Source organism: Diplotaxodon limnothrissa, linkage group LG9 (assembly GCF_057381915.1).
Source record: "Diplotaxodon limnothrissa isolate DT_005_m linkage group LG9, D_limnothrissa_male_GT1.1, whole genome shotgun sequence".
Lineage (NCBI taxonomy): Eukaryota > Metazoa > Chordata > Actinopteri > Cichliformes > Cichlidae > Diplotaxodon > Diplotaxodon limnothrissa.
In genome coordinates, this window is record NC_140604.1 from 6,264,063 (window position 1) to 6,387,455 (window position 123,393).

At 40.9% G+C, this 123,393-nt stretch overlaps 2 protein-coding genes across 2 annotated transcripts; both read right to left on the bottom strand.

Moving 5' to 3' along the window:
* Window positions 1-496: 496 nt before the first annotated feature.
* Window positions 497-34,001, bottom strand: lama1 (laminin, alpha 1). Its single transcript, XM_085361902.1, has 64 exons — window positions 33,947-34,001; window positions 31,727-31,897; window positions 31,408-31,520; window positions 30,462-30,513; window positions 30,156-30,346; window positions 29,826-30,005; window positions 29,652-29,741; window positions 29,432-29,549; window positions 29,176-29,354; window positions 28,873-28,966; window positions 28,598-28,755; window positions 28,373-28,513; window positions 28,125-28,283; window positions 27,939-28,040; window positions 27,554-27,768; window positions 27,232-27,343; window positions 26,649-26,759; window positions 26,387-26,514; window positions 26,223-26,309; window positions 25,935-26,146; window positions 24,108-24,214; window positions 23,837-24,017; window positions 23,619-23,755; window positions 23,304-23,537; window positions 22,823-22,966; window positions 22,540-22,725; window positions 22,099-22,284; window positions 21,880-22,007; window positions 20,631-20,748; window positions 17,343-17,483; window positions 17,099-17,217; window positions 16,318-16,407; window positions 16,003-16,196; window positions 15,765-15,907; window positions 15,590-15,688; window positions 15,195-15,306; window positions 14,903-15,059; window positions 14,614-14,824; window positions 13,798-13,914; window positions 13,558-13,721; window positions 13,342-13,480; window positions 13,143-13,245; window positions 12,912-13,028; window positions 12,642-12,824; window positions 9,626-9,780; window positions 9,210-9,353; window positions 8,997-9,130; window positions 8,724-8,877; window positions 8,533-8,657; window positions 8,246-8,396; window positions 8,018-8,162; window positions 7,789-7,930; window positions 7,593-7,707; window positions 5,346-5,498; window positions 5,092-5,243; window positions 4,818-5,012; window positions 3,819-4,002; window positions 3,599-3,705; window positions 3,263-3,452; window positions 2,981-3,130; window positions 2,509-2,662; window positions 1,294-1,427; window positions 823-1,036; window positions 497-736 (listed from the first exon to the last, which is right to left on the bottom strand). Exons 1-64 carry the CDS (start codon window positions 33,999-34,001, stop codon window positions 582-584), a joined length of 9,231 nt encoding a protein of 3,076 aa, XP_085218028.1. The 3' UTR covers window positions 497-581.
* A 3,916-nt stretch (window positions 34,002-37,917) lies between these two features.
* cubn (cubilin (intrinsic factor-cobalamin receptor)) lies at window positions 37,918-121,282 on the bottom strand. Its single transcript, XM_085362601.1, has 67 exons — window positions 121,170-121,282; window positions 120,824-120,953; window positions 118,135-118,230; window positions 117,882-117,920; window positions 117,678-117,779; window positions 117,055-117,158; window positions 116,173-116,299; window positions 115,767-115,935; window positions 114,344-114,475; window positions 112,496-112,591; window positions 112,110-112,234; window positions 110,071-110,263; window positions 109,542-109,660; window positions 109,100-109,334; window positions 108,058-108,239; window positions 107,590-107,752; window positions 99,188-99,378; window positions 97,688-97,844; window positions 97,191-97,366; window positions 95,800-95,965; window positions 94,907-95,132; window positions 93,163-93,293; window positions 91,479-91,668; window positions 91,210-91,370; window positions 79,051-79,232; window positions 77,829-77,985; window positions 77,070-77,260; window positions 75,150-75,309; window positions 73,747-73,928; window positions 72,977-73,145; window positions 72,500-72,681; window positions 71,314-71,467; window positions 70,983-71,099; window positions 70,754-70,867; window positions 70,106-70,234; window positions 69,832-69,964; window positions 68,278-68,483; window positions 67,681-67,862; window positions 66,304-66,496; window positions 65,057-65,254; window positions 63,782-63,928; window positions 62,904-63,094; window positions 61,388-61,556; window positions 60,171-60,345; window positions 59,659-59,837; window positions 59,022-59,231; window positions 57,201-57,341; window positions 55,921-56,105; window positions 55,490-55,661; window positions 53,891-54,094; window positions 52,939-53,088; window positions 52,681-52,802; window positions 51,900-52,125; window positions 51,320-51,507; window positions 49,355-49,511; window positions 47,361-47,510; window positions 45,735-45,920; window positions 45,159-45,288; window positions 44,574-44,791; window positions 43,011-43,210; window positions 42,591-42,753; window positions 41,527-41,735; window positions 40,626-40,770; window positions 40,257-40,438; window positions 39,705-39,870; window positions 39,188-39,423; window positions 37,918-38,025 (listed from the first exon to the last, which is right to left on the bottom strand). Exons 1-67 carry the CDS (start codon window positions 121,280-121,282, stop codon window positions 37,918-37,920), a joined length of 10,881 nt encoding a protein of 3,626 aa, XP_085218727.1.
* Between the last annotated feature and the right edge of the window lie 2,111 nt (window positions 121,283-123,393).

Sequence of the window (123,393 nt, forward strand, 5' to 3'; positions counted from 1 at the left end):
ATCAGCTCCAACATACTGATGGGACATTAATAGCTGAGATATGAAATTCGTTTGACGCCACTTTAATAGAATAAACTAGAATTACTCTCAAATTACTCTCCCATCAACCTGCCCTGGGTCGTACCCCCACCGATCACTCTGTTACCTCTGGGATAGATTGGACCCTCCACCTAAGTGAATTAGATAAGTATTTACAAAAATGGGTAGATGGAAAAGGATGGCCTCAGCAGATGTCTAAACATAAAATGCTACTTAGATTACAGACAGATGACTCCTCCTTTTTAATGATGAGCTTAAATACAAAATGTGCCTTTACTCAAAAACTCAAACTGATCACCAGGAATGTGTTTCTTCTGTGGTTTAATTACTGTTCATGTTTACAGGCAGAAGTTACTGAAGTTTCTCTGCTTAGAAAATAAAAAGTATGAATATGTTAGTTTTAAGATGAACTTTAATCATTCAAGTTTGGACTACAGAGACTCAAAATCCACAGGAATAATCAGCAGAGACATTCACACTACACAGCCCATCAATCAATGATACTGCTCTGTGACATAATCCGGCATGCTTTCTGGCCACTGCTAGGAAGCGGGGCATGAGTTAGGGGTTACTCCCAACAGGAAGTGAGCAGAACTCAGATCAAGGGTCTTGGTCAGGTGGGACTTCAAGAGCTGCAGGTTCCTTAGACAACCTCTGAAGCTGGAGCTCAATGACAGGCAGTTCTGTTTGACACCAGCTACAGCAGAGAGATGGACAGGTTAGAATTATTTTTAGGTGTGTTCATCTTTTTTTTAAATTCTGTTTATGTTCAAAGGGTCTTACCTGGATATCCTCCCAGGAAGACAGGGTTATTAGTTTCAGCAGAGGTGGATTGTGGGTAAGGGTTTGCAGTGGTGTAAGTTCGCTCATCTACAGTTAGGCTGAGGGCATGTTTGGTTTTTTGGGCCAGCAGGCGGTGCCACTGCCCATCACATAGCATCTGGCCACCAGAACGCACTGACACTCGACCTGCCCCATTATTCACGTTGAAAACCACCTGAGGAGAAAAACAGATACACCTTTATTTACGCAAATAAAACTTCATTTGCATATTTAAAACTTAGTTTGCACAATCCTTTTCTATACATCTATTACTTTAGTCAAAAACCAAGAATAACAGAAGCTCTGATGTTACTGCAGCTATTAGAAAGATACCGTGAAAACGTGGCAACTTGCTCAGTTAGATCATTAAATCCCTGGGGTGTAGGCCTATTACTGTTTACATAATGCATAGAATGGAATATCTCTGCTCACCTGTCCATTGATCATCTCCAGTCCCACAGCATCGACTTTTGCACTGCTGATTCCCAGGAGCACTCCTTCTGATTGACTTGTTTGAAACTCCAGAGAGACTGTCATGTCAGAGCCAACCTTATAGCCATCATGGACTGCAGATGGAAACAGCATGTAATCAGATCATAGCTTAATCACGGTTAGAGACAGCTATCCAACACCTGTCTAGTATGTGACGTGCAGCTAGTTCCACACGTTTTTGGACAATGCCACTTTTTTTTCAGTTTTGCCTCTGCACACAAAAATAGTGTTCATTGCCGGAGGAGGAGAATAGTGTAGAGCATGACGTTAAAGTGCAAACTGCATTATGCTGCTAACACAACCTCAGTGCTAGCATGTCATCTGTGCAAAACCCACCCCAGCAGCCACACCCTGAACTTCAACAGGTAACAAAAAGCAGTGATGAGCAGTCAGGCGGCAGCCCGTTTCTACCTGTTCAGGTTTCTGAAGTACAATCAATGTGCTGACTGCTTTAAAGTCTGTGTGTTCTGGTTTTTGTCTTTACTTTCTACTGTCGAGTTTGAGTTCATACCCAGAAAATTAGTCATGTGTGTCCTAATTAGAATAGGGATTTGTGTTGGCCTCAGGTTTATATTGGTTATTTACCAATATAAACAATGCGTTTCAGGTCATTTTACAGAAAAACACAAAAGTAATGTAACCCATAACAATGCTTTTGATATGCTTCTTAGCAATGATGAAGCTAATGAGAACCCAATTAAAACGGATAAGAAATCGAATCGATAAGTGATATTTGCAGTGGAATCGGTGTCGCTAAATTCTTATCAATTGCCATCCGTAGACAGAAGTCAACAAAAATGGATGCTAGTTCTCAAGTGGACCTCTGTGTTTTTGCAGTTGGTGGATTGCTGTAACTTGACAACAATTAGCAACGGTCTGTGCACTCCACCTATACAGTTTATGAAAATGTGCTTTCATTTGTTCATATCTCGGTACACCCATCATCCAAACATTATAACTCTTGCTCCAACTACCTAAAAACAGGCTCTCAAAATTGTGGCCCAATAAGGAAGCAGCCAAAAGTAACTTCTCATATGAACTATAGGCAAAAGCTGTACAGACTATAGGCTGTCAAAAGTCCTTCTATACTAATCAGACCGATCAGTCTGCATCTCATCTTCAGCGCAGATGATTTTGTCTACAAGTTTGACTTACTCATTTCAGCGTATCCGCTTCCATTAAAGTAACTTCCTATCTGGTCTCTGGTGAAACAGGATGTGACACCATGTTGTGACGCCGGCTTAGACACATCCAACATGACACCATTCAGACTGATGGACCGAACACAGCCTGGAAAACTGCTGGTATCCTGAGAACCAAACAGGAAGAAAGACAGGGGGAGACACATGGGAGCAGAAAGGGGGAGAGATTTCCAATAGAGTCAGAATACCTGTGAGTTTCAAAAATGTGCGCAAAGAAAATCTGTCTACATATTAATTCTTAGCGCAAAAATTTCTTCCTGTGAAATCAGGACACTCGTGCAAAAGATGTTCAATAACTCAAGAGTTTCTCTTCTAGGTACATAAAATGCTTTTTTAAAACATCAAATAAAATGATTTGATGTATTTGGGGTAATAATGTTTGTGTCTTTTGTGTTTAACGGTGAAAAAATGAAAAACAATCATACTCCGATTCTCCTGCTGGTCATAGTGTGAGGTGTTCCTCCTAGGAAAACTTTGTTGGCCACATCCAGCTGATTTCCTTTGACTGAGATGGATTCAGTTTTCAAACTGTTGACAGACACTGACATCAACCGCCGGCCCACCTCTGCAACCACCTGAGACACGGTGAACACCACAGCATTCAAACAAAGCTATTTTTGTCTTAACACCAAAACCTCAAACACAGGTTGAAATTTACAGAGTTTGACATTGATGCGTCTACAGTGCCTCGTGTCCAATTAACTCACAGTGTGCCACTCTCCATTGTTAACAGCTACAGATGAGGTGATCGAGGCCGGGCCTTTCCCCAAATCAGCTGACATCATCAGCCTGCCCCCCTTTAGGCTGAGGACAACAAAGTCCATCTGCTTGGAGTCGGAGAGAAGGAGGATCAACCCGTCCAGGGCCCAGCTTCGAACTAACAACCTCACCGACACACTGAGGAAGGGAACAGACACAGTAGTGAAGACAAGAGTGAGACACAAACACACCACAGCAGTGTCGGAGATGGAGTGTTATACAAAGATGAAGTGACCTGTCCCCTGTGTGACCCGAGAGTTGCCTCTGTTGCTATGGAAACTCACCTCTTTCTGACTGTGCTTGGGTTGATAATGAAGGTCATGTGACTGTTTCTGGACAAGCCAAACTGAACTGATGACGGCACAAAGGTTAACTCCCCATCTGATGCACACTGCATCACACACATAAATCAAAACCAATAATCAATAAAAACGGACATATTGATTAAATTAATCAATTAAAATGAATGCACTGAGAATAGGTGATAATGAATATAGTAATTACCGTTAGACCTTCAGGTGACAGGGCACCAAACTGTGTGGGCTGAGGTAGAGGTAAATGAGTAGGGTCTGGAGTTACGTTTACATCCTGGTCATCAGGAAGGAGCACATCCCCAAGCTTCTCCTCCAAGACGCATTTGTCAAACTTCACCCCCTCATATCTCAGAGCTCCTGAAAGGTCAACAAGCCTGCACAGAGCCACAAAATCAAAACTGTTGTTGTCCGAACTCCTTTGGAGAACACAGTCTATGAAGGCTCTTACATGAGATGGTCTAGTCCAAGGAGACCTTAGTCCTTGTAATGCAAAGCACCGCACCTGACTCCTAGGTAACACTGACAGCAGCAGATAACAATCAGGAACCGCCCTAAAATAATTTTACCATTAGAGCCATAAATCCCATTTATTCTTTTTTGACTTAAGGAAATTTGCTTCTGCTGCTGGTGTCTGATGTACAATACTATGCAAAAGTCTTGAGCCAATCCCCATTTCTTTATATTTGGTATGAAAAATTACTGAAACTTGCAAACAATTATGGAAATACAGTATAAAGGGTCAAAAAAGAATTTTAAAGTCAGTATTTAGTATGACCAGCTTTATTCTTTAGCACATCCTAAACTCTCTTTGGTATGATTTCCTGTAAGTTCTTTAAGTAGTGTTCAAGAAAAGCTCTCCAGGCTTTTTGAGGGACATTCTTGGCAAAACAACCTCTTCTGAAGGTCGCAAATTGTAGATCTAATAGTCAGGGGAAACTGCCTGACATTTCAACTACCCAACTGGCTTTAAAAGGTTTGGGATCTAAATCAGCCTTTGAATATCTTAAGTTTGGAAATGAACGCTTTGATTTCTTTGATTGAAAAAGCAGTGGTGTCAGAAAACAGAGACACATCTGTAAACTGCATTTTCAGGAGCCTTCAGATGGGTGCATTCAAAGAAGCTTTTGGCAGGCATTGGAAATATGCAGTCGTTGAATTGGGACACAACTTGGATGTGTAAAACACTTACGCTCTGCCAACTGCCAGGTGTTGGATGCAGCCTTTGAACAACCTAGATATTTTCTGCAATCTGATTGGTAGACGGGCGTCATCAGCTGAAGGCAGCCCACCAATAAATAGAGAGGCTGGAGACAGCCGAGAAAATACACCCGGCAACAGGGACACAAGCTTCTTATGTTCCTCATCAATCTGCACTGAGAGCGACCTGAAAGACAGTTAAGAAAGGCCAGACAGGTGAGATGTGAGAAGAAGCATAAAAGTTAGCATGTTATGCTAATACTTACTTTTTGTTGATGGTAATGATCACAGAATGTTTCATTCTGTCACTGAAGGATCCTCCATCAGGCTTTATCACAGTTACCTTACGTGTGGCTCCGCCCACCTCTCCAAGCTCCACCTCCAATGCTCCCGAGACTAGGTGAACAGATAGGAAGTACTGCACATACAGACACATAGAAAAATTCAGGTTGCAGTGTCACCCACATAGCTTTGTTAGTTCAAATAGACTTGGTATACATGTGACCTAAATCAGTCTCACCTGTTTGTGTGAGCGGTCATTACTGAAAGCAGCCAGCAGGACCCCTGATTGGTTGTTGGAGGAGAAGGAGAAGAGCAACTCTGCTTCTTGACCAAACGATGGTGGAGTGATCTGAACATAGCCTCCAGCCAATAGGGACACACTTCGCACCGCCTGGTCAATACATTAATCAGTCAAACAACTAACCTGTAAATCAATCAAGCTGTTATCCTACGAGTGTGATCAGTGTTCATTACAAATTAACAAAAGTGACCTCAAAGCACTTTAAAATCTAAGATATTTATAGTACAATATTAGAGAGAAAACCCGAAAAATTAGACAATACCCTACGAGCAGTACTTGGCAAGAGTTAAAGGGCAGCAATAACTTGCTTTTAACAGGAAGTGACCTGAGAGAACCAGGCTCAGGATAGTTGGAGCATTTTACAACAACTGGTTGAGGGATTTAGGGGAGACACAAGGGCAAAACACCAACCATGGAGGGGAGAAATACAAATTTAATGTCGCAGTAGTTGTATGGTTCAGGAGTGAAACGAGGAGAGTAGAAACAAATGCCCAGTGCATCATCAGTAGTTTGAGCCTGAATGGTTCAAGGATACCTGTTCCAGTGTTAACTAATAGTTATTTCAAAAAGGAGAATCCAAAGTCTAATCCTATGGAGGGTGTCTGTGTCCTGAATCTAAACTTGGATTTTGTTCTACAGCTTTGACAGCTGAAGGCTCTGCTTCCCTGCATACCGAGAGCCAAGTACTAAAGTACTCTATCTGGATAATATGATACTAAGACTTTAAGATATGATGAGGTCTGATCAAGACTTCATATGTGAGAAGAAAATTTAAAATTCAATTACAAGGAGCCAATGAAGAGAAGCTAAAATAAATATGAGCTTTCTCTCACTGCTTTGTCCAACCTCAAAGTAACAAAGGCAGAGGATAGTGGGAAGGAAACAGTCAGGAACAAACCTCCTGCAGAACCAGGCTCGAGGAGGGGCAGCCATCTGCCATGACCTGCTGGTGGTGATAAAAAGTTCTACATATTTGTTTTATATGTGTATTGAAGGACAAAAACAACTCCAAGGTTCTTCACAGTAGTACTGGAAGCCAATGAAACAACTGTTGGACAGTTATTTTATTTCATACTTCAGAAAAATTAACATCAGTTTTGTCTAAATTTACAAGCTGAAAATTACTTGTCATCCAAGGACTTTAGTTCAGTGGATTATTGTGCATTATTATATGTATCAGTACATGCATTTATTAAAACGTGTATATTAGTATATTATTAGCTTGGATCTCAAAAGAGACTTGAGATGAATAGAGATGGAGTCAGGCAGGGCGACAGATATAGTCAATATAGTATTATGTGCAGCCTTGAGGAAAATTAATTAAACCTTGTGATTCAATAGAATGTAGAAACAATTTTAGCAACAACAACTAATAAATAAAAAAATAATAATTTTCTTTTTCAGTCTCTTGCGTGATTGTGGATTAATTTTGCCCTATTATTCCTTCAGTTCATGGAGGTTTGTGGGTTTGTTTAAGGTTCTGCCATAGTGTTTCAATCAGGTTCTGGAGTTTCACTGGTCACTTAGTTATGCTGCTGTATTCAGCGGATTACTATATTTTTTCTGACTATATAGGGGCTTGTCTGATTCTTGGGGATTCTTTCAAAAATGTGAGATAAAGACCCTGCAATAGCACTGTGAGTCCAGTATTGTTGTGAATTGGTGCTATATACAGAAAACTGAATCTAAATCAATTCAACTGAACAGATTTCCTGGCATGCTTGGGAATCATTGTCCTGTTGTATGACCCAGTTCGGACCAAGCTTAACTGTTGTGGAAACGGCCTCATATTTGACTCAAGAATACAGAGGAGTTCATGGTAGACTTGATGACTGGAAGGTGCCCAGGTCCTCTTACTGCAAAAGCAAACTAATCACTCCTATGCTACCATGCTTGACAGTTGCTATGAGTTGTGTGTCCTGATTTTCTGTGTTGGTCTTTACCAAACATCGTACTGTGAATTATTGGCAGACATCTCCACTTTGGTCTTGTCTGTCCAAATTTGTAATTCAGTTTCAATTATTTAGTGCAGAAATCACAACTGGTGCTTTATATTCTAATATAAAGACCCTGCAATAATCCTGAGAAAACCCCAACAATCAGATGATGTCCTGTTAGTGAGCAAGAAAAACTCTTCCAACAAGTAGAAGTGGGATAACTGGGGCTTGTATAGTCTGAGCTTACCTTGAGTATGCAGCCTTTCCTGACACCATGTGCATCCCTTAGCAGGTCAAAGTTGGACCGAGCAATCTCCACATTTTTTATACACCCCACGTAAGACCGGGATGCTACTTGTCGCCTAGCAACCAGAGAGATGGCATTCACAGGTGATAACACGGTTCTGGCTATATTATAATCACCTTTGTCTTCAAAAACTCACCTGATTGGTCTGGAAGCAGGAAATCCACCAATGAAGATAGGGTCAAGATCAGAGCGGTTCAGATCAGAGGCCTTTCCAGGAGAGTCCGCTTCCAACACTTCCTTCTCCGATGACTGGTCAGCTGCCATTATGGACAAGTAACCTGGCCACACAGAAAAATGTGAAATAACATTTAGCAGTGTGGACACGGAAGCAGCAGCACGAGTATTACTAGGAGTAATAGTAGTACCTTTGCGTTTGTTCCTCTGCAGTGTGATTTTGTACCACACTCCAGTGTTGTACTTCCTGTTGGAGGTCAGCATCAGAGCACCAGAGCCGAGGTCAAAGGTCAAACGAATACGCCCCTCCACCAACTCCATGGACAGGAAGTCTCTCTGTCGATGACAGAAAGTGAGGTATGTGTATGTTTCCTTAAAAATAAGAAGCCCAGCAAAGACTGTAAATGTGTGTGTCGTACAGTGTTGTTGGAGGCCAAGTACAGCAACAATCCGACTGGAGACAGAGTTTTAAACTGCAAAACGATTAACGTGGAAGTAGACCGCAGAGACTTCTGGACCACTGAATAGCCAGATCCATCAAAGTGAAAGGAAGTTTCCTCTGCTTGGGGACTGTGAGTGACACAAAATACAAGTCAGAATTTGCATAAGGAATGTGCAGATTTAGCAAACTGTGTGTGTAACGTGTTTGTGTTGCGTCCATGTAAGTGCTGTGTACACGTAAATATGTTAAAACTTGTGTGAGTACCTGCTGAAGCAGCCGCCACACTCTCCCTCTGTATGGTCATAGTTCCAGAGTCCAATGTTCTGCTCATTCAGTGAAACTTCACCCAGGCAGCCCTGGAAGGTGGTCGATCGCAGTGCCGCAGGCCGCTGAAATCAAACACACCGAGTTAGCCCTTCTTCACCTGCACACAGACGTGCATACCTGATGTGTACCTGTGTATGAGCTCCCAGCCCTGCGATGTAAACAAAGCTGTTTTCGTCGATGTCTAAAACTTGGAAGGTTCCTGGTGATGTTGTTGTTACTGCTGGCAGCAGAGCTGACTCAGAATCCAGCTGATGGACTGACAGTGCAACATGTGATCCAAATCTGCCGGGATCATGACATTGTGGCATACACAAACACAGCTGTAAACCTATATCCACCTGCGTCTTCAATCGTGTGATTAGTTTAAATCGTTTAGTTTAGTTTTGTGGGGGTTTTGTTACCGTGTAGCATTGATCTTTGTCCATCTATTGTTGGTGATATCCAGTCCAGGAAACTCAAGCCGGGTGCTGCCCGAGCCCACATCCCACAGTAGAGAAACCTGTCCATTATGCATCTCAGCAGCCAAGAAGTCCATCTGAAACAACAGCTTCAGTTAGGATGCAGAACGAAACAGTTTCTGTTACTACTCATTAACAGCAAGTTATTGTCTTTACCGTAGTGTTGCTGCCCAGGTAAAAGAGCAGGTTATTTGGAGTGGTCGTCTTGACGATCAGATTCAGAGTGTTGAAGTTACTGGACTGAATCGATGGTCTGTAGGAACGAACACAGCCTCTGTCCGCTTGCAGTGCCACCTTAATCTGACGATGTTACACCACAACACCATCATTATCAAGAGAAATTGTGAGGTCTTTACCTTACAATGTAAAGTGCCTTGAAATAACTGTTGTTGTGGATAATCATAGTCACAGGATTATCCATCCTGGTCACAGATGTCCTAATTCTCTGGTTGAGGCTGCCTTATCTACGGTAAACTGTTTGCTGTTCATTTCTTTCCTGTTTGAGGAGTTTTGTAGACATCTATAATCATTTTGGGACAGTGATAGAAGCCATTGTGTGAGTGTTTACTTACCGATGCTGCCTGTCTGCGGGCCTGATAGATCAGCTCCCGGATGTCAGACAAGTTTCTGCTCAATGTTTCTCCTAACATTCTCATTGGTTTTATTCTGTCCATCAGATGCTGTGTACGATATTCTGCCTCCTCCATCTTATGCTGCATCTCATTGGCTGAGCACACAGGAAACAGGAAGAGTTAGGCTAAAGCTGTCTTATTTAATGAATCATTTCAATGTAAGCAGCTATCTCCTGGAAGTTTTCAGTCTTTTGAATATGTGCCTTTTACAGCTGAAGGCCCCATCCAAAGTTGTGTTTCTTAATGTTTACAGGCCTCCCAAATACTGCAAAGACTTTTTTAATGATCTCAGTGAATTGCTGTCTGTGATCTGTGTTGATTTCGACTGTGTAATTATTGTTGGGGATTTTAACATCCATGTGGACAACCCTCAGGACAAAGGGACTAAAGACCTGAGTGACACTCTGGGCAACCTTGGGCTGACGCAGCATGTAACAGAGGCCACACATAATAGAGGACACACTCTTGACCTACTGATCTCCAAAGGCCTGAGCATTTCAAAGGTTACTGTGTCTGATGTGGGCCTGTCTGATCATTACTGTGTTTTCTTTGAAAGTAAAATCTCAGCCCACACAAATACGTCAACAGCAGTGATAACAAAACGGTGTATAACTGAAAACAGTAGTGAGATCTTTAACCAGGTCTTCCCATTAACACCTGACCTGCCCAGAGGGTCAGTCAATGAGCTCGTCAATAGCTTCAATGCTAAAATGTTAAATGTAATGGACACTATTGCTCCCATTAAGGTGAAGGTTATCTCTGGAAGGAAAAAGTCTCCATGGAGAAACTCCACACTGGTGAAAATGAAAAAAGAGAGTGTAGGAAAGCTGAGCGCAGATGGAGAAAAACAAACCTCCAGGTTCATTATGACATCTATAAAGAGAAACTTCACAATTATAATTTACAACTGAGGAGTGCAAGAAGGTCCTACTTCTCTGACATCATCACTAAAAACAGCCATAATGCTCGGGTCTTATTTTCTACAGTTGACAGGCTAACAAACCCTCCTGTGTCAGTGGCAGCTGAACTTCATTCGACCATGGCCTGCAATGACTTTGCCAAATTCTTCACAGAAAAAATCCAAAAGACAAGCAATTGGTACATCAACAGCAGATCCAGGATATGTACTGTGTCCACCAAAAAACTGTTTAAACACCATGAAACAGTTTCAACCTATTAACAGCAAAGACCTGGAGGACATCTTAGGTCAACTGAACTCCTCCTCCTGCTGTTTAGATGTCCTGCCAACAAGTTTTTTCAAAAAGGTCTCAAAGACTTTAGAGTCAGACCTGTTACAGATCGTCAACTTTTCTTTATTATCAGGTGTGTTTCCAGAATCACTAAAAACTGCTGTAATCAAACCTATACTGAAAAAGGACAATCTTGACAAGACACAAATGAACAACTACAGGCCGATCTCAAATCTCCCATTTTTAAGTAAGATCATTGAAAAAGCAGTTTCTCAACAGCTCAATTACTTCTTAAAACAGAATAACTGCTACGATGCCTTCCAGTCAGGTTTTAGACAGAACCACAGCACTGAAACCGCTCTGACCAAAGTGTTCAATGACATATGTCTGAACACAGACAGTGGAAAAATGTCAGTCTTAGTTTTACTGGATCTCAGTGCAGCATTTGATACAGTTGACCACAACATATTACTCAAACGACTGGAGAACTGGACAGGTCTCTCAGGAACTGTACTAAACTGGTTCAAAACATACTTAGAAAACAGGAAATACTTTGTATCAATAGGTAACTTCACATCTGAGCAGACAAGCATCACATGTGGAGTTCCCCAAGGTTCCATTTTGGGACCCCTTCTGTTTAACATTTACATGCTCCCACTGGCACAGATTATAAAGAACAACAAAATAAACTATCACAGCTATGCAGATGACACACAAATATACATCACAATGTCACCAGGAGACCGAGGCCCTGTACAGGCTCTTGGTAAATGCATTGAGGAAATTAATGACTGGTTGTGCCACAATTTTCTAAAACAAAACAAAAACAAGCTAAACAAAAACAAAACTAAAGTAATAGTCTTTGGTGCCAAAGAAAAGCGATTACAGGTCACCAGAGAACTTCAATCTGTACACCTAAAAATCACAGACCAGGCGAGAAATTTGGGTGTAGTGATGGATGCAGACCTAAACTTAGAAAAACACATTAAGACAATAACAAAGTCAGCTTACTATCACCTCAAGAATATATCAAGGATAAAAGATCTGATGTCTCAACAGGACCTGGAAAAACTAGTCCATGCATTCATCTTTAGTAGGCTTGACTACTGTAACAGCATCTTTACAGGTCTACCTAAAAAAGCTCATTCAGAGCTCTGCTGCTCGAGTCCTCACTAAGACCAAAAAAGTGGACCACATCAGTCCAGCTCTGAGGTCTTTACACTGGCTGCCTGTCCGTCAGAGGATAGACTTTAAAGTTCTGATGCTGGTCTATAAAGCTCTGAATGGTTTAGGACCAAAATACATCAGTGACCTCCTGACCCAGTATGAACCTTCCAGATCCCTCAGGTCATCTGGATCCGGTCTTTTATCAGTTCCCAGAGTCAGAACCAGACACGGAGAAGCTGCATTCAGCTTTTATGCTCCATATATCTGGAACAAACTCCCAGAAAGCCTCAGGTCAGCTGAAACACTCAGTTTATTTAAATCCAGGTTGAAGACTCACCTGTTCTCAGCTGCATTTGAATAAAGCACCAAATCCACACTTTAAGCTTAAATTTCAAAACTTACATTTAACTACTGATTTTATCTACTGTCTTTTTAATCAATTTTAAATCATGCTTTTTATTGTTTTTGTTTTTTAATGTCTCTGTAAAGCACTTTGAATCACCTTGTTGTTGAATTGTGCTATACAAATAAACTTGCCTTGCCTAAAGATTTGGATTTTTATGAAACCAAATCATTTGCATAAAATCTTAATGACAAACCTGCAGTGTGTGTAAGAGTCATCAGCTGACTAGTCTCCCTCAATGTATTGTTAGCGTTTTCCACCAAAGAAGAAGAATCCTTCAGCTGTGCTCTGAGTTTCTGCAGCCGCTGCATCGCCTCCTGCAACTTGGAGTGCGCTGCTGCAGCCTGAATCTGGGTCTGCTGCAATGCCTCAGAAGAACCTGATAAACACGAGTATCAGTATTGTATTAGTATCACTGTTTCAATACGTCAGTGCATTAGTACATCACGCATATCAGTCCTTTTACCATTTGAAAGGCTCTGTAACGCTTTGACGGGCTGACGGAGAAGCAAGCTGGAGTTATGAACACTGTCTCTGACAAGTCCAAGTCTGATAGTTACCATGGAAACATTCAGCTGCAGGTCTAAATAAAACAAAGAGGAAAAAGTTTCATCTAAAAGTAGTAATTCAGTCCACACATGGCTGATGTGCAATGATAGTCCAAATCATTGTTTCATAAACAGAAACATTATCACACCTTCAGCCGCACTGCTGATTCTTCGGCTTTCTTCCAAAATATCAGAGGAAACTTCCAGCTTTGCTTTGCCTTCTTTTGACAGTGGCTGCTCCGATTGAACACTCTGAAATACAAATACATATAGGTGTTATACATTTGCATACCAACAGCCTCTCATTTACCTTATTGCACTGCTGTCTCAGGCCAAATACAGACTTACCGTGTTTAGGGCTAAGGAGGCAGACACTAGGGCAACTGAAGCCATCCGATGGGCAGAGTCCACTCGTTCTGTGATGTCACTGTCAAACTGAGCCAGCTGACTACCATTCTGAGACACGTTACGCACTGATGACAGAGAACTGAGAGAGAAGAGTTTTTATTTCAGTGGGAAAAAACAGCAGGAGCACACAAACAGAGGAAGAGGAACACAAAATACCTGTGCAAAGAGAGAGCATAGCTCTGCAGCAAGTGGGCATGTTTCTCTGCACGGTAAACATTCTCCAGAGCATCGTTTTTCTTCAGCCCCATTACCAAACCATTCACCTGTTTCCTCAGGAGGGGGCGCCCCTGATCCAGCTCAGCAGCCAACATCTCAACCTGCTGATCAGTGTGACATAATTATTATAGCAAGCGTCTGCTGGAAAGCTTTATTATTGACTACTATAGTTTCTCTTACTCTGGTGTGGTTTCTTAACTCCTCCGTCAAACTGACAGCATTTTCAAGCAGCAGCTGGCTGTCCTCCATTTGTGAGTCCAAAGACAGACACGCCACACTTAGGTTCTGATGGCCAGACTGACAGAAAGAGAGAAAGAATAGCAACAAGACGCCTTTGAATTTCAGAAGAATGCTAAGACAATGTCACGCGTGTTTTATAAAGCAGAGAAACAGCAAAAAAAACCGTGAGCTCTGCTCTAGTCTTACTGACCTCTCAATGCTTTTGACTACAAGGCTATTTTGAACATAACAAACACAACAAACTCCACGCAGATTGGCCCTAGCCAACAGGAGATTAGTGATGCTCAAAAACTAGTTAATGCATTTACTTCTTTTATTTTATGTCGAGGTTATATTATCAGGCTATTCTAAAGGTTTCCTGAAAGGCCTTCAGGTGATCCAAACTGTGCCGGGGAGAGACTAGACCAGGGGTGGGCAACTCCAGGCCTCGTGGGCCGGTGTCCCTGCAGGTTTTAGATGTGTCCTTGAACCAACACAGCTGATTTAAATGGCTAAATTAGCTCCTCAACATGTCCTGAAGTTCTCCAGAGGCCTGGTAACAAACTAATCATGTGATTCAGGTGTGTTGACCCAAGGTGAGATCTAAAACCCCCAGGACACCGGCCCTCGAGGCCTGGAATTGCCCACCCCTGGACTAGACTATGATCCTCAACCATGTGCAACTATGCTCTGCACTTCCAGTTTGACTTCAGGAATATTTTTTTAGAGCAATCCAGTAATTTCGCTTCAGCCTGTGGTCTGTATATGTGGACTTACCTGATATAGCTGCAGCAATGTGTGTGCAGTGTCCAGCAGAACGTTTGTTTCTATGTTGTGCTGCACTGCATCATTCAGCGTTGTGTTTGCACGTTGCAGTGTTTTAATGTCAGCAGTAAGTGAAGTAGAGAGACGGCCAAGCTTGTCGCTAGTGGCCACCCTGCTGGACAGGAAGTCGATCTGCACCGATTGAAAGAGAGACTCCGAAAGGCTGGAGAGAGAGAGAGCATGTTAACGCTGTCCTTGTGTGTTTGTGTATCAACTATATTGCTGTGTTGCTCAAACAGACCTGAGCTCCTGATTGGCTACAAGCTCTGCAGCTGTTAGGTTTACATCTTTGATGCTGTTTAATATGGACTCTACGTCCTCCAGCAGATGCGTCTGATTGGCTGAACCCAGTCCTTCCTCTGCAGTCTGATTCAGGTGTGCTGCTTCCCTCTGAAGCACTGAATCAATTACAGTTTTCACGTTTGATTAAAAACAACTTGTTTGCTGTTGGTAATGGTGTCTTCGTTGTTTCATTAATTAATGTGTCATCAAGCATTCATTATTCATCATTCTGATATTCTGTTGTTATTTACCTTGAATGTTGTTTTGAAGTCTGGTGATGCCCTCCAATAGGAGCGCGCCTCGGGAAAAGCTGTTGTTTGTGGACACGTCCACTATCTGGACATCGTTAGACAGACTGTTGACCTAGCCAATCAGGAATTGGGAAAAATTTTCCGATGGGATGGGAAAGAAGTTTTAAAAGACCAGTCAGTTATCAGATGTGGAGAGTACAAAAGTGTTCAGAGCTAGCTAGCAGCTAACTCTAGAATTACTGCAAATGTTATCCACTGTTCCAGGACCCAGTACCATTCTCACATTGTTTGCAATGTGCAATGTATTACAGTAAAAACTAAAGGGGTGAAAACACTCTGAGTGACACACAGAAGGTGGTGTAATGAACCTTTAGCAGACAGGCGGGTGTGCCTACCTGCTGCAGTAGAGAGCCGAGCTCAGAGGTCAAATAATTTAGACCTTCTTCCACTCTAGATGTGGACACTATAACAGAGTTGTTCTGTGAAGACACCACCTGGGGAGACATGTTGTCATCATTTCAGTATGTCGTACATCTCGACATGAGCAACAACTTAATCACATTTTTGTACCTGCATTTCTCTGGTCTGATTCTCCAGCAGCCACAACTGCCGGTATGATGACATTGCAATGGTACTCAGGTTGAAAAACAGGAAGTGATTGTGCAACTCATCCAGGTCATCCAACAAGATACCAGTACATTTGTCATCACATGCTGGAAATAAAAAAAGAACATGTTAGTCTCGTGTCTCATGTTAGTGTGTGTCTGTGTGTGTGTGGTGTGTGTGTGTGTCTAATGTATTTACTCACACACGCACTCGCCTTCCTGGAAGATGCTCCTCTTTTCACACTCGTTACATGACTGACCTTTGACCCCATCCTTACATTCACACTCTCCAGTCAGCACGTCACACAGCAAGTGGAGGGAGCCCCATGCACTGCAGCTACACTGTGAACACACACCGCCTGGTACTGATGGGTTACCATAGTAACCAACTGAACACCTGGAGGATGGCAGTGTGAAAACACAGCAAGCAAATTTTCACAATAAAAGTTGCATTAATTAGATGACGACTTCAGTATATAACAAAGGGTCTAAAGACAGATGTGACGTAATGATCTCACCTCTCACAGTATCTCCCTTCATAGCCAGGCTGGCAGGCGGTGCAGCGGAAATCACCTGCTGCTCCTTCCAAAATGCAGGTGGGACTAAAGCTGCACACACACATACAAAAATAACAACATGCCAAAGTTGATCAATACCAAAATTCTGTATTATATCCAGGCATTAATTAACATTAAATATAGCAAGTATGTTTGTATTTTGGACTGTTTGTCAGTTGAAACAAGTTTTTTAAAGTTACTTTGATATAAGTCTGTGAAGGTTCTCAGTCATCCAGGTCATTGTAGTCAAAGGAGCTTGCAAAGAAAAGCGTCTGGACTTCTTTAAGTTGCTTGAAGACATTTCACCTCTCATCCGAGAAGCTTCTTCAGTTCTAAGGTCAAATGGTGGAGAAACTCCCACTAGGTTTAAATCTGGGACTCTCCACCATTTGACCTTAGAACTGAAGAAGCTTCTCGGATGAGAGGTGAAATGTCTTCAAGCAACTTAAAGAAGTCCAGACGCTTTTCTTTGCAAGCTCCTTAGACTACTTTGATATAAGGTTTCCACTTTTTGCTGTTTAGGAGCTGGGCCTAAAAGACACATGCTTAACTTAGCTCATGTATCTTAATAGCCTGTTATATAATAAGCATCATAGGCCTAATTAAGTTTATTTTATATAATAGCCATGCTAACATATCTAATTCCAGCATAAATTTTAAAACTGTGACATTTTAAAACAATTTTACACAATTTAAGAATCATTAAGAAATGAGGCGCAAGATGCTCGATGAAGGTGTGCACCTGTTGTTCAGCAGGGGGCATGCACATGGTGAGCAGTCGCCGATGGATCCTTTGACACTTCCATAATAACCTGAGGCACATTTCTCACAGCTCTGTCCGCTGGTGTGATGCTTACAGTCCTGTGTGAAAAAATACAGACTCTACTAAATTCTGCAGTCTCTTGATATTCTGCGCTGACTATGGTTCTGTCTTTAGTTTGCAATCTCCTCTAAAATGCTCGTATGAATCAGTGTTAGCACGTTACCTGACACTGTCCCGTCTCAGCGTCGCACTTTTCGCTGTGGTTGTTGCAGCGACACCGAACACAGGGGCGAACAAACATCGACTTCTTGCTCTGCGGTGACAACTCAGACTGAGGTTGACGGAAATATCCTACGTCACAATCCTGCAGAAGGATACATGAGAGAGGCAGAGATGTGTCAGGAAATGTCTTTGATGATGGTAGACGTAGTTAAGTGAACTGGGCCTCACTCTGCTTAGTGTAGGAGAGAGGTGCACGTTTCCTGCCTGCCAAATTCAGCTGTGGGCATTTCGTCTCCCTTGCAGAACTGCATGCAGGGATTTCTCTCTGCCTCCAGCACATTCTGTCTGTTCATGTCCATCTCCAACCTCTTCTACTTCTACTCACTTGCCTGTCCCATTCTATGTGAGTCCTTCCTTGGACTGGAAAGATCTTTACAGTACAAACAGTCTTTATTTTATATCTGTTTTATTTTTAACTTCTGCTTTAGCTACCTCACATCCATACTTATGACATGATCTAATTTTAATTAACAGAAATGTCTACAGCCTATGCAAGGACACTGGAACTTCTGAAGAAACCCGGACCAGCAGAAATCCACACAGGAAGCTCCCAAATATGTTTGACCCCAGAACCTTCCTGCTGTTAATAGAACCGTCCAAAACCATTAACAATACAAATACAAATTCAAATATAAAAATACAAACAGTTCCAGAAAAACATGTATACTGTGTAAAATATATATTTTTTAATGTGCAATGATTTGCAAATCGCATACACCCAAACACAGAACATAGAAAGCATATCAAATGATTAAACTGGGAAAATATTTCAAAAAACTTTAAATATTCCTATGTTTACCATGTTCAGCCATGAACATCTGGGAGAATGCCAGTTCTGGACTTTTGGGAGGGCTGCTGTCCCATTCTTGTCTCATAGAAGATACTACTTCAACAGTCTTGGGCCTTCGTTGCCAGATTTTTGTTTTCAGTTGTTGAAAAGTCTGGACTGCAGGCAGGCCTGTTCAGCACCCAGACTTGTCTACTGTGAAGCATTGCTGTTATAATACAGGCAGTGTGCAGTTTCGCATTGGCTTGCTTAAATATAATCAAGGCTTTTCATGTAAACAATGTAATCTGTATATGACGTATATGTTGCTGTAAAACCTTACTACACCTTTTAGCAGTGATGTTGCCTGTCCTGTGTAAGCTACCAATTCCATAGGCACTATTAGAACAGTTTCCACTTTGTCTCACTGCATTTTGAATTTGGCCCAGAGATGATGGCAGATATTCTTTTATAATGAGTATGTATGGCCTTTTCTTTGTATGACACAGCTCAAACATGAATTTCAGGATTGCGGAGCGAGCATATACAGTGTTTTCTATGACATGCTTATTTGTAATGCATGTCATAGAAAACATGCAGGGCCCAATGAATTTTCAGTCTTATCCTCGCACATGCATGATTCTTGGAGTCCTTTGATGATATTATATACTGACGAGATTTTCAAGGCTGACGGTCATTATTTTGAAATTACTCAACAATTAGTAGAGCTGGATGTATCGAGACCACTTTTACGTGGTCTTGGTCTTGTCTTGGTCTCGAATCCCTCTGTCTTGTCTTGGTCTTGCTGTCTCAGATCGACATAGTGGTCGGGAGATTTGAAGTCAACAGTATCCATGACACACAATGTAACGTTTGATAATGTGTCATGCGCAAAAGCATCAGCTCTAAGAGCCGTGCTTAGAGAGTGCTTTGTAGTGAATCAGAAGAGTCGACTCCCATTGAGCGAGAGCCGCTCCTCACTTAATTTCCTTTTGCTGCTCAGCTCTCACACAGTGGCTCAGCTATGCTCCAATTCTCCATATTGTGTCCAATCACATGCGAGGATATAGGATAATATCATTATGTGAAAAACAGAGAGGGTGAGAGACACAACAGTCAAGTGGAGCGTGCGTCTGTCCTCTCAGTGAGTGAGTGAGACAGTAGACAGCGGTGAGGAGGGCTGTGCGAGTGCGTCGCAAAAACACATAAATATGCCTGACACCCGTAAGTGAAGCAGCATCTGGCTGCAGTTTAAAGACTTTTTTGTCTTTGTCTTGGTCTCGTCTCGACTTTGTCTTGGTCTTGACTCGGTCTGTCTTGGTCTTGGTATTGTCTGGGTCTTGGTTTAGGCGGTCTTGACTACAAGTCTAACAATTAGTAGATGTAATTTTTTGCTCAACCTCTGCCCATTTGAACTTGTAGGAAAATGCCTCTCTAAGACAATCTTTTTATACCCAGTCATGGTGCTGAGTTGCTGCCACTAAACCTAATAGTTGCAAACCTCCAGCTGTTTCGTTTCAGTGTTATTTACTTTTCCAACCTCATTTTACCTCAATCCAACTGTTTTTGGGGCATATTGCCGTTCAAAATAAGCTAAGATTTTTCATGAAATAAAGTGTTTTGTTTTAGACATTAGATATGTTTCTACTGTTAATAAAATTGATTCTGTTTTTATTTATATTTCACACAACAACCAAACTTTTTTGGAACTGGGTGTCACGGTTCTGGGTCATGTTGACCCAGCTTTCTGTTTCTCATGCTTTGGTGTTTTTCTAGATTATGATTTATGTTCTGATTGATCAGTGATACTGTTTTGATTATGATTATTATTTAGTAGGTTTTGGTCAGTGTCAAGTCTGTCTCTGTCTAGTCCGTGTCTTAGTAAAGTGTGTTTTGTTTCCTGTTTTACTTTGAAGGTTCTTGTTCCTGTCTGATGTCAGTGTTCCAGCTTTGCTCTCCCTGTCTCGTTAGGTCTTATTTCTCCCAGCTGTGTTCCCCTTCTGTCTCTAATTCCTTGATGACTCTCTCAGTGTATTTAAGCCCAGTGTGTCTTTGCGTCAGTGTCGTGTTGTTAATGTCTACTCACCCTCACTGCGTGTTCCATCTGCTAGCCTGCCTAGTTTAGTTCTGTATTCCCAGTTTAGTTAAGTTTATGTTCCCTTTTCTGCCCACAATAAAGCTGAGTGTTTTGAGTTTACATCTGCCTCAGAGTCCTGCATTTTGGGTCCTTTCTCCCTGCCTGCCTGCACACAGCCATGACACTGGGGGTAAGTTACTCTTTCCACAAACTGGATAGAAAAGGGTTTCAGTTTTTAGTTAAACTTGATTAGCTAGCTTAATTCACTTGATTAAGTCCAGGTGCAGACCTAGTTAGCCTCGGTAGCCACAACCACGGAAAGGAAGAAAGGGTGCTTTAGATAGTGCCCCACCAGGTATACAGTTGTACCACCACATGGTGATTACCTGACATGACAGTCCAGTGTACCCAGGTGGGCAGACACACGACTCAATCAGTCTGGCTACATTTCCGACTTCTGACTTCTCCACCTCCACTGCCATTTCCATGGTAATGTTAGAGATCCTTAAAAAAACAGCACAAGAAAACTGGTGATCTCACAGCTACCATGACTTGTGGCCACAGACATGTAAAAAATAAATTTCCTGTGGAAGAAGCCCCCAGTTTGGATTCTTCTTGGTCTTTCTGCTGCTTCTAAAAGAAGTCAAAGTTTATTTCTATAGCACATTTAAAAGATAAGCGTACATCAAAGTGCTTCACAATAAAACTGCAATGCGGGCGAAACAAGGAACAAATAATACAAATATAATTAAGACTACATTTAGCGATTTGAACGATTGAATTGATTCCGATGTATGGCTATCGACCGGGAGATTACTCCAGTCACTACAGCGGATCATCTGCCTCCATCTCACCTGCATCGTTCCTGTCACACCAACCCTATTCTTGGTCTCCTTCTCCACATCCATCCTCTGAGATCTTCCTCGTTTTCTTCTGCCTGGCAGCTTCAACATCCTTTGATGAATATGTCATATGTCCAAGCCATCTCAGCCTTGCCTTTCTTACTTTCTCTCATCCTGAGCTGTCTGTCAGATATAGTCCTGTCCTCTCTGACCACTTATAATGAAAATCTTTAACTCTGCCACCTCCACCTCCAGCTTTGGCTGTCGTTTTGTCAGCACCACCGTCTCCAAATCATATATCATAGCAGGTCTCACTACCCTTTCCCACTTGCTGCTGTCCCTCTGTCACAGATCACCTCTAACACTTGCACTCTTTTCTTCACCTCTTCAGCGCCTCTTTGTATGTTGCTTTGTCAGTGACTCCAGGTATTTAAACATAACCACCTTCACTATCTCTAATCCTTGCATCGTCACCTTTACCTCTGCATCCCTATCATTCACATGTAAGTATTCTGTCTCGTTTCTACTCACTTTAATTCCTTTTTCTAAGCGCATACCTCCACCTGCTCCTTGATTTAGCTACAGATCAAAATGTTATCCCACCACTGGGAAAGACACAGTATCTACTTTTAAGGTTAGGAGCTTGGGGCTTGATCAGCCCGAATTATAAACATTCCCACCTTTTACTCTCCATGTGCTTATACATGACTACTGCATTTTATTTCGCCCACAGTTTATTTTTAACCATAATCAGTTATTTTAATACAATGTGTAGTACAGTGTTTACAAATACCTGCTCTGCTGCAGTCTGGTACCATAAGACGCTTTGATGATGATGTACTCAATATTACTGAGGACGGACATGAAGTCAGCGTGACTCACCGACCTCTGTGATACGGAGTTAAAATACTTCCACTTGTGCTGTAACACACACACACACACACACACACAGTGAGCAGGTTTTCTTTCTAAACATCTGTCTTTATTTTAACATGTTGCTGTACAGCTGTACCTCCGTCAGCCTGATGTCATGCTGAGTCGTGACACCATTGCTTGGAGCAACCATGTCAGTGTATATGGCAAGCTTCCTCAGAGTCCCGCCCCTCATTAGCACCTGAGGCTCCTGATTAGAAAGTCCTGAGCCATCCTCAGCGTGAAAGGTGACAGTGTAAGAAAGCAGTCCGCCATATGATAGTAGCTGGAAAGTGAAAACAACATAAGTACACCACTAAGCACACACAGCAGTTTACGCTACTACTATAATGAAGTGAAAATTGTAAAGTCTAAACCAACACATTTAAAGGTTGCAAGACTAAATCATTCTGTGACTATTTAAACAACCAAAGCACATATTTAAACAGTGTGGGCAACAGCAGCTGTCTGTTAGCCGATTGGGCTGAAGGTACAGTGGAAGCAACGAGACAGTATCAGGCATCAATTTGGATAATAGTACCTGGTTTCCTTCAAACTGAGCGGGGAGCCTCCAGTAGAGCGGGCCTGTCAGCCCGCTGGTGTTGAGCTGACGGGTGTCGAGCAGCATTTCACTGCCCTGACGGTACACTCCAGATACAGTACCCTGCAGGTTTGACTGACTGACCAATGACAGGAATGGAAGAGTGGAGGAGTAAGCCAGGTACACCTGTGAGAAGGGACAGCATGAGGGAGAACTCTTTGGAGCCTTAACTGTGTATGTCATGATGCGTAAACTACAATGATTATGCAAAAGATGTACTCACTGGTACTCTGGTCAGTCCTCCCTGTTCCTCGCAGTCTTGGCTCAGTCCTGAACAGAAACACTGCAAACAACCATCTAGATTTTCAGCTGACAGTCCGAACCAACCAGAAACACACTCTTCACATCGCCGGCCTGAGACCCCAGGCTGAAAAAATACACACACATAGAGGACAAACTCATATTATACCCTACAGAAACATGTGAGCAACATAAAAAGAATTTGAGATTAACAGCAAAGTTTAACTTTCCCAGAGCAATCAAACATTTCAAGCTGTGCAGGAAGCAGTGCAGCACTTGATGCTACTGATGAAGGAAAATCTGCCCACATGTTCAGTTTTTGAGACTGTTTTGCATGTGTATGATTTTGGAATATGGAATTTCATGAGGGTCTTTTTATTATCTTAAGCAGGACCATCACTGATTTGATGAGATCTCTAAACCAGAACTTATATACAAACAAACAAAAACAACTCACACATTACCTTGCACACACAATTTCCAGTGTTTTGGCAGGAACACACCCCCAAGGTAGCGTTGCAAAAGGTCTCCTCTGTGCCTGCCATGTCACAGCCACAGGCTGAGCATGCTGGGTACCCATAGTAACCAGGTGCACACTGGTCGCATGACTTGCCAAAGAACCCCTCTTTGCACAGACATTGTCCATTGGTCAGGTCACAATGAGGGGAAGAGCTTCCTGCTTCACTGCAGCTGCAAGGCTAAACAGACACTACACAGTTAACCTGTCTCACAAGGTGTGTGTGTGTGTGTGTGTGTGTGTGTGTGTGTGTGTGTGTTACCTTGCAGCCTGTGGTGGGGTTATGGCCCCAGTAATTTTTTACACACTTATTGCAGGTCTCTCCCTCTGTGTGGGCGGGGCAGATGCACTCTCCATTCTCAGGGTTACAGTTCCCACCAGTGTGATCACAGGAGCATGCTGGGAGGAGAAAGTAACAATCAATTAGAGACAGAAATGTCAACAAATCAGCATGAAGACTTGTAGCTTACAGTTTATTACCTATGCAGCCTTTGTCATGGAACCCATAGTAACCCCTACTGCAGCGGTCACATTTGTGTCCAGTCACACCCTCTACACACTGGCACTGCCCCTCCTTATCACATGATTCAAACAGAGATCCTGATTTGTTGCAGCCACATGGCATACAGCCATGGCCACTTTGCAGCCCATAGAATCCTGACTGAAAAACAAGTTTTACACAAAGTATAAATGAAAATAACAAACACAAAACAAAAACAGTGTATGCCACACATGCATGTGTGTCTCTCACCTTGCAGTGGTCACAGGTGCGTCCCGTCACATTCTCTCTGCAGATACACTGGCCTGTTGTGACATTACATTGACTGGAAAGGGCCCCGTTGACATCACAGCCACATTCTGAAAGAAAGCCCCACTTGCTGTCAAAAATTACGTGAAACTTCCTACCCGTTAACAGCCCAGGTCAAGTGACACCACCTCTACAACAGTTTCTTAAAGTTGTTTGCTGTTTACTGACAAACAGTACAGCGTCTAAGAGCTTTTGTGCTTTTGATTCTTTTCTCCTCTCTGTGCTTTCTCTTCCATCTTCTTTCCCCTCACTCTCAACTATTTGCAGCAGCCCTGTGTATGGTTCTCCTTATAGGGGAGTTCTTCCTCTCTACCACAAAGGTAACGGTGCTGCAATTCCTTGAGAAATGCTAATTAAATAAAACTGAATTTTGCTACATTTTTGTATCTGGAAATTCAAGTTTGATTTAAAACAGTTGTGCAGACGAGAATGACTGTGAATCTCAACTCTTTTCAAAGTCTGGAAAATAAGGAAAAATGTACTGCTATAAATCATCAACAGAGTGCAGTTTGATTATGTCACCACTAGATAGTAGTATATGCAATCACAAGTACTGATACACACTCACACATAGTCACAGACAGTCATGTGATAGCAGAACAAAGAGTCCATAGGTCGACTCTAATCTGGATTTGTAAAAGATCAACATTTCAAACAAAGGCAGTGAGTGTTTCTCTGTGTAAGCAATTCTGAGTGCGCCTGGGTGTTAGTTTTTTCCACACTGACTTCACTTTCCAGACTGAGAGCCTATTTTTCACTATGACCCATGATGCTTATTTAAACTATTCATGTATGTTGTGGTTAACATATTTAGTGTTTTGCTGTGATGGTTGAAAGGTCTTGCTTTTTCCTTGCCTGCTAGTCTGCTAGGGTCTGAGGGACATAAATTTCATTACTGTATGGTGAGTGCGAGCGTCCATGCAGAGGTCTGTGTGACAGCCAGTTTTTCTTGACTGTGGACTAATCCATGGAGACTTTAAATTACAATGCACAACTGTGCGTTGGCCTGTATAACAGGAATGACTCAACAGACTGTGTCCATGTCCATGACAGAGTATAATCAAGGCTTAAGAGCCTTCTTTCAGCAGAATGAAACCTCAGGCAGAGCCAGGCTCAGGGACGGGGAGTGATCTACCATGACTGGTTGAGGGCTGAGAAGAAAAATAAAATGCTGCTTTTATTGCAGGGATATTGGAAAATGTGGTACTATGAAGTCTTTAAGAAACAACGTGGCCTGATTATCAGGACTGCATATGTGAGAAAATGATTTTAAATTCAATTCTGGATTTAACAAGAAGCAGGTAACTAGAAGGTGATTTGGGAGAAACATGATCTCTTTTCTAGTTTCTGTTAACACTCAATGTGATGTGGTGGATCAACTGAAGATGAACGAAAGCATAAGAGAACATTATATTTATTTACACACATCCATATCCTGGTCAATAATGATTCCAAAATTTCCCAAGTGTTACTGGAGGCCACGGTAATGCTGTCTCTAATAAGTATACCATTAGACAGCGTGATTAATTTTTTCATGAATTTAGAAGTGGAAAACTCGATCTCATCCAGACTTTTATGTGTTTAAGACATAGCTGCGTGGGTACTATTCACACAGACCATGTGAATGGTCACAGTGGAAGTCGATCACTAACCTTTCAGTGTGAGAAAAACTCACATTAACAAATTGAAATCAATCATGTATCTAAAATGGCCCATTTAGTCATTAAGTGTGTATGATTACTGATGTCAAAGCAGATATGTGTAACGCACCCCGACAGTCTTTGGTGTGCACAGCATCTCCATAGTACCCAGGCCGACACAACTCGCAGTGTCTCCCTGCTGTGTTTCCGAGGCAACGCAAGCATTCCCCGCTGACAGTATCGCAGTGTCCTGCCTCACTGATGTCCACATTACCGTTACACTCACAGCGAACGCAGGTCCCACCCACTACCTGTGGGTTCCCATAGAAACCACTAGCACACCTGAAGACACAAACCCATGTGTTATGCTGGGTTATCAGTTTATCATTGGGTTGATCGGCTTCTCAATCATACTTACTTCTCACAGTTGGTTCCAGTGTACCCATCCTGACACTGGTCACACAGTACCTGTCCAGATGCATCCAACACACAAGTGGGACTGAACCTAGGGCACAGAGGTGTTCTTACATACTACTAATAAACTTTAATTGGTTTGAATGAGGTCCAATGACAAAGACAAACCTGTTGGATGGTTTCGTTAGAGGGCATGGACACAACTGGCAGTCATCTGTTGTTCCCTCTGTGGCATCACCATAGAAACCCAGAAGACACTGATCACAATGAGGGCCCGTGGTGTTGTGGGTACAGCCCTGAGAAAAGTTAGACGGACGAATCAGTAAAAGGTCAGAGAGAGATGACCACACAGTGGACAGGGAATGAACCATGTGTCAGAACAGCAGGTGAGAAAACTGTTTCTGATTGTTCTGATTGTGACGTGACTCACCACACAAACTCCATTGATGTCACACTCAGCGGCATGATCATTGCATTCACACTGCATACAGTTTCCTCCAAACAAGATTCCACCCACTCTGTAGAAACCTGGTAGGCACGACTAAAACACAAAAATGCACAAACAATTAGGTATTGAACTGATATTACTAAGGATGCACTCCAATTTCACTTTGTCACATACACAGTACAACATGTAATGAAATGCTTGTGTCCCAGCTGCGCATAGGCTGCAGACGTAGCCGCGCCATTCCAGGGCTTGGTTTTAGCATGGGGGGTCTAGCCACGACCCTTATTGGATGCCGGTGGGAACTGTAGTCTTACCACTACACTACCCAGCTGCTGCACTTCAAACTTATTCTGGGCTTAACTGATTAGCAAACAATAAAAACATAGCCCTCACCTGTCCTTGAATTGAGAATTTCATTTAAGGGGCTGAGTCTAAAATAGTGCAAACTCCTCTGTGGTAAGATACTATTTTTATTTTTTTTTAACTCTGTCCCTTGAATGTTGAAAGTCTGCATTTCAATAGCATCCAAAATTATGAAAAATAGTTTCAGTCTTAAATAAATTACCTCACAGGAAGTGCCACTGTAACCCCACGGGCATTCACATCTCTCCACAGCAAGTGCTTGAACCTCAGAATGCGAGCTAGCGTCACCGATGTCCAGAGAGACGGAGCTGAGGCTGTGATAGACAGAGACAGTCAATATTCCATCTTCAGCAGTGTTCATACTGATGTTGGGCTCCTCCTGCAGAATTGTGCTGGGGAGATGACTCGGTATGACTCAAGCTTCAGGTTAAGTGAATCTCAGCCTTGCTATCTGAGTCTTTTTAATCTCCAACTCAGCCTTAGATAAGTGATTTGACCATATGTTATCATTTACTTTTCCTCACCGTATCGTTCCGGTGGCGGAGGTATTCAGGTAAACTCTGACAACCAGTGACGTCACATCGGCAAGAACCAATAGCAGGTCATCTCGGGTAACATGCCTGCCTGTTTGGTCATACGCAAATTGCTGCCAGACCATTGGCACGTTAACCAATTGCTCAGCCAGTGTAGAGAGGGATAGTGGGAGAAGACGTGAAAGACGAAGAGCCAAACCATTACCCTGAGAATGAGAGAGTTTCTTCAGTCTGGATGTTGAAGCCCTTCAAGAGACCACTGCTACATTTTCAATATAAAACATGCACTGTGAAAATGTAGATGGTGTCTGATAACAACACAACATACCAATCTAGAGAAATCAAAATAGTGATCTAATCACATGTTTGTTCTCACCTTGATAATGATGTCACAGTGGGCGGACAGGGTGGGGTTTTCAAAGTCAAGTGGAGCATCATAAACCACAAAGTAGTTCAGGAAACCTCCATAAGACAACAGCTACAGACAGAGAGAAGTCAGAAAGTAGATGAAGAGACTGGCATGTGTTTGGCATAATGAGCAAATATGGAAATGGTAGCTTACCTTGTTACCAAGGAAACTTTGGGGTGCCGCCCACCACAGCATTTGTTGGTGGGTGGCACCAGAGGAAATGTTGCTATGAATGGGTATCTCATTGCTGTGAAGTACAGGGGTGGTGGTGATTGTTTCAGAGGGGAAGAGCAAAGCTTCTGCAGTAACCACCTGAAAAAAACAACCCCAACATAATTAGAGGTTCTTCATGATGTAGGCATGCAATATGGTGCTGTTACCTGAACACAGGTATTTTTTACCTGCCCTATGGACAAGCCAGAGCTCTCGCAGACATCAGACACACCAAAGCAGAAGCAGCTGGTACATCCGAGAGGATTGCTCTCCTGGAGGTTAAAAAAACCTGGCTTGCACAGATCACAGTGAGCTCCCATCACATTCTCCTGAGGATGAGAGAACAGGTAAGGTTAGGGACCAGGTGAAACACCAGAAAGCAGGTCAGATATTGAAGAGCAGGTGGTGTTTACCTTGCAGATGCAGGGGCTGCATGGGTCAGTGTTGATGCTGCCTGACAGGCTACACTCACAGCGAAAACACTGAGGAAAATCTCTGTATCCAAACGCACAACGGTCACACTGTTGACCTGCAAACCCCTCCTTACACATGCACTGACCTGCAAGCAAACCTAAACGTACACACACACACACACACACACACACATCCAAGAAATATAGTTATACTGCAAAAAACTGCTGCAGAACAACAATACTACCGCTACTACTAATAATAAAAATATACTAACCTGGCTGTGTGTTGTCTCTGGCGCAGACTGAAGACTTTGAGCCTCTCAGATCACATTTACATTCAACACATGGAAAGTCAGAATATGGAGAAACCTACACACACACACACACACACACACACACACACACACACACACACACACACACACACACACACACACACATACAGATCATGCAGAGAGACATTCTGAGTCAGGATCTCCAGATATAGTTTTACTTGTGTCAATACTTTAGCAACTCTGTGGTATAAATTGCTGCATTATGTCAATAACCTTAGCCAGTTTGTAATATTGTGTCAGTACCTCAGCAGGTCTGAAGTATCCATCTTTGCAGGTCTCACAGTTGATGCCAGCTGTGTTTTGCTGACAGTTAAAACAAACTCCACCTCCCTGACGAACACCGTGAGTGTTTAAACTCAAAGAGAGTTCAGAGATGGTTTGATTGTAGTAACAGTCGTCTGCTTTATTGTGACAGTTACATTCTGAGAGACAAACAGAGACAGGTTAACAAATAGCACACAAAGAAATGGTACTCAGTGTGTTTAAGGGTGTTTCTTACTTTCACACGTGTTTCCATCGGAGATGGTCCCTGGTTGCCATGGCTGCTGATGGTAACCTGGGCAGCATTCGTTACAGCTTTCTCCACAAGTATTGTGCTCACATACACAATGAAGCTTCTGTACTCACACACACACACACACACACACACACATATATTTCACCTGGTGAAACACTTTACATATGTTCCAATATACAGATGCTCGGGCGTTTGCCGTTACCTTGCTAACAGGGTCAAGTGGGCAGCTCTGAGCATGTCCATAGCAGATACACATCCCACCCACAGAGATGTCTTTGATGGAATAATAATACTGAGAAACACGGTAACACAAAAGGTATCAGAAAGTACAAGTCAGTTTATTGGTCAAAGATCAACTTTTTGCAGCTTATCTCACCCTCCGAGTGACAATAGGGTCAATATCTCGAGGATCGCGAGCACTCAGGGTCATCAGGTCGGCATTCAGTGTTCGGATTCGCTGAAGTCTCAGTCTGATGTAACGCGCCGACGTAAAATTCAGCAGATCTGAGGTTAAATCATCGGCTCCAGGTCGGCCATTAATTAGGGAGGTATGGATCTGAGAGACAGAAAGAGGCACAAGGAAAAGAAGAAAGGTCAAAGATGGACAGACGCTAAACAGAAAGGGAGACCTGCACATGTGATGTGACAATAAAAAAGTGATTTGATTTGAGACAGATAACATGAGCATAGCAAGTGCAAGCATCACCTCTCCATGCTCTAGTGGGTTTAATCTGGAATAATAAGATGTACAGATGACCTCTGTATCACTCTTATAGGTTGGTGGTCCCACTCGTGGTGTGATGTTGTAGCGATATAAACACTCAGAGTCACTGATGGCATAAAATTGCCAGGGCTCAAAGGAAACTCCATCCAGAGACCGCTCAAGGATCCAATTACCTGAGAAACAGACAGATCAGAATAGCAAACATGGAACGATGTCTTAAATATTTACTCTGTGATTGTGTCTGAGGTACAAAGGCAGATAAACAGGCAGTACATGGGCCAGTCTCACCTGCTCGAGGAGAATTAGCAGCCTTGATAATGATGTACGCGATCTGAAAAACCTGGACAGCACAAAAGTTCAAAGTTACTCAAAGACTTTGAGTAAAGAACAGAGGATACTGGCACTGTTCATCTGGTTAATGTGTTCCTCTGTGCTTTTATTGTCCCCTCTGGTCATGAAAAGAAAAACAAAACTTTCATTTTTCACATTTTATTCATAAAGCACCATTTGACATCAACAGTTGCCTTTAGGTGCTTTATTTTACAAGGTGAATATTAGAAAGAAAGAAAAACCCCTATAAGCATGCACTTGGTGACAGTAGGAAGGAAAAACTCCCTGTTCACAGGAAGAACCAGGCTCAGGGAGGGGCAGCCACCAGCCACAACCAGTTAGGAGTAAAGGGAAAGAGAAGATGATGCCATAAAGTAAATACAAAATGCAGCTGTTAAAGCCATATAAAGCTATCCAAAGCTCCCTCCCTCCAACACCTGTACGACTCGCCCTAATTGATGGAAGAACACATTTTGCTTTCTACCAGAAAATCCTGAAGGAACATGTCAAGTGTGCATGGCTTACACTGATGATGACGAGTCAACTGTTTGAGTAAAGAAAGGTCATAAATTGGTCTATAGTTGGTGAATTAAGCGATAGCTTTTTAAGTAATGCTTTAATTACTGACACCTTAAACCCCTTTGTATGGAGCTCGTTAATAATAATATTAATCATATTTAAAACTGAGGTATTAATTAATGGGGTCTCAACGGCACACTGATTGTTTAGAAGAATACATTATTGAAGTTAACTCGGAAAGATTGATTGGACAGAAGGAGTCTAAGTAAATATCAGTAGATATTAGAGTTGCTGTACTTGAAATTTTTCCTCTAATGGTTGCATTTTTATCTGTGATCATTCTTTATGTTTTAGTCTGTGTGGGTCTTACTTGTGTTTGTGTTACCTGTTTCAAATCCAGTGTGATGGTAATCCAGTGAAACTGTTGTCCATTCTTGATACTTGGACTTTGCCACCACCGATTGGTTCCATCAATAGCATTTGTGATTGGATGACGTTCTGCACACAGAGATGACTACTGTAGTAGTGCACTGGAATTTCATAGCTAAGTGCAAATGGTACTTTACTGATGCTGCAAAATGTTTAATTTGAAGGTAAAATGTGAATTCATTTGGATAATTTGAAGTGATCTGTGTGATTCTGGTTCTGGATTAAAGCAAACTGGATCTTTGATGTAAAGAAGAATCTGGAGTCTTGTCTCGTACCTCTGGACAGAACGGAGTTGGCATCACATTTGAGACAGTGTGGGTTCTTTATCCTCCGTCCTGGAACGTGCTCCACCAGCTTGCAGTAGACTTCAGGTTCTGGGTCTCCACATGTTGCATTACTGCTGATTACTGCATTACTGGCCAGATTCAATATGGCAGGAAACAGACCTGTAGTACAGTTACATTAGAATGATATAAGGGGAGACATTAGTGATCTGATGAGTGAATGAATAGATTAGTTCAGGTCTTTTTACAGGTATGCTCTCAGATGAGTCACTGTCTAAAACCTCGGTGTTACTCTTGTGAGATCTGACTTGTTTTTGTAATAAAAAGACAATTCTGAATGTTTACTCTATAACCTTTATTTTGAAACCTCCTCACATAAGAGCAGAATATTTGCATCTTTAGGTGAGCAGTCTCAATGGATACTCAGTGATTACATCTCCAGGCCTCAAAGCCTAAATATATTAGAGCCATAAACAAGTAAAGTCTCTCAGACACTACTGAAACCCATCTACCCCCACAGCCTACCACCTCACCAATCACACAGACACACACAGTCTATTGACTCAGCTGCAGTTTCCCACTGAGATTCTCACTGTGTTGGTTAAAAATCTGAATTTAAGAACCATGGGACTCTGAAACAGTGTGCATAGGTTTTTAGTATTGAACAAAACAAACACATGAACCAACATGTGTTTGTTTTTTGAAAATCAATCTGGGTCAGAGGTCAAAGGTTGATCTGTTTCTTTTCTGAGTGACTCATTCTTCAATATCTTTTAGTATATACACACACATATATATATATATGTATATATATATGTATATATATATATACATATATATATACATATATATATATATAAGCATTTTTTAAATTGAGAATGTTCACATAGGTAGCGAGGAATACAGATGTTATATCCTCAGGGTTCAAATACGTGGAACCAAAGTCTGATTGGAGCAAATTATTTAAGGCGAGAGAGAATCGAACAACAGTGGAGGGGTTAATAAAATATGCGATCTATACGAGTCCACTGTGTGTGATGCTTTGTCACTATTATTATGCTATAATGCTGGTGCTGCTGGTACCTTGCAGTGAAATGTTGCTCTGTACTTAGTTTATATATTTTACATACAAAACATTACATCTGACTGTTTGTGTGTTGGGATGTGTTAAGTCAGCCATTTTAGGTTCAGGATGACCTGTCACCCTTCCCCCAACACACACACACACACACACACACACACACACACACACACACACACACACACACACACACACACACACACACACACACACACACACAAAGAGGTATTTAGGTTGTAGAGATTTGTCTATATGTGTTGTGTTGTGTGTGTTTGGGGGTGGTGATCTCTGGGGAGCGATGAAGGAGAGAAGAGTGTGACTGTAAACACTAATTCTTGATCTCTCTCCCTCTCCTTGTCTTTTGTCAGACACACACACACACACACACACACACACACACACACACACACACACACACACACACACACACACACACACACACACACTGTTCCACTGATTCATTCATGAGCCAGTGAGAAGAGAAGTAAAAGTGCATGCCTGAACAGATTCGGGGTGATGAATATGATGATAAAGATAACATCACAGGTACTCAAGCTTTAATCCAGATCAGATTTCCAGATATTTGACCTCTGATGGAAAAGTGGAGCTTAATCCCAAAGTTATTTGTCTCGAGTCTGCTGACTGAAACTTTTACAGAAAGAGGTCAGGGTGCATAAATGTTCCTTAAATCAGAACAAACTGACCCTGACCGAAGACAAAACAAAGATAACAGTAGCATGTTCACTACATTACACTATTCAAAATACCCACAGCGATGAAGACTCAAGGACTCAAAGATGCACATGTGATTTGTTATAACAGTAACACACACACAGCTGAAAGGGAAACATACTTTAAACTATAGCAGAATACTACAGTCAAACTACTTTGGGAAACAAGAATAAAAGTACATTCTGCTTAAATCATCGACATTAGAGCCAGCTCTAATCCCACTGATCAGGCTGCAGAGCTGCGATGGGTTCAACAGTGCTTAAACAGATGTGTAACCCTGAAAATAAAAACTTTTTCAGTGTTCCTCTCTGAGATTTTTTGAATCTGTGAAGTTACTTGAGAATAAGAATTCAAAGCAGCTGTTAGAACTCAGCAAACTTTTTAAAAAGGTGTCTCACCTCTGTGCTGAGCGGTGGCTTGCCCCATCAACAACAAAAGCAGCAGCACTTTCATCCTCACACCCTTGAGTCAAATCTGAGTGTCGCTGTTATTTCGCGAGTGTTTGCTCCATGCAGCAGAACTAGAATTAACTGGTAGAATCAATGTGGCTCATAGGAATGCTTGCTGCAGAGTGCCTGAACACCACAGTGACTCCAACTCACACTACCCCTCCCCCTAACCCCTTTCTCATTCATTCAGCCCAAAAGGGCTTGTATGGGGTGGGGGGGATGTACCATTTGATCTTTGGGGGAGGGTGGTAAGGGCCTTTTTTTTGTACACTTTTTTAAGCATTAATGTAAACAATAAAGGAGAAACTGTAAACACTCTTTGCTTCATTTATTTTGTATTTAATTTTGGCAGTTGTTTACAAGATGTTGTTGTTTACTGGGTCCTGCAGGATTTCATTTCCGTTCCATAAATTAAACAGAATCAAAGCAACAAAGCTTCTTCAAAAAATCACTGATGTGAGATGAAAATCATGCAGTTTAGTATCAATGTGCACTTAGGTCATGAGACTGTAAAAGGGCAGCTACAATAATAGCACATTGGCCAACTATATAAGTTAACACACTTAACAAAGTCATAGCCCTACCATTAAGACACAGAGAATCTGACAGACTATAAATGAGAATGTTTTAATAAATTAAAAGACAATTTTTTTTCTCAGGTGCAGCCTTGGTGGTGTTTAATAGTTTGAAGCATATTAAAGTTGATACAACAATAAAATAAAAAGTTTGATGATAAAGTTGTTTCTAAGAATTCCTATCTGTCACTGATCATCCGGGAAATGCAACGATGATGCTACTGGAAAACTTTAGGCCCTCTGGACACAGAGGTCCAAGGAATGCTGCCGCTATATTCTAGGGAACTGATTGGTCAGTAGACAGTGATTTCAAACCTGCTGATCTTTAGTCTAACCCGCTCTGGAGCAGATAAGGTTTGCAGCATAAATTATACCCTAATAAGACGTGAACCCCGGGTTAACCCTGAAGTTACCAAGATAAGACAAAAAGCTGCTTCAGCCCTCAGGTCATTTACACCTATCAGTGACTGCCACTGAATCTGTAGGTCCAAGAGCTCTGGATTAAAAGTAAAACATGAGAAGAATTATTACAGTGTAAAGAGCAGAGGAGAAGAATGAGTTTTACGTTTCCTAGTTTAAACTGAAAGGAGGAAAAGGTTAAATTGCATTAAAACAGCAGCCTGTTCCTTTAACTGCCCCCCTTCGTTGCAGAAGCTCTAAAGCATTGTCTTCATTGCTAGACAGGCAGACTGTACCATCTATCAGGGGGTACAACTATATCATTCAGGCTTTTGTTTCACCAGTTTAATTGCTTTTCACTTCTGTAATTCTGAGAATGTTACAGGTGAGCAAAACACACATATATTTCCCATTTATACCATTTGTGTTTTTACTATTTATATTTCCTCTACAATTTCTGTTTCACACACAACCATCATCTGGTTATTACTTTTTTGGTGCCTGCCGATAATACATAGGTAATATATAATAATAGTAGATATTTATCTTTCACAACAGTTCACAACCTGTCAAGCTTAGTTTTTTTTATGGTTTATTTGTATAAAATTTTGCTGGCCTTTGACTCTGCTGATGAATGTGTTAGGACCACTGAAATGGGACTGCCGACAAGAGGCCCAACCATAACCCCAAGTCTATGAAGTTTGGGAAATAACTTGAGATGCAGCAGTTCTGATTTTCACGAACTATAACCCATTATCATTAAAATGTAAATTAATTCATTAAAAACAATTTCAAAGTGAAACATTTCACTTTATCTTTAGTATATGATGTAAATATATGTAAAAAGGTTTTTCACAGTAGTATGATTTTTGAGGTGTTTTCCTGTTTATCAATCTTTGAATGAGCTTTAACAGAGCTGTGTAACATATGATTAACTCTAAAATGATGAGTCTGTGATAGCTCAGATGTCTGGATGTCTGCTCTCGTCTGAGTCATGACACTGCCCTTAGGTAGTGAGTGTTGCATCAGTCGTGGCTCAGCATGGGGCAGATTATAACGTGATTCGTGTAGACTTTGGAAAGTGCTAGAAGGCAATTAAAATTTGTGAATAAAAAGACAGAGCTAGTAGTAAAGCTATGCATTGATTTACATTAGTTTTTATATAACAGTGAAGTGGATGCCGTTAAAACTATGTATTATAGGATTAATGTTAACCTGCCTTCTTGACATATTTTAACCTTGTAACTAAAAAAGAAAAAACAAATCCAGTTCTTCCACTGCCTAACAAAACAAAATTGACCACTTTAAAGCAAACTGACAGTTTCACGGTTTTTGTGCTGCATCTTGTATGCTCGTTGCATGAACAACTTTACCCTTCTGTGCTCCTTCCTGACCTAAGAAAAAAAGGGCCTAGTAATAGTACCATTGTTCCTTTACTAAAACTAGCAACAAACTACTTCATCTTGCTAAACATACAGTTTGCTAATTATTTGATCCCATGCTGAATTTTTAAGTTTGGTCACTTACAAAAACAAAACAAAAGCCTCTAGTTTTGTGGTAGTTTCATTTTAATGGAGAGAGACGACACACATTACATAAAAGTTATAAATCAATTTGTGTGTCATTAAGTATAACTATTCGATCCCCTGCAGTCCAGCCAGAATTCTGGCTCCAACAGATTGGTTGTGTGCCCATCAGGCACTTACATTATAATCAGTCAGTCAATCAATCAGTTGCAGACACTCCTGATCTCAACTCGTTATGTGTAGAAAGCATCTATCCATAGAAACAATTTGTTCCATTCCAACCTCTTCTGGTCATGAGCGACAAGACTGGGGACCTGCACAAAGCTGTAAAAGCTACCAGACATTCAACAAGAAGCTTGGTGAGAAAATGACCACTGTTAGTACGATTATTCAGAAATAAAAGAAATGTAGAATGACCATTTGTGTCACGGCCCTGCGTTGGTGACCAAGTGTTGATTTCATCATGGTTCATCACTGTTACTTTTAGCTCCCTAAGTTTTCTAGTATTCCTTGAATTCTAGTTCTTGGGTCGTGTTCCTGTGCCCCTCATGTTTAGTGTAGGTTTAGTTCTGCCTTCATGTTTATTTTCTTGTTCCCCAGTCAGTTATGTCTCATGTCACTCCTGTCCCTGTGCTCCGTTCCTCTGTGCCTGCCATGTGTTTCCTGTTTTACTTTGATAGTCCCTGTCCTGTGTTCAGTGTTTTGAGTTTTAGTCCCAGCTGTGTTTCCCCATCCTCTTGTTATGCTGTGTATTTTAGCCCTCAGTATTTAGTAGTTTAGTTCGAATTACTAGCTCCTCGCTTTCAGGTTTTGTTTTCTGTAGGAAGAACCATTTACAGTCAAAATAAAGCTGCCTTCCATGAGTCTTGCTTTTGGGTCCTACATCCTGCCGGCCACACAGCAAACCATGACAATTTGTCTGGAGATCTGTGCAAGACCTTGCCTCACAGGGTAATGATGATCATGAGATCAGCCCAAAACTGTGCCATTATGGACTGAAATGTTGACGTGCTTGCAAGATCCCTCTTCTCAAAGGGGCACATGCACAGGCCTGTCTTAAGTTTTCCAATAAACATCTAGACAAACATCTTTATCACTGCTAAAATATGAGAACCAATAAAACAAATATAATACGCAAAGCTGTCATTATTAATGTTTAAAGCATGTTGATTTGATTGACACCTTTATTTGTCACCATGTCAAAAAATAAGTGTGGTTTGTGACATCTAACTCATCAGCAGGTGAGTGAGGTTGATGCAGCAGCATTCTGCTTTACAAGCAGCACCTGATATAAAAATGACTGAGCACACTGTTGCATTTCTTGAATTATATATTTATTATAACACGGCATTATGACATAGCTTTAGTAATGGTGTGTGTGTGAGGGAGAGAGACAGAGATGAAGAAAGAGAGCATCCTCTCAGCTGGTCCAGGTGAGTCTGAATCCTGAAGGTAGGGTGGAGTACTGGCCTTGGAAAACAACATAGACTTGGTGGGCAGTGGCTGTGAATGGAGCAATGTTGGTTTCCTGAACAAACAACACAGAAATAGGAGAAACTTACATTTTTATACTGAAACTATCAACAGTGACTCACTCTAAATAGCTAAGAAACAGGAAAAAAAAAACACATTACCAATCATAGTTACCAAAGTACAATGTCTGTGCTTTATTCTGACAAAGAATTCAAAGAAAACATTATATCTATATGGAAATGAACACAATACAACTCTAAATACTGAAGAAAAAATTCTAATTATATATTATTTTTGCATGACACCATAATCTATTGCAAAGTGAATAGGTAAATAAGTACACTAGTTACCTTATACTGCACACTCAATCTGAACTTTTTGTTATTGTAATTTTATAAACAGTACACCTGCACAATGACTGTAACTAGCAAAACCACCTAAATATGAGACATTAGCTCAGTTTTGTGATTGTTAATATTCAAACTGTCAGAGTTAAAGAGGGAACGGCTGCAATCACAGCATTTTTTTTTCAGTTGGTGAAAGATGGTCTTTCAAAACGTGTTACTTTGGTGCAACATGTTTTGGGGTTTGAAAGTCGCAGAGACACAGTGTTTTGAAAATATGTATCTTATTTGTTTGACACTGTTATCCTGGTGCTTGCTGTTTTTTGGAATTTTGATAAGTTTGTGATCTGGACGATATTAGCCATAATAAAGACTTGTCTTGTGTCAACTACAAGTCTCAGTCTGGGTCCTATCTCTCTGCATTTCATGACAGAATGATACAACCACATGATGGACCCAGTAAGTGGAGTGTTCAGTTATGAGGACTTCTTTACCCCAAGTAATCAATTTATAGCTTTTTCTGTTACAGATGTAGTAAAACTACATTACCATTGAAAAATATATGCTTAATAGTTTATTTCTACATTGTTAATACCCTGACCAGACTCACCTAACCTATTTTGTGAAGCCCTTATAATGCTCTTTAAATAATAGCATTATTATACCACACAGGTCCATAACAAAGACAACACCGGACACTAGATGTCAGAGGTTTGAATAGGACGGGTTTGACTTGTCTCTTTCTACTGAGCTTTTGATCACTCGTACCTAATCTGGAACGCTAAGTCCGTAAAATCTTTCTGACATATGCAATGCAGTAAAATGTATAAAAACCGTATTATGTCAAGATTACAATAATGCTCTTTAACATACCACACCACAGTAAGGTCCAACAAACTGTGAAGAGGTATCTGGGCCATCGTACAACTTCAAGAAGTTGTTCTGACAATCTCCAGGATCATCAATACTGATCTGGTTAAAGGTAATGGTCACAACACGGCCTCTTGGTGCCATGATGCTCCATTCACAATGGGTGTTATTGGGATAGGTTCCAGGGTAGTTTGGACTTGCGAATGAGCCTTGGTCTCCAAATAGAGTGCCACCACAACCTAGTTAAAAAAAAGACAGGATGAACAGAGTGAACAATCTGCATTCCTTCATTACAAAAACTGCTACTACTAAAAATATCTTATAGTTCCTAAATAGAGCAGGATTTAAAATTCTAAATACATGTTGACTTAAAAGCTTAAAGGAGGGATGTCAAATGTATAAAAGAGTAAAAGTAATAGTAAAAAATCCTGTTTAGTTGGTCATGCCAACAAGAAAAAAAACGACTTGATATTTTATAGGAACTGGTTAAAAATGATATTTTATTCAGTTCAGTTCAGACCTTGAGGGGAGGATGTCCATGTGGCATCAAAGCCATCACGAGAATGCGAAAAGTCACTTTTGAAGCGTAGGTAGAGTTGGTTGGATTGTGGGAAGACAGGGCTTGGCAGAGTGCTTCCACAGAACTTGCCAATCAGTGGTGAGTCTGCTGTACTGCCGTTACGGATCTGAGAGGTGAAAATCATGGAAACGAGGATAAAACATATCACACACAGAATACGGTATCCAACCGCCATTTACACTGAATCTGACACTTCTATAATATATGAAGGAATGAACAGCATGTTAGAATAGAATAGAATAGAATAGAATAGAATAGAAACTGTGCACCTCACACCCCCTTTCTTCTCCTTCTCCTCTTGCACTGAGTAGGAGATGCTCTGTATCTCATTGTACATCTGATAGTGACAATAAAGGCATTCTTTTCTATTCTATTCTGTTCTATTCTATTCTAAATGGCACATGCAAGCATACACACACACACACACACACACACACACACACACACACACACACAGCGTCTGTGTCTCTGCATTAACATTGCTTGGTTTACCTCCAAATAGTCAAACTGACAGTTGCTATGGCTTTCCACATCAAAATTGTTAAAAAAGAAAGAGATGTAGTTGTTCTGTGGTGCCTTTAGGATGATGGTGCAATCCATGTTGTTGGGATATATGTCAGGCCAGCCTGGACTCTTCAGGTAGCCATATTCCTGCTCATATGTTCGGCTACAGCCTGAAAAACACAGAAACTATAGTTAGAGCACTTATCAGAAACCAGATACAATTTACAATATTCACCACTTCAATAAGTATGGATGATGCAGACAAGCAAGCACACTTTTTAAAGTCATTTGAATTTTATTAATAATAAAAAGGCATGATTTCAATAGGGTATTTTGGGTCTATTTCTCCTTCCTTACTGGCAATTTGAAAAGTGAAGCTGAGGCCATTTCCTGTCACAAAGGTGTCGGATTTGAACTGCACATGCATTGTTCTGCCATAACTGTAAAAGTCTGGTAGATGGCCATCTGATGGACAGAGCTTATGAGACTGCCCATAGTCTCCCTGAAAAACACAAGAATCTTATTAGAATGATACTAACGCCATACGTCTACGTATTGGTACCGTAAGGCGGTTTCGTACTGAACATGACCAAAGACACTCTGATGAAACCTTTTAGTTTTGGTTAATATATAAATGTCATGACAAAAAGTTCACACATTTCCCAAAATACATCAAAAGCTTAAAAGGGAGAGTTTTATGAATGTGTTACTATTGAGTCATTTTGGGTTGTTACACTGTATCCCAATCTGTACTTGCACTGAGGTTTAGGGATGTACAAACAATTTTATAAATAGTATTTCAATTATTAATTTCCACACGATCGATGCCTCTCTGCGTTTGACTTTTGGTAGACAAAAACTATGATGATAAAATGTGGTCACAATTCCTCTTTTCTCAGACTGGCTTCCTGACTACTCAGTGCCTGGTCTGTGATTCTGTTCAGGTGGCACCAACAAGTCCTACATGATAGACATAGCAATAGCATAGCATACCAATAGAAATAGTTTTGATAATGTGTGCTGTCAGAGCCACCTTCTTATTAGTGCACCTCCTTTTCACTGCATATTCAATTTTACAAGAGTTCATCTAATGCAAGTGACATTTAATAATTTCAAATTTTAAAAAGGGAAAAACAATTGGAGTAACTTCATCTTGAAGTTCTACAAAATGATAAGAGTGATAGTTGCTTAGGAGGTCCAGTCACCACCTTAGTATTAACGACACAGCACGTGTTGGTCTAGGTCTGTCTGTACTCACCATAGGCCAGTCTTTCAACTCTAGATAGTTTGCAGAGCAGCTCTGGTCAGGCTGGAGGACGAAGGTCTGGATGGACATTTTGATGGTTTCTAGGGCTGGAGCATCCAGGATCCACCGACAGGAGGTGTAAGGAGGATATTCATTAGGGAAAAAGGGTGACGTCACGGTCTGGACAACAGAGGTGGCATTCAGTGTCCCTCCACAAATTACTGAGGAAAGACAGACACAATTAGAAACAAAAACCCTCCAAAAATAGCCAGACTTATTCTGTAACAGTAGAAGAGCCGTTCTCTAAAACATACCATATAGTCTGGGGTTTGGTTTTTTTTGTGAACAAAGAGCGACAATAGCACCGTGCAGATGGTAGTAGTCTAAAGGAAGAGGCAAGTGGATGCCTCACATCACTCACAATGTTAATTGCCTTGCTCCACACACAGTGCTAATGCAAATCCCAACAACTTCCTGGCTATTGTTACTGCCTTTCTAATTGGTGTGTTCTGTGCCACAGAAGTCTTTCCAAAGCAACAAATAATACAGAAGCCAACACATTTTCAATAAATGTACAATGTGTAGCATTTTAGAATCCATCTTGAAAAGTAAAAGTTACAAAAAACTAAAAACATATTATTTGTTGTGTTTTGCTGCCCAAGAATTAGTTTTTCACTTGAAGATGATGAAAAAATATGTATTTTTTCACATAATGATCAAAACATTTCATGACCAGCGATGTGAGTTCAACTGGGCTGAAGTCTTTTGGCCTGAAGGTCTAGCTGACATTGCTTGCCAGATATTTTATGAAAATCTAAAAACCAACACGATCGTACGCTCATGTCTTCAACCCAGCTGTGTCGGTGGCATAACAAAATGTAACAAATCACATTTTTGTAACCTCGAATCCATGTATAGCTGCATGTATGTAAGGACCTGAGAGCCGCATCCATTGAAGATTGTGATGGATAAAATAAAAAAGAGGGCAGATGGATTTTGTACGTAAAATATTGTCTCATGTCTCTTCATGTGAAAATATGACTTTGAATGCAATGCAGTATCAAAATGTTTCTTACATGGTACTTCTCTGTAGGTAGCATTGAAGCCTCGCCTCTGCACCGAGCCATCAGTGACAAAGTGAACAGTCAAAAAGTTTCCACTTGATATGAAGGAAGCAGGGACAGAAGTTCCACAAAATGTCCCAACCAAAGGGAAGTTCATGTTGTCACCATCATAAACCTGAGAGAGATACAGATACAAATATTAATACAAGCTTGGCGGAAATACCAGATAGTAGCAAGTTCATTTGGTCATAGTAACATTCATTCATTGTGGTCAGTGTATCTGGCCACAAGTGGAGTCAATTGATCCACTTGTGGCCAGATGTACTAACACACTGTGCCAGTGTAAACTGGGTTTTAGTATAAAAATATTACTGTTGAAATTTGAACTTGAAAATTTTCAATGAATTAAATATCTGCCCTCCGTATACTTACTCTGACATAGTCATAGCGGCAGGTAGTGGAAGTCTCAAGTTCAAAGGAGTCAAAGGTTAGATTGACTGCCTTGTTGACAGGCATCTCAATGGTCCATAGGCAGTTCATCCGTGGTTCATAGACACCATCTAGATTTGGATCTGGTGAACCAAACATGCCCATGGGCATGGAAAGGTATCCACCACATCCCTGTGCTGGACCTGCAAGTAATTTAAGCATGTCCACTTGTTTATTCTGGATAAAACAGCAACAATAGAACTTGTCCAATGTCTGGAAAGTTCAAACTAGTAATGTAAAAATAGATAATACTGCCTAGATAGTACTTGTAACAGTTGCTGCTGGGTACCCAGTCAGAATTCAAGACAGACTAATGTTATTGTTTTAGTCATCACCAGCAAACTGCATACAGTAATTGTACCTTAAATCAATTCCTACAAAGAATGGACACATGCCCAGAAAGCACAAAAAACACCAACAACACACAATGCAAATCAAGAAAATGCTCAAGTTTACAAGCACATAAAATCTAAACATTCACTGTCCCTTTTCACTCAGTTGCACGGAAGTCAAATATTCAGTCTTTAAGAGAAGGTTGTTTACAAAAATTGTCAGTGTATGAGAATGAAGAGACATTATCAGCCAGTTTTCATTCAAATTTACTCAGTGATCACGTACTTCAAGGGGATCTTTGGAAACTAGCCTGGACTGCTATTTAGGTGTTACCTCACATTTCAATCAGGGTGAACAGCTGAGCTGATGATCTGTGGGTTTCTGGGTATGTTGTGTGGTGGGTGAAAGTCTGGCTCTTAGTGAGCAAATCCTCTTCCCCTTTACATTGTATTTGACTGTCACCATTCTTTGACCCAAGGTGGGTTTGGTCCATGGATGGATACAACTGATGTCACATTTTGGCTCCATGATCTAAAGCCTTAGGAAAACTGAGACTAGGCTTCCCTTTTCCCTGCTTTCAGCTGTGGAAAATCCACTGCAGCCTCAGATTTGTTTTTATTTGACAGGTGTGACCTAATGTAGTGGGTTACTGTGGTCACAGTCGCCCACTACAATCAGATGCTTGGTGGATGAATCCCTAGCTTCTCCAGACTAGGGTTAATGTCTTCTGTTGGGCAAGAGACTGAACCCTCACGTGGCCCTGATGCATCCATCGTGAATATGTATGTGAATGTTAGGGAAAGCTTAGCATACAGTGTTGTATGAATCTGTGTGTGACTGAGTGAATGAGACTTGTAGCAGGAAGCACTTTGATTGCTCAACCCGAGTACAAGGGTACTATATAGTAAGTACCAGTCCTTTTACCATCTTGAAGTGCAGTCTTGTACCCAAAGTTGGGGTTCCTATCAGCTCCAGCCATTTTTCCTTTACTTCACTTTTTAAATGAGTCTTTCTATCCACACACTCAGCTGAACAATTTTTTTTCTGAATAAGCTCTAGAGACTGAATGTCCCAGGAGATCATCAGTTGTGTGGTGCAAGTGTAGTTTTATGAATAAGTGGTGTTCACTTGTTCTTAAAATAAAATAAAAAATACACAGTCATTACCACCTACCGAGCGTTTCACTGTAAGTAGCTCTCCAACCAATCCCATTCACTGTGTTATCTGTGCTGAAGACAATGAATAGCTGATTTGTGGAGGAACGGAGATTGGGTGGGAGCACTGTGCCACAGAATTTCCCCAGCAAGGGTGACAGAGTGTCTGGTCCGTCATAAACTGCCACAGAGTCAAACTGACAGGAAGAAGATGCCTCCAGATGAAAGGTGTTAAACCTGTGGAAAAGAAACATTTCTTAAAGCCCAGAGTACAAGAGCACCAGTTTGTCCGGTTATCAGATGAAACCAGTCCTATGTATCCAAGGCTTTGCTTGTTCCCATTGTTGTGTGAAGGAGGTTCCACAGAAATATGTGGGAAAAATGTTTAGAGTTGTTCTAGTTTTAAGACATTGCACTGATGTCATGTAATTTTTTAAGTAATCTTTTTAAAAAGTCAAAGCTAACTGAAAAACAACACTGCATTCAAGTTTTTCAAGATTTGGTTCTGTTTATAAAACAATAAAATGATTTGTGAACAATATCAGGTCATTTGTGAAGTACTGCAGTCAGGTTAGAGCAGCCAGTGAAGTCAGTGTAGTCTTACTTAAGATCTACTACTCTGTTTGCTTGGACCCATATGTGGTAGGTACAGTTGATGTTGTGGTGATAGTTGGTCATGGACAGCCCCGGACTGCTCACTGTACCCGCGGTGCTGTTAAAGAAACCACCACATGCTGTACATGCACACAAACACAAAGACACACAATCACAACTTTAGATGTATGCATCTACTCCTCACACCACACCCTTTATAATAAATATACCTAATGCCAAATATAATGAAAATACAAAAAAGAAACAAACCAAAATAAAATCTGTCATTTAGTTTTTTCCCTTAAAACATTATATTGACATTGATTAATATGTATTTTACAAATTATCCTCCTTAGAGTAAAGAAGATAAATGCCAAAAAAGAAAAGTAGAAGGGATTGAAAAAGTTTGACATAGTAACTTAATGGAAAAGTGGTTCATTACATAATTATAATAATTTTAATTAAAAATACTGGACTTTATTCCAATTTATAAAATGTTCTTTGCCTTTCCATTCTTTGATTTTGATTCAAACAAATGGTGATGGCTCATTAGGGTATAACAATAATTTGACTTTGAATTGCTTACGAATAGCTGTGTATTCTGCCATGAAGCCAGTGTCTGTAATCACAGAGTCAGAGTAGAAATGGAGCAACATGGGGCCAAAGGTGGAGAAGCTCCCTGGGATGGTGGTACCACACAAAGTAGCAATAGGAATGCCACTGGTAGCAAGACTGTAGATCTTCAGGCCATCGTACAGACAGGTAGAATGTGCTAGACAACAGAGAGAGGGGGGAATTATTCAACAAACTACTGAATCTTATTAGATATTTTGGATGCAAATGTGTTAACTGTAACTAGGGATGGGTATTGGTATCGGTTCTGACATAAACAGTAGTAACCAGACTGAAAAGCAGCGCACATTTCGGTGCTTTATTTCGGTGCTTTTTTCCTCCTGAGCTGTGATACACTTTGGATTCTAGCCATTTTATGTTTCCGAGGATAGTAGGCAGGTCCAGGTACGTACGTTCTTTTAGAGCAGAGCTACAGATTAAAAATGCCCAAGGCGAAGCGGTCAAAAGGCTGGCTGTACTTCACAGCAAAAGATGCTGTTGCATCCTGCAACAAGTGCTTTAAGGTGATACTGTGCAAAGGAGGTAACACCTCGAATCTGATGAAACACCTGGCGATGCATAGCGTTTTTTTAAAAGCCGAGAAATGCACCGTATTTGATAGCTTGCTGCAAGACCACATCTACTGCGGGTGTGGTGCCTGTTATCGGACCCGGCGTTATCAACATCCCCCAAGAACCCGAAGAGGAGAGTCCTGGCCCCTAGCCCTGCCAGTGTAGCAGAAATGATGACGGATGATGATGCAGCAGCAGCCGTTCTTCTCTGCGTGAGTAGCTTAATGTTGTTTGCGTGTAATTTACGTTAAGTAGGCTAACCACGGTATTAAATCAATAACAAAAACAAAACAAAAAAACCTCACAACAAAACAGCTGAACATGAGAGGTTTTTGGACAAAGTTTGTGTTCTCCATTCTTTAAGCACTGGTTCGAGCACCTTTTAAGCACCGGCACCATTTCAAAAGTACTGGTTTGGCACTGGTATCGGATAAAACCTAAACGATACCCATCCCTACTCTTGGCTGGAAGCAGTGCTTAAACAATGGAAAAAACACAAACTTTGTCCAAAAACCTCTCATGTTTAACTGTTTTCCAATTTTTCTTTGGTCATTTTAGCCTTTTTGTCCAGGGTGAAGGGAGCATCTGCCATCAAACAAGAAGACAGCCGCATGTAACTACAACGGTGTTTGCTAGTTCACCTTACATGCATTAATGTAATAACGTGGTTAGCCTACTCAACGTGAATTACACACGAACAACATGAAGCTACTCACGCAGAGAAGAATGGCTGCTGCTGCATCATCATCATCCGTCATCATTTCTGCTACACTGGCAGGGCTAGGGGCCAGGACTCTCCTCTTCGTGTTCTTGGGGGATGTTGATAACTCCGGGTCGATAACAGGCACCACACCTGTAGTAGGTAGTCGGCTTCAAAAAAAACCCGCTATGCGTCGCCAGGTGTTTCATCAGATTCGAGGTGTTACCTCCTTTGCACAGTATCACCTTAAAGCACTTGTTGCAGGCTGCTGAGTTTGCCATAATGGCACCGGATACCGGCGGTAGATATCCCTAATTGTAACACTTACCTTCAACTTGAAATGTCTGAAAGGTGAGGATGACCACAGTCTTTTCTCCAGCATCTATGGTGTAGTTGCAGTTGGCTCTGGATGGGTAGTCTGCTGGATAATTTGGTGAAACCACACGGCCGCTGTCAGCTGTAAAGTTTGCACCGCATCCTAATGAAAAGAGCACAACAGACTTTCTTTGCATGCTGATAGAATGACCATGTCACTGCAAAAAAGATCTGCCGACCAACAAGTTAAAAAAGTAACTTTTAAAAACGGAAAAAATAGCTTTTTATCCCTAATATGACATATTGGGGGGAAAAGAGTGGCCTCCAGAAGACGTTTTTAAAGGACTACAACCCTGGCTAAAGCACACCAACCAGTCTGAGAGATTGGGGTAAAAGATGACCAAGTACCCGATAGTAACTGTAAGTGTCTCTGAGCTCCTGCTTTTCTTGTGGAGAGAGAAGAACCTTCCAAAAAGACAACAATTTGCACTCCTCCAATCAGGCCTTTATGGTAGAGTGGCAAGGTGGAAACCACTTCTCAGTAAAAGGCACATGAAGGACTCTCAGACCATGAGAAGCTCCCTGGGGCAATGAAACAAAGACTCAAGTGTTTGGCCTGAATGTCAAACATCATGTCTGAAGGTAACCAAGAACGCCGCATCATCTGGCCAAAACCATCCCCGAATGGTGGTGGCAGAGTCATACCATGGGATGTTTTTCAGAAGCAAGAAACAAGAGAGAAAGATGAATGAAACAAAGTACAAAGACATCGTTGGTGAATGGTGTAGTAAGCATCACACTCAAAAAGAACTTGAAGCGGTAAATAAAGGAAAAGGAGCTTTAGCAAAGTATTTTGCAAAGGCTGTGAACATGTACATGTTATATTTTTGTTTTGTTGTTGTTGTTTTTTTGTTATTAGATGGACAATTTTGAAGTGAAAAAATTAATTTATTTTGGAATGTTTGAATAAGGCTATAACATGACACAATTGTTCCTCGTTGTCTTATGTTCAAGAAGCTGTGAATGCTGTAACACTGAGTTAAATACAAAAACTGTTTACAGTCTGCAAAACTGTAGAATCTGAGTATGAGAATCAAGTTTCTCAAATGTTCATGCAACTCCTACCACTTTCTTGTAAGACAACAATGAATGGCAGCTACTTGTCAGAGGAACAGACCTTGAAGAAATTACAGGGAGAATGAATGCAACCCAATAGAGCAAAATACTTTTACTTTGGAAAGTACTCTGAGACTGTGGCTTCAGGACAAGTCTCTGACTTCTTCTGACCAACTAAATCCCACAAAGTATGTGCATAGAGTGCAAAACATAATAACAAACATAAAACAATAGATGTGTGTAAAGCTTCTTGAGCAGTAATCCCCAAAGTCAAGAGTGGGAATGGCTGCTTAGAAAAAACAAAACAAAGCAGAAAATGCCATGTGACTTATACTCTAATCAGAATACAAGCGAAAGTGAAGTACTTCTTTGAAAATGTCTAATGCTACCCCTTCATATGCAAAGTGTTAAGGCCAATGTGTGTCCCAGCTGCACTAGGACACACATTTCAATACAAGAACAGTCAAAGTAATAAGTAATATCACAAAGTAACCACCTCCTATCACCTGTTTTAATTCACTTTTTATATAAATAAATAAGTCTAAATAAATATGTGACTGTACATTTTTCTGAATAACTTCAAACTGAATTTCTGTTATTACTGTAGCCCACCTGCAGCACCTTTGTGGTCCACCAGCTCACATTTGGGTCACTGTTCTAAAGGCTTAACTGAGAATCTGCAACGGCTTCCAAATGGGCAAACATGGAATTACTGGGTCTTCCCAGAGATAAAATGGCATTTACATAGCAATAGTAACATTTCTCTACCTTCATATTAGAAAAGATTAATTCTAAACTTATTTAGAAGAGGAAAATTCACCAAAGTGTGTGATATAATAGCCATTACAGCAAAGCTTTAACATGAAATTGTACTGGCTGTCTGGTTCTTACTGGTGTTGAAGGAGGCTGAGAAACCTTTGCCAGGGGCTCCAGTGGACTGGAATCGGCTCGTGATGATGTTATTTGGAGCAACTATGGACCCTGGAGCCACAGAGCCACAGCCTGTAGACAGCAGAGCCTCACTAATTTGACTGTGACCTGACCACACCTGCAGAAACATGCACAGTTTTAATCAGGTCCTGTTATGATACCATTCTGCAGCCAATTTTATTTGAAAACAAAAAGGTTATTGGGAAAAAAAATCACAGCTAATGTTCTAATTTCTGCAGTCAAAGGTCAGAAAGCAAATATACTTGATTAAAAAAGGAGGAGAAAGAAGCTAAAAAATGTTTTGTTTTGTTTTTTAAAACATACTACTAATTTGACTTACAAAATAATGTTGGGTCTACACATAACTGCAGATATAGCCTATTTTCATTAAATGACTGTATTCCATGCATTTTCTTGGCAACCGGTTAAACAAGAATAATGCATTCAGTGATTTATCCTTTGGCCACTAGTATACTCAGTCTTAGACAGAGATTTGATGATTTTAACCTTCTTTTTGTAATTCAACTAATTCATAGTAATGTTGTCTAATGATTTGAAATATGACACATAAGCCAAAAATAAATGAAAATGAATAGGCATCGTAGTTAGCTCTGTTAGCTCAAAGTAAGATGGATCTGAGTTTGCCTCCACCACCTGGGCAGGGCCTTTCTGTGTGGAGTTTGCATGTTACCCCCATGTCTGTGTGGGACCTCTCCAGGCAGTCTGGATTCCTCTTTCAGGCCAAAGACATTCAGTTAGTGGGGTTAGGTTAATTGGTGATTCTAAATTGCCCATCGGTGTGAATATGAGTATGAATGCTGTCATTCTTTTTGTGTTAGCCCTGCATCAGACTGACACTCTCAGGGTGTTCCCTGCCTCCCACCCTATGGTAGCTGGGATAGCCACCAGTCTCCCTGTGACCCTGATAAGTGGAAAAGGATGAAGGGATAAAAATGAAAACAAGAAATCACAAATTTCTAGTTGCGCTGCTTCTATTCGTCTTCTTTTCCCTGCAATAAACGACCGCTGCTGGTGGGGCTCAGAGAGCTTTCTCTGCATGCAACTGGTGGTGGTCAGAGGGCCCGGTGGCGCCAGTGTCCGGCAGCCTCGCCTCTGTCAGTGCGCCCCAGGGTGGCTGTGGCTACAATGTAGCTTGCCATCACCAGTGTGTGAATGTGTGTGTGAATGTGTGTGTGACTGGTTGTGTAAAGCGCTTTGGGGTCCTTAGGGACTAGAAAAGCGCTATATAAATACAGGGCATTTTACAGGCCAAATGAAAACAAGCTAAAGTATTGCATATTTCCAGATACAAAGTGTAATAGAATAAACGGAGACAAAACAGATTATGTCTTCTGGATATTAAGATTTTATTATTTATTGTATAGTTTTCGTTTATTGAGGTTTTCTTATTATTTTTGCACTGATGATAGTAGAATAAGAGACAAAACTAAAGGAACAGTTCAGTAATAATAATAATTTAAACAAAAAAACTAAAACAAAACAAACAAATAACCAAACAAAAACACAACCTGCCCCCTTCCAAACTCTTACTGTAGCGCTGCAGCCCTTCTTGACACAACCCATAAGGGACTTGTGTCTGACATGGAAGTAATAATAATAATGCATATAATAACAATATTTTTTATTAATATTATTACCTATATGAAGGACACATTACTCAGTGGCACCACAGTTTACATATTCGCCTAATACATGAAAGACACAAATCCCTTTTCGGTTGAATTCTGGAATTCAACCTAAAAGGAATAAAAATCTGCCAAAACAAAAATACGAAGAGAAATATTTTTGATATGAATATGAAGAAGAAGATTCAATAGCAATTTGATTATCCCTGCCCTAAATTAAAGCTATATTTGAAATGAAAAAAGGGGGAAAAAATCTACTGCAAGGTGCAAGTGCTTATACCTTGATATAGCTGCTCTCACAGGTCCCGCCGCTGTCTGGAATTTCAAAATCACTGCTGAAGCTCATCTCAAGGTGATTTCCGTCATGGGCAATTATTTTCCAGGTACACTCCACATTGGCTGGGAAGTTCTGGGGATAGTTTGGAGACTTGATTGTTCCTGCATCAGCATGGATCACCCCTCCACATCCTGGCAGTAAAAAAAATATGTGAGTACATGAGCACAAAGTGTATGTAAGACATTAAATAACTCAGAGGTCGTCCCATAGCTCTTCCGCGTATGAATAACCATACACTGAATACTCAGGAAAATATTTGTACACAAGGCTGAAAACCAATACTGAACAGTTATGACCTTCTGACATGTTGGATATAAAAAAATAATCTAACTCAGTGTTCAAAGTGACAGCATCATACTGTATCATATTGTATTTAATCCTACATATTCAACTATGTCTTAGTTTAGCTTCACTGAATTTAACTCAGATGTGAGATCCTGATAATACAATTGGAGTAAACATGGAATAGGCAACTGCAAAAAAGAAAATGAATAAAATGTTTAATTAGGCAGTGTAGACCCACCTGAAGAATCAGAAGACCAGGAGGCCAAAAATCCTCCTTTGGACACACTATGATCAGCCAGGAAAACTATAGCCAGTTTGTTGGATCCTGACTGGATGGTTCCTGGGGAGGTGGTACCACAGTACTGACCAATAATGGGAGAACCTGGGGATCCTCCATTGAAGATGGTGAGAGAATCCCAGCCACATGTGTTGTGGGACTCCAAGTTAAAGTAGGTGAAGGTTAGCTGCAGCATGGAAGAGAAATGGATATCAAGAAATTTGAAAAGTATAAGAGCACTTCATCTTGGACAATAAATTAACGTCTTGTACAGTCTTAACTTAAATACCTCATAGTACTGTATCACCCCGGTAGATTTGGGAGACAGACACCCTCTCTGCTTTTAAGATTACACTTAAAACTTTGCTTGTTGATAAAGCATATAGTTAGGGCTGGATCAGTTGAGACTGAATCCTCCCTTAGTTTTGCTACAAAAGACTTAGGTTGCTGGGACTTCCCATGATGCACTGAGCGCTTCTCTTTCTCTCACCCCTTCTCACTCAGCATGTGTTTGTACACCTCTCTGCATTTAATATGATTATTAATCAATCTCTGGCTCTCTTTCACTGCATGTTTTTCTCCTGTCTTACGCCCCTCCCTGAGCCTGGTTCTGCTGGAGGTTTCTTCCTGTTAAAAGGGAGTCTTTCCACTGTCGCTAAAGTGCTCGCTTATAGGGGGCATTCAATTGTACACTGTAGTCCACATAGTTGTTTTAATGTAGCAAGCCACTGTGCACACTTACTGTAATAGTGTGGCCCTCTGGAGCCTCAAGCAGCCAAGCACAGCGACTGGGGCTTGGATAGAGGTTAGGGTAACCAGGACTGGCTAACACCCCACCGTCACCTGTCTGCCAGCCTCCACATTCTAAGAGAAAAAAGAGAGAATGATGCATCAAAGGACAATCTTCATCTGCTACTTGATTGCTACATTAGCTAAATACTAGTCTCAAATTCAAAGAAATAGTGGCATAGGATAACTAAGGTATTAGTGTGAGTCGTACCGGAAAACAAGTACTTAGCCTTGAAACCCAAGTCTCCGTTCGAGTTGTCTGTCTGGAAATGGACCCAGAGTTCTGGGGTAAAGACCACAATAGGAAGTACAAGAGCTGTCTGGCCACAAAACTTGCCCAGCAGCTCTCCACTTGAGTCACCTGCAAAAGGTGAGACATTAGATTAGAAAGGACTAGACTAGATTTCATATACTTTTTCTTCCACTCTTGAACACACAACACAGATACATTGAGTTTTTAGTTTGTTTTTTTTATCTGCTACAATAATAATAATAATATCATAATGCAAAGATTTATTTTGAAATCATAACGAAACCTGGAAACTCACAGCTGCATAATTTATTCACAAAAGAAACAAAAACTTTACTTTTGAGGTGGTGCCGGCAATTTTGCCTGGCCTAATCTATTTCAAATGGCAGTAATGGTTAATTAAAAAATACATAAATAAAAATGCTCTCTTACTAAATTCTATTTGTGTTACAACCAACTAGCTGTCTGCTAAGGCTTGGATCATTTCTTATAGCAATTTGCCAAATTGACTCTTTTAATAACGGCAGCACAGTGGTGTGGTGGTTAGCACTGTTAGCACCTCGCAGGTAGAAAGTAGCGAGTTCTACTCCACCGTCTGACCGGGGCCTTTCTGTGTGGAGCTTGCATGTTCTCCCTACATTTGCGTGGGTTTTCTCCGTGTACTCTGGCTTCCTCCCACAGTTTGAAGACATGCAATTAATGGGGTTAAGTGTGAATAATTGTCTGTCTCTATGTGCTAGCCCTATGTCAGACAGGTGACCTGTCCGAGGTGTACCCTGCTTCACGCCCTATGGTAGCTTGTAATAAGCTCAAGCCTCCAAGCTTATGTAATTAAAATAAAAATGCAGCTATAGACTTCATTGCACACATAATTTATACGTCATATTGGTCTGGTATCCTACTTAGGACTTACCTAAGCGGAACTGGAGATAGTCTGCTTCACAGGTTTGATGGTCCTCCAGGTGCAAGTCTTCTATCAACACCACAATAGAGGAGTTGATGTGCTGTGGGTTCTGAATCAGCCACTCACAGTTGATGTTGTTGCTGTAGTTGGACACCAGGTAGCCAGGAGAAGTGAAGTTGCCACCATCAGGGTTATTCAGGATACCGCCACATTCTAGCAAAATACAGATTAAAATAGCAGATTAGAGTAAATGTTAGAACACAATACGGAACAGCACTTCATTAAAACACAATGAAGTGTAGGTGGTTGAGACTATATCGACTGACCTGTTACTGATTGGAAATGATACCAATTAATAATTATTAGTAATTAATACTAAGGTACAGACAGGACAGGCAATTGGACAGAGTAATTGGACTCTTCAGCAATTACAAAAACATCATCCTCCAATAAGGAATAATCTTGTATGACTTTCAGCTTTCTTTGGGTTCCAAAAGTCTTTTTTGTGGTTAAAGAGGTGTGGTTACCTGCTCGTTCCTTTTATCTTTCCCGGCCTATCCACTTGCAGCTCATTACTCACCAGCTGACATACATAACACATCCTTCCTCACTCTGATTGCAAGTCATTTGACTAGCTAAGATCTACAGTCGCTCAGGCTTCCTAATAGTAGATTATGGTTCTTGCATTTTTCAGTTGGGCCTCTTATTCTCTCTGCTCAGATCCACCGCACGTGCACATGCTCCCTGGATTTACCTGCTGGATCAAAACAGCCTGTCCTGAGATCAGATACAAACTGTGCTTTGTGTGGAAACAGAGCTAGCTAGCATTAACAAAAAGATCTGCTTCAGTTATCATCGTAACAGAGTTTTCTGTTACTAACCACCTTGCCCAACATGTGTGATGTAGATAAGAAGATGGAATCCAGTTTTCTTCAGAAATATCTTCACAGGAGAGCCATTGCAAACATGTATCCATAGTAATGATATAACAGAGTATGAAATGTTTCAAATATTTTAATCCACATAACACTGACAGGGAAGATTTTTCTGCAGACTAATTAATTCTTGTTTTGAGAAATTATGTAGAATTTGCTAAAAAAATAAATAAAATAAAATAAAATACAGTTTTTGTGTAGCAATGTCTTTTCATAGTGATTCATTGCTTCTTTTGGTAAAGGAATGTTTTAAAACAACCCTCTGCCAGGTAGCATTATCAGCTAATAGAAAGTCATTTTTGGCACCATCTTCCAATAGAAATTAAATTGGACCATTTGAAAGAAGACGTGTTAACACCTGTCATCATATTCTCTACCGACCACTTTATACTGGTCAGAGCACAAGCCACTGGGGGATCTAAAAATTGCTACACCAAGACCTCTGATTTAGACAATACAACATGAAACTGCAGCAGAATAGTTTTTGATAACAGAATGATGTTTTTGATATCTTACATCCCTGCATTAATAATACTAAATCATGTATACGTGTGGTTTCCTGCATTAACGTGTTTAAGAAACTGCCATGGATACATGGCTATTATGGTTAAAGCAATGTGAATTATATTTTTCTGTAGATAATATTTTAGTTTTGCACGCAGGAGAATCTAACCTGCAGGTTCATCAGAGGAATACGTAGCCAAGAATCCACCACTGGACACCGACGCATCAGTGCGGAACTCAACAGCCATGGTGTTGCCAGAGGACCGCACCTGAGTTCCAGCCGGTACTGTACCACAGAACCGTTGTAGGTGAGGGGCATCGACTGCCAATCCGTTCATTACCTGGAGGACATAGAGTTATGCTTGATATGCAATTTTTCTTGCATGCTCATCAAAAAGGTAATAAACTATATTTCAGTATTTTCAATTTCACAAAAAAAATTACACAGATAAACATTTGTGGAAATTTTGATTTTTTTAATTTCATTTTTCAAGGGTTCTAGATGCTATCAGAGATTCCACAGCATGAAAGGGGAATTAATTTGATTTGTGGTTCGAGTCAAGTGAAAGGGATGACGACTACTGGCAGAAAGGGACTCACATCAACATAGTCAAATACGCAGTATGTATCAGAACCTTCCAGTCTCAGGTCACTGATGGTGAGGGTAACCTTGCGGCCTGGTGACACTACCAGCTCCCAGCGACACACTCGGCTGTGGGGATATAAGTTGGGGTAATTGGGAGAGGAGATAGTTCCTGAGGGAGCATTCAGTTCACCTCCACATTCTGTGGGAAAAGAAAAAAGAGAGAGATTCAGCATAACAAATAATGTTGTAAATTAATTTCATGTATTTCTGTAAACCAAAAACTAAATTAAGCATTTAACCCGATCTGTCTGTTCATCAGATATCTCCACAACCCATCATTGCCACTGAGTTAGACTGGCTTTCAGTTTGAGGTCGCTAGAATGAAGAGTGGCTTAATTTTTTTTGTCTCCTTTTGTTGCTTGGAAACAAAATCAAAAGGCACTGTAATGAGGCAGATAATCAACCAGCCTGTTTCTCCTGTTATCCAGTTTTTCTTTTTGCATTTGTTCGAAGTCGCAATTTCCAGGTTCCCTTTATGTCACTGTTTGTAGGTCAACGTGTTTTATCTCCATCTTCATGTGAATCCCTTTGTTATTTGGTTTATTATGAAAAAATGCTGTTTTCTTAAATGACTGACACTTTACAAATAAGATAAATTAAACATTGCAGTGATTATTATCATCAGTATATTATTATATAATACACTGAACTTTATTACTTGAGAACAGAAACAGAAATGTAAGAAAAGAACTGTCAGATCTTACATATTGATGAACAGGATCTAAAGCTTGGACTTTAGCATCTCTGTGTGATAAAAACATTTGTATTGATTCTTCTTTTACAGGTCATTAAAAAAATTAGAATATAAACAGCTTATTAACTTTATGTTTTGTGTTTTCTCCATAATATTGTAACATACAGTGTAATGGTTTGTTAATATGCAGGACTATATCTGGCTTATTTATGACCTTTTGCTGACTGAAGAGCTGTCAAATACACAAATATGAAAGTATGAGAGCAAGTTCTAATAATGTTGACAACGTTTTCTATCAAATGCTTTAACATACATATGTCAATTTTTTATTGTACGATTTGGTTCTCATCCATGCAGTCATTCAAAATGAAAAGGAAAAAAACTGAACCTAATGAAACAACAGTTACCCACAAAAACAGGTCTCTATGATAATTATGACTATCGTGGTGATATTACTCAAAGATTTACTTCATGTGTAAATATGACGTACCATAATGATCATCCAGCAACTATTCCTTGTACTTTTCAAAATGTACCCACCTTCAACACTTGCTTCAAAGAACAGACGGAAGCCAGCTGCATTTCCACTGGTGTCACTGACAAACCGGACATAAGCAAAACTGTCAGACGTCTCCATGGGAGCAGGAAGGTTATTGCCACAATGTCGGCCCAGTAGGCGGCCTAAACAAACATTAGAAAGGATGCAGGAATATCTTGATCACCCCACTGTCTCAACATGAAACACAGACACATGTGTTGGGTGTAATTTACTTTCCTAAGTTCAAAACTGTTGGGACTATTGGGACAGAATGCAATTATTTGCAAATCTTATGAACAATCACAATAGAACATTTAAAACACATCAAATATTTTAACTGACAAAAATCTACCATTTAAGAAAAACATTAGCTAATTTTAAACTGAGAGCAAAACTTCTCAAACGAATTGAGATGGGGCCATGTTTACCATTATGTAGGATCCCCTCTCCCTTTAAAAGGTGGCTGTACTTTTGGAAGAGGACCGCTATAACATTTTACTGTCTTACACTGCAAAGCAGTTGTAACAGATTTAGTATGCATTATGCACGTTAGCATTGTCTTACCGAAATCTGCAAGGCCTTCACTGAAAAAAAGCATCATTTGGATGGGAGCCTATACCATTCTACTTTTTCCTATTATATACCTTTTAGCATAGATGGCACATTTCCAGATGTACAATCTGCCAATTCCATAGGTACTACTGTATCCCTTTACTATCAGAAATGTGAAGTTTGAACTGAGCACTGATAACAAGCCAGGTGGCCCTTCTTTTTGTCCAGAGGATCCGTAGTCCATGTTTCCCAAAAACCCATCAAACTTTAATTTGCATAATCCTAGAACAGTTTTACACTGTTCCTCAGTCCATTTTAAGTCAGCATTGGCCCAGAGAAAACTGTGAGCAAGCACGTTGGCGACAGTGGGAAGGAAAAACTCCCTTTTAACAGCAGAAGCAGGCTCAAAGTAAAACAAACACACATAAAAAGAACAAAACAAAACTCTGTCACAATTTAAAGCTAGGGGGGGGGGTCAAAATTTTGTTGCGTTGCGTCAGTCTAATTGCGTAGGTCCTAATTTGAAGAGGCAGACTGTATATAAGTTTAGGTGCAGCAATCGCAAAGGCCCAGTCTACTCTGTGTTTCAGTCAGAAGCAACTTATCAGCTGACCTAAGAGTTCTATTTGGAGTATTTTTAGTTAAAAGATCAGAGTGGTATGAAAGAGATAATCATTTAGAGACTTAAAAACAAGCTCTAAAGTCTTAAAATCAATTCTATAACGTATAGGAACCCAGTGTAAACGAGCCAAGATGGGGGCCTGTCAAAAGTCAGGCCTCGGCCTTCTGAACAAGCTGAAGATGAAAGAGCAGAGCCTGACTGATTCCAAAATAAAGACTATTAATCAAGCCTGTATGAAGTAAATGCAAGAATCACTTTCTCAAAGTCAGCAGATAACAAAATACTTTTAGTGTTTGCAACGGCCCTGAGCTTTTACAACAGAAGTTATTTGTTTCTCAAATGAAAAACTGCCATTGAAGTACTGTGCTAGTACTTTTCGTAAAATAATATATATTTACTGGAACAAACACCTTAGTTCAAACATTTGACATGTTTTTAGGGGTTTGTTTGGTTTTTTACACAGCATCCCAACGTTTTCATAATTTGGGTTATAAAGTCAAATCAGATAAATACATTTACTTAAGAAAAAGAACTGAGAAGGAAGTCCAGTTTTAGAAAGTTGCAGACAGAAAAGATTTCAACACAATAGACATTGTGATGGTGTAGAGAATGTATCTTGTTGGGTTTTTTTTATTACTTATGTTTTTACCTGAGGCGTTGTACTCTCTGATCTCCACATAGTCAGCAGAGCATCCATCAGTATTCTGCAAGCTGAAATTCCCATAGCTAAGAGTGAGGTAGTGTCCTGTGGGTCCCTCCAGGTACCACTCACAACTGGAGCTATCAGGATAGTTGGAGCCTGGGAAGCCTGGGCTGTAGATCACACCCCTCTGACCTATGTAGGTGCCTCCACATGTTGCTGTGAGGAATTTGAGTTACAGAATCAGAACAGAGCTTTGAAATAGGTCATTGTGGTTTTCTATCACCACTCTGCTACATAGTCAAAATCTCAAAGGTTACATCTCTTTAATCAATGTTTTAATGTGAATTTCAAATGGCATACAGTATTTTAAGACATAAACAAACAGCTAGTCCAGTAATGCTTTGATACTGGCACAATTTCCCATAACTTTCGGTCTGTATGCCACAAGAATGCCGCCTCTCAAGGCACCTTACAACCAGACCTAGATAAAGACAATTTTATTGCTAGTTGATCAAAAAATTGCCACGCCAGTCTTATGATGAGACCATCAGCTAACTGGTTTACAACTTCCAATCTAGACATTAATGAGGGAAGAACAGACACAGTCATGAGTTTCAGACTGCATGACCATGATATTCTTTACCTATGGAGTATTTTGCTTTGAATCCTTGGTGCGTGACGCTGGCGTCAGTACGAAACCTAAGCCACATGGAGGAACCTGTCGAATGTTGAGTAGATGGTCGGGTGTTGCCACAAAGACGGGAAATGATGTTATTGTTGGATGTTGAGCCATCACGCAGCTCCAAGTAGTCGTACATACAGCTGTTGAATAAATGGACAAAAACATGTTGTAAGCCCTGAAACTTGGGGCACGAATAAACGTGAAAGTGTTTTCAACTCTTCTAAAGTGAAAGAGTTTCTAGATAGAGTTTACATATTGTGTTCTTCAAACACTAATAACACCACCAACCAATTTAGTAAGATTGTAATGTTTGTTTGTTCTTTAGTTTAGTTTCTTTTGTAAAAACATAGATAGGCTAAAATGTATTTACCAATAATCTTGGGATGAAACTCAATAAAATGACAAAAATTACTATATTTATGTGGTAATAAGAAGCTATAAATACAACAAGAGAAGAGAAAGTAAAGGTGTACCTGGATGTGGGTTCAATGTAGAACTGATCCTCAAAGTCAATCTGGACAGCTTCCCCATTGGGCACAGTAATTACCCAGATACAGTCAATGTTCTGGGGGTAATTCTGTGGATAGTTCGGTGAAGTAATGTACCCTGGAGGATCATTATCATTCACCTCGATGAAACCTCCACAACCTGTGGAGAAATAGAAGGATCAAGATAAGAGACATGACAGGTTTTCCAACATCTACGTAAATTTGAAAAGATAATATTCTGTGGGGGTTTTTAAACCTACTTCAGAAAAAGTTTGGATACCAGGAAAATTTGTGCAAAACAAACAAAAATAAGTTAAAGATTTGCAATGGACACAGCTTGGACACAGTCAGCAAAAGCAAACTCTACCATGCAAAATATACAAAGATCCAGAAACACATCTTTTCTGTTTAGGTTATTCAAGATAGTCTGAGGTAAAGGGCCAAAATGTCCCGTGGTTTGACAAATCAAAATCAAAAACAGATTTAGGAAATTATGGGTATAATTATGGATATAATGCCAAACAATATATGCAAACTTTGGAGCAATATACTAAGACAATGATAAGCCTCATTCTATTTGTATTCTAACAGCAGAGCTCTATAGCACAAGGGTCCATTTGCTAAGCTGGCCTGCATACAGTACAGACAGCTTTATGACATTATGACCAGTATGTAACCAAAGAAAGAAAAGTATACGTTTTTTTTTTAATTCACCCAAAAAACAATGTTTTCAACATTTAATTTATTCTTCTTTTAATTAAATATGGACTTTTAAACCATGACATTTTGTTTTATTAATATTTTACACAGCAAACATTTTTGGAAACAGGCTGAAAATTGAAAAAGAGGGACCTATTATTTTATATCCAACTCCAAAGTTTCTCCTGGGCTTTACTACAGCAGCTTTGCATGACTTAAAGTTACAAAATAACCTTTGTCTTATGCTGGGCATTAATGCAGCTCCTCAATTAATCTTCTTTCTGAACAAGATACTTTACACCCGACCCCTTTAAGCCAACTTAGTTCCCTTTGCCTCTCGTAAGCATAAAACTGAAAACATTGTTCCTAAATTAGAGTTCTGTTGGCATCAAGTCCATGTTTCCTCCAATTTCAAAACTTGTCAACCATGACTAAACGTTTAGAAATGATCGCTTTTGTGCACTGAAACATTTCCTGTGATAGTGATGAAGTGAAGATTCTACCTTGACTGTGGGCTTCGAATACCAGCTTAAAGCCGGAGGCCTCATTACTGGCATCGGACACAAAGTGAATAAAGAGGTGGTTGTCAGTTGTCTGGAGAACAGATGGGGGGCTTGAACCACACAGTCGTCCTCCAAGTAATGGAGAAGAGCCATCTGGACCATTCCTGAGCTGTGGAGAAAGGGAAAGATAACTGTGAATAACGATAGAAATAATTTATCAAAAGATCAGTGACTTCAGGAAGTCCAACCAGGGCTCTGAAACCAGAAAAAAAACTTTCAGGAACCTTAGTACTCCCATCTACTGTTGTTGTTGTCACTGTAAGGTTTATAAAATAAACTTAAACATAACCACAGTTTTTAAAAAACACCACAATGTATCACAGTTTCTTCTGCAAACTTTTTTATTAATCAAACGCATTAATAAAAAAGTTACTGTCATATCCAGGTGGTCCACGACAGTGCACAGCAATCCAAACTGAGAATAGTTTGGAAGGATATAAATTTCCTCTTAACATGATTTATCTGTTAGTACATTAGACAAGTAGTAACATCAATACCTTGGAACATAGCCACCATCTGATGACATATGACGTTTTGCCCTATCAGGTAACTTTGATAATGTGACGTTACATATGCTTACTTGTCTGATGTTCAAAAACATGCTTCATCAAATATGAACTAAGTGGGAAAATTTTCCAACAAATAAAATTTTCCTTCAACTTTCTTGGGGTTTTATGTGACGTGTTGAGATGCTCACTTTAATAATTTACTTCAATTTACATTTGTTTCTTGCATGCTTTTGTTTCACATTTTTTCACATTGCATTGTTAGAATTGTTTGTTGGGGCGATCGTGACTCAAGAGTTGCGAGTTCGCCTTGTAATCGGAAGGTTGCCGGTTCGAGCCCCGGCTTGGACAGTCTCGGTCGTTGTGTCCTTGGGCAAGACACTTCACCCGTTGCCTACTGGTGGTGGTCAGAGGGCCCGGTGGCGCCAGTGTCCGGCAGCCTCGCCTCTGTCAGTGCGCCCCAGGGTGGCTGTGGCTACAATGTAGCTGCCATCACCTGTGTGTGAATGTGTGTGAATGGGTGGATGACTGGATGTGTAAAGCGCTTTGGGGTCCTTAGGGATTAAGTAAAGTGCTATATAAATACAGGCCATTTACCATTGTTTTCTGCAAAAAGAAAAAAGCAAACTTGTCAAATATAGCTAAGCCTGTTGCTTGTTTCACTTTACATCATCATGGTGGGACAGCACATTTGATCAAACTATTCCCTGCATACTGTCCAGACTGGACTGAGACTGGATCAAACTGGATCGAGCTGGACAACACAGTCATTGATTTCTAGCACCAGTAAATGTTCATTCTTTAACAGCTTAAAACAGCTGTTAATTGCCAGTAATCACTTCAGTCTATGTGCATCCACAGGGTCAAAAATCTATTTTCTCACTTGTAGCAATGTGGATTTTTTTTTTTCACATTTTTATTTTTGTAGCTTTTGCTATCCGTATGTTTACCTCCAGGTAATCCCCTGTACTGCATCCAGTTCCAAAGCCTTGGATCTGAAAGGGGGTTTGGAAGGTGGCAGAAATTCTAAAGCCAGGTGTCACCATCACGTGCCAGCTGCAATCCAAACCTGGCCGGTAATTCTGTGGGTAATTGGGAGTGCTCATTACACCTCTGTCAACATGCAGGAGTCCACCGCAACCTATGAAAAGAAAAAGTATCACATATAATTCGTCTTACTAGTATAATTATTGTTGTAGAGTAGTGGCAGTTGTGGAGTCTGGCAGTTAATATATTGATCATGAAAAATGACCTGAAAGGAAGTGTTTCTGCCCACAACACCACAACGTATCACCGAACATTACATGGATGTTAAATATGGATTACCAAAAACAATTCTCAAGTTAAGGGAGTTAGCAATAATTATTATATAGTATAATTATAATTTGACTTCTTGGACTGTCTTATATTCAACAAGTGTGGATTTATTTCTCATTTTCATGTCTTATATGAACTTTGGGGGTCCATCAAAAACATGTATAGAAAAGACTCGAAGGTTACAGTTACAGTAGTTTGACCTAAAAGTGTGACCAAAATCAAATGGGAGCCCATCTGTTTTAATGGGTTCACATGGACATACAGGAGAGAATGCTTCAAGCAGTTATGGTAGGTTCGCACACTGAAAGCTTGTTACAACTTACTTTATGTTGAAAGTAAATGACCTCTTTCTTCTGTCATAGCTGAGAACTGTGGACAAAAAGGACTACCACCCAATTTGCTTTTATGTCTTTTTAAGACTGAAGCGTGTAGTATTTCAGCATCTTGGTGTTTTGTTTTGATCTTATGGTTATATGTCGTGTAGTTTAGTAATTAACTGCTAATGTATCACCTTTTGAGTAGGAGGCATTAAAGCCTTGGCCACTGATGCTGCCGTCTGAGGAGAAATGGATGTACATGGAGTCTCCTGTTGAGTGAAGAGATCCTGGATGATCCCGACCACATACGTTGGCCAGCACAGGGGACTGACTGGTTGCGCCTGGGAGTAACCAAAACAAAGGACATTCTAAACTGTCCAGAAGGCCAAACAAACCAACAACAGTCAGGTGGACATATAAATGCTCTCTACAAGTCCAGGGCACTGACTTTAGGGTCTTTCATGTTATCTGGTTTAAATAAGCATCTGCAGAAAATAATTTTTACTACTTTATATAAAAGAAAGCACTGCCATGCAAATAATTTATGTTTTTTAAGTGAAATGCAGATTTCAAATCACAAGATTTGGACAGTACATACAGGCATGTATGACATCACGCAGAAAATAAAAATATTTCTGTGCCAATCATGTTTATAGTTGCACTAAATTGCACAATCAAGGTAATCCACGAGCCATCTTCACTTCAGCAATCAATGACATGTCCAGAGAAGCTCTAGCACTTCATGAAACAAGCATCTTAAGTTGGATGTTGCAACGACATCATACATTTCACAATGATCATTCCTCAAGGCAAAGACTTCTCAATTAGAAAGCTGTTGTTTTGATATATAGAATCCACACGTAAATAATGATGGGAGAATTATCAAGAGATCTATAACAATGCTGCACAGTATGTTATTAGATGCTGTCATTTGCCACAAATGAAACAAAATGAATAATATATATCATAATATAACATAACAACAGTAAAGCATCACTTGCTGAAATTTTCATAAATGCATTTTTGTGCTCTAATATTTTTTGTTTTTAAACACTTTAAGTCATTTACACATAATTTAGCCTAAAGCATAAGACACGTTGTGGAATTTAAGCTCAAAACAAAACATGTCAGTTTTGCTCTTACTAGAATATTAAGTCTGAGGCTGTGGTCTGCCTCTAAACAAGAACATGAATTTTTCAACAATTCATTTTGGGAAAGAAAGGCAGGTGCCATCACAAGTTCTGGATATGTTACTATCAGACACCAAATCTTTCTATAAGAGTCAACTTGATGGTGTTAGATTATGTCATGTTTGGGGTGGGGGAATGTCACATTGAATTTCAAAGAAAACTGTTTTTAATATCTTTAAAAGCAGGGAAAACACAAATGGTCATTTCATCAGTTGAAATTGAATGACCTTAAAAATCCATCAGCACTATTATTCCTTAATGTTGGCTTTAATTACTTACCATCTCTGACAACAACGCTATCAAAGTAGCAGGTATGGCTGTCCTCTATGTCTAAAGACAAGATAGTAAGCTCTACAGTTGAGTCTGGAGAACGTATCAACCAGGTACACTCCTGATTAGGAGGGTAGTTTTCTGGCCAGCCAGGAGAATAGAGGAAGCCAGGAGTCTCTCCTGTCATTAGCATTCCACCGCATGCACCTGGCACACATACAGAAAAACAACAAGATGAAGGTTGTATTTAACATTTCGGAAACACAGTAAGTCAGAGACCTGCGTATGATTTTGGACAGTGACTTCAGTTTTGAAAATCATATTAATATGGTCACCAGGACTGCTTTCTATCACTAAAGAAAATATATTTCCTCACCTGACTAAGAGTCTGATAGCAGCAGTCCAGGTTCTTACATGTACACAGAAATGTGAACATCTTACCCAATACTGAAGTCACTACATTTGGAAAGAAAAGCATCTGGACTTCTTTAAGTTGCTTGAAGATGTTTCACCTCTCATCTGAGAAGCTTCTTCAGTTCTAGGGTCAAATGGTGGAGAGTCCCAGATTTAAGCTCTGTGGGAGTGTCCCACAGGAAAAAAGCAAACTTGTCGAAAATAACATTAAAGCATCTGGGAAGGGATCTATAATCTAGTTTTGAGATCCCTTCCAGACGCCTTAATGCCCACTCACACCCTGGGCCATTTCACCTCAGGAAATCACATGATAGGGTGGGGTGAGGTTTCACAATGAGCTCACCTGAAACCTTGGCTGATTGTGCCCTACACCCATCTTCACACCTTGGCTGGTGTGATTAGGTAGAGGATCATTAGGGGGTCCATTGTCCCTCTTGAGGGGACACTCCCACAGGGCTTAAATCTGGCACTCTCCACCATATGACCCTAGAAGAAGCTTCTCGGATCTTCAAACAACTTAAATCCAGATGCTTTTCTTTCCAAGCTCCTTAGACTAGGATGACCTGGATGACTGAGAACCTTCACAGTCAAGTCACTACATTGCCTTTCAGTTCAATAAATAAGCGCAAATAATTAAGCACAAATAAATAAATAAATAAATAATGCCATTGGCATTCTCTCTATTTAATTTGTTTGTCTTGTGTGTTTCCCTGCAGTATTCTCAGATATTCTACATCAGCCACAGTAAAGGTTAGGTTTTTGTTTCCTCCCAGCTATAAGTCTGCATATGGGTCATGCATGGGTTTATGTAACAGGGCTGCTGAGAAACTACTGCTTCTCACCTGGTGTGATAGTGGGTGGTGGTCCAGAGTTCTGAATAGCAGTCCATTCCAAAAGGAAACCTTTTCCTCCCAACACTGCATCTGACTTGAACTGCACAGTGACAGTGCTTCCCAAACTTCTTACAGGAGGGGGCAGATTCAAACCACAGAATGTCCCAATAGGGTAGTAATGAATACTGGGACCATCAAATATCTGCAGAGACACAAGGATTGAGAATAGAAGCTGTGGTGAGGTGTGGTCGGTGGTGCCGTGGGGACTCACCTGCACGGCATCCACAATCACGCTCGCCATGTTAAAAACACGGGGAAGCGGGATTGTTTGGTATTGTGGTGTGTTGCATGTGCAGCTGGCGGCTTGTGTGCTGCAGCCGCGGTAAATAAAAACACTCTCTGGACCCTCCGTGTCTCAGAAGGCATTAGGCAAAGCCGTAAACAGACAGCCTTTTGGGCAACTATCCTAGTCCACAATAGTTTACAATAGCTTTGGTCTGTCTCTTTTGTAGATGTTGCACACTACTGAGTGTCACAGCAAATATAAAAACCATTCCATTCATTGATCTGTAGATCACACAGAATTAGATTTTGTCTTTCAAAATTGGGGTTAGGAGATTGCAACAGGACATGCAAAAGAAAATATCTATAATATCTTTGGTTGGGTTTTTTTGTACTATTTACTAAACATCTCCATCCTGACAAAATACTAACTAGTGTAAGGAGGAGAATACTTAAATTAAGCGCAAACTGATTAATCCACTCGTGTCAGTTCATTTGGAATGTCAGATGCAGATTTGATAAAAATGTATAAATTACGCAGCAACCTAATTCTAAAAGCAAAATTGTTTGCAACTCAATGCGAGTTTTGGTGTCAGGTTCTTCTGCTGCAGGAATTTTACATCCTGCACAACGGGGTTCAAAGAAGGGAAGTCAGTGGATCTATCCTGAAAACTTAGTTTGTGTGGTTTTTACTCTGATTAAAGCATTTACTTTAATAAAGTTTAAAAACATTAAATAAATAAATATTAAATTAAATAAAGTGTTATAATTTCAGAACCATGAACATGGGCACAGACCTTCGATAGAACACACATGGTTGTCCATTATCTCATCAGGTGTGCTTTAACACATGACTATTGTTAGTGGTGCCGACACAACTTCAGCTGCTGCACTATAACAATATGTGAGGTATAGATCTCACACACACACACACACACACACACACACACACACACACACACACACACACACACACACACACACAACTCTCCCACAAATTCTGAGTTGTTATTGAGCCATAAGTTAATAAAAGTATGTACAATATTATAAAGATGTGACTGATATTGTTTGTAGATTGCAGTCTCTGAGCATTCACAATCTTACTTTCAGGTGGTCATAGTAGCAGTCATAAAGATCCTCGATGTCCATGTCCAAGAAGCGGATTTGGATGTAGCTGTCTCCATCTACAGTTACAGTCCAGTGGTAGTCAGCGTTATTGGGGTATGTCCTGGGATACAGTGGGGATGCTATCTGACCAGATTCCCCAGTCACATCAACACCATACACTGTGGAGCAGTGACACAGAAAAAAGAAACATTTCCTTTTTTTATTGGTTACACAGAACATAACTCAGAGTAAACAGCTGGCTGAACTGACACTGACTTTCTTTGATTCACAACACACCTTACCTACAATGAGGTTATGACTACAACCCACATGTAAAGAAGGTTGAAACTGTATATATAACGTTCCATCTCTACACAGTCTCTTCACTAAAACTCGAGGTATAAAAAGCATAATCTCAAATATCTTATTAAAAATAATATGCTGGTTTTATTCTTTTGGTGACATATTTAGGATCACAGACCAGTAATACCCTTATCCATCCCTAGTACTGACCTCAGGAGAAAAATCTGAGAACCTGAGAAAAATGATGATATAGAAGATGGCTGGTTAATTCTCTCATACACAGACACTCACAGTGTGAGAAGGTGGCTCTGAATCCTGCTCCACTAACTGAAGCGTCTGAGACGAACTTGACCCACATGATATGAGCAATGACAGAGGTGTAGTTGGAAGGAAGCGAGTTTCCACAGAAGCGATCGACTAGAGGCCCAGTGGCGTTGCCTTCTCTGATTTCCAGGTAGTCATTTTGACAATCAGAGTCTCCTTGGAGCTGAAATGTACTAAAACAAAACACAATGCGATTGTTTGTCATATTTACTAATATAGGTTCCTGTGTGTATAGAAAAGTCATAAATTAACAGTGGTACAAGAGTGAATTATCTAACTTTAGTTCATGTAACAGACACCTAAGAAGAGGTGTAGTGCTATTTGTTTAAGTAGCAGAGTGTATCAGTTGTCATTTGTTTCTAAGGCTATTTTAGCACAGTGGGAAGTTTAAATTATTCTGCTGAATCACACATATAACATCACCATCCTTAAGGCCAGCATTGTGGAAATGGAGATGCATTCTCTGAAGGTGGTTACAGATAGCCAGATGTTGTCTAATATAAGGACATTGCTGGACAATACCTCCCACCCACTCCATAATGTGCTGGCCCATCAGAGTGAGAGACCGAGATTACCCAAATGCACCACAGAAAATCCACACAGAGAATGGCTCTTTACAATTTCCCTATCTTAAAGGATACACTGCATTTTGTTGTACACCCTTATCTGCACATCCTCTCAGAGAACATAACTGTCAGTATGATAAGAAGGGCACCTCAATTTCAGATTTCTTTTATATTTTTGTGTAATATATCAGGATATTTATACATTAGAGCTATTTATATTAATAAAGGTATTTTGTAATAGTTTGTAACAGATTGTATTACTTAATCAGCTCTCCACCTGAGTCTCAATCCTCAGGACCTCACACAGTTAAGCTTTTTCTAACAGGCAAGTGCCACAGTGTTTTCAGAGAGACACACTTGTAAAGCCTTTAGTTATTCTTATTATTTTTGTTAGGACATAAATGGTTGGGTGTGTTAATTTTTGAGACACTAATTTGTGCTCCAGGTGGTTCTTAAATAAATATGTTCTAACTACTATCTAAAACGTTATAGTCAAACCTTTCATGGTATATGATAAGGTCTTATACATTGCTTTTCTACTCTACTGGAAGATCTTATACAACATTCATCCATTCATACAAGCACCTTTTTCTATACCTAATGACTCTATTATGATTCAGCTGAAAAACTATGTTGTAACTTACAACATAACCATAAGTCTGTAAGCCAGAAGTATAAATCAGGCATAAGTGCTTCCTGTCTTACATTCACACACATTTATACTCATTAACACATCAGAGAGCAACTTGGTATTCCTCCTTACTCATGCAGACTAGAGAAGCCAGAGATTGAACCACCAACCCTCTGATTAGTAGATGACCCCCTAAAGCCACTCCCACGGATAGCCAGTCAACTAGTAATGCCTGTCTATGGAATACTGCTGATAGGAACTTATTTACAAGCTAACTCTGATAGATTCTTCCAAAGTCAAAAAATCATGCTTAAATTGACTAACATAAACGAGAGCTGGATGCGGTTTCCTGGTGAACTGCGGATGGTCCACACACATTCCACATTAGGTGGATAAGCATCTGGATAGTTAGGACTGTTAAATGCACCAGTCTCCATCACAAGATCTCCTCCACAACCTGAGTAAAGGAAATAAAAAGAAAAAACCTGGATATCTTGTCCGTAAGAGTGTGTATGCATGATAGTAACGTGATTTTTAATTGGTTTTGATCATTTCTTATTGTGTGTGGATATAAGCAGTGTGACCCAGTATGACTTACTAGAAGTGGAGCCCGAGTAGGCAGCTCTGAAACCCTTTCTGGAGTAGGACTGGTCAGAGATGAATTTGACTACCAAAGAGTTGCTGAAGGATGTCACTGGGTGAGGTATTTCAGATCCACAGTAGCGCCCTAACAAAAGACAACATTAAGTTGTAATTTTAACATAAAGTTAATTTCAAAAATGTTAATTCTTTTTCACTTGGCTATCATTGATCTGAATTGTCATAATTTTTCCAGAGAGAACACATCCATAAAACCTGTGCTTATTTTGGTTGGTAGACTATTCGCTCCCTTATTGGGTCTGCTCATTTTTCTACTGCTAATTTGCACTGCTCCTGGTAGAATGCCATTCATTGTTGAAATGAAATAAAGATTGTATTTGAGCCAGTGAAATTAAATGCAACATATTACATTACAAGAATATCCAAACCAGGTGAAAAAGGCATTGTCACAGAACGACACCAACCTTATGTGGAAACTGGGCTGATAAAAAGGCGCTGTGGTCTGATACTCAATAGGATATTGTTTTCAGGATTCAGCACATCTCTTCTCTTATGATTAGAAAGGTTAGCTTAGGCAAGCACCACCCTTCTAAACCTAACTCTTACCAAAAACAGACAAGCAAAGACACATATAGTGAATATTTACCTATAGTAGGTGAATCGTAATTGTCTCCGTCCAAGATCTCCAAGAAATCGTGAGAACAATTGGCAAAGATCATCTCTAAGTCAAAGTCAGTGAATGAAAGGGTCACGTGGTTTACTGGGCACAAAAAGACAAGTCAGTGGTTATTGGAACAGTTTGCATCTCAAGTTTTTCTATATGAAATATATAAAAGAATGACATTTTCTAGTCCTCTTTAACTAAAGCAACTCACATGGTTCCTGTGCTCTAATGATCCAACTACAGTTCTGATTAGGTGGGTATTGTGCTGGATACCTTGGTGATGCAATGGCCCCACCATTATCATCTGTTACAATCGTTGCACCACAAGCTGTTGAAAACAAAAGTACATTGTCACCTGCACTCTGGCTTTGGCAACCAGAACATGGAGATCAAGCTGTTTGCAGCTAAAAAGGAGGAAAACTGAACTGAAAACTGAAGCAGTCTTCTCTGATGTAGCAGGGACAGAGGCATGAGTGGACAATCCCACTACAGCAGACAAATTATATCAGTGTTCAAGTGCAAAGAGGTTAAAGAAGACTGACCCTCAGAGAAGCGAGCGCTGAACCCACGGTGGTTGCCACTGGAGTCTGACCTAAAGCGAACATAAATTGTGTTCTGGGTGGAAGTGAAGGGAGGAACACTGGAACCACACACACGACCAAGCAGAGGAGAAGATGAGGTTGGACCATCATGGATCTACCAATGGACAAGCATATGTTTTCAGTAAAACTGTGGTTGTGTTGGCACATAATAAATGAACAAACAAATCACTTTTCATGCATCTATTTTCATAAATTTTGAGCACAGAAAACACCTTCATATTGACTGGGGTGCACATTAGTTCTTACGTGACAGCTTAGTCAAACTACGCCATGATGCAAAATGCACATATCTCATTAAAAAAAAAGAATATTGATGGGTTTATGATTAATTGATACAAAAACTTCATTTTTAACTGTATTTGCTTGCATACTCTGAGAAGTCCTGTAGAAGTCCTGCAAAAATATACTGAGTATACAGATATATATGGGGTGAAGGTGGCTGTAGCTCAGGTGGTAGAGCGGGTCACCTACTAACTGGACGCTTGGTTTTTCAGCCCCAGTCTACATACTAAATATCCTTGGGCAAGATACTAACCCCATGCTGCTCTCTGATGCATCCATCAGAGTATGAATGTGCATAAATGTTAGATAGGAAGCACTTAGAAACAGTGTAGAAAAAACTGCTGGTGGAAGTGGAATTTAATCTTAAGAGATAGAAAGACCACCCCACAGGGGAGTGGGGATTTTTTTTATACATATCTCTTGTCTCCCTCCCTCAGAGCTAACTAAGGAGTGCAATTTGCTATTGATAAGCTGGACTTTGTATTACTTTACTTGTTGACTCGGACTTGTTTTTTTTGGTCTTACATGTATGCATGTTACATGTGATTTTATAATTTGTTATTCTATGATGGTTTGCATCAAATAAAATAAAAAATAAAAGTTACATTAAAAAAATTCAGAAAGAGCCTAATTGTCTTGAGTCACACCGAATGGAAGTGTATAGATTAATAAATCAGGCACAAGAATGAAAAGTTCACTGTGGACTTTCTTAGTTTGCTGGCTTTTCAAGCAGTGATAGTGCTTTTGCCTGTCTTTGCCTTGTCAGCCTTAGATACAGCACACAGCAACAACCAAAGACAGCTGCTTTAATATTGCACCAACCAGTTGCTATTCAGTCACTTACAGCCACATAGTCAAAGTTACAGCTGCTGTGATATTCAATGTCCAGGTCTGTAAAGTTCAGAAAGACACGGTGGTTGGGATCCACGCTGATGACCCAGGAACAATCCACATTGTTTGGATAGCTGTTGGGATACAAAGGAGAATGGATTTCCCCTGAAGGTGCTGTGACTGGGCCTCCACAGCCTGCAAGAAGAAAGAGAGTTTATTAAAACCTACAGAGTACTGTATATATACATAAACTCTTAAGGCTTTGTAATTTAAAATGGAAGAAAGATAACAGGTGGTGAATTGTCAGCAGTCAAAAACTATTTCAGTAGTAACAACTTCAATCCAGTTGAGACTACAACAGCTACATTTCTGTAAAATATTGCACCCAGCTACAAAGTCTATAATCAAACTGCAAAACCCAAAGCTCTGATGCTGCATCCAGAAGAAGCATGCAGAGCTGTAAAAGCTGTATTTAATGATGCCTACCCACCTCCCTGGACTTCAGTCCAGCTTGCATTGAATCCTCGACCACTGACATAGGCATCAGATTTGAAGCGCACAGTGAGAAGGTTGCCAGTGCTGGAGACATGCATTGGGGTGGATGTAGTGCTGCATAGCTTAGCCAGCTGTGGGGCTGACAAGTCTGGCCCTCCATAAACCTGAGGAGAAATGACATCAATTCAATAAATAATCAAATGAAAAAGAAATCAAGTCAACAACCAGGTCAATTTATTGCCTTCTGCCATGAACCCCAACCAATCACAATAGTTTCAGTCAGGGGCGTAATTTCCAGGGGGGTTAGGGGGCTTATGACCCCCCCCCCCCCCCAATAATCATCATCAATCATCAAATCTCAAATATTAATCACTCTCTGACCAAAATTCACTGAACCAGCAGCAAAAGAAGATCAAAACTACACTTCACGGTTGAACAACATCGTCATGAATTTCCTCTGACTTTGGCTGTTTTGCTTCCACTATGATAAAATCGCACTTCCTGCACAGCTCTCTCTCTCTCTCTCCCAGTGAACTGAGAGAACAGTTTCCCGTCTCAAATCTCTGTTTTCTGCATTATTCGCTTGCTTATTACGCACCAGTCTACTGTTGTGTACAGTGCTGTCGGCCACTGTTTTTGTGGGGGGTTTTGTCATTCAGTGCTTAATTCAACTGAACTGAATTAAAATTATATGAGTTTTGTCATGAATTCAGCTTTTGGTATGTTTATGAACTGACTACTACTAAGCCAACGTCTGTGTCTTACCTCCAGCACATCATAGTTGCAGTCTTGGTGGTACTCAACATCAAATTCATGGATGGTGATAGTTATACTGCTGCCAGCTGATGTGGTGATATACCATATACATTCTCTGTTATCTGGATATCTGTTAGGGTAGCCTGGGCTGCTGAAGGAGCCACTGGGACCAGAGAGATCCCCACCACAACCTGCAGGGACAAAGAAATCACTAAATCATGCATCAAATTAGTATTATTTTGTTTCAGTAATTATTTAGACTAAACAACACTTTTAATAAAGAGATTTTCACAGCACTTTTGTCAGCAGAAGAAAGGAAGGTGAAGAGAAAGCATGAGAAAAGATGCAATAAAGCACGCATTAACTCTTATCAAAACCAGAGATAAAAACCAACAGCCAGCTGACAAGTGTAGTATAAACTTAAAACTGCCTTTATAGTATACCGTCAAAGAAAAAACTACCTCCACTACCTGCAAAAGTCACACCTTCTCTCTATATGTGTGACAATCTGAAGAGACAAAGGAGATGTAGTCCTCAAATTCTTTAATTCTCACTCGCTTTTGCAACTTTGTACTTTTGTGTTACTCACAGCAACAACTCTAACTCATTGTTAGTCCATTTAAAAAACTCGATGCTTTTCCTCGACATTTTGCCGCGACGATTCAAAGAGCCGGAAAGTAAATAAGCGGCAGACAGAAATGAGGCAGGTCGAATCGTCTTGCGTTTCATGCATGCGCAGTAAGTGTTTTCGGCTGTTTCAATGTGGACGCACATCTCTGTGAAAACAACTGAAAAAGATAGTGTGGACGCGAAGCGTTTTCAGACGCCGTTTTCAAATCTATCTGGGCTAGTGTGGACGTAGCCTCAGTGTGTGGATGCACCTCGGTATATGAGATGCAGTACTTCTATTATTAGTCAGCGTTTAGTTACAATGGTCAGTTGTGCTGGAGAGTGTGCAGAGTGGTTGATTTACTGGTTGACATTCCTGCTCTCACTTGCGGCCATGATCTCTCGATAGTGAAGGAAAAAATAAAATTGTGAAAACTGATAGATGAAATGAGGATGTCAGAGATCTTCCTTATTGATAAGGTGATAAGTTTGATCGGGAAGGACTCAGTGAAGAGTGAAAACTCCTCCACATGTGGTGGTTTGGCCAACACACCAGAATGCCTTCTTGATGGCTTCAAGGTGAGGTGTGTTGACCTAGGAGGAGACCCCAGAGCAGATCCAGAACACGCTAGAGAGATTAGATCTCTGTGCTAAGTTAGTAGCACGTATTTAAAAATACAAAAATTCAATTTCATTTATTTATATAAATGTTTTAAAAACTATTTTAAATACTATAGTACACAGTATGTTTGTAATGGTTCTCTTGATCTGGTCTATAACAATCAAATATATTTCCCTCTTACCATTTTGGTACCACATCATCTGGAAGCCTGATGTCGAAACAGTTGAATCAGTTCTGAACACAATGTTGAGGGCTGAGCTTGTAGTGCTGCCGGCCGGGGGAGGAGTGTATCCACAGAATGTGCCAATCAGAGGCGCTTCTTGGTTAGGTCCATCATAGAGCTAGGGCAAGGATATACAGAGAAAGCAGAAAGTATGCACTGAAAATGGGCAGGAATGCCATGCTAATTTGGGGCTTGCTACGATTTCTTTGAACTGTTCTTTTTCCAGTGTGGAATGATTGCACAGCATACATAATTAATTATGTTTAAAAATTGTTTGGCCATTCTAGTGTATAGCGCAGTGGTCTGTGACCACAGTAAAGCATTCCCCTTCCACTTGGCATCGCCGCCTTTCTAGGCCATACCAGAGCCAAACACTTCTCAGTGGCAGAATTCTTAAGTTCTGCCTACTCTATTCACAATATCACTGCAATTCCCCAGTACTTCCTCTTTTCCAAACTCATGCTCCCAGGCCTACATCACTGGCATCGGTGATGACCCCGGATGAATGGGGAGACCAGACAGGTCTTGAAAAGAAGTCTGACATACATCCTTTGCGTTGCAATTCATTCAGTGGTTCAGACAGTTGTGAAAAATTGGGAACAATCTGGTAGTATGAGCCAGCCATGCAAGGAAACCTTTGATCTCCTTTGATGTTAATTGGAAATGACACGATGTGACCAAGGAATCTGAAATATGTTCTGAAAAGGTTGGAGTTTTTCATATTGACAGTCAGCTTGGCCTCCTGGAGCTTTTGGAATAGTGTGGGGATGCCCTCATGGTACTGTTCCCATGATGATGAATAGATGATTATGTCATCCAGATAATAGGTTATTTCCATTAGTTACTGGAAGGTTGCTGGTGCATAGACTGAAGGCTATGACCTTGATTTGATATAATCCTGCAGGAAAGGTTAAAAACAGTCTTATCTCATCTATTCTCCATCTGGCACTGCCAGTATCTATTGTCCATGTCAATAGTGGAGAAGACTCAAGGCAGCCAGGGAGTCTAGCATTTCCTAAATGGTGGTCAAAGGGTGAGCATCTGTCTACATGACCACACACTGCTTTATGTAATTAACACAGAAACAGGGCTTCCTACTTTTGAGATGAGGGTCGCAGGTGATGTCCAAGCAGGTGAGAATAATTCAATGATGTTTCCCGCTGACATTTCCTCCACTAGCTCGTTCATTATTTTGAGTTTTGCTCAGACGACTCAGTGTTCAATGGGCACTTCCCAGGTGACAACGATTTAAGGAGTTAGCAGATAAAGAGGTGTAGAGAGAATTTTCTCCTTAACATCACAGATTTCCTCAGTCATACTGTGACATGTTTTTACATGTGCGAAATAGCATCTGCCATTGAAGTCATTACAGCTCAGATTTCCTTTAGCATCTCTGACAGGTAACATTTAAAAACAGGCAAATTTCGTTTTCTGGTTGTTATCCTGCTGCTCTCCTTAAACTCATGAACCATGCAGCTTAAGTTCTTATAACTTTTTGTGGGTCTGCCAGAAGTTGCATAATGAGGACGTTTTATCATTGAAGGAGGGAAAAACAGATAATGTTAAAGTAGCAGTCATTTAAAGCAAATCATTAACTCACAAAATGTTGAAACTTATTTCAGCAGCCAATTTATAGATGTTTATTTTATTGGGATAGTTGCAAATTTTAGTAACTGTTATCTTTAGTTAATGTCACATAATAAAAAACCAAAGGGGTCAGTTGTATATACAAGTATTTAAATTTTTGTAAACAAATTGGATTGAAAAGATGCACAAAATCAAATTTTGTTTATTTACAAACATGCCTGGTGAGAGTTTCGAGTCATTCTTTCTTTTATTTATTTTCTTTTATAATGTTGAGAGATGTGGATGTGTTACCTTAATGTAATCGAATGTACAAGCAGCAGAGGTGGCCTCTAGCTGGAAGGCTGTAAAGGTGTAGTTGACGGTATTTCCACCGCTGGCTTGGATTGTCCAGCTACACTGGCTGTTGTCCGGATAGTTGTTGGGAAAGTTCAGTGACTCGATCACTCCTCTGTGTTTGCCAGAGATCAAAATACTATTGCATTCTGAAATAAAGAAATATTGAACACAATAAGAAGATCACATATGGTATTCCTACTCCGATAAATGGAAATTATTAAAAAGAATATGTGCAGGATCATCATTATCATTTGTTAGCCATCTTTACAAGAACAAGAAAGTTATGTAATAGCATATATAGCAAACTCAAGTATTTTAGTTATCACTGATGATGACTAATTTTATCTGACCTTGTGGCCTGATGTTTTTATCCAACACTTCTATTATTTAAATTAGTGCTGTCAGTGTTAATCTAAATAAAATGACCTTAAAGCCATAACCGCATTAACGCAGTAAATCTCCGTTAGCGAGTTAGCGTGGATCGCCCTGTGCGCGGGGCTACATGGCACTAACGCGTAAACAAGCTGATGCCGTGTTAATGCGGTTATGGCGTTAACATCATTTTAACGAGATTAACGCTAAAAGCACTAATTTAAATACAATTTTGGCCATCTCTGGTAATATCTCATAAATTATCAGAATTGCTCCAAATCTTCGTAATTATTTAAATTCACAAACATAGATAATGTAAAGAAACAAAATATGTTTTCTTACGAGAAGTGTAGGAGGCAAGGAAGCCTCCTGCGTTGACGCTGCTGTCTGTGCGGAGTTTGACGTAGAGCTCATTGCTGGAAGAGTTGATGGTACTCGGCAGGTCACTGCCACACAGCTTGGCCAGTTGTGGAGCACTGCTGCTGTTGCCATCATGTACCTAACAGATACAGATAACAGAAACAAAATGAAATTTAGAAGTAAAATGAACTAAAGAAAAACAATTTCAATAATTGAAATTTTTGAAAGTGTTATTTTCAACACAGGGAGTAACAACTTGTTTACATATGTGTATGAAAAAAAAGCAAACAAAATCTAACAAAATATGCACTACTTTGTCATAATTACACCAACCTAAAATACTGGCAGCCACCAGTGCTACCCCTCTGCCTCCTAGTAGATACACTCATGGTATCACTTTCCAAATCAATTTCCAGAAAACTTGACCTCTAACCTTTGACCTTGATCTCATTGAGATTCAAACTCATCCAAGATTTTAAGTTGCTACACCTATGGTATCGATTTGAAAATTCTGTTGACTTCCTTCTTGCAGTTATTTTAGATTCTGAAATGTGCTTTAAAACTTCATTACCAGGATAGCTTTCTTCAGACTTGGGAATATCACCAAAATTTGACCCTTCCTGACTTGTCATTATGCTGAAAAACTAATGTATTTATCTCTGGTAAAGTGGGTCACTACAGTGCTCCCTTTGTTGGGCTTCCCCATAAAACTACAAATAGGCTGCAGGTTATCCTGAATTCTGTTTCAAGGTTATTAATGAAAACCAATGACAGAGAGCACATCAGTCCCCTCTTAGCAGAGTTATACTGGCTTCTAGTACTCATTAGAATAAAAACACCAAGAATGAACTAAACCTTGACTCCTTTTTCTCTCCTTTTTTCTCCAATCTTTTTTCATAATCTGATAAAGCCTCTGGGCTGAGTGTTGGCTTTCTCCGAGTCCTTTAGATCCCACTGACACCTCCAAGCAAGTTGTTTTATACCCTAAACTGAAAAAAACCTACTTCAGTCTAGCTTTGTAATGATTTTGTTGTTGTTTTCAAACACCAAGCTGAGTAAGCCTGCTGCGCATCCATGTTTATCTACAGTTATGTACATCCATTAGAAAATGTTTGAATATGCCCCAAAATGAAACGTTCAATTACTTTCATACTTTAGTCTTGCATAACAATGCAACCATATGACTTAGAGGTAGAATACTCACAGCCACATAATCATAATAACAGTTAGCATTAGATTCCAGATGGAAATCAGAGAAAGAGAGCAGGAGTTTGTTGCCCTGGTTGGTCCTAATGTTCCAGTAGCACTCAGCATTTGGGTGGTAGGGTAGCGGGTAGTTAGGAGAGGAGAATGCTCCAGATGCAGTTGTCAACGTCCCTCCACAGCCTTGGAACAAAGGATAAAATAAAACATGTAGATGAGGGGAAAAAAGACAGAAAGCATATTTTTATTTATTTATTTTTTTACATTTTACTGTTACAATCAAACTTGAAATGAAAAAGTACTGTTTTCTACATGCTGTAATTGTTGTACAGTAAAGGGTAAACATTTCTTGTTATTATTAAAGGTATGAAATAAAGTCGTGTGAAACATACCAACTGGTCAGCTGGCTTACGCCTTAGATAAGAAGATGGAAGTATAGCTAGACAATTCCCTCATAAGCTTCAATCAGCAGGTGGACTGTGGAGAGGGTCCTTTCAGTGTTTCAGGTCCTCTTTACAAAAAACTATATAACCTATATATAGTTTGAGACATTGTGGATGTTGGGTATCGAAGAATCCATAGGTCCCTCATCCTATTCATGTAACCCCTTCAGCCAGGGTTACTTGTGTAGTAGCATTCCAACAATGACACACACATATATGTATGTATGTATATATATATATATATATATATATAACATTTGACCTCTGTTATTGCCAACAAAGGTTATGTTACAAAGTATTGAGTTGTATTTTTGTTATTGACCAAATACTTATTTTCCACCCTGATTTACGAATAAATTCTTTACAAATCCTACCATGTGGATTCATGGATTTTTTTTTCACATTCTGTCTCTCACAGTTGAAGTGTACCTCTGGTGCAAATTACTGACCTCTGTCATCATTTTAGGTGGGGGAACTTGCACAATCGGTGGCTGACTAAATACTTTTTTGCCCCACTGTATATATATATATATATATATATATATATATATATATATATATGGTGCAACGATGCACAAAATTCACGGTTCGGTTCGATACTTTGGTGTCACCGTTCGATATTTTTTCGATACAAAAAAAATGTTCATGCCTTTTTAGTTTGTCATTTATTAAAATTATAAATATATATTTTAACTCAAAAGTACAGTTTTTAAATTTAATGTTGCTGAAACAAAAGTAATTAAAAAAATAAATATATCTCAGGGCTCTCAAAATTTCAAAATCCCTGGTAGCCCTTCGGGCAGGGACTCTTCAGTTTTTGGTAGCCCAAAATAAATGTAAGTAGCCCGAATAAAAAGGAGAGCAATTTTTTTGATTGATGTTTTGTTTCCTTTACAATATTATACATTAAAGTGTAATATTGTAAAGGAAACAAAACATTAATCAAAAAATTGTTAAAACACAAATTACAACATTGTATAAAAATTACAATCATCAACTCAAATACTTGGTTCTAATTGAACAGAAATTTCTATGAACTTGTAAGAACTGTGTAGGACATGAATCAGTCTGTGTCAGATCCTGAATTTGAAATTTCCACTGAAGTCACGGGTAAGAGACAAGTGGAACCAAGATCGAGGCCATTTGCTTTTTGAAGTTTGCAAAGACTGCTAAATTTTGCCAGTGGTAGTTCACTCTTTGCAACATAGTACGCTGTTCTAAACTGATTTTCAGGTTTATTTTTAGTATGTTATTTGCAATTGGTGTTTGTTCTGGGAAAGATATTGCAGACTGAGCAATAATGCGTTTCTTGCATTTCTCATGGGTTCTAATGGGGGCCTTTCTTAAAATGACTGGTCCCAGTAACAAAGGCGCTTGTCGACTCAGAAATCGAGAGAAAACCAACAACACTGTTGTAACTTTATGCAGTGTTGCTCCAACTGCCCGTGTAGCGTGGGTTGTGGTCAACAATAACTTTAGACCAAGCACAGAGGACTGAGACGAGGCTATGGTGGAGGTCCAGACTTTTACTCCATAAGCTCAGAACACATACAATAACACAGTACCACCTACTGGTGGGAGGTAGTAATAGCTGCTGCTTATTACAATATACCACATCCCTCTTTTCCGAGATAAAGATACTACCTCTTAACTCCAATATTTTGTAACATAAATGCACCTTTTAAATCGTAGGAACATTAACAATATTATATTCTTGAGACATTAAGTAGAGCACACCTCAGATTGCTTGTCACTTGAGCAATGCAAATACACATCAGTGTAGTGTTTTGAAACAGATGAACACATGACAGATTAGATAAGACATGTCAAAATGAACATATGAAACATGACATATTTTCTCTCTTTTCCAACAAGACAGTTATCTAGCTTGTACAGAACAACGCAGGTACAGGATAGAGTGACTTTAAGTTTCCCAATCACTTAGTCTCTATACCTGGCAGGGCGTATTATTGCTCGGCCACTGCGTGTGTAACATGTGGGTGTGTTGTCCATACTTGCAGGACTAGAGTTTTGTGGGGTGTCATTTGCTGGTGGCTCCACTGGCTCTTGGGTGTGAACGGACAGTTCATCTGGGTCCATGGGTGTGTCCTTGAACAGACTTGGGTGTATTTTCCTCAGATGTCTCCTGTTCCTCCTGAGCACTTTACCATCTGGTGTTTGCACAGTGTAGGAGCGTGGTTCCTCTCGCCGATGAGTTACAACAGCTGGCTCCCAACCGCGCCTTGTTTGCATGTGCACAGTCTCGCCTGGGGTCAGAACAGGCAATGGTCTTGCGTGCTGATCATAGTGGCGTTTCCGCTTTGATTGCAACCTGCGCACTTTGTCGTGAATGTTCTGTGGGGTTGACTGCCTCAACACAGCACTGGTGCATGGCAGGGTGCTGCGGAGAACCCGTCCCATCAACATTTGTGCAGGTGACACACTAAGTCCTGTGACTGGAGTGTTCCTCAAAGACAACAGCACTAGATGTGGGTCTGTTCCAGTCCGTGCGGCTTTCTTAAGTGCATGTTTGACAGTCTTTATGGCTCGCTCCGCCATGCCATTCGAAGAAGGAAAGCCGGGACTGGAGAAAGTTAGCTTTATCTCCCAGGATGCTGCAAACGATCTCATCTCGTGGCTGGCGAATGGAACATGATCGCTCACTATCTCTTTGGGAATTCCGTGTCTTGCGAAGACTGATTTCATCTTCTGAATCACAGAGTGTGCCGTTTTGTCAGGTAAGTTAAGAACTTCTGGATATTTTGATAAATAATCCACTAACAAAAGATATGGATGATCGTTCAGTTCGAAGATGTCTGCTCCGATTTTCATCCATGGCAGCTCTGGAATCTGGTGTGGAATAAGCGGTTCAGCCTGGTTCTTTGGCTGCATTTGCTGGCATTGTTCACACTTTTCAAGCATGGTCTCTATGTCGCGTGACATGCCAGGCCAGTACAGCACTCTTCTTGCTTTGGCTTTTGTGCGCTGCACGCCTTGGTGGGCAAGGTGCAGCTTCTCCAGGATCACACGCCTGAAGCTTTGGGGTATTACGATCTTGTCCCCGATCATAATAATGTCATCGTGGAAACTGATATCGTGTCTCATAGGCCAGTAGCTGTGGAGTGTTTTGTCTAAACTCTTCCTTCTGGGCGGCCATCCGTTGAAGTGTCTTTCGCGCACGGCTTGTAGTACGCTGTCTGCTGCCACTGCTTTTTTCAGGTCACACAATGTTTTCTCGCTCAATGCTGCTGTGGCCTCCAGAGCATACACAACTCTTTCATCATTTGCGTTTTCACTCACGTTTCCGTCGTCACTGGTAGTTGTGGCACGTGAGAGTGCGTCGGCTATGAACATGTCTCTGCCGGGGGTGTATGTGACGGTGAGATCATATCTCTGTAGTTGCAGCAGCATTCCTTGTAGCCTCGCTGGTGCCTGATCATAAACCCTCCAGGGGTTTATGATCAGATTGCACTGTCACTGGTCTTCCATAGACATACTGGTGGAATCGTTTAGCGGCAAACACAATGGCTAGCAACTCTTTTTCTATTTGTGCATACCTTTTTTCTGTGTCTGTGAGTGCTCGTGACGCGTAACACACAGGTTGTCCGTCTTGTAATAGGCATGCGCCCAGCCCATCTTTTGAAGAATCGGCCTGCAGTGTTAGTGGTTTCTTGTGGTCATAAAATCTCAACACTGGAGCTTGTGTGAGCGTCGACTTGAGCGTCTGTAACGCTACTGTGTGATGTGGCTGCCACTGCCACACTGTGTCCTTCTTGAGTAGCTGTCTCAAAGGTGCTGTGAGCGATGCTTCATTTTGGATGTACTGTGCCAAAAACTTCGTCATTCCCAGCAGACGCTGAAGGCTTTGTTTGTCTTCTGGAGTCGGCATGTCGACAATAGCTTTGATCTTTGAAACATCTGCTTTCTGCCCTGCTGCTGTGATGATATGGCCCATGTATTTCACTGTGTCAACTTTGAACTGAATTTTGTCCTTGTTAAACTTCACGTTAGCTGCTCTTGCTTTCTCCATGACCTTCTGCAGGATTTCATCGTGTTCGTGCTCTGATGTAGCTGCAATTATCATATCATCTGCAATGATAAATACACCAGGAATGTTGCCGAAAGTCTCACAATTCTTTTGTTGAAAGACCTCGCTGGCTGATTTGATCCCGAATGGGAGTCGGAGGAAGCGATATCGGCCCCAAGGTGTATTGAAGGTACAGAGCTTTGATGACGGCTCGTCCAGCTTGATCTGCCAGTATCCATCTTTTTCATCCAATATGGTGAAGATGGATTTTCCTGCTAGCTTGCTGCGAACGTCCTCGTGTGTGGGAATGGAGTAGTGCTGGCGTTTAACTGCTTGGTTCAGATCACAAGGGTCCAAGCACACCCTTAGTGTTCCGTTCTTCTTCTGTGTGGCGACAAGACTGTTGACCCAATCTGTAGGCTCATTGACAGGCATTATGACATCTCTGTTTTGTAAGTCCTGTAGCGTCTTCTTCAGCGCATCCATTATGGAGAGTGGCACGTTCCTGCATGCGTGAATCACAGGTGTTGCATTTGGGTCAATATGTATGTGGTGAAGTCCAGGGAACTCACCTAAGCCTGTGAACACATCAGCGTACATCTCCACAAGTTCTTCCGAGGTAGAAGGTGGTTTAGCTGATTTCGGTACAGAGGATGTCATGGCAAGGGTCTCAACTCGTTGCACCAGATGGAGCTCTTCACAAGCTTGTCCACCTAGGATCGGTTTATCTGCATGGCTTGATACAAGAAAGTCAAACACAGCCTTGTGCTTCCGTGCTTCACACTCAAGAGACACCACACCATCTGCACGTATGCGGGCTCCACCAAAAGCTATGAGTACAGTCTTTGTGGGCTGTAACCGAGGCATATCTGGTAACTCGTCATAAACTGATCTGGGGAGCACATTTGCGTCCGCACCTGTGTCTAGCTTGAAGGTGAGTGGTACGTCTCCGATTGTCACACTTTCATGCCATTTGCCAGTCTTGTGCTTGTCGCTGGATACCATGCCGATGTATAGTGAATCGCCATCAGTTTCAATGTTGTTAATAGTTTTTGTTTTCTTGAAGTGTCTACTCTTCTCTGCGCTAGCTCTGCACACTTTTGAGAAGTGGTTATTTTTCCCACACTTGTGACATGTTGCCCCATAGGCTGGACACTGTCGGAATGCGTGTTTGTTGCCGCATTTGTGACAAACTGTTTGTTTGTCGTTGCTCAGTTTGTTTTTACTGTGTCCTGATTTAATGTATCCTGGCATTTTTCTTAATGCGTCCACTGACGTGTCTTGGGCTGCAGTTATTGACTGCATGGCCTGAATCTGTGACTTGGCCACTTCTGCTGATCTGCATATTTCTATCGTCTTGCGCAGTGTGAGGTCGTTGTCACGAAGCAATCTCTCTTTTAGTCTTGCGTCACTTATGCTGAACACCAATTTATCCCTGATCATGTCGTCCTCATTGATCCCAAATTCACAACTTTTACTTCTCTGACGGAGTTCCGTGACATATCTGTCCACTGTTATATCCGCCGACATTGGGTATGACCAGAACTTGTGGCGTTCAAAAACAACGTTCTTTCGTGGACTACAGTATTCCTTAAACGTTTTCAAAATGTCCGCCATTGTCAGTGCGTCTCCGGTCGGGGTCACTGTGAGCGTGTTGTACACTTCAAGCGCTTCTTCGCCGATAGTGTGGAGAAGAATGGCTATTTTAACCTTTTCATCCTTCTCCAACGCACCCGTAGCAGTCATATACAGTCCGAATCTTTGTTCCCATCTGCGCCAGGTCTCAGATAAATTGCCTGTGAGCAGTAGCGGTGATGGTGGCTTGAATTGCTCCATGCCGTTAGCAATGGCTACTGTTAGCTAATCTACGGCTAGCTTACTCACGTCGCGGTCCCTGTTCACACGGTCTTGCCGACTTCTGACACCATGTTGTAACTTTATGCAGTGTTGCTCCAACTGCCCGTGTAGCGTGGGTTGTGGTCAACAATAACTTTAGACCAAGCACAGAGGACTGAGACGAGGCTATGGTGGAGGTCCAGACTTTTACTCCATAAGCTCAGAACACATACAATAACACAGTACCACCTACTGGTGGGAGGTAGTAATAGCTGCTGCTTATTACAATATACCACAAACACACCCGGCAGAACATTATGTTATTTACACGGGTGCACATAAGTGGTCCGCATGTGCGCATTCGCTGTCAAAATAAAAGACGCGCACTAGAGCTGGGCGATAGAACGATAACGATATGTATCGCGATATAACTTTTACTCGATAGAGAAATTAAGCTATCGCGATAGACCTCGCCGTTCTTGTCCTCTTAAAAAAAAAAAAAAAAAAAAAAAAAAGGTCAGCCAATCCAAATTAAGTAGCGCAGAGCCGAACCAATCACAGCCGCAGCGTCACGTCGCGTGACTTGTTACATACAGCACAAGTGCCAAGCCGCACGTGTGTTTGTTTGGGAAGCAGCCAGCGGGTAATGGAGTCAGCGCGTAATGGAGGAAATGAGTGTGCCGACTAGAAAAATCAACCGAGCGTGACCGAAGAGAAAACAGATGATGGTTCCAATGCCGGAGAGATTGTCGAACGGAAGAGCCATAGAAGTTCCGTAGTGTGAAGGTATTTCGGCTATTTCAAGTCTGACAAAAAACAGAGTAGCGTTCACTGTAAATTGTGCCGAAAGCAAGTCTGGAAATACAGTAAACTGGTGCATGCGTCACACTGTGCGCCACGTTATTGTTTCGGTGAAATGAATTTCTACAATACTGTTACTGTTAATTCTACTCTCTGCAGTGTTTAAATGCTTACATATACACACAGTTACTGTCCGTCCACACATACGACTCGGTTCTGCTTCTATGCCCCAGCTTGGTTTACTTTTTCCCACCGAGGCTTCTAGACTTCTGATTGGCCAACATTTCTGCACGGTTAGGAATCTAGCGCCACCTGCTGCTTTGGCATGTTCATAGCAGCGTTTTCTTTCATTTCTCCCTTTATGTGTGGACGGGATTATTTTTAAAACGAAAACGGAAAATCTCCGTTTTCAAAAATACCCGTGTACGTGTGGACGTAGCCTCAGTCTCTGACTGGAAGCGCTAATTTGTCATTCGGCTTTTGTCAGACTAAAGTAACTGAGAATTTCCTTTTAGTTCTCAGTTTATTTGATATTGACAAAAGTTAGTCAGTTTTGTCTGTTCTTCTGTAAAACAAACTAAGATTTATTTTTAGAATTAATATTTTGTTTCTAAGTGGAATTGACAATTTAGTCTGTTTCGTTTGTTCTATTTTGAAACTTAAACGCTTTAGCGGCTGCCTTTTGTGTAGTTTGCAATATTTGCCTTTATCTATCTGAAAAAGTCTCATGTTCCTTAAGTACATCTACCCTGTTGAACTTATTATGGGAAATAAATATTTAAATAAAAACAAGCTGCTGATTATTTCACATTTTACTTGTGAGCAACGGCACATTTAAATCTTACAAATATAGTTATTTGGCTTATATCGTGATAGATATCGTTATCGCCTGAAATGAAAAAAACATATCGTGATATGAAAAAATCTCATATCGCCCAGCTCTAACGCGCACCAGATAAGAAGTTGCAACGCGCGTTTGCGTCCATATAAAAAGCACTGTTTTTGTCCGCTAGAGTGGGATTTTCACGGCACATTCTGCACCACATCTCTGTGCGTTCATCATTTGTTTGAAGCCAGCTCACCTCCTGCAACCACTTTTCCGAGAATACGTGCTTCTTTTGTGGTTCGGACTCCTTCTGACATTTCTTTGGAGGTGGAGGAACACCAAAGTAATTGCTTAAAGGAGCTTCTTCGACATCTTTAAGAGTTCTAAACAAATGTCTGTCCTCCTCCAGAAAATCTTATGTATGCAAACACGCGTTGCAACTTCATATCTTGTGCGCGTTTTTGTTTTTTTTTTTACAGCGAATGCGCACCTGCGGACCACTTATGTGCAGCCCTGGTTATTTAGCTCATCATTTCGCAGCCACAGAAATTATTTTGTCCATGAAACCATAAAGCTGCACTTTCTTTTTGTCTTATAGTCTGATTTGTCATAACTTTTCCGTTTTGTGGTAAGCTTTTCTTTGGCTTTCACTTCTTCACCCTGACCTGTCTTATTTGGCTCAGCAGAACTGAAATATATATCCTGCTGCTTTTACACACACACACACACATAACAACCTCTCATATGTTTAAGCTTGCTGCGGGAGATTTCACTTGTCATGTTTGCATAGTAAGCTAACGATTGATAAGACGATGTCAGAGGAATTGGTGCGCAAATTATCATCACTCACAGATCAGTGCTGTCGCTCTCTATACACAGTTCCCGCGATTGCAAAGTGAAAGCAAAAAACAAGCGCAAATTCAAACGCGATTTCAATATGTCACATATTGACAGCGGCTCATCGATGCCAATGACATAATTACCCAGCTACATTTCCGAAAGAATGCAAAAGCATTGACATATATTTTTCCTTCCTACAATAGCCCGACGGGCAGGGCAGAGATAGATTTTGGTAGCCCGACTGGAAAAATCGCTAGCCCCGGGACGTCGGGCTAGCGATTTTGCAAGCCCTGTATCTGATTGAGGAATCACTCATCTTTGGAAAAGAGAGTTTATTACAGAGAAATGGCTCTTTCCAAAATAAAAGCTATACTACACGCTTCTTCTGGGCTGTATTCTCAGCAGCATATTGTAGCGGGTCAGGGCTGTTCGGCACCTGGACATTTGCAGGACTTTGTGTGGGGACGACTGACCCCTTAGGTGGGGGCTATGTAGCGGGTCAGGGCTGTTCGGGGTTCTGTTTGTACAGTTATGTTTTGTTTATGTTGCCATAGTGACGGGTGACGCCCTCTCGCTGCAACGGTGTGTCCTTCCGGGGTCAGAGGGCGCCCTGTGTGTTGTTGTTGTTGTTGCTGTGCGGTTGCCGCGCTGAGCAGTTAGCTAGCGGCAGTGTTCTTCTGCAGATGTCAATAAACGGCTGTGCTCCCTGGCTAGCTCACGGGAAGCAAGACCAAACGACACCTACGTCTCCACCTTGTCTGAGCTCGCCGAAATATTAAACATATCAGGTCCCCATAAGGAGAATCATGTGCTAACGGCTGTCTAAATGACTCGGGTAAAGTTTGTAGCATGCATGCTTGTTGTTTTTGTCTGCTTCCACTTGTCTTTGCACTAGGATGATGTCGGCGTAAATGTTCAGTCATATTCGTTGTGTTCCCACTAGTGCTGTCAGCGTTAATCTCGTTGAAATGACGTTAACGCCACAACACGGCAAATCTCCGTTAACGAGCTACCCCTGATCGCCCCGTGCGTGGGGCTGGACGGCCAACACGTTAACAAGCTAACTGCACTAACACACTAGTTCCCACCCATGTAATTGAGCATTGCGTGGCACATCCAACATACTGTTTTACTTTAGTCCATGACGCGCTTACCTTCAGGGTCATACGTCACATGAAGACCAAAATAATTCCAAACGCCAGATCAGGGGTCCGTTCTTCGTACCTCGCTAAGTAAGTTAGCTGGATTTGATTGTTGACGATTTCGCGTGATCTTGGATCGTTCGGTTCTCCGAAGCTCATCCGGGACTTGCTGTCATAGCAACAGATCCGTAAGCGTAAACCTGCTTAAGAGCAGGCTTACTTTATGTAAACAGGATTAGATCGCGGGAACTCAGGTATGTCCGCTTCATTTATACGAAAGCAACAGCGATATTTTTCCACTGTTTTTCCATAAATAAATATTATCAATGTAACTAAAGATAATGCAGTACTTGATTCTGTTATTGATTCCATACAGATACATACAGGTCATTTCCTAAAAAAGGGGAAATGTACTATTAATCATTCTATTTCATGTATTTGATTATTTCAGATGTAATTCATATTTCAGAGTAGTAATAGTAAATTACTTCATGTAATCAAGATGAGAGACCACGGCTATAAAAGCGAAGGTGGATTTGGGAAGTCTGTCGCAGCCATGTCCTGTCCGTATACGCGAGCCACCCATTGCGGAAGGTGCAAGATTTCAGAATTCAGCGTATATTGCGGGATAGACAGGATCCTTTAGCTCAGCGCGACAGTGTGCTCATAGAGAGATATCGATTTTCCCGTGAGGGTATTATTCACTTAACCAACTTGTTGACGAGGGGGTGCAGGACCACCACCTGTCTTTTTTTTCTCTGCCCTTTTCTTGGTTGCTGTTATGAACAAACAAACAGATTATTTCAGGGTCTCTTTTCAAGAGACTAAAAGCAATATAAGTGATAAATATTACCATTCTGTAGAATATTCTTATATTTCACTTTTACTTGTTCCCATGTTCTAGTGGGTCCTGTTGTGGCTCTAATGTGAAAGAGGATATGATGTAATATAATATAATAAATTTACCCTACCGCCTACTGGTGTTGGCCAGAGGGGCCGATGGCGCGATATGGCAGCCTGGCTTCTGTCAGTCTGCCCCAGGGCAGCTGTGGCTACAACCGTAGCTGCTTCCACCAGTGTGTGAATGTGAGAGTGAATGAATAGTGGCATTGTAAAGCGCTTTGGGTGCCTTGAAAAGCGCTATATAAATCCAATCCATTATTATTATTATTATTATTAAATTACTTACGAGTTTGATTTGTCAGCAACTTTCTGCCAGCCCTCTCTCCTTGCTTTTGCAGCCTTTGCAGTGTTCCCTTGCGTTTTAATTAAACTCTGAAACTCCTGAAATCCCTCAATCAAGAGTTCTTGCTCTGCTGCCGAAAAATACTGAGCACGCTCCTTCGACATTTTTGCCGACCAATCAAAGGGTTGCCGATCAATGTTTCTACTATCGATGCGTCGCCCCTGTTAAGCCACCCAGTGATCTCACATTACTTCATCCAGCTATACTAATCGTCAACAACAGGTGTGTTCGGAGAACCGGAATAGCGAGCTCAAAGTTGGCGCGATGATTTGATCTTGGATGTGTCATTTGATCTTGGATGTAGTAAGCGAGGTACGAAAAAACGGACCCCTGAATGAGGGTGGGGGAGGTTCAATTTGCCATGTTGCAAGGAGAGCTTAACTTCTGTCTCGCTAGCTTGCCCTGCGCTCTTCCTTCTGACGATGCTGTCTGTGTGGAGCGCTCAGTGGATCTGCGCTCGACAGTGCAGCCTAGGCGGAGTAGTCGAACGCAGATTCACTGAGCGCTCCACACAGACAGCATCGTCAGAAGGAAAGTTGATAAAATAAATTACAAATTTTGTATTGTTCGATACATATGTGTACCGAACCGAAAGCACTGTATCGAACGGTTCAATATCGATACGAGTATCGTTGCACCCCTAATAATAGGACCAGTAATACCCGCAATTCTAGAAATGCTCTCACCCAGTAGTTGTAATTATAATTTTTAAATTCACTTAGAAACTTGGCCTTGGCCATTTCTCTACTTCCAGATGGCTGCTAACCTTTGACACGTGTCACTGAAATAATAGGTAACTTACAGATGTTTGTCGCAAAAGTGCAGATGTCCTGGCAAAATGCATGAATTTGGTGGTATTATCATTTTAATTCTATTAGTATTATAGTATATTATGAAAAAATAATTATAGCCCATAATGTCAAAGACTTACTTAAAATTAAACTTGATAAAGAAAAGCTGAAATAGTAAAAACTGGTATCACATATAATTGAACCTCACCAGTTTGTGTTCCGTCCCAGTGAGCCATGAAACCGGGACGAGTGACTGAGGTGTCAGATTTGAATCGAACCCACAAACGGTTGCTGTGTGACATCAGAACTGGAGGCCGCTGATTGGCACAGAACTTACCAATCAAGGGAGATGTCTCAAAGCCCCCGTCCCTAGTTGAGACAGTGGAAGTTCAACATGTCAGTGGTCTGAGTAAAAAGTATTACGGATAAAACTGTACAGCAGTTTTCTTCCAAGTAGGCAGAAATTTTTTTCCTCACCTGATCTCCACAAAATCAAAGCTGCAAGAAGGGTGGAGCCCCTCCAACTCAAAATCAGTGAAGTTCAGCATAATCTGCATATTAACATCCACAATTATCTTGAAGATGCAGTCTCTACTGTTGGGGTAATATTGTGGGTAGTTGGGTGAACTGAAAGACCCAGTAGGGGTGGTGAAAGTCTGGCCACAGTCTGTTGAGACAGAAAAGGGGGGAATAATATTTTTTAAAAATTACAATCCGAATATAATATAATTTTTTGCATGAGAAAAAGCAGCGAAGCATGGAAAAATCCCTAAAATGTCGTTTTCTTGATTAAATTCTAAAACTGATATAGTTAATTACATGTTTTCTCTATAACGATGTTTGTGCAGGCAGACTGCATGACTGGGTGTCTGATTTTATACACTGTGACTGAAAACACCATGTCCATATACAGATGAGAAAAAAGTTATTAGTCCCCCGATGAAATTTATGTCAAGTTTTTGAAGTTCTTGTCAAATTTTTCCCTGTTCTTCTTTAATGCAGCACATCATTTTCATAAATTCTTTCTGTCTGCACACAATAACAGAATTATTTTAGAAAATAAATTACCAGGGTCCAGATTCAAAGTCCACTGAAAAACTGACTTTTATTGAGCCATAGCATAAAGCACTTCTGGGCAATGATGTGGTACAACTCTTTAATGCTTAAAGCTTGTAAAATCACGAGGAGGGGCTGAACTGTCACTTCAAAACATATTTTGCCAAAAAACACAAGAAATCAGTTTAGACTTTACACTTACAGAAGTTATTTCACAAACCCTCACAAAGCAGGAAGTAGATGTACAAAGTTATCACAGCATTTCAAGTGTCAAGAACTGGAGGGGGAAGTATCATCTGTAAACTAAAGAACAAGCTTGGCAGAGATAGACAGCAATCAATTTCAAAGACTCCAGAACACCAATGAATGGTTTGGCCAAGTCAGGAATTGTAGTCTCAAATAAAGAAATGAGTAGAACTCTTCACAGGAATGGACTGCAGGGTTGCAGATGAAGAAAAAGTCCAGTTTTAGAGACACCTTGAAGCCAGACTGAAGTATGCTCAGGAAACCTGGAGAAAGATGCTAGAAGTGTGTTCTTAGATTAGATGACAAACAACTAGCTCTTTGAAGGAAGAAGGGAAAGGCGTGCTTCCCAAAGACCCCCCGTCCCACAGTAAAACACAATGATAGGAGTATTATCAGTGTATCTAGGAATCTCTTCAAGGTGGAAGGAATCGAGAAGAAACAAGGATATGTCCAAACTGAGCCTGCATCATCACTTTATCTTGATACATGACAATGGTCCAGAACATACATTGGTATTCATAACGTACCACCTCCAGAAGACCAAAGTGAATAAAAAAAACAAACATCTGTGGGATGAACTGAAGACCCAGGTCAATGGCAGAAGCCTTGTGAAAAAAACAAAAATGGACTGGGATTGCTCAAGAGATGTGTGTCAAAAGACTTTAGGCACTTATCCAACAAAAAAGGGTACAATTTGCATTAGGAAGCTAATAATTTTGAACCTGGTAGTTTTTGATTGTGGGGAAAAAAAATTTTTTCATTTGTTTGCAAAACTTTTAATATGTCAATAAAAACTAGGATGTCTGGAAAAGCTGTGTTAAAAATTCTATGCTCTGTTTTGGGAAAGATAACCATGTACCTGTGGTGGCATTGATGGAGATATAGCTAGCAGAGAATCCTTCTGTGTTTAAACTTGAGTCAGACACAAATAGCAGGGTCAGCTGGTTGTCAGTACTCGTGATGGATGGAGGCACTGAGCGACCACAGTACCTGCACATACAAAATGCAACATGTAGACAAATTTATACTTGTACCTTGTACCAGCATGTACAAAACAATCCAAACCTTTACAAACCTAATTGCTTTGTAACTTAAATGTAGTTTGCATCATTCTACAAATCAGAATGAGCAGGATAAAAAAAAGTATTTTAAAGTAACAAGCCTCTTTTAAAGCTGTAAAGTAAAAATACCAAAACAAAACAGCATTGTTATAGTAGCTGGATAATCAACACATCCATAACAATGCATGGAGTGACAAATCATACAAAGCATCCTTTGAAATTAAAGTTCATAACAAATTATTATTCTTCTTCTGGAAGAAGACATCCTCATTTTGATTTTTGTGGCATTGTGTTACTGAAAACATGAGGCCTTTACTGAAAAAGAAAGAAATATATATTCATCAAAAATCTTGTTTTACTTTCCTTTTATACAAAGATTTCCTTGAATTCTCCTCCTTCTCTTCTACAAAGGGTAATTTGTTGAGAACAAAATGATTTAAGGGTCGAATTGTCACAGTCCTGGGTTGGTGACCCAGCGGTTTACCTTTTTCTGTGTTTTTGTCATTTTGTATTATTATTTGTGTTTTGGTCCTCTGTGTTAGTCTAGAGTTATTCTACTGGTGGTTCGATTTAGATTTGTTTATTGGATTTCCCCCATGTCTTTGCCCTCTGTGTCTCCCTCTCTGTGTTTGTGCTTATGCGTGTACGTGTGCCTCGTTTCACTCCGTCATGTTTATCTGTTTCCCCAGCCCATCACGTCTGCCCTCTTTCTCTCTCTCCCTCATGTTCCCTCGCTCCCTCTAGTCTGCCACTCCTCCACTCCCACTTCCTGTTTTAATGTGAAAGTCATGTGCCCGTGTTCGGTGTGTCTAGTTAATTTGTGTCAGCTATGTTTCCCTGTGTGTCTCTCTGTGTGTTCAGTTTATCATTTAACAGTATAGTTTTGTATCGTTTTGCTATTCAGCAATAAAGCTGTTCCTTTGAGTTTGAGTCCGCGATTAGGTCCTTTCCTGCCTGACATGCATTTAGAATAACACTAAAGCACAAAAGGTTGAGATTGTTTTGGGAAGTAATTTTCCCACTGACACAAGCCTCTCAGTATTTTATATACATTTTTTTTCTTCATTATACTCAGTCAACCCATACTGGTGAGACTGTCCCACCATGCAACTTTCCCAGACCTTTGTTGCTAAAATGATTTTTCCCCCAAAAAAACTTTTTATTCACATTTTACATAGCATCCCAACTTATGGTACCCCTTTTTGTGACTTTTTATTTGTCTCTATGTAAAACAAAGAATGAATCAGGCTTACTTCTTTAAATTAACTGTGAAGCTAACAATTTAGCTTAATTGGGATGACTTCCAAGACCAATACCAACTTTTGCGAGTTCTCAAGTTAGTTGAATATGCTTGACAAGATGACCTTTTAACATTTTTAATAATTTTATTCCTCTTCTGTATAAATATGCAACTGTGTGAATCATACAATCATCATAATTATCATTATAAAATCAACATGCACACTTGTGTACAAATGTTGATGCAAAGTGGTTGTTGAGTGCATATATGTGCAGTTGTGTGTGCATGGTGTCCATGTGTACCTTCCAATCTTGTTTCCGGTTTGCACTGTGCCGTTGTCGTAGACCTCCAGATAATCAAAGTTACAATTAGCATGGTACTCTAAGTTGAATGACTCAAATGTCAGCCGAATCAGGTTGCCTGGGCTAACATTGATGTACCAGGTGCAATTGGCACCATGGGGGTAGCTGCTGGGATGACCAGGGCTTGTAATGGTGCCAGAAGGACTGGTCAAGGTGTCACCACAGCCTGGAATATGAAAAAAAAACAAATTAGAGATCAACAGACTTTTGAGCTTGAGCTTTCAAAGCTTAAAGACAGGTCTGAAACAATTGGAACTTAATGTCATGTAAAAATAAAAAATAAAAGCAGGTTTAAAAAGAGCAGGTGTGCTGCTGTGCCTTCTTTAAAGGTTTAAAGGTTTCTGCTAGCTGTTACTAAATATCAGACTGTATTTACATACATATGCTGGACAAGTCAGTTTATCAGTTATCTTAAATTGGTTAACAGCAGTTTCAAATACACACTCGGTTATAATAAATTCATGAGCTTACATTACAATTAATAAAATCTTATCTTATTTACAGTGAATGAACTTGATTACAAAATTTCCACATTTCTGTCAGTATCTGTGTTTACTCACAGTCAATTCTTGTGGGGTTTTTGAGTGGGGGGTTTTTCAAAAAGGAAAGAAATATCATCCAGACAAACAATATACATTTTTTAAGCAAAAAAACAAACAATACATTTTAAGAAAGATCAATTTAAAAACTGAGAAAAAACTAATCCTACAAAAGCCAAGAGATGAAAACCTGCTTAGCAAATTGCCATCATATCTGGTGATCTGCAAAATATTTGTCACTTATATTTGTCACTTATAAGATTACTCAATGAGGAACATTGATACTTCTCTCACCCTCTATGGCAGAGTCATAGGCTGCTTCAAAGCCGTGGTTGCTGACAGAAGAGTCAGTGGTGAATTTGATGTACATAGATCGCTGAGTAGACTGAAGCCTGGGGGGAATCTCAGCACCACAAAATGTCCCCAGCAGAGGAGAGCTTGACGTGGCTCCATCCCTGACCTAGAAACAGGACAAAGCATGTGCTCATATAACTGATCCACTGCCACGAGTTCAAGTATGAATAACGCACAAGCACTGTTACATTTATAGGTGAAATATAAAAGCATTACTGCATCAGTGCCACCAGAGAGAACTACTCACATATATCCAAAAAAACAAAACAAAACAAAAACCCACCCACAAAACATAAAATTATTCAAAGCAATTTATGGTACTGAGCTTTACACATGTGATAGCTGTAACCAGATGTGAATTTTTAACATTTAAGTTAAATACAGCTGTTTTGGAACTTAAAACTTGAGAAAGGAAATTAAGGTAAGATGGTGTAATGGAGTAGGCAGTCTCAGCAGACCACAAAGTATTGATGTATGGAGTTAGATGTGGTCACTCACTAATCCTTAACCCATATCTGAAATCATTTAAACAAAAAAAAAAACCCACCTACACCTGGAGAATGGAGAACGACACCCCACATGGGCCCCCAGAGGAATGGCCCACTCCCAGCTTAGGTCTTCACCCTTCCACTAACTTCCCCAATGTGCTGCCCCTCCACCCGCTTAAACATGTCCCTCACACTAAACCAAGTGAGGTGTGAATTCAGGAGGCAACAGGTCCTGATGTATTGTAAGAACCTGAGGGACAAGCTCCAGTACACAGGTGGACCGTCATCTCACCATGACACAAGAACTGATGTGAAAATCGTCATGCAACACCCACAACAAAAGTGACGCGGTGAGCATAGAAACAGCCTAAGAGGTCATCCCTATTAAGCCTAGATTATATTCCATTCCAGGTATTTAACAGTTAATCATTAATCACATTAATCACACCTTCAAATCCATAAATCAGAATTTGAACCAGGATTTCCTCATAATTATTGCAATTATTGAAATGTTCATCTGTTCATATTTTTGTTTTGTGAATGAATGAAAATGTTTCTTGTGGTTTCCTCTGGATATGTTTTATTTGATGTAAAATAATATCAGTAATGTTACTCATCTATCACTTTTTATTGTCTGCAACATTTTCATTTCCTTAATGTTTTTATCACAGTGAAATAATATAAATAACCATAATAATAAAAAAGAAGAAGAACAATAGGAAGATAAAGAAGAAGAGGACAAATAATGAGGCTATTATTCTATTTTATTTGAGATTGTTGTGTGTCGTACTCAGAGTACTGTTAAAATATCTAACTGTGAGAACTAATATAAAATTAATTTACCTCAACATAATCATATCGACAGGAGCCTCCCTCAACGTCAAATGACAGGAAGTCAAGGGTGACCACATAACCCTCTGGCTGGTTAATCACCCATTCACAGACCTTATTATGGGGATATGCATTGGGGTGGTAGGGAGAGTGAAACTGCCCACTCCCAGATAAAGTACCTCCACAAGCTGGAGAGAGGGAGAGGTAATGTTTAGTCAGTGGCAAGTGGAGTTAACGTTGGAACGTAAATATACATAATTACACACACAAATATTTGATTGAGCAAGTCTGCATAAAATCTATGCTTTAAAAAAAACTTCAAAAAAATGATTTTCATGTCACTGTAAAATATTTTCTGTTAACTAATGGGACAACAAGGAAAGCAAATTAGTATTATCCCTGCAGCTTTAATTCTAACTGCCAACTAAGAGAAATGTAAGTGAATATTCTTAAACAAAAATAGCATAAAATGTCATCAAATATAAAACATATCACACTACAAATCTCACCAACAGTATAGACAGCCCTAAATCCAGCTCGACTGACTGAGCTGTCAGACTTGAAGCGAATCCACAGGACGTTTGAGGATGAGAGAACAGGAGCTGGCGGGGTGTTTCCACAGTACTTCCCTATTAGAGGATCAGTCTCTGTTCTCCCATCACGGACCTGAAAAAAAAGGAGGTGGAACAAGAGGACAGAAGCTGGAATGTTAATCTGATAACAACTCTCTGTCGAGCAATGGTGTTGTGAGAGAGTATTTACCCCACCCTGATTTCTTATCTGTTGTGTATTTTTCACATTTACATGTTTCAGCAAGAAGTGCAGTCAAGCTTTTGCAGTAACTGGCAATTGCACAGTGCAAACTGCTGAATCCAGCTTCCACTTTGGATTCAGGAGACAGACACTATCTCTACTTTTAAGATTAGGCTTCAAACTTTCCTTTTTGCTAAAGCATGTAGTTAGGGCTGGACCAGGTGACCCTGAATCCCCCCTTGGTTATGATGCAATAGGTGAAGACTGCCGGGGGCTTCCCATGACACACATCACTCACTATGTGTTAATAGACCTCTCTGCAGTGAATCATAGTTGTTATTAATCTCTGTCTCTCTTGCACAGCATGTCTCTTATCCTGCCTTCTTTCTTTCACCCCAACCGTTAGCGGGAGATGGCCCCGCCCCTCCCTGAGCCTGGTTCTGCCAGAGGTTTCTTCCTGTTAAAAGGGAGTTTTTCCTGTTTTTTGTTTTTTTGTTTTTTTTTATCTTCATACAGGTGATCAAGGTGTTTTGTTTGTTTTTCTTTTTTTTCCTCCCCCTTTTCTCACCATCTCTTCTCCCCTCTATTTTTCTTTCTCTCCCTCTCTTTCTTTCATTCTTTCTACCTGTCCTATCCCCCAATAATGTCTGTCCCGTCTGTAACAACCAAAAATCAAATCAAATAAATACAATATAATTATAATTAAGGTCAATCAAATGGACCAATATGGCAAGGCCATGATGATTCACTTGGTAAAGTAAATCCGCTTGGCATCTTTCTTGGCCTTCAGACAACAATTCTGATGGTTAAAGATCCAAACAGGACAGGCAACACAAAAAAGGGGAGTTTTTCCTTCCCACTGTCGCCAAAGTGCTTTCTCATAGGGGGTCCTCTGATTGTTGGGTTTTTCTCTGTATGTATTATTGAAGGGTGTACCTTACAATATAAAGCGCCTTGAGGCGACTGTTGTTGTGATTTGGTGCTGTATAAATAAAACTGAATTGAACTGAATTTAAATAAATAATTTGAAGTTCATATGGACCAGTACAGAGACCATGTATGTGCAGATTTACTTGTAAATAAAAGTCGGATTATTAGTAAGCTCCCAGGCTAATCGTGGCTATCAATCATTTTCTCAAAATGGTGTCTAAAAAAATCACTGCATTTGTTAAGTATGGTGAGATTTCTTTCCACATATAAAATTCTGAAAAAAGGAGGGACAAAATATTTGTCTGGGAGACATAAATAGGTCTTACCTCCACGTAGTCAAAAGCACAGCCACTGTGACTCTCAAGATCCATGTGAGTGAAGTTGAGGGCCACCTGCCCACCTTCTGGCAACCTGATCAAATAGATACACTGGCGGTTGTGGTTATAGTTGTTGGGCCAGTTGGGGGAAATAATGACGCCCTCACTGTCAGTGAATGTTCCACCGCAACCAGGGTCGCCTAAGAAAAAACACGCACAAAGAGTTAGAAGCACAACACAATTCACAAAGCAGGATATTGACACTGCTAGGAATAATCAAACCAAGCATCCAAGGATTGCATTGCACAGATAATACTGTTAATAAATATGACAATGATAACAATGACAACTGACAATTACAGCATTTATCCAAACTCTGTACAAATTGTAGGCACACAAAAATGCAAAAACATTGAATATTTTTTTTAGGATATACAAAACAAAGTGTTAGGAAAATCACCCTTATTGTTTTTTTCTCAAACAGGTCCAGATCACATAAAAGATGGCATCCTTAACTGTACGCAAGTGCAATATGAAACTAAGGGGGCCAAAAAACCCATGGGAGTAATGCGTCTCAAATCCCCTAAAAAGTACAACTGTAAGGATGTTTCTCAGTCCAGAACTGTTCCCTCTACACTAAAATATTTCATTTCATTTTAAGTTCCATTATTTTTCCACTTTTAGCTACAACTTAGCTTAACATGAAACAAATAATTTTGACCAAATATAATAAAAAAAAATGGATCAGAACTACAGCATGAAGGACACGAGATGGCAGCAGGAGAGCATACATCACAACTTCACCAACTTCCAAGGTGCATGGAGAGGATGAAAGAATTCACAAAGCAGGAACTCCAGCAACACTTAAGGAAAGATGAACAACTTTAGTAATTGATCAACGCGTTTCGGCTTGTGGCTTCATGACCCTGATGAAGGCCACAAGCCGAAACGCGTTGGTCAATTACTAAAGTTGTTCATCTTTCCTTAAGTGTTGCTGGAGTTCCTGCACAGCAGGAGAGCATACGACAGTTAATTATGCTATACTACTGTATGAGAAGTAATACAATTACTAACAGGACGGTTGCAGCTGGTTAATTTTTGGGAAAAAAAAGAAAACTGGGGATTTGCTAATTTCACGGACATGGACTGCTAAATAATTGCACTGATCATGCACGGATAGGGTCCAGAGTTCAATGTTGTCTTTCCTCTATTCCTCTGTTCTCACCTTCTTCAGCCATTTCGCTTTGAAGCGCATTGCACAGCATGTGAAACTACTGTCACATTATATAGCAAAGAAACAGACACCAAATTATTTTGCAGCTGGTATTACAGAGCAAATCTAGAATTAGGTTACATTTTTATCACATCTTCATCTGGCCTTGCAAAGAAATCTCACTCTTCAAGAATGCACTCTTAAATCTCTGTGATGCAGCAGTAACTGAAGCCCAAAACATAAAACATGCTGTCTTTCTGCACAACAATTTGTCAACAAATCTGGCCTTACCGTAAGTGCTAAAAATGGTTGCAAGCAATACGTAAAAGGTACATATTTACAGTGTTGGGGAGTAACGGAATACATGTACCACCGTTACGTATTTAAAATACAAAATATGAGTAACTGTATTCCGTTACAGTTACCGTTTAAAAAGGTGGTATTCAGAATACAGTTACTTTGTTGAAATAAATGGATTACACTGCGGTACTTTCCTGTTTCATTTTGTCGCGGGTCAGGACTGTTTGGGTTTTGTTTGACAGCTACGTTCTGTTGTTCCAGGCGGCAGCGTTACGGTTGCCATGGTTACAGGGCGACGCTCTCTCTCTCTGCGACTGTGTGTTTCCTGGGTGAGAGAGCGCCTTTTCGTTGTTGTTGTTGTTGTTGTTGTGCTAAGCTAACAGGCAGAATGCTACAAGCATAGCTCTAAAGAATGTAGCATCATGGGCAGTGTAGTCCGTGTTGCACGTTATGGGTCTGTGAGCGCGAGGAGGGAGAGAGAAAAAGGGGAGTGGAAAGGTAGGAGTTGTCATCGAGGAAAAACGGGAGCTGGAAGCATGTAAATATAATAATAACCACTTCAGCCAAGCTATTAAGACTCGACTGTACACCGTGTTCGTGTTTTCCTCCGAAAACAATAAGTTCCGTTGGAGCAGTCTTTCAACGCCTCTCTCTGTCTCTCGCAAGAAAAGTTGACCCACACAACAAAGTAAAGCTATTTTTCGGCTACGAGCCGACAGGGACCCCGCCGTATTAGTCAGAGGTCCCTTTACTACAGTTCGGAGTCGCGGACCTTCAGTAATAGTAATAAATCACACAGCAATAGTACATTCACGTTGTTGTAAACAGCATGATAATATATTAAGTAATCCAAAGTATTCAGAATACTGTAACGATGGTTAAGTGTTACTGGACAGTGACATGTTGGTTTTCTCTGCACACTGTTGTTGTTCCTTTAAGATTCATGTTTGGTTGGGCTGCAGGAAGTAGTGAGGGTGGTGTACAGGAAGGGGTGGGGGGACCTGGTTGTTCTGTGTGTGTGCCAGGCTGAAGAGAGGTGTAGTTCGAGAGCGCTTCCCCCTGAGTTAACAACCCGCTGGCTTATGTGCCGAATAAACGGACAAACTGAGACCCCAACCGTCTGGTTCTTGTGAACGTTACATTGGTGTCAGAAGTGAAGAAAGAAAAAAGAACCCCAGAACGCCCGAGACCCTGTTGCCGGCGACGCTTGCCGTTACGAGACGAGGATGTTGCCGGGCAGGATTAAGAAGGAGACGGAGGAGAGGGAGGTTCTTCCGCGCTCGCCCGCCCATGGAGTGAGGGAAACGGCGCTGCGGCTGTCTGCCGAGGCTGGATTTTCTCCAGGTTTGACTAGGCTCGGGAACTGTTCGCACAGCGGCCGCGATTCCGGCGGGAAGGAGTCGACCTCGCTTGGCGCGCCGTCACGTGATGTAAACAAACATGGCGGCGCCCAGCAAGCTGCAGCGAATATAAAAACGCCTAAGTTCAGCGGCAAGACGCCATGGGAAGTGTTTATCGCACAGTTCGAGCTGTTAGCTGTTGCAGCTGGCTGGTCTGAGGAACATAAAGCTCTCCAATTGGCTTTGTGCCTGTGTGAGGATGCAGCTGCATGCCTGCTGCTGCTGACCGAGGAGCAGAGGGGAGATTATAATGCTCTGGTCGGAGCACTTCAGAGGCGCTTCGGGCAGTATAACCAACCAGTGCTGCTGAGGTCGGAGTTCCACAACAGACGCAGATTTCCAGGTGAGCCCCTCCGCATTTTGGCCCATGAAGTCGAGTGCCTTTGCCGGAGGGCGTATGACAGCATGCCACCATCAGTGCAGGCGGAGTTAGCTCGGGACCAGTTCCTGCAGGCCCTGAGCCCTAAAGAGCTCCGCATGCAAACTCAGCTTGCTCGGCCGGCCACACTCAGTGCAGCCCTGGAGCTAGCGTTGGAGAGGGAGATGCTTGCAGGATCCTCTGGGGGCGCTGACGACGCACACGTGGTGAGGGCTGTGTCAGCACCTGTGGAACAGATGGAGACGCCAGCGGGCCTGTGCAGTTTGGTGCAGACAGCTTCGCTGCAGTCGCCTTCCCCTCGGGCTGGCCCACACCGCCGACCTCAGAGCTGCTGGGGATGTGGACAAGTCGGACACCTCATCAGGCAGTGCCCCAAGCTTGCAGCGGTTCAGGGAAACACCCACGGGCCCGTGTAGGCGGGAGTACACGGGCCTGGGAGAACGACATCCCCACACCACCGCCACCTCCACCCGGTGCGGCCATCACTGTGGGCTGGACCCAGGTTGGCGGCTTTTGCCATGTTCCAGTGACGATTGCGGGGGTGTCCTGTACGGCCCTGCTGGACACGGGATCCAATGCAACGCTGGTCCGACCCGATATTGTCCCAACCGGAGCTGCTGTACAACCGACTAACGTGCAACTTAAGACTGTGACCGGTGATCTGGCCCCAATGAGAGGGAAGGGAGTGTTCCAGTTCAAGGTGGGGGACCTCGGTGTGTCTTATGCTGCCTGGGTGGCTGACGTGCAGGACGCCTGCATCCTTGGGCTGGATTTTTTACGAGCCATTGGTGGTGTACTGGACTTAGGCAAAGGCCTCCTCGTACTCCCTGATGGGAAGAAGGTGCCGCTTATTCCTCCCCCGGTCTGCACAGCATCTGCCGCGGCGTCCACCTCCACCGCAGAGACCCCTGCAGACCAGCCAGCAGAACAGCGAGCGGAGGAGGAGGAGAGGCTCTCAGCAGTGAGGAGTATCTGGTCAAAGAACTGTGAGGGGCTGACTCCACAGCAGCAAGAGAGTCTATGGCAGGTACTAAAAGAGTTTAGTGACATTTTTGCCCTGAAAGAAAGTGATGTTGGCTTGACACACTTGGTAGAGCACGTCATTGAGACCGGGGATGCCCAGCCTATTAAAGTGCGCCCCCGCCGCCTGCCCCTGGCTCATCAGGAGGCTGCAGACAGGGAGCTGTGTGAAATGATGAAGGCGGGCATCATAGAACCATCTGATAGCCCGTGGGCCTCCGCGGTGGTGATGGTGCCTAAGAAAAAAAGTCCTAGGATGCGTTTCTGTGTGGACTACAGACCACTCAACAAAGTGACGAAGAAAGACTCTTACCCCCTTCCCAGGATTGATGAGTCCCTCGACTTAGTAGCCGGGTCCTCCTGGTTTTCCACCCTGGACCTGCGGAGTGGCTACTGGCAGGTGCCACTGTCCCCGGAATCCAGACCGAAGACAGCCTTCTGCACTAACAGGGGACTATGGCAGTTCAAAGTCCTGAGTTTTGGCCTTTGCAACGCTCCTGCGACCTTCGAGAGGCTCATGGACAGTGTGCTGGCTGGCGTCCCACGGCAACGGTGTCTGGTTTACCTGGATGATCTTCTAGTGCACGGGAGCTCCTTTGATGCTGCCCTGGATGCCCTGAGACAAGTGTTGGAGAGGGTGGCGGCTGCAGGCCTGAAGCTGCATCCCGACAAGTGCCACTTCATGAGGAGGGAGGTGGAGTTTCTGGGCCACAAGCTGGGTCGTGAGGGCATCAGCACTTTGGAGGAAAAAATTCACACCATTACCGAGTGGCCCACACCAGCAGACCAGAAACAGCTCAAAAGCTTCCTAGGACTGGCGTCTTATTACAGGAGGTTTGTGAAGGGCTTTTCCTCCATAGCCGCACCACTCTTCCACCTGCTGCAGAAGGACCGTGACTTCATCTGGACCCAGGACTGTCAGCAGGCGTTCGACACCCTCCGCAGATCGCTGACAGAGTCCCCAGTCCTTGCCCCCCCTGACCCCGCCCTGCCTTACTGACGCAAGTAATGTGGGGCTGGGAGCGGTGTTGTTGCAGGTTGGACCGGAAGGGGAGAAGGTGGTGGCGTACTTCAGCCGGGTCCTGAACAGGAGCGAGCGGCGCTACTGTGTCACACGACGAGAGCTGTTGGCTGTGGTGGCGGGGGTGAGACACTTTAAATACTACCTGTGCGGCACAGCATTTGTTGTCAGAACTGATCATGCTGCCCTTCAGTGGCTGATGTCTTTCAGGGAGCCAGAGGGACAGGTGGCTCGCTGGCTGGAGGAGCTCCAAGCCTTCAATTTCACCGTGGAGCACAGAGCAGGGACGCACCATTCTAACGCAGATGCCCTCTCTCGCCGCCCATGTGCTGCAGCTGGCTGCCGTTACTGTGAGAAGCGAGAGGAAATAGAGCGGGAACTCACGACAATAGACGGAGCAGCACAGCTCGCCTGCAGGGTTCTTCTGGTGGTGGATGCAGCGGAGTGGAGGGCACGGCAGGAACAAGACACAGACCTGCTGCCGGTCCTGCAGTGGCTGGAGAAGGGGGAGCAACCCCTTTGGGATGAGGTCACTGGGTTTTCCATCTGTACCAGGGGGCTGTGGGCCAAGTTTGCAGCTCTCAGGCTGAAGGAGGGGGTGTTGGAGCGTGCCTGGAAGGATCCTGCCACGGGGGAGGAGAGGTGGCAGGTTGTGGTGCCAAGGTCGCTGAGGTCAGCTGTGCTGGGAGCCTGCCATGGGAGCACTGGCTCTGGCCACTTTGGGGTCTCCAAGACTCTTCGCCGCCTCCGCCAGGGCTATTACTGGGGTCAACAGCGGAGGGATGTGGAGGACTTTTGCCGCAGCTGTGATGCATGTTCCTCACACAAAGGGCCACAAGACCAGTCCCGGGCTCAGCTTCAGCAGCAACCAGCAGGAGCCCCAATGGAGCGAGTAGCTGTGGACGTCATGGGCCCATTTCCTCGCACAGACAGAGGAAACCGCTATGTTCTTGTGGCCATGGACTATTTTACCAAGTGGCCGGAAGCATACGCCATCCCAGATCAGGAGGCTGAGACGGTCGCTGATGTATTAGTGGAGGGGATGTTCAGCCGCTTTGGAACAGCAGAGACCCTCCACAGTGACCAGGGGCGTAACTTTGAGTCCAAGGTATTTGCTGCCATGTGTGAACGCCTTGGGACTAAGAAAACCCGCACCACCCCACTTCACCCCCAAAGCGATGGGCTGGTGGAAAGGTTTAACAGGACGCTGGCCCAGCAGCTAGCCATCCTTACCTCAGAACACCAACGGGACTGGGATTACCATCTTCCCCTTACCCTCATGGCCTACAGGTCGGCAGTGCAGGACTCCACCCAATGTACGCCTGCCCTGCTCATGTTAGGGAGAGAGCTGAGAACTCCTGCAGAGTTGGCTTTTGGGAAACCCCCGGACGCGCCAGAGGCACCACCGGGCCGGGACTACGCAAGGAAGCTGCAGGACCGGCTGGATTCTGCACATTCCTACGCCCGAGAGCGTAGGAATGCGTAGGCCTGCCTTCGCCAAAAGAGGAATTACGACATCACCACTAAAGGGAGGCACTTCCGTGCTGGGGAGCTGGTGTGGGTCTACAGCCCAAAGAGGAAGAAGGGACGGTGTCCTAAACTGGATAGCAGCTGGGTGGGGCCTTGCAGCGTCCTAGAGCGAGTGGGGGAGGTTGTTTACAGGGTGCAGTTGCCTCCTAGGGGGAGGATAGTAGCGCTGCACAGAGACCGGATGGCCCCCTACAGAGGACAGTCCCTCCCCTCCTTTCCAGAGGGACGTGTACAGAGCGTCCATGACCCTGCTCAGAGGGGCCCCCGACCGGGGCTGCGTTCCCCCCCCTCGGACTCTTCACCCCAAAGCCCCGAAGCTCCGCGTCCTCCTCAGGGGCTCAGGAGGTCAAGGAGGGAACGTAGGCTACCGCCCCGCCTCAGAGACTGTGTCGTTCCCTCGGGGACGAGGAACTTATTGCTGGGGGGGCAGTGTAACGATGGTTAAGTGTTACTGGACAGTGACATGTTGGTTTTCTCTGCACACTGTTGTTGTTCCTTTAAGATTCATGTTTGGTTGGGCTGCAGGAAGTAGTGAGGGTGGTGTACAGGAAGGGGTGGGGGGACCTGGTTGTTCTGTGTGTGTGCCAGGCTGAAGAGAGGTGTAGTTCGAGAGCGCTTCCCCCTGAGTTAACAACCCGCTGGCTTATGTGCCGAATAAACGGACAAACTGAGACCCCAACCGTCTGGTTCTTGTGAACGTTACAATACGTTACTGTCATTGAGTAACGTAACGGAATACGTTACAGAATACATTTTGGGGCATGTATTCTGTAATGGAATACATTTTAAAAGTAACCTTCCCAACACTGCATATTTACAGTTTCTTCAAGATCTTAGGGACAAACATCAGGCTACAATTTACTGTTTCTCTGTTTACATAAGCTAAATGAAAAGCATTTAATACAAACAACTATATATCTGTCTTACAGTCACGGTCAAAATTACCGGCACCCCTGGAATTTTTCCAGAAAATGTACCATTTCTCCCAGAGAATTGTTAAAATTACAAATGCTTTGGTATACACGTGATTATTTCCTTTATGTGTAGTGGATCAACACAAAAAAAAGAAGAAAAAGCCAAAGTTGACAAATCAACATTCGATTGCATGCCCTTTGGAAAAGATAACTGCAATCAATCGCTTTCTATAACCATCAACGAGCTGGTTACGCCCCTCAGCTGGAATTTTCGACCACTCTTCTTTTGCAAACTGCTCAAGGTTTCTGAGATTTGAAGGGCGCCTTCTCCCAACAACAATTTTGAGATCTCTCCATTAGTGTTCAGTCATATTTAGATCCAGACTCATTACTGGCCACTTTAGAACTCCCCACCGCTTTGTCTTCTACCATTTCTGGGTGCTTTTAGAGGTGTATTTGGGGTCATTGTCCTGCTGGAAGACCCGTGACCTAACATTTGTAATTGTAACAATCTTGTAACAATATTGTAACAAAGAAATGGTGCATTTTCTGGAAAAATTCCAGTGGTGCCGATAATTTTGGCCATGACTGTATACACTTAACCAAGCAAAACTCAGTATGACTGGTTTCTTACTTGGTGATGTTGTGTATGTAATGTGGAAACCTCGGTCAGAGACAGAGAAGTCAGAGTGGAAGTGAATCCATGCTGCTGGGCCAGTGGTCTGTATGGGGGGTGGAGATGCAGTACTACAGTACTTTCCTAAAACTGGATCTTCAGATAGAAGGCCATCCCGAATCTAAAGCATTTGGTGACACAAAACAATAGAGGAAAAACTGTAAGGATGAAAAACATAGTAGTAGTTTCAGCCAATGCACTTACCTCCTAAAATAGCAAACTGTAGCAAACACGAGTAAGACGGAATAATTTCATTGTTTTCATTTCAGCAGTATGGCTGCATTTAACCCCGCTTTACAGAGTACATAGGTATGTGTCAGGTCTGAGTGAGATAAAGTGGTCAAAAAGAGGACTGTCCCCGCAAACATCGACACACAACACAAAAACATGCTTTCAAAGTGAAGTGGGTAATGTGCCATTTCTTACCTCTAGAAAGTCAAAGTTGCAGTTAGGATGATGTTCAAGACTTAGAGTCCCGAATGCAAAGGTAATGAGAAGGCCGGGGTCCACTGTTACTGTCCAGTAGCAGTCCCGACTAGGTGGGTAGTTTCCAGGATAACCAGGTGAATTAATGTTGCCATAGGGGGCAGTTAGTTCCTCTCCACACACTGAGATTAGAAATGGATTTAAATAAATCAAAATTATTCATACAACTGTTGTTTTCTATTAACTTAACAGGAAAACATTGTTCATTTGCACACAATGTGCATATGAGTCATAAAATGTAAGTATGATCAAATAAACAAAACACAAGCTCCCATGCCTAACTCAGTAATAGAAACCAAGATCTCTCAAAATTATAAATGAGACATTACTAACTGTAACGGACCAGATTTATTAACCCTCTGTGTCATATCAAACACCTCACTGGGTCTTAAAAAGTTACAGCCAGGATTTACTAAAAAGGCATAGCGTCAATTTTGCAACTGGAATTTCAGTTATAGAGCACAAAATATTATTAGGAGAAAATTTAAAGGAATCACATAAATATGATTTTCTACGGCCTGCAGCACACAAGTCACGACACTGAAAAAAGCTAATCTAATTTTGTGTGCGTTCATTTATTTGAAATGATAAGGACTGCAAGAAGAGGGGTGATGTAATGTAAATATGACACATACATACATTTTTCATCATATGGGCATTCAGTTACAATATGGATGTCATTTTAAAAGACAGCACAGAATGTAAATGCTGTGCTTAGCCTTTTGGTTATCAACTACTAATTAAAAGTGTAACGAAAACACTCACAAACAACTTTGCTCATTTATGACCCACAAATTTGCACTGTTCTTAGCCATTACTGAAATGAGCTCGTTATCGTTACTTATTTATTTAAATATATAAATTCGTTTTTTCATTTGTTGGCACATTTAATTGCAATTGCAACCTCATGCCAATTTTTTTTCCAGCTTCAAGCTTCAAAATATTTCAAATTTCAAAACCAAAACACTTGAACTGTACTGACCTGGGTCCTGAGACTGCCAAGCAACTGTGAAGCCACCGGCACTGACAGAGTGGTCAGAGCGAAACCAAAAGTACAGAGAATTATGGGAGCTGAAGAGCTCTGCAGGGCTATTTTGGCCACAGTATTTTCCGATCATGTAAGCTGAAGCACTCTCCCCGTCGTGAATCTGAAGGAAGTCAAAGTTGCAGTTGGCACTGTTCTCCAGATCAAAGAATGGAAAGGTAATGCGCAGGATCTAGAAGAAAAGACAGAAATAAATGACTAATTAGTAAACATTAGTAAGGGCCAAAGATGTGTAAGCATTTAACACATTTCATTGCACCACCATATTTACTACCACCTCACAAACCCAAATCATGAAAATACGAAATAAAACAGAACAAAACAAACAAAAAAAGTTTTTTTTGTCTAGAATTTCAATTTGAGAGGAACAGGAACACACCTTGTTTGCATCAGTGTGGATCACCCATGCACAGCTGACCTCGTGATCATATTCATCGTGACCTGGGGTGTTAGGATAACTGAAGGAACCAGCAGGGCCAGTCAGGTACCCTCCACATACTGCAACACACATTCACACTGGTTTTTAACCTTGATAACGTCCTTGGGAGAGAAGCTAGCTTGCATGCTGCTGAAGTTTGAAATCATCTTTACTGGTTTGCGATCATGTTTCTTAAGCTTTAACCACACACCATTTTAAAGGACAAGTCATGTTAACGTAGTTTGAAGCGTAAAGCTACGATTTATCTGTGTAATAATAAAAAACAAAATAATCCACTCTAGTTCTATTTCTGTAATATAAAGTGATTATTGAGTCACTCGGCCACAGACAGATGATGAATAATTGTATTTCTGCACTTTGCAGCTTATTTTCTATGCTCCCGGCGTTTTCCTCTCCGTGTCACATTCACTCTCCTCTCCTCATCTGTTTTCAGTTTATCCACACCCTCTCAGCCCATCCTTCCCATTACCTTGCTGAGGAGTCTGACAGAACTCGCCAGTCCACTGGGTGGTGCAAGTACACGTGAAACCATTAATGCCATCGGTACACGTTCCTCCATTCTGACAGGGATTGCTTGAGCATTCATTGATATTCTGGTCACAGTTCACGCCTTCCCAGCCAGAGTTGCAGTTGCAGATGTAGCCAGGATTTGAGGTGATGTCCTGTGGTAGCACAGGTTTTATGTTTGCAAACGGATTTGTCTTTGTTTTCATATCAAGGATTTATTAGGCATTCAAAGATTCATTCAGTAAATATAAAAACACATTTCAAATAAATATGACACATCAAAAAAGATTAAAAAAAAATCGCTCGTGGTACATTTTATTTCACTATAGAGCTAGAGGAGCCTGGTATCTGAAGGCTCTGGCTCACATTCTACTTTTAAAAACTCTAGGAACCAAAAATACAGTGCACCTGGAAAACATTCACACGTTTTGTCATGTCACAGCCTTATTCCAAAATCGATTCAATTTATTTATTGTTATATACTATTTATTATTTTTATATTTTTAAAACTGTTTTCCAGGCTAAACAAAGATTTTCTAAATAAGTGCAACACCTTCTCCTCTCCAGATTATGGGTTGTCTGTTTTAAGGTGCGTGTTTGTGAGTAATACTAGACAGTCGAGCATCTCTCACTTGTTGCCTCCTTTTTCAGAGGAGCCACAGTATCCAGAGAGGACGTAATGCTATTAAGAAAATAATCAACCTCTGTGCGATGAAAGTTTAGGCAGCTGCTCTGCACTGTGGTGGCATGTGGTCCTGAACAAGATCACTGCCTTAAACTTAGTTACATTCTCAGAAAGACAATTTATTCTGCAGTGCTGTATAGTCTATTATTATAAAAATAAATCCTGATCAATAACAGAACCTGGTCTGACAAAAGAGGGGTTTCAGTTTCTATACCATATGTGAATATCCAGAGTGTGATTAGGACAATGAATGGGATCATTTATGTTTTAAAAGAAGCCAACTGGGTATAATAAAATGCAGTGCTGAGACTGTCATTTTCAACATCTCCATGGATGATAAATCACCCAGAATAGTTATTTCACTTTTTTAATTTTCCAGTGAGAAAGATTGCATCTTCTCCTCTGCATGTGCTTTGAGGATTCAGACTCAAGGTCATGATTCATTTATTTATTTAAATCCTGTCCTGTCTGGCAGCTTCTGCAATCAGAATTATGATATGAATGCATGTTGTGCCAAACATATTTTGCTTTTCCAAGACACATCTCGGCTATATCAGCATGCCCATCCCGGCAGGAGAAGAAGCGAGGCCATAGATTGGGCACTCACGGCAAGGGGGTGGGAGTCCCAGAGAACCCCGCTAGAGCCCAGCCACCCTGGTGCAAGCTGAGATCAGGGTCTCAGGGCCCCAGCCACCCTACATGGCAAGGCAGCCAAAGAGGGCACAGACCCCCAGACCCCAGAAGAGTCATGCTCCCCAGTCAGGAGACTGAACCCACCACCACAAGCAGCCCAGGCACACCCCAGTCACCCACCGCCACCAACTGAGGCAGAGACCCAGATACTCCAAAAAGGCAACCGCAGTTCTCCAGCCTCCAGGGAGCCAACAGACCCCAGTAGTCCCAGAGATCGCCTGATGATTCATTTGAACTAACATATTAATCCTGCTGTAACTAGGTCTGGGCAAAGCAGAGTGACTATGTTAATCATTTATGAAACAATTTACTAACAGGAACTTAGAAGTGAGAAACTTACTGTTAAATAGTTCACATTTAGTTGATTTACTGTTAGGTGTAGTTAAGGGCATTATTACAATATTCTTTTATTATGAAATGTTCTACTTAATTTGTTTTTTGCTGATTTTTGGTTTGTTTTTGAGGGTCTGGGAGCAAACAGTCTCTATGGAGATGGGGGGTTTGGGGATGACAGGAGGAGTGAAGCTACAGGGAGTCATATAAGACTCCACAGAAGTGTTGTTTACAGACAGAATTCTTTTCCTAATTTTTACTCCAGTACACATGCGCATGCACACACTCACCACACACTGTCCATTGACACAGGGGTTGTTTGTCTGACAGATGTTGCTGGTTTGGGTGCAACCAGTTGGTCCATATCCATTGCCTATGTAGCCTGGTGGGCAGGTACAGACTGGGAGACTTGATCCTGGTGGATGCAAGAGATTTGAATAGAAAGGGGTTTGATCAGACTTGGTGACTACTGATGATGTTTGGGGAATCAGATGAGCAGATGCATACATAACTCTTAATTGAGCAAAATTTCAGGAAGAAGTACAGAAAGAAGAAATAAATAGTACTTATTTCATTCTTTCAGTAGTAAGTAGGTATTATTTGCTCATGCTTCATTCTTATTTGGTTGACATACAAAGCAATAAACCCATGCTTCTTTTTTCTTGTCTTTTCTTACCAGGGCTGGAACTGCAGGTGGCTAATGGGTAACAGCCTCCATTGTTAGTATCACAGATGTTAGACTGTGTGCATGCTTTCCCATCTCCTTCATAGCCTGCAAAAACAGAGGAGTTATCTGTGAGTTATCAGTGCAAATGACACTTTGTGCCCTCAGACTGTGGCTTTCACATCTGATGAGCCACAGTCAGTCACCCAGCTATTTGACTAAGTAACAAAAATATTTCTATTTTTAACAGACAAGAGTTACAAAGAGTTTTTACAGCCAGATACTCAACATGCAGTAATAAACAATTTTTCACAGCTATAATATTTACATTTTAAAGAATTAGAGTTTAAATTAGTGATGGGATTTCCGGCTCTTTTTAGAGAACCGGCTCTTTCGGCTCGACTTGCTAAAAAGTGCCGGCTCTTTTGGCTCCCAACCGGCTCTTCAGGTTGTTTTGTTGCTTTAATTAATTTATTATTAACAACAATATAAAATTATGCACAAAAGGAATTACTAATGTAAAAAGACGTGGTTTTATTTATATATGCTTATATATAAAAATATACAGTGACCCCTGCACGTACAAACCCCGAAGCACGTACAAACTCCAAAACACATTTCTAGCGTTAACTGAACTTCGAAAGCAGAGCTACTAGATCACTTAAATTACACAATTGAAAGCATGAAAGCATATGTGTATTGTTTGTGTATTTATACACAAGCACTCATATATAGTCAAATAATTTAAAAAAATGTTCATTTACCTGTTACTACCACACACCAAGTCCAATCGTTGGTACTTCCTGGCTTGTGTAGCCACTAGGTAACAAAAGCTCAACACTGCCCCCTAGCATCCTGGAGCACTTCTGTTGTGTTTTGTACGTGTTTTGGGGTTTGTACTGCTTTGTCTCTAGCGGCCACCATAAATATACTTTTATTTATTCACTCCACATAAAATGTAATAAGTAAATAGAGCGCTTTGAGTACTCCGTGAGAGTAGAAAAGCGCTATATAAGAATCAGTCCATTTAAATCATATAATACAAAATCAACTATTTACATTTCAACTTTTAACTATTTTCAGCTTTTTCCTTTTAAACAAATTTAAAGTGAAACAACACAAAACACTGCAAACCACAACACAATTAAATATAAATATGAAAAAATATGAAAACAAAAAGAACATGCATATTCTCTGTCATATGGACCTGCATGAATAAACTTTCTGAATCCTTTATCATTCGCAACTGAAAATAGTTGTGGATGATTACTATACCTTTCTAATGTGACCTTGTTGTCCCTGGCTCTCTTTCTCTCTCTTTCCCTCCACTCTGTTCCTGTGCTACTGTGAGTGTAACTAACTCCCCCCTCTTCCCAGCGCAAAGCACAAGGCTCGCACGCGGAGTGAAGCGGGGAAGAAAGTGCGAGAGAGAGAGAGAAAGCAAAAAAACAACCCACGGCTGCCAATAAGGAGCCTGCTGGCGTCGTTTACTTCAAAGAGTCGGCTCTAAGAGCCATTTCGTTCGCGACCGACACATCACTAGTTTAAATATCCAGAGTTCCATTGCACTTTGCATTAAAAATGAAACTAAATTAGTTTTTTCTACACCACATATCTTGTAAATGTTTCTCTCACAGCTACAGTATTGTGTACTTTGTGCTATGGTATGTTATGTAGTATCTTGGACCAGGTGGTGTCAGGCTATGTGGTGATTCAAAATGTTTTATTGAAAAGCGCAGCTTTTTACTTGGGTTAAGTACACCAGCAATTTCAGGGATTAAGTGGAGCCAAGCCGTAGAAGCTATAGGTAATCTTCCTGCACATATGCGTGACATTCAGTATTGTTCTCTGCTGAGTTACCTGGAGGACAGGGACCACAGTGAAAAGAGCCCATGGTGTTCAAGCACTGAACCATTGGAGTAGTGGAGCAGCCGCCATTATTGGTCAAACATTCATCCACATCCTGACAGCTATAACCATTTCCTTGCCAGCCTAACCATGTCAGAGAAAATGAGAGGAAAAATCTTAAATCTATTTATATGCACAAATCTCAACAACTCATTAGCAAACTGGGATAGCACAAGATGCAAAATGCTATTTAACTTTACAAGTTTTAAAACAAATCTTGGAACATCATTTCTAATTACTCGTAAAAATCTCATAAAAAATACATTTTACTGATAATAGCACATAATAAACATATTAAATGTTTAACTGAGACATTTTACTACTTCATGAAAAATATTAACTAAGTCTGAATTTAATGGCACATAACTCATAAAAGTTGGGATGTCATATGACTGTGTACAGGCAGAGTTTCTCAGAAGTAAAGCTGGGCAGAGGCACACCACTCTGCCAAAAAACAAAACAAAACTGTGTCTATGAATTGTGCAAAATTTTCAGATTGCTCTTGAACTGAAATTTGTGAAGATTTTGAACATCTCATCATCTACATTACATGTTATCATCAAAATATTTCTGGAAAAATCTCTTTGTGCAAGGGACAGAGCTAAAAAGGTTCTTCAGGGAATCACGTTTTACTGCATTAAAAACAGGCGTGAGTCTGTCACAGGAATCACTGTATGAGATCGGGAACACTTTCAGAAACAAATGTCTGTGAACACAGTTTGCTGTGTCATCCATAGATGCAGGTTAAAGCTCTGTTATGCAAAAAAAGAAATCCTGTAATGCAGTCGTCTTCTCTGAGTCAAAGCTCATTTGCAATGGACTTGGCTAAAGTAGAAAACTGTTCTGTTGTGCTAAATCAAACAATACATCAAAACAAACAAAAAATCCAACAAAGAAGATCTAGGCCTCTTGACAGGTAGAATCACAAACCAGAGAACAGTCCAGTATCTGCTATTCCCATTTTCCATTAGTTTATGAACTGTTGTTAAAATACAGTGGAATGCTGCACAGTGGTAAAAATGTTTCAACTTTTTGATACGTGTTGCTGCCATCAAATTACATATTTTTGCATGAAATAGTAAAATGTCTTCATTTCATCCATTCATCCATTTCTGATATAGGATTGTAATAACCTGACAAGTGTCAACTGTAAATAAACCATAGTAAGTGACAACAACAACAAAAAAACATCAAATGGCTTAATTAGTGCTTAACACTTGTGTGGTATAAAGCTATCACTGCAAAGAATAGTATTAAAAGCTAAAGCTCTGAACAAAGAGTTACACTAATTGTTTTAGCATCAATTGTCTCTCCTGTCTCCAAATGCTCATTTAGAACTGGCTATACTATGGCTTGTTATGTTATTAAGCACTACCAGAGGGACAGGCTCCACAATAGAAGGATCCCTGGGTGTTGTAGCAAGGAACAGCTGGGTTGGTTGAACAAGGCTTGTTGGGAAGGTTACATTCATCAACATCAGCCACACACGCTGGGTTCCCAGCTGGAGCTTCCCACCCACTCTCACAAATGCACTGGTATTTAGGCTGTTAATTAGCAAAAGTCAGTGAGAACACTTAACAACAACAGATTGATTGATTGATAGATAGATAGATAGATAGATAGATAGATAGATAGATAGATAGATAGATAGATAGATAGATAGATAGATAGATAGATAGATAGATAGATAGATAGATAGATAGATAGATAGATAGATAGATAGATAGATAGATAGATAGATAGATAGATAGATAGATATCTTAGGGTAAGCGAGTAGTTACCTGTCCAGCTATGACTCGATCTGCATCAATGCATAAGCCATGTACACACAAGTCACTGCCTGCGTTCCTGCAGTCATCGTAACGCATCATACAGAGAGTCCCATGCCATTCTGGAGGACAGCTGCAACTGCATACAAAGAGGAGCATGATCATATGGGGTATGTGTTCTCCTGACTGGGCATCAGGCTAAAACCTGAATGGTCAGATTCCACAAAACTGATCAGAAATGCTTACAGTGCAAAAGAATGACAACCCAAAATGCACTGAAAAAGCAATCCAAGACCTTTTCAAGGGAAATGGCCAAGTGAGTCACTTGATCGCTACCCAGTACAGCATGCTGTTAAGTTATCGAAGACAAGCAGTGACTGAAGGTGGCTGCTGTAAAGGCCTGGCAGAGCATCAGAAACAACTTTTGTTGATGTTCATGGGTTCTAGACTTTAGTCTCTGGATTTTCATTCAAGTGTTAAAAAAATCGTAATTATTTCATTCCAAATTCACTGTCAAGGTGTACAGAGGTAGAATTACAAAAACTTTCTTTGTCCACTGTTTGTAAAGCTAGCTGTGTGTTACAAGCTAAGGACACACTATACTGGACCTCTGCTGTCTAATCTTACATATACACAATACTAATACAAAGTGGGTACCATGAGTGCATCTGGCATTCATACTTTACACTGCTTGATAAATACACATTACTTTGTTTTCTTATTGAATCATAATGGCATCAAGGTTTCTTTAAAAAATGGAAATCCTTCAGGATGTGGAGGAGAAAGTCTTATGGATCAAAAGATAGATAAGAAAAGACACGAGGTGACATAAGCCAGCATAATGTAAAGCACTCATAGAATTAGTAAGTAAAAAGAGCAAGGCATAAGACTTACGTGAATGATCCAGCAGTGTTAACACAGGTTGCCCCATTCTGACAGCCTTGTGACGTTCCTGAATAGACCTGACATTCATTTACATCTGTTGCACAGTTAGGACCCTAACACACAGACACACAAACACATACAGAGAGAGAGAGAGACAAGAGAAAACATGGGTTTATCAAAATATAATGCAGGAAAACAAGGACCCAACGAAAAGGAACGCAGTAAAGTCTTATACTAAAACAGTACTGGGATTAAAAGTTCGAGGTTTCTGGGTATTATTTTATTTAGTAATATCACACCCACGTATTAATCCATCCATTCTCTTCTGCACATCCATATCAGGGTTGCAGACAGACAGCCATTCACCCTTCACATTCACACCTAAGAGCAATTTAGAATAATCACTTAACCTAACCCCACTTACTGCATGTCATTGGAGCGTGCAGGCATGCAGACACAGGGAGAACATGCAAACTTTACACAGAAAGGTCCATCCACACAGTGGACTCGAACCAGGGACTTTTTTTGCTGCGAGGCAACAGTCCTAACCGCCGACTTTGGTAAATGTCTACAATCCATAAATAACAACCTGTAAAAGTTATGAAGAATATGAAGAACAATACTGAACTCACCCCCCAGTTGCCGGGACATATACAGTGATATGAGTTTAATAAGTTGAGACATGTTCCTCCATTCTGACAGGGATTACTGCTGCAAGACACCCTCTGCACTGTCTGCAAGGGGAAACAAGGGAAGACATGATATCTTAGGTATGGTAAACAGATTAAGCCATGACCATCAACTTCAATAGAAGTTCTTGACTTTTTCTGACTCACCTCTTCAAGTGTGACCACTTTATTCTCAAGTGTTGAAACCTGACAAGAAAGAAAAGAGGCAGTGTAAATATGTTTGATGACAATGGCTACATTTTTCATTATAAGCACTTCACTTTACTGAATCAAAATTATTCATGGGTTAGGGTAAAATAAAAGGAATGAAGTGAGCATAAGTAACACGACCAGTAGTAAATAAGTTAATGGCAATATTAAAAATGATTTTATTTACCACCAGGAACTATCTTTGTCCTACCTTGGTATCAAGCTGGTTTAGCTTGTTGGTGATATCAGGAGGGACGGCTCCTCCGTGAGATTTAATGTCGTCAATGTCATCTTTGTTGGTTTTAATCTGCATTTAGAAAGTCCATAACAGACGGTTCAGTGTTAAAAAGCTTTAAAGGAGGGGTCTAAAACATGATTTGATTCTTTTTAGTCATATTGCATTTGTGATTAAATTTATCAGATAAGAATAAAGTAAATGGGGTAAAAAAGAAACTATTCATATGTTTGCATTTTTAGATTAGCTTAATAAACTAAATATATTTTAGATTTTTAAATATTTTTGGTCTCCATTCACCTGGCTGCCATTCAAATAAAAAGTTAACTTAAGAATTTACTTCCCATCATCATCACTATCCTGAAAATTATTTAAAAAAGGCTAAAGCTTTTATTTATGCAATAAAAGATTTCACCATCCACCTAATGTACGGTCATATGAAAAAAATACTGCATGAACATTTGTTGCAAACGTTTACAATAATCATGTGTGTTTGTGTTTTTAGCCTTTTAAGGCCTACTCTGGACTTATACTTGAGTATATTTCAGATCTTCTGTGGCCTGTCATAATGTCAGGTCCTTAGCCAAGGCTCTTTTAATTATTTTATACATGCATTTAATTTGCCTGTTTTTGAATTTATGCTGCTAGTCCCCTTTTGCCTTTATCGTTTCTCAAATGTTTTCGGGCTGCTTGTTTTCTACCTTGTCTTGTAAAGCACTTTGCAAATTTGTCTGTTGTTGTTTGTTGTTGTTTAGAAAAAGCTTTTACCAATTTAACTATATTATAGGGTTATTACACCTGTTTTTAGGTTTTACTTCCATATTTATTTTTATCAACTATAAAATCCTTGGGAGTAACAAAGGCTTGACATGCAGTCATGCTGCAGTTGACATGCAAATGTGTGAAAGTACTCTCCAGGAAGCAACATCATCTAATTATCAGAACATGTTTATTACTTTGAAAGAAGTTGTAATGGTGGTATGTTGGAGCAGCAGTTTATCGGCAGCTGAGAGGAAGAGGTTGGATAAACTCATCAGGAAGGCCAGCTCTGTTCTGGGATGCACCCTGGACCCAGTACAGGTGGTGTGAGACAGAAGGACTCTGGCCAAAATAACATCTCTGATGGACAGAGTCTCCCACCCCATGCATGTAAATGTTGCTGAACTGCAGAGCTCCTTCAGTGACAGACTGCTGCATCCTCGATGCATGAAGGAGCGTTTCCGCAGGTCCTTCCTCCCTGAGGCTGTCAGAATGTACAATCACAACTGCTCCCAACAAACACAGATGTTTACATCAATGCTGTAACTGCAATAAGTTAATTAACCGATTCGCACTACAACCTGGTTTGCCTCTTACCTGTAGTTATTTTTTATTTCATTTAATAACTGTACAGTACTCTGTTTATAGTAACCATTGTCCTTAATGTAAATATGTAAGAAAAATTGTGTATGTTTCTGTTCCGTGTCCTGTGTACTGTTTGTTTGTATATGTGTCTTTTTGGCTGCTGTTACAACCAAATTTCCCCTTGTGGGACAATTAAAGGATTATTCTATTCTATTCTAATAATAATATGTGTCAACACATTAATATGATTGCCAAAAATGTATGAAATTTGATTACCATTTGATATTTTTAGGCTCACATAAACATGTCTTCATTTTACACACAAACTGAAAGGGGAGAATTATAAATCATAGTATTTGAGTATTAGTTTTCCAGGTATAGATAGGGTTCCTCCTGCAATCCTGATAAGGATAAGCATGGAGATTATAGCTGTGTGTCTGTCAGACTGTCTGTGTTTATTTATGTCATATATAAAATGATGAAGTGAAATAAATTGAAAATAAACAACGACATCTAGCCCACCTTCTGCCCAAGAACCAAACATATCTGCACCCTAATTACAGTAGTCATAATACAGCATCTTAATTTAGAAATCTTTGAGCTATAACTCAAAAATGTTCCTCCCCAAACATAAACAAAAAAAACATTCATTTTATCTATATTAGCCTTAGCACCTACTCATAAAACTATTCATCATAAAAATGTTGAAAAATTTAATGCCGTACTGACTCAAATGTATCTAGCCCTGAGCTTTGGTCTTGCTTTGTTGGCTTCCTAACTTGTTAATGATTCACAGTGTCATATGATGAGCAGCAGTGTTTGGTCATTAAAAGGTGATGAGATATAATTACATACTTCCAAAAGTCAGAGAGAATTTATTGGGCTGAGAAATCAGAAAAATTGCTTTATTGTTCCAGTACGAGTGGCAGTACAAACATTTGTTTTAACTACTAGATTGAAACAAAAGAACCAAAGTAATTAGTGACTGGATAAGACAGTGAACTGTTATCTGTGTGGGAGCATACGTGTCTGCTAGGAATGGAAAAAATTACATATTATAAACATTATTAATTTTAATTAAGTAATTTGTTATTTTTTATTCACTTTGTTAGGATGCCATTCACTAATAATGTGACATGACCTTTGCTTCTGTTTTTGAGGCTGTCCCTGGGTGTTTCAAAATGTGGATGTTATATACCATAACCATCACAATCGTTGTGCCTTAAGTCACTTACTATCATTGAAATGACCATCGCACGGAGGCAGTGATCTTGTAAAATAACAAAAGAAGAATATTTGCTGCTGGTAAAAGAAAGCTTACTTGACTCAAAAGTTGGGTGAGGTCTTCATTTCCCACTTTAACCCGGCCTGACGCTGAGGTCTGGAAACGGATTTCTTTATTGTCACCAGTTGTGAAGACAAGGTGACCATTATCTGACACCATGGAAGGCCTAAAGATTCAAATGTCCAAAATTCCATTTCATATTTAGGTCGGTAAAGGCGATGGTTAAAAAAATGGGGTCGACTTATACTATTACAAATACATTTATTCTCTTAGAATCAAAGCTTAAGACAAATGTGATCATATGCATAACATGGCATCTTAATGACATGAAATATTCAAAGAAAAGCGTAAAAAAAAAATTTTTTTATAAACACCAACTCACTGGTCATTGCTAATCTTCCTTTGGCTTCCTTGTTGTGCTGGGTCATTCAGCTCTCCTTGCAATCCCACCAGAAGGAATACAAGTGCGTAGTATAGCCGCAGTGTCCCTGCCATGGAAAATGGATGTGATGCATGGACACCCTCAGCAACTCTACTGGGGTTTTACATGCTGCCACACTCTAATGCTCACTGCCAAGACTTTGACCTGACAGTACAGCCATAAAGTACATCTCAATTTGCCCCAAATGGTTAACTATAGTTTATTTATTGTGGTTTATTATGGTTTAACTATGGTTTATTGTTAAAAAGAATGTCACTCACATGATTTTAAGAAATAAGTAACCCATTTCAGGTGACATTATGTGCATAGCGTAAATTTGCAGATCTCAGACATGGTTAACGTTAAACAAAGACTGTTTTCATACAAGATTTTTATATCTTTATTAATGAACCTTCCATGCTTCGACCATGATTAAATTATGGCAAATTAATTTAGAATTCTAAAACTCATATTGCATGTTTATGAAAAAATGTTCCCACCTGAAAGTCTCAGAGCCTTGGTTGATTTTGCCATAAAGATGCATTTCTTTATGTTTATAATATGAACATTGTCAAAGTTACAGGCATCTGAAGTACATTGGGTGTAAGAGTTGTTTTTTTTTAATGTGTGCATTTTTTCCAACATTGTTAAGGGGGGGGGGAGATTTCTGGTAACTTACTGGACAAAATATCGAAGGCTGCATTCTGGGTACCTGCAAATCAACAAATCATTGAGTAATTGTGATAGATGGCTGCTCAAAACAGTTAATTGCATATGAAAAGCCTCCTTTACATTTTGAAAGGCTCATCTAGCTGTGATTCATGATAGCTTTCCAATACTGTAACAATAGTAGTACAACGCAAAACATGATGAGCCAATATTGGTAGTTACATAAAAGATAACTCACATGAGTGTGACATGAGTGACTAAAACATTTGGACAGCTTCAACTTTGTGCACTCATTCCTTCCTCTATCTATCCATCCATCTAATATTTCCAAAAAATATTCTGTTGTTCTTGTTGTTGTGGGCGCAGGAACTTTAAAGTGATTAATATTTCTGCTGTATATGTTAAAAATTTTTGCTCATTTGAAGTAATTTATATTGTCCAGCATCATATTCTGTAGAGCAAATGTTTGTAGTGGCTTTCCTGAGAGAACCACATCTATGAAAAAGTCAGCTCAGAAAAAATCATCAGCTCAGAAACACAGACCTACACCTGGATTTATTTAAATAATAAAATATATAAGTAACAACAAAATCCGCTGAATTAAAAGGCTTGAGCGGTGAGTGACATAATTAACCGTCACTCTCTAATGAAAAGCTGGTTAAACATATTAGATGCTGCTGAGATTGCACCTGTTCAACTTGCCTGATTTATTAGAACAGACATAGTGAGAGCTACTGCCTCAGCTCTTCCTTCAGTTTACCTGCGCAAACCACTAGAAAAAAAGCTACTGGCCTGTCAGCTTGCTCGACTCCGATCATTGCTAAGGACACACGGCATTAAAGGGATAGCTACAGACTCCAACGAGATTGAATCCGCCGACTGCGGCCACAAGATGGCGGTAATGTAACGTCCAGATGTTATTTGGCAAGGGAGGCGCTTCATGACAGGGCTGTCGGAGACTGAAGGAGAATTACTTTTGTATGTTTTAGTTGATGTGCATTTTTAGATTTGACTGTCCTAAGAGAATGTCGGTGCTTCAGATCATCTAAGCCATAGGTGTCAAACTCTGGCCCGCGGGGCAAATTTGGCCCGCAGCCTAATTACATTTGGCCCACGAAGCCATACCAAATTATTATTAGAGCTGGCCTACTGGTATTATACAGCTAATATATATATTGTTTAGTACTAAGCTTTGCTTGTTCCATATTCAGTTTTTCAGCAAAACGTGTTTGAGTCCATAAGAAAAGATTCATTCTTATATCTGGAGGAATAAATATATTTCAATAAATATTAACGTCAGCCCGCGACTTTGTTCCAGTTTTGAATTTTGGCCCACTGTGCATTTGAGTTTGACACCCCTGATCTAAGCCTTTTTTTGTTTCAAGTTTGATGATTATGGCTTACAGCTAAAGCAAAAATCTGAAAACCAGTCCAAAAAAAGGACAACATAGAAATGTCTGCTGTGAATTGAATTGACTTTGGACTCGCACAAAGAACCGCCAACAACACCAACAGA

What these genes read in the sequence shown, in the direction of transcription:
- lama1 (XM_085361902.1), bottom strand. Translation starts at nt 34,001, where the DNA reads ATGAAAGTGCTGCTGCTTTTGTTGTTGATGGGGCAAGCCACCGCTCAG. An exon ending in ACTGGAACCAACTGTGAGAA is followed by an intron (nt 26,147 to 26,222) that starts GTAAGTATGATT and finishes TTGTGTCTTCAG; the next exon opens with GTGTGCTAGTGGTTTCTATG. An exon ending in ATGACCGCTCACACAAACAG is followed by an intron (nt 5,244 to 5,345) that starts GTGAGACTGATT and finishes CTGTATGTGCAG; the next exon opens with TACTTCCTATCTGTTCACCT.
- cubn (XM_085362601.1), bottom strand. Translation starts at nt 121,282, where the DNA reads ATGGCAGGGACACTGCGGCTATACTACGCACTTGTATTCCTTCTGGTG. An exon ending in TAGGGCTGTCTATACTGTTG is followed by an intron (nt 97,367 to 97,687) that starts GTGAGATTTGTA and finishes CCCTCTCTCCAG; the next exon opens with CTTGTGGAGGTACTTTATCT. An exon ending in GCAACTATGATGTGCTGGAG is followed by an intron (nt 73,146 to 73,746) that starts GTAAGACACAGA and finishes ATTTCTCCTCAG; the next exon opens with GTTTATGGAGGGCCAGACTT.